The sequence below is a fragment of the Jatropha curcas genome, chromosome 5 (assembly GCF_041381405.1).
Source record: "Jatropha curcas cultivar XTBG-Jc1 chromosome 5, XTBG_Jcur_1.0, whole genome shotgun sequence".
In the NCBI taxonomy this organism is placed as follows: Eukaryota; Viridiplantae; Streptophyta; class Magnoliopsida; order Malpighiales; family Euphorbiaceae; genus Jatropha; species Jatropha curcas.
In genome coordinates, this window is record NC_143155.1 from 3374732 (window position 1) to 3518910 (window position 144179).

Sequence of the window (144179 nt, forward strand, 5' to 3'; positions counted from 1 at the left end):
TTTTATTATTGTCTTTGCATGAGAATTTGTGTGGTGTGTTGCTATTGAGACAATATATTGCTTCATGTTGGAGAATGGTAGTGGTGAGAAAACAGGGGAGGTATTGAGTTTATGTTGAAAACAGGGGAGGACTTCATCTTGATTTTGACCCCATTTAATGAGGGAATTAGGAAGTGTCCCAGAAGAGTTATTTGTTCCTCTATGTGTTAGCTTTGCATGGGTTTTTGAATCACCCAAATTGGATTTGTATATTGAGAGATATGACCAAAAGAGTACAGACTGCGCAGGCTAGAAACGCGTCGCGACCTGGCACTGCGTAGGCTAGAAGCACGTCGCGCGCTCGCGACTTTGCACTGCGCGCGTGCGACTTCCACTTCAAACTCTCTGACTCTCAATTGGCACATTACGTGCTCGCGACCTTGCAAGATGAGCTCGCGAAGTTGGCCCTTGGCCTGGAAGCGCTCGCGACTTGCATTGCGCGCTCGCGTAGTTGGCATAAAAACTCACTGTCTCTCATTTGGCACACTACGCGCTCGCGACTCTCAAGTACGCGATCGCGACTTGTGCCTGATAACACATTGTCTCTTATTTTCTGCATCTCGCGCTCGCGACTTCCACAGGCGCGCTCGCGACTTGGTTTTTTTCCTGCATTTTTGGACTTTCTTTTTCTATGTAATTGGGTTCTTTGCTCAACTTGTATGCATCCAATCATTTCAAAACAAAAGGACAACATTAGAACATGTATCAAAACAACATCCAAGCATGCAAATGATGTGAAATCATATGAACATTATAATTTATGAAGTGATGAACTATTACTATGATGTTGTGTTATACATTTGACATACCAACATTATGCTCCATTGAGGTTAGGTAGAAACCATGTCGATAAGACCATGTCGCGACATAGGATAGCAGATCTGCGCCTCATACAGTTTGTTACTCCGGCTACAGGCCGTTGAGTGGATATGATTATATGGGCCATAGCAGCCAAGTATACAGTATTCATCCAGTTTATACAGTTTTTCTTATCACCTCGGTTTCGCTATAACCTTATGGAGCCATACAGATATCTGGACATAACATTGCATAAATCATACAGATAAATGAAAGATATCATGATATGTGTGCTTATATGTGCCTTGTGTGCCTACATGATTCTTTATATATAAGTATGTGCTTTATTGTTTCTTTCCTTGTTGAGATATCCACTGAGCTTTATTTGCTCAGCGAGTTACCTGTTTAACTCGCAGGTTTTGAGACTGGTCCGTAGAGGGTCCGTTTACAACTGCTGCCGTTCATCTGTAGAAGACTCGGTCTTCAGGGTAGAAACTCATTTTGTTATTCTTTTTATGGCATGTACAGGGCACACAGTTGGGCCCAATCCATTTTGTAACTAGTATCATGTCTTGTAAAGATTATAGACAGTATTAATATAACAGCTTCAGCATGCTAGTATGTTCATATACAGGATGATGTCAGCATGACAGGACATACAGTCAACCAGTTTGTAGCGTCTCGTCTCGGTTTATTCGGGTTTACGGGTGGACCGAGAAGGGATGTTACAAATTTTGGTATCAGAGGTGTAACGCCCTATTTTTCCTGTGTTGAAATAGTAGTTTATCTGTCTGTGAATAATACTGTCGGTCCGGGAGTCGGTATTATTTTGGTCCAGAAAACTTATTATATATGGTTACTATTTTATGTCACATTTTTGGAGCATGCATGCATGCATGATTTTTATGGGTAGAAAGTAAGTAATGAATATTTTTGGAGAATTTTAGAGAATTAGTGAGTAGTAACTTAAGATGTGATATTAATTAAGGAAATTAGAGGCAATAGTTGTATGGACTAAATTTGAAATGGTGTTATATTAATTAAGGAAATTAGAGGAATTATTTTTATGGAGTAAATTTGAGAATTTTGTTGTGTTATATAATATTTTGAAGGAATTTAATTTGGAGAATATTTGGAGCCATTAGATTAGATTTACATTCAATCCTAGCCATCCGATTTTGGTGAAAAGTCCAAACTACCCTTTAGTCAACTCCATTATTTGAGCAATATTTTTCTTCCTCTTCTTCTCCATCTAACGTGAACTTCATCTTCTTCTCCTCCATTTCACCTTTAGCCTCTCTTTCTCTTCTCTTTGTTTTCTCCATTTTCTACTTGAATAATTCACCAAATTCACTCCATTTACCTTGAATAAAGTAAGAAAATCTAGAGATTAAAGCTTGAGAAGTGGTTTTTAGGGATTAATTTCAAGGAATTTGGAGAATTCATTAGGTGAAGTAAACTTCATTATTTTTGGATTTAGAGTTTTCTTTTAGCATATACATACTTAATCATGCTCCAATTTCTTCTTTTCTTTGTTTTCTTTGTTTTGATTTTGAGCTTATTACATGTAGAGGGTGGAGAGCCTTCTAACAAAGATAAAGGCAAGACCAAAGTTTAAGGAGCTTTGATTCAAGTTGTTTTAAAGGTTTGTGTTCATAAACACACTAACCTTACTTCAATTTTTGGATTTGTGAAGTTTGTACTACTTTGTGAAAATTTGGGATTTGGTATGAAATGATTTGATTGCTGGAATTTGGTTGTATAAATGTGTTCTTGAGTGTTTTCTAGGCCTACCTATATGTTGAATTTATGAAGAAATTATTTTTCTCTTCTTCTTCCAAAAGTGGCAGAATTTTACCAAGGGAAAATGTTAATGGGTGTGTTTAAGGACTGTTTTTCTATTCGTTTTATTTTCCCTCTGTATTTGAGTCCTTCATAAAAGTTGTAGGTATATTTCTTAGCTTTCCAACCCATCCTCTTGTGTCCAATTTTGATATATATAGCTCAACTTATGACTAAAACACCTAAACTGACTCTATTGTAACGTACCACATGCAGCAATAGATTGAGTGACTATTTTGACCACCATAATGGCAAGATTAGGTGTTGAGCTCTTCATGAGATTTGTTACCCTGTGTCTTGAGATTGCCCTGGTGTTGGATTGGTTTAATTTGAGTGTCAGGTTACGGAGAAATTCAATAAACATTGGACTTGGTTCTGCTGAATCCGGTCTGGACTATCAGTCTGTGTTCCTAGCTTATTTTGCCTATCTTGCAGATTTATCTGGGTTATGGTTCCTTCATAACAATTGTATAATTGTGTCTTATCTTTCTAATGAATCTAATTTCATTCAATTTGGAGATATATAACTCAAATTATGTATTAAAAACTCAGCAAAGGTCAAGATTGCTTTTATGCTGGAAATTTCCAATGTTAAGTACTTTGGTTTAAGTATGAGACGTTTCATGAATGAATTCAATTTAAATTCAGTTTTCATTGTAATTTTATGAATACTACAGAAAATAAATTTTATGAGCAATGGAAAGTCAGAATAAAAATAAGAATAAAAAAATGGATTTTGGGCTCTAATATACTTGGTGTGAATTTGATGCGTGATTTGATTTTATTCTGTCTGATGAGCATGCTCGGCATTCGATGCCATTTTGATAAGAAGCTATGATCATATGCTAGACACGTGGGTGTCTTCTGTTCTGTTAGGGCGGACGCGCTCTATATGTTCTGAATCTGTTGGCGACCTAAGGCCATTCTAAATCTGTTCTGAAAACCTATCTGCTTCTTTTTCTCCTAAGTGTATGTGAGCCCTTGTAAACATATTTTTCAGGTAGCTTGGAAATAAATGATTATATGTTATTAAATGAATTGTCAAAGCAGGATATTACGTTACATGGTTTTCTAAATAACCAGTATATGTATTGGTGTACTACAATTTCAAATAATGAATTTATGATTTGAACGAATAAAATATTAATAGTTTTATTTGATCATTTTGTTATAAATGTAAATGTATATTAAAGCGTTAATGATTTTATGATTGTAAATCTTTTGATGAAAAATGATATTTTAAGTGTGTTGCCATCGCAACATTGGTTTGTTGTGTTTTATGAGCACCACTGAGTTTTATACTCAGCGTGTTGATTTTATCACGCGTAGGTTGGAGTCTATATTGCTGATTGAAGACCAAAAGAGTAGCATCAGAGCTGAAGAGATATTTTGGTAGTTGATTAGTGTGTTATGTAATTAAGTATTATGGCATGTATAAGTAGTCCATTTTTGGAGACTCTATTATGTAATTTATACTGTAAGTATATTATTGTAAATTAATTGGGTGTATTTATTGGAAGATAGACTTGGAACTTATTTATTGTGCAGAAAATTCAAAGTAATATGTTTAACTAAATGTATCTAATTGATGCATACGCAAATGTTGTAGTTAGACCTTAGAAGAGTGTTATTGTGTTGTTCTTGGAGTTTGATGGAGTTTGGAGTTTTGAAATTGGGAGTGTTTTGTATTCACTTATTTGGCAATGTCTATGTTTAGGGGAAACTCTTGCAGTTTTTCTATAGGTTTCTCCCAAATCATTTTTTTAAAAAAAAATAATACTACTTGTTAAACTTGTTAATATTAAATCACTTCTAATTCATACTAGGATTTTCTGATTTATATGTTAAGTTAAGACGGTGCCTCCGGCACCGAATGTGACATCCGCCGTCGGGTCTCTCGGGACTGGGCGGTGGGTGTTACAAGAGGTGTCTTCAAGCTCAGCATCTTCTCAATCCCATCCTACATCAGGGTATGCCCATTTCCTCTACCTCATTAAGTTTAAATGAGACAGAATCACAAGCTTCTACTTTGCCCAACCCTGTTGTTCCATTGCTGCAATCTCGTGTCACAACACGATCTCAGCATAATATTTTCAAACCCAAGAAAATTTTTGATTATCTTGCAGTTGCAAATACACCTAGCCTTCCTCATACTGTTGCTCGAGCTCGTAAGAATCCTCGTTGGTGTTCGGCAATGGAAGAAGAATACAATGCATTGATTCAAAATCAAACTTGGGACTTAGTACCTTTTTTGGATTCTTATGATGTTGTTGATTGTAAATGGCTTTTTAGGATCAAGTTTAAAGCAGATGGTGAGATTGACAAATATAAAGCTCGGCTTGTGGCAAAAGGATTTACTCAGCAACCGGGAATTGATTATCACTCTACATTTAGTCCCGTTGTCAAGCCAGCCACAATTCGCTTAATTCTTACTCTTGCAGCTCAATTTCAGTGGCCTCTACATCAATTAGATGTAAATAACGCCTTTTTACAAGGTAAATTAGAGGATGAGGTATATATGAGATAGCCAAAGGGGTTTATTCATCTAGATTTTCCAAATTATGTATGTAAACTCAAGAAGGCAATATATGGTTTGCGACAGGCTCCAAGGGCATGGTACATGGCTCTTAAAAATTTTCTGCTATCATATGGGTTTTAAGAATCAAAATCAGATAGCTCATTATTTCTTCTTCATAAATCTATTGCTATGCTCTATGTTTTGGTTTATGTTGACGATATAATCATTACTGGAAATAGTAATTCACCGCTTACTCATGTGATTAATGCTCTGTCGAATCATTTTTCACTAAAAGATCTTGGTCAGCTTCATTACTTTTTAGGCGTTGAGGTGCTACATCAACCAGAGGGAATTTACTTATCTCAGTCCAAGTATATTTTTGATATTCTCCAAAAATACAATATGCAAGACTGCCATGGTATATCAACTCCAATGAGTATCACACCATTACTTACACTAAATGATGGTTCAGGCAAAACCGATGCACAACAATATCGTGAGGCAGTTGGAAAACTTCAATATTTATCCTTTACTCGCCCTGATATAAGTTTTGTGGTTAATAAATTGTCTCAGTTTATGCATACACCCTCGATTACTCATTGGCAGGCAGTAAAAAGGTTGTTTAGATATCTAAAGTATACAATTTACCATGGTTTATTTTTTCGGCGCACTCCAGCTTCTCAGTTATATGTCTATACAGATGCAGATTGGGCTGGAGATCCCACAGATCGTACCTCAACTTCTGGTTATATTACATTTCTTGGTTCCTCTCCTATTAGCTGGTCTTCCAAGAAACAACGCACTGTGGCAAGATCTTCAACTGAAGCTGAATATCGAGCAGTAGCAAGTGCAGTGGCAGAAACAAATTGGTAACAAAATTTGCTTGAAGAATTACAGATTACTTCTTTCAAAGTGCCGATCCTATACTGTGATAATGTAGGAGCCACTTATCTTTGTCAAAATCCTGTGTTTCATAGCAGAATGAAACACATAGCTATTGATTTTCACTTTGTAAGGGAACAAGTTCACAGCAAAAAGCTGATTGTTCACCACATTCATTCCGCCGATCAGTTAGCGGATTCTCTTACAAAAGCACAGACACGTCAGCTGTTCAGTCATCATCTATCCAAGTTAGGTGTTGTGGAACTACCACCTAACTTGCGGGGGCGTATTAGTGAAACTACAGTTGTTACTTAGTATTTTGGAAACTAACATAATCAAGGCCACCAATTCCTCTATATCAGCACAATCACAGAAAATTTAAATTAATTGTAAACATGTAATTTAGTTCCTTTCTTTATTTAGCCTCTGTTTTGTGTATATAAACTTGTACTAAGTATCAGTAAAGATATAACAGATTTTACATCCTTCATTAAACCTTTACTTTGCATGGGCTAAAAATATAAAGCTCATTCCTGAAATTGTTATATGAATAACATCATGACGAGTGTCTTTCACTTTCTCTTAGCATCTGCTAAAATACAAATCTCATTGTTATTGTTCGCATTATTATATGAATAATATGATGAAGCAATCATACAAATAAAAAATTAAATAGAGAGTAAATACATTTGTTAAAAAGGAGGCTCAAAATAAAAATTATCAATAAATGATTAAATCATGACTGCAATTAAGGATATGAGCAAATAAGATAAAAATCCCATCATGCAAAATTTTCAAGAATTGCCTCGCCAAGATTAATAATTTATGATAGAATATCCCATAGCCTCTTTAAAGTAATGTTCTGTGTATATTTTGGATGAAATCATTGACTCTACTAATAATCAGACAGTAAAACACAATTATACTTAAATTTGATAATTGCCTGAGAGCAAAGCCTCATTGTCAAATTAATAAAATAATACCTTTAAAATAAAATATAAAAATTCATACTTTGCTAAGTTGGAGAGCTATTCATTTCCCTGTATGAATCATGTCATTGTAATAGGAAAAAATAATTGTATGAAAACGCAGCAATGGACAACAAAAAAATAGGAACAAAACAATAAAATTCATACAAAATAAATAATATGATGATAAATGTGGAAAAAAAAAAATCAATACCAAATCTTCAAATAAGCAGCAACTTTTTGTCTGTGACAGAAAAAAAATTGTGAACTTGATAACAAAATTAGCACCGGTTTTTATCTTATAAAATGTGATCAACCAAATTAAATGAAAACTTCAAAAATTCATACATTAGGAATCAATAACAAACCTGACTGTTTTGCTTAATTAGATCTAAACAGAAAGAGAAATATGTATTTTTCACTATAAAATAAGAAATGCTACATATTTTTTATACTTTTTATAGAAAATTTGCTTCATGAAGAATCTACCTTATTGGAAGAAAAAATTTCTGCTGCCATTTGCATTTGACAAGAAAGAGGAGTATTTTACTAAGTTTAAAGTTGTTTCCTTAAGCTTAAACTCAACCTTACTTATAATGGATTAGTTTAAAGTTGTTTCCTTAAGCTTAAACTCAACCTTACTTATAATGGATTATCTAGTATGATTAATTACAGTGCAAAATGAATTTAATTAATGGTGCCATATATTGAAAAGTAAAATAAAGTCTAATAAAATTAAACAAATTCTCTTGACCATAGGAACTCCATATGTTAGGAGATTAACGCTATAGGAACTCCATTTGTTTTTACAAATTCTCTATATGAAGTTGATTCTATTACATGATATGAATAGGATATTAGATGGATTAAAATTATGTTTTTGCAAATAATCCATTTCTACTACTCCAAGGCCATGGCTAGAATACACTCACACATGTATACAGATTAATAATAAAATCTATAACAATTTGATAAAAATTAAAAAATTTAAATTTGTATTGAACTACAGTTGAACAGTTTAAAATCTCATTATTTAAATTTCATTAGTCAAAACACCCTAACCGTTTTTCATTTTTTTTTTTTTTTTTTTTTTTTTGCAAAGAAATAAATTAGAATTAGAGAGAAGAACTGAAAATAAAAAAAATTACAAAACTCCATTAATAAATTTAAAACTTACGCTGATTTAATCCCATGATTAATAAATGTAAAACTTCATAATAACTAATATTAAATGATAGAATCAAAATTTCAAGAATGAAAGGATAAATTTTGCCTTAATGAGATTGAGAAATAATATAAAATGATAGAAGCCAATTCACTTATGCTGTTTTCAATGCTTGCTTTACTTTATCTAAAAACTCGATTTTAATTCCTCTACTATCAACAACATTTAATTTCTCTAGAATGAAATCCTAAGATCCAAACTTTCCAAATTACCTACCAAAAATAATGATAATTTACAAAAAATCAAACACAAATTACAACCTAGCTTGATAAAAACAAAATTCAAAAATGAAAATACAGTAAATTGCTTTACTTCATCTTTCTTTGTTAAACTTTAAAAATTAAATTATGTGCTTAGGGATTATTTTATTTCTAACATGTATAATTAACTTTTCAATAGAGAAAAATTGAAATAAAAAAAATCTAAAATATAATAGATTAGAAATAATAAAACTAACGCTTATTTTATTAAATTATCTTCCTTAATTTTCTACTTTCTAGATTTTAGAATATTAAAGTAATAGGGAAGCAAAGTACATATAGAATATCATAATACCAAAAAAAAAAAAAAAATAGTTGAAATTATATATTGCCCTCTTACCAGTTAATTTCAAGTATAAAATGTTTGTATTCGACATTTATGCATGTGCCTTGTCAAGTATAAAGAATCAATTTCTTTAATATTTCATATGACAAGATATATTCAAACAAAATATATTTTAGCAAATCTATCTTTACATCCTCACAGCAAAATACATCTTATTACATCATAGTCACACAAACACGTAGAAAAATCTTCTCTCCTAAAAAATACAGAAGCACAAGATGTAAATATATACATATATTTTAATCAGAACGTTAAACACAAATAAAAAAAAATAAAAAAAAAAAAGCATAAATGAGATAATAACTGAAAATTGATCTTTTTGTATTTTGAGATGAAAATTTTCTTTATTTATATTTTCATTTTAAATAAAAAAATTAATAAATAGAACTCTTTTCGTTATATTTACAGTTTTTTTTAATTAATAATCTAAAAAACTAAAATTGAATTCCTTCATTAAATATCGTATATTTTTTTAATAATTTGATTTTATATATATATATATATATATATATATATATATATATTTGACACCAAAAGAAGACAAAATTAAACCTGGAAAATTTCCTAATGCACAAAAATCTCAAACTTCCCAATCGTCCCTCTCCCACACTAAAGTCAAGTAATTGAAGAGTGTATTTCCATTGAGACCAGAAATCAATCATTGCCATGACAACCTTTAAATTTTGTAATCAAGTCAAGAAAACAGAGAAAAAGTAATCTGGATAATGAAGAACTAAATTTTAAATTTTGTCTATATCTCATATTTAAAGTAGATAATTCATCTAAAAACTGAACTTTACTTTCTCTGCTATCAACAACATGTAATTTCTTTAGAAATGAAATTCTACACTCCAAACTTTTCAAATTACCTATCAAAAATGTTGTGGTGTGCCCACTTAAATGGGACCCACATGTGTGAAAGTAAGAAAAAAAAATAGGAGTAGCCAGTTCAACAGTGATGGTTTTGAATTGCTGCACATGGGCGGTGCAACTTGAAAGAGTTGTACACGGCATTCCTACTCGTTAACCTGCCTATAAATAGAGGCAGAGGAAGAACGCACAACACACACCAGAAAAAAAATGTAGAGAGAGCGAGTGTTACCATTTTAGGATGGGTTTCCTAAAACGAAGGAGAGAAAAATAGTGAGGATTATTTTGGAGTGTTTTTGGGAAACACTTTGCGTGCCACTATTTTTGTATTACTCTCTGTGTGTACCTACTATTGTTTTAATAGTGGAAGAATTATTCGGAGTTCGTCCCGTGGACGTAGCCCTAAACAGTTGAGGGTGAACCACGTAAATTTCTGTGTGTCACATTTTTATTATTCCGCTACATTAATTTTCTCTTACTCGGTTGAAAGGGCCCAACGAGTGGTATCAGAGCTGATGCCCAACAACTGGTATCAGAGTCGATATCCTAACAAGTGGTATCAGAGCCGAAGGTTTCGACAGGTCCAACTGGTCAGATAGCGGTACCGGATCCGTGGATATATTTTGAAAATAAATATACCATGATGAAGAGAAAATTACAACGAGTCCATTGGTGTTGTCCGCTCGGAAAGACGTTGCAGAATTGACTTAGTGATGAATAGTAAAATAGTAACTTGTGGTTGATGGTGAATAGTTACTATTGGCGTTACTGTTGCTGAGTCCGTTTCAAGTAAGCCCAGCACTATTCACGCATAGTACTATTGACGTGTACAGTTACTATTCATGCATACAGTTACTATTCGAGTATACTGTTACTATTCATGGTCACTATTCACGTATACTACTGTTCACGTATATGATTTATGTTGGTGATGATATTCTGCACAAGTCAAAATGGACAAGCAAAATGATCAGTCTGAATAGCGCGTATTACCATATATGGAGAAATGAGAGATCTCCTTAAGGTAATTAAAATGCATTTGCCTGTGTTTAGTTGAACTAAACCGGATGACAAGACTGATGAGGAATGGGCTTTTGAGCATGCGTCCAAATCTCAGTTGGCAGATTTGATGATGAAGGTTTCTGTAGCACCTTCAGATATGGTCAGTTGAAGCTCACAAAAGGTTTATTTATGGTAGCTAAAGACCGAAAGCTGTACGTGATGCATGCGAAACTCTCCCAAGACACTTTGAGTGTAGCGGAGAATGACAGTACAGTTGACTTATGGCATAAACGACTACGCCACATGAGTTAGAAAACTCTGGCAAGAAGGAACGTACTACCTGGATTGGATGAAGTTCACCTAGACAAGTGTTCTGATTGTATGGCGGGAAAGCAAAACAGAGTAGCTTTCAAGATCACCCCTCCTTCTAGAATGAAGAATCTATTAAATCTGATTCATTCAGATTTGTGTGGACCATTGACGTTGTCATATGGTAGAAATCGATATTTTGTGATATTTATCGATGACCATTCTAGGAAGACTTGGGTATACACATTGAAGCCTTCTAAACCTGGTTCAGAGACAGACAGACAAGAAGCTGAAGTGTATCAGGACAAATAATGGTGGAGAATACACTGGGCCATTTGATGTTTTCTACAAAGAGCATAGCATTCGACATCAAACGACACTTCCCAAGACGCAACAACTGAACAGTTTGGCTGAGAGGATGAACAGAACTTTGATGGAGAGAGTCAGATGTTTACTCTCACATGCAAAGTTGTCTAAAAGATTTTGGGGTGAAGCGTTACTCACAGCAGTTCGCCGTTCACTCTGTTTCCCTCTACAGTATGATACTCCAGAGAGAGTATGGTTAGGAAATGATGTTTTCTATGATCATTTGCGGGTGTTTGATGCAAAGCCTTCGTACATGTCCCGAAGGATGAACGGTCTAAGCTTGATGTCAAGACTAGATGGTGTGTATTCATTGGCTATGGCCAAGACCAATGTGGCTATAGGTTTTATGACCCAATCCAGAAGACGATTATATGAAATCGTGATGCTGTATTTGTTGAAGATCAGACTATTGAAGATATTGAAGCAGAGTGCCAATAGATCTGATGAAGACTCAACAGACATACAGAGAGTCCCTCCAATAGAACGCAAACAAATTGGAGATGAAGAAAATGTTCCACAAGAACAAGTGCCAGAGTTAGAAGATCCAGAAGTTCCTAATCAGAATGAACCAGATGAAGATTATGTTGTTCATATTCAACCACCAGCACCGGAAGGTTCTCAAACATTAAGAAGATCTAGTAGAGTCTGACAACCATCTACTAGATATCCAGTCAATGAGTATGTACTGACGACTGACGGGGGAGAACCTAAAAGCTTTGAAGAAGCTATGGAAATGAACACAAGAGGAACTGGATTGAAACCATGCAAGATGAAATGAAGTCCTTGCATGAGGATGTAACATTTGAGCTAGTGAAGTTGCCTAAAGGCAAGAAGGCTTTGAAGAACAAGTGGGTGTTCAGTATCAAGCAGGAAGAACACAGCTCCCAACCACAATTCAAAGCTAGACTGGTTGTGAAAATGACATCCATTCGGACAGTGCTCGGAATGGCCACCAGTTTTGAACTGGAAATCGAGCAAATGGATGGAAAGACTACCTTCCTAAATGGAGATTTGGAAGAAGAAATATACATGGAGCTGCCAGAGGATTTCGTAGAAAAAGAGGATTGTGTTTGCAAACTGAAGAAGAGCTTGTACGGCTTGAAGCAGGCACTGAGACAGTGGTACAAGAAGCTTGAGTCTGTTATGGGGGAGCATGGCTACAGAAAGACTACTTCAGATCACTGTGTTTCTATTCTCTGATGATGAGTATATTGTTTTTGCTCTATGTGGTTGATATGGTGACTGTTGGTCAGAATTCTAGCTTGAAGAAACAGCTAAGTAAGTCTTTTGCTATGAAAGACTTGGGACCAGCAAAGCAGATTCTTGGCATGATGATTACAAGGAATCGAAGAGCCAAGAAATTATGGTTGTCACAGGTGAAGTACATTGAGAAAGTACTTCAACGGTTTAGAATGGAGAATGCTAAAGCGGTTAGTTGTCCTCTTACTAATCACTTTAAACTGAGTTCTAAACAGTGCCCTTCTACGGATGGAGAGAAGGAAGAAATGAAAAAGATCTGCAGGTAGTGCCTTGTGTCGAAAGTCTTCCCGACAAAAGGAGATCGGGCGGCGTGTCCCGCAAAGTTGTAGCGGCGGTACAAGATGGTGGGCAGATCTAATAGATTATAGCTGAAGGGGAGATGATGGCTAACGTCTCCACTTAAGTGTGCAGGGGGAGAATTGTTGTGGTGTGCCCACTTAAATGGGACCCACATGTGTGAAAGTAAGAAAAAAAAATAGGAGTAGCCAGTTCAACAGTGATGGTTTTGAATTGCTGCACATGGGCGGTGCAACTTGAAAGAGTTGTACACGGCATTCCTACTCGTTAACCTGCCTATAAATAGAGGCAGAGGAAGAACGCACAACACACACCAGAAAAAAAATGTAGAGAGAGCGAGTGTTACCATTTTAGGATGGGTTTCCTAAAACGAAGGAGAGAAAAATAGTGAGGATTATTTTGGAGTGTTTTTGGGAAACACTTTGCGTGCCACTATTTTTGTATTACTCTCTGTGTGTACCTACTATTGTTTTAATAGTGGAAGAATTATTCGGAGTTCGTCCCGTGGACGTAGCCCTAAACAGTTGAGGGTGAACCACGTAAATTTCTGTGTGTCACATTTTTATTATTCCGCTACATTAATTTTCTCTTACTCGGTTGAAAGGGCCCAACGAGTGGTATCAGAGCTGATGCCCAACAACTGGTATCAGAGTCGATATCCTAACAAAAAATAATGGTAATTTACAAATAATCAAACGCAAATAACCTTGATAAACGAAATTCAAAGTAGATAATCAAGAAAGTACATAGTAAATTACTTACCAATAAGATACAATTAAAGGCCAAAGATAGAAAGAGAAATCAAAAGGAGAGCATAAAGAAGCAAAAAATTTAGGAGATTAAAAGTAAATTGAAGAAAACTTGTGTAAAAAAGAGAGAAAATGTATAAACCCAAAGAAGAAAAAAGAGAAGAAAAGCGAGAAACAAAGGAAGGAAAAAAAAAAAAATGGAAACTATCTGCTCCCCAACTCCATGCATGACTAACACGTGTCTTAGCTTTTGACAAATATGTGCAAAAAATTAAAACAAAAATTAAAAACACTTGGTTTGAACTTCAGAAGCTTTGGGTTTCAAAAATAACCTCAAATGCCACTACACCAATCCCTCGTTTTAGTGTATATATATAAATATAAATTTAGTTGTGAGAACTAAAACATTTTTCTTTACTAGAGATTTTAATTTTGAATTATGTTTTTATGAAGTTGATTTCGTTATGCTGCAATAGTCTATTATTGTGCTTATTTCTTAAATTAAATTATTTAGTCATTTCGAAGTATGAGATAAATATACAAATTGGTCACAATTGTAACAACAATTAAAACTAACTAAAAAAATTAGTAGAATTAAATTGAATTTTATATTTTATATATTTGGTTTGAAAAGAATTCAGAGTTTAATTTTAGAAATTTAATTCCATCGAATTAATCTTAACTGTTCAACTTCTATTAAAATTGATACAAATTGAGCTGAATTTCATAAAATTAATTTAATCATATATATTGAGGACTAAAATACCCTTAGACAGGGTCTATGTTTCTTTTAAAGTTGTTGATACACCATTTCTTGGCTCATGTTGTTGGTATTTATTGGTTGCAGTACTAGACAGTAAAATTAGATATTTTATATAATTACATTACCTTTTTAATTTCTAATTTATTTTATACTTATAAATTTATTCGATACATTTTTTTTTTTTGATAGAGCTACAAAATTATCATGTTTTGATATTACTACAAAATTTATAATACTCTTAATTTCAAATTAGTTGACAATTATAATCGGCATTCAAATAAAAAATAAAAATAAAAAATAATTATATTACAAAATTAATTATCTCCCAAGATAGTAATATAATTATTATACTTAGTTAAATTATAAATTTATCAAATTTTATTTCATGTTTTTTCTAATTAATATTGGATTTTGCATACATCCCTTAGAGAGAGATAAATTTTTATATGAAAAAGGTAGAAAGATTAAATATACCTAAATCAAAATTTGAAATTAAACTAGTTTTTCTTTAGGATAGTAAATTTAAATCAACATTTATGTATGAAATATTTTTAAGAAAATTTTTCTTTTAACTACAATCGAGGAAATTAAACCCGATTAGAAACCCTCTGATTAATAACCACATGTTCTTATCAATTTAGCTATTTCAGCCTTATAAATAATAATATTTAGTTTTCCTCCAATACCTCAAGTTTTCTCAATTTAAGAATACTTTCAATTTATTTTAATTTGTTGTAAGAGGTTGGACAAAGAAGGATAATATATTTTTTATATATTAAAAATAAGAAAGAGGAGAGAAGACTATTCTATTAATTCCTAATTTTCTTTTGCACTAATACATATAAATACTGCTAAAAAGATTTATAAGTTGGTTGATCATTTTTAACGTGTGATTGGATAGAATAAATTTAGCATGAATTCATTATTAAATTAGTTAGAACATAGAGTTTGTGATTTTTATTACTCAGTCTATAACCTATAAAATTTTTAAAATGAAATAATTATGTATATGATATAAAAGGTTCTGAAAACAAAAGAAATAAATAAATACTTAATTGCAAACAATATAATTCAATAAATACAAATATTCCAACAAGCACATGAATGAATATTATTGTTATTGTTATTACATATATATATATATATATTTATTTATTTCTTAGATAAATAATATATATATTAGATATATATTTTTTAAATTAAGGTGAATATATTATTTTTATTTTAATATATTATATTAATAAAATAATAATTAAAAAATTTTAAATAGTAGAAATTATTTTTAAATAACTATAAATAAAATAATCATAAAAATTATTAGCAATTATTTTTACGAAGTTAATAAAGTCCAAAATAATATAAATATGAATTAGATACAACTGATACAAAAAAAACTTCAAAGCATAGGCGATGGGAATAGCAGCTGATTGAGACTTCTATCAGCTATCAGCTGCTAATCACAACATAACTATTGGATATAAAATAGCTATCAACTATATAAAATAGCTAAATCAAATGCCCCTAAGAGCGATGTAATACTCAAGGAAGGAATGATGTTTACATATTATAAATAATCTAACATGTATTGCTTTTCATTATGTTTTTAGTAAATTGTTTAGCTCTTTAATAAAAATGTTAAGACAAGTTTAGTACTTTATATTGTTTATAGAAAATCTTGGTTGATTTATAATTTTAAAGAAGTCTTGACCTTAGTAAATATAGCTTTATATTTAAGACTCACATCAAATTTCAAGGAATAAAAGGTCAGGAACTTTTTTTCAAAATCGAATTCCCTCCCCTAATACTAAAAAAAAAAAAAAAAAAAAAAAATTCTCGTATCCAGTAAAATAAATAAATGAATATATTATTTTTCATCCATTAAAAGTTTTAAGAATTCTTTCTTTACAGAAAAAAAACATTTGATATTTATACTAATAAAAAATATGTTCACTATTTGGAACGGATATTTAAATCTAGAAAAATAGACTTTGAAAAGATATAATTTAACTCGGTTTGTAATATTCATAAAGCAAAGTTTACAATTTTATTCCGTATAATTCTTTGAATTAGAGTTGAGCATTCAGTTCGATTTTTTCAGCTACTTAAATTAATTTTATTCTAGTTTTCAATGTCATCAATTCAATTCAATCAGTAAAAAATCTATTCAATTTAATCGGTTTTAGTTCAAGCAATCTTAATAAACTTAAAAGTGAAAATGTTATTTTTTGAAAATTAAGGCCCTAGAAAAAATTTATAGTAACATTGCTAACCTATAATAAATAGCTAAAATCTATTTGATAGAAATTTGTTTTACTTCACTCACATAATAAATATTAATTGTTGTATGTGAAAAATTAGAATACAATTTCTAATTTATTTATAGAGAGCTTGAATTTGCTAAGTTATTTTCTAATTTATTGTTTTTGTTTGATTAGTTATATTTTCTATCTATTATAAAAAAAAAAGCAATATATATATGTAATTTGATTTTCTCTCTATTTTGACTCGGTTTGATTATTGAAAAATCTGATTCTTGGTTTTTTCGGTTTTCTAAATTTGTTCAGTTAGTTTTTTTTTTTATTGAGTTTAATAATTGGATTCAAACTAACCAAATTAACTGAATTCTCAACTCTACTTTTAATTGGATACAACAAAAATAAGTTATCGTAATTATTTACTAGCTAAAAATAAATTACATTATTATGTTTTTTTTATTTGTAATTATTTCTGCAATTGAAGTATATGCTCAGAATTGTATAATAATTGTGATAGATTGCATTTTGGAGAGTGGAGCTTCTTTTTAGTAGTTTCAATTTATGAAAAACTGTAATCTTGTACCTGTAATTTATTAAAAGCTACTGCTTTATCCATGTATTTTGAAAAATAGACTGTTTTATCTTTATATTTTTGCTTCCATCCAATGAATCAATCCTTCCATAAATATTCCACTCAAAAAAAAAAAAAAATTCGTCCACAAATATTTCCTTTACTTTTCTAAATATACAAAATACATTTTAAAAAAAATTAGAGAGTAATTATAAAATATCTCTTATCTTTCTCCATTTCCCTCTCTCCCTCCCGCCAGTCTTTCTCTCTCTCTTAACTAAATCTTCTTCTGATCATCAGCTTATAGATAGATTTGGATCAGTACGTTCTTCTTTCCCTCTTAATCTAAACCTTCTTCTCATCTTTAGTTTCTAAATTGATTTGGATCGGTAATTTTTTAAAAAGTATTGTGATTTATATTTGTATTATTTTAATTTAAATAATTTAATTAGTATTTTAATTGAATGATAAAAAAAAATTATTAATTGAAATAATATTGTAGAAATTTAATATTTCAATTATTTCATTCCAAAATCTTATTTATATGTAATAATTGAATTCTAGTGATGTTAGAAATTTGTAATTCATATAATAGTATAAAGTTGAGATAAATACTTTGATCTACTATCTTGTTAATTCAATATAAATTTTGAAGTCAATAGAAATAAATAATAAAAAATTAAAAAAAAAACAAAATTTCCAAAATATGGAAAAAAAAATCTTAAAATTTTTATTACTTTGAAAAGTATTTTAATAATATCATTAAATAATGTTATTGATTTCATTAATTATTAGAAAAAAGAAGCTAAAATATTTTATTATTTAAAATAATATTAATGATGGTATTGATTTAATCAATTATTAAAAGATTAAATATCTGATAGTAAAGAAAGTGAAAAGTTTGATTATTGAAAATAATACTATTAATTTAGTAAATTATTAAAAATAAAATTCATAATCAAAATAATTAATGCTATTGATTTATTTAATATTTAAATAATTAAATTTATTTGAAACGATATTTATGATATTAAATTTCAACTCTATCAATGTCAAAATTAAATTAAATAGAAATAGAAAATAATCAAAAAAATGCCAACTCAACATGAATGATAATCTAATATTACGCTTAATTCAGATTTTTTATTTCAGAAATTATATATCTATATAGATTTAGAAAAACATTAATTATTTTAGTGAAAATTAATTTTCCTCCAATATCTCAATATTTTTTTTTCAATTCATTGGAATTTATCATGAGAGGTTGGACAAATTGGAGAGGACAATGTATTTTTTATATCAATATATTTAAAAGGAGAGACAACTCTATTAATCATTAATATATGGAAATTAAAGCAAAAAAGATTTATAGGTCGGTTTGTCAGTTATAACATGCTCTTAGATAAAATAAATTTAGCATGAATGCAATACAAATTAGTTACAACACTGTTTGTGATTTGTATTACTCACAATCTATAACCTACAAAATTTAATAGAAATGATTATGTAAATTGTTGATAAAAATTAGATAAATAATTTTTTTTTTTTTGAAATTGAATAAATTAAACCACTAGACTGATTTAAATAGGTAATCTAAAACAAATTACGGTTTTCTTACTAAAATATATCAAATTTTATATTATTGATATCTCTATTAGTAAAATCCATAAGTATTACTTTTTTTTTTTCTTTTTACTCCGCATATTATTTCCCTTATTGGTACAGCCAAAATAAATTTTGCATATGAATTACTATTTCATCCTTTAGTTGTTTAGATTAATTATATAATTCTCGATTTTATTTTCATTACACTATTTAATTCTTTTGTTAAATTTTCAAAGGATTAATTGATGTAAGAAAAATAAAATCAGATAACTATATAATTAAATACTAAAAATAAGAAATCTTGTATAATTAGAAAACTAAATAGTAATTCACTTGCATAATTATTTACAAGTTAAGAACATAATTACATAATTACATATTGTTAAAGGTTATAATTACATTATTATTGGTATTAACTTATTCAAAATTATATATCAGTAATTATTTCACATACAAATAGGGGCAAATATATGCAAATATCATTAGGATTTGAGTCTAGCTAGAATAACAAAATCTAACAGTAATTTTCTCTCGCAGGGCTGTTGTTTTCCTGTCATGCAGTTTCTTTTTCCTTGAACACAACACTAATAATAATTTTTCTCTCCATGGACATATAATTTTTGTTCTATCTAGGAAAAATGTAATTTATGTATTTAATCTAATTCCTCGTAACTTGAATTTGAAGATTACTGGTATTGTTGCTTGTATAATTGAAGTTAATTATCCCTTTTAATCATTTGATTTATTTTTGTATTATAATTTTCATTGTAGATATTCGTTAAAATATTCCTTTAAAACTTTTTTTTTTCCAAATTTTTAGGCGAGTATCTTTATTAAGTTTGATTATTATTCACATCTAAAGCTGCGTTAATATCACACCCTGCAAAGTTTGCCATAGGCACACAGCTGTTGTAATAAATCCAAGCTGGGTAAAGCGCCATTACAAGCCTGCTAGACCATATTCAGAGCTTTTGGAGGAGCCTTTACATGCCAAAACTTCTGCCACAGATGAACTGTGGCAAGAGATAGAGACAGCCATGGCATAACAGTAACCAAACGATAAGCACTTCGCACAGTATAACAACCCCTGTTATCAAACTTCCATATCAACTTGTCTTCCCTATGCGATAAACTTAACGGAATGGCATGAATAGTCGCTCGATCATCCTCATTGAAAGTCTGAGCAATCACTAGCTAAACCCATGGTCCATCACAAATGAGATCAGAAACCACTAGCACTTTAGTAGAAGCAGTTCTCGATGTGGAAATCATAGAAGAAGGTGAGCTCGGTAACCAAGGATCATTCCACACCAAAATATTCGAAACTGAACCCACCTTCCAACAAACACTATTCTTCCATAAACCTCTAATAGCCAACAAACACTATTCTTCGATAAACCTCTAACAGCCCAGAAGCTACGCCAAATGAAGCTGGGATTGGAGCCTAATGAGGACTATGGAAAAGAAGTACCAGGAAAGCAGCGGAGCCAATTGCTTCTAAGAGCAGTGGAGCAATATGGGCACAAAGTTTCACATAAATTAGATTGAGAAAACTAGTTAGAAAAAGAAGCTAAACGATTTTATTATTTAAAATAATATTAATGATATTATTAATTTAATTGATTATCAAAAAAATTAAATTTATGATATTAAAGAAATTCAAAATTTTCACTATTTAAAATAATATTAATCTAGTTAATTATTAAAAAATTAATTAATCATAGAAAAAATTGATGCTATTAATTTAATTACCTTTAAAAAACTGAATTGAAAATTGAAAGATTTGATTACTTAAAATAATATTAATGATATTAAATTTGAACTTAATCAACGCGAAATTAATGTAAATAAAAAAAAAATAGTAAAAAGCCAACCGAGTATGGATATGTCAACTCATCATGGATGATACTCTAATATTATGTCAACTTAGTTTTTTTCTTTCTGAAATTATATAATTATGTAGGTGTAGAAAAATATTAATTTTCAAAAAATTAATTTTCCTCCAAGATCTCAATTTTTTTTTCAATTTATGGATATTTTCAACTCATTTGAATTTATTATTAGAGGTTGGACAAATTGGAGAAGCTAATGTGTTTTTTATATCAGTAATAAATAAAAGGGGAGATTACTCTAGTTAATCCCTAATTTTTTTTGCATTAATATATGGAAATTAAAGCAAAAAAGATTTAAGGGTCAGTTTGTCATTTATAACATGCACTTAAGATAAAATAAATTTAGCATGAATGCTATACAAATTAGTTACAACACAGTGTTTGTGATTTGCATTATTCACATTCTATAACCTACAAAATTTTAATAGAAATGATTATGTAAATTGTTGATAAAAATTAGATAAACAAATTAATACTTCCTCATTTCCACTTTAATAACAACATTTGATCTTTTCACAAGGATTAAGAAAATAATTAAAATACATTTATTTTTTAAAAATATATAATAAAATGTCTAAATTATCCTTCTTATAATTAAAAGCTCTCCTTAAATTTGGCTACAAAACACTTAATAAATATGAGTAAAATTAGTGAAAATAATTAACGTATTCTCAAAATCTTCCTAAATGAGTACTTAAAGTGCAACAAGGTAAAATGTCTATTTGTTACTATTAAAGTAAAACGGAGAGAGTACTCTCTTTTTTTAAATTAAATAAATTAATGCTCTAGATTGACTTAAATAATCTAAAACAATTCCAATTAAAATAAATTCAAAATTATACTTATTTAAAAAAAAAAAAAAACTATCCACCCATTAGATGGCAACTACAGGGGCCAATTATAGTATTTCTTATTTAATTGATGTAAGAAAAATAAAATCAAATAATTATATGATTAAATTCTAAAAATAAGAAATTTTAGTGGGCAAGGTAGAAGCACTAATTATAAACCAAGATTTAGAAATAAAAACAGTATTTCTAATTTCTCCCCAAATAAATTATATGGTAATTTTAGGAACACCTTTTATAAACCTAATAACACCTTATTCAGTTAAGGAAGATTGTATTAAATTCAAAATAAAAAATAAAAAGGCTAGTCTTGAATTTACAGAGAAACCTAGGAGAAAAAACTTAGATTTACTAAAAGCTCATTCTATTAGAACAATAGAAATTAATTCATTAATAAAATCCAAGGAAGAAGACTTAAAAGATTTAAAGAATAATATGTGTTTAAAAAGAATTAAAGGACAACTAGAAACCGAATTTATACAAAATAAAATAAAAAACCTAAAAGATTATATGGAGAAAAAACTTTGTGCAGATCACCCTAATGCTTTTTGGAACCGTAAACAGTATATAATCGATTTACCATATGAAAATAAGTTTAATGAAAAATCCATTACAACTAAAGCCAGGCCAATTCAAATGAGTCCAGAATTAATAGAACATTGTAAAAACGAAATCAAAGAATTAGAAAATAAAAAATTAATTTGTAAATCAAGAAGCCCATGGTCATGTGCGGCATTTTATGTTAATAAAAATGTGAAAATAGAACGAGGCGTACTAAGATTGGTAATAAACTATAAACCACTAAATGCAGCATTAAAATGGATAAGATACCCAATTCCAAATAAAAAAGATCTTTTAAAGAAATTATACAATGCTAATATTTTTAGTAAATTTGACTTGAAATCAGGTTATTGGCAGATACAAATTGCTCCAAAGATAGATATAAAACATCATTTACTGTCCCTTTCGATCAATATGAATGGAATGTAATGCCTTTTGGATTAAAAAATGCACCTTCAGAATTTCAGAAAATAATGAATGATATATTTAACCCATATTCAAAATTTTGTATAGTATATATTGATGATGTGTTAGTATTTAGTCAAACTATTGAAAACCATTTTAAACATTTAAAAACCTTCTGTATGATTATAGAAAAAAATGGTTTAGCACTTAGTCAAACTAAAATGGATTTATTTAAAACCAAAATCAGATTTTTAGGACATTATATTGAACAAGGAATCATTCAACCAATAGAAAGAACAATGGTATTTGGAGACAAATTTCCTGATGAAATCACTAATAAAGTACAACTTCAGCGATTCCTTGGTTGTTTAAATTATGTCATTGATTTCTATCCTAATTTAAATTGCATGATAAAACCCTTACATGATAGACTTAGAAAAAATACTGGTCCCTGGACTGACAAACATACACAATTGGTAAAAAATATTAAATCATTAGTAAAAGAAATTCCTTACTTATATATCCTCAATCCAACTGCATTTAAAATTGTAGAAACAGATGCATCCAACATAGGTTATGGAGGCATCTTAAAACAAAAAATCAATGGTAAAGTGCGTATAATCCAATATACGTCAGGACATTGGAATCCGACACAGATAATTATTCCACCATTAAAAAAGAAATTTTAAGCATACTCATATGTATACATAAATTTCAATCAGATTTATTAAATCAAAAGTTTTTGCTCCGCATTGATTGTAAATCTGCAAAAGATGTTTTGCAAAAGGATGTTCAAAATCTTGCCTCTAAACAAATTTTTGCTCGATGGCAAGCACTCTTAAGTATTTTTGAATTTGATATAGAATACATTAAAGGAAATATTAATAATATCCCAGACTTTCTGACACGAGAATTCTTACATAACAATGGGAAAGAAGAAGGATAAGGGAAAAGAATCTATCCAAGAGCCCGATTCACCCACTAAAGCTCTTTCTGAGCATTCTGAAGATCTCCCTAAAACCTTTACCTTAACTAGTAAACAAACCCCTTCTAAAGACCTCAAAAAATGGATTGAAGAACTTAGTCAATCTCCAGAGGTACTAAAGGCCTTGCAAGGTATGGCATCTTCTTCCACAGAAAATACAGGTATGATTTCTAAACCTCAAGCGATCGTACCTGTTCATGGTACGGCTAGTCTGTCTCAAACGGTAGACAGTAAAGACTTATCAAATCCGTTAATGGCTGTGGATTTGCCAAAAATCCAGTATTCTAATAATAGTAGTATTCATAAATGGTTTGTCAAAAATATTTATGATTATGAAATTGAAGTCGAGGACGGATATAATAATATTAATCCTTGGCAAATCATAAAGCATTATTATCCTGAGGATTGGTATTTTGTTCCAACTGATTTTTCAAAACCTCAGGAGTATTATCATAATATTTTACTAGATACTGGTTCTGTAAAAATAAAACATACTTTTGATACAAAAAATAAAACTGTAATTTCTCATTCTTCTATTCAAATAAAACGGGTTATTCATCCTAAAGATTGGCCCGTATCTTCACTTTCTACTCCAGTAAGATTTAAAGTTTTACATAAACACAATACTACATATAATTATTTTGACTACAAAGAAGCTTGGGAAAAAGTTTTTTGTATTCAAAATCCAACTACCACTCATTCGTGGTTAGTTTATTTTGATCAACATATCCGAACCGATTTAAAAATCCCAAACTGGTTTAAAAAGTGGTGGCAGTCTAGAGGTATCTCTGAGGATATCATTCCTCCTGATATTATTTCTTTATATCATTATTTTAAATCCCACTATAAACCTAATCCTGGAGAAGTCCATATTCCATCCTTGATGTATTATTGTATGACTTTCTTCACCCCTTGGGTATATCAATGGTATTTTGATTATCAATATGTTCCGGGAACCCAAATTCCTATGTTAGTAAAAAGACACAAAATAAAATGGTGGGGATCTTTCAAAAATACCACTACTGAAATAAAAATCAGTCAATGGATTTGTACTAAAATAGCTAATTCCTCCATGCCAGCATTAACCTATGCTAGTACACTCGCTATTCCGGAAAACCCTACATTTGGAACACAGTGTCAAGCCCGGTTAGCTGCAGCTAAAACCCCAGAAGAATATAAACTGATCTGTCAAGAAATGTTTCAACAACTTTCAACCAGCTCAGAACTCCCCGTAAACCCATCATCCAGTAAACCTAGAGGCGTATCATCTGGTAAATCCTCATCTAAAACAAGTCATAAAGGCAAAAATAAATTCATTTCATCATCATCTTCAGCAGTCTCTGTATCTTCCTTTGACGATAGTGATGAAGACAATATTTTGCCACCAATAAAAATCAAAAGTAAAGCCGATAAAAAAGCAAAAGCAAGAAAAGAAAAAACAAAGCAAAAAGAAAAAAGAAAAGAAAAAATAAAAAGAAAAGAAAAGAAAAAGAAGGACACATCATCGTCCTCATCTTGTTCTGATTCCCTATAAAATAGGCAGAAGGAACCTTATTCCTTCCACTCATTAATTTTCAACAGTAAAAGTCAGGTTACTATATCAACAGTAAAAGTCAAGATTCGGTGGCAGACCAACCACTGTTCATCCACAGTAAAGGGCAAGATTCGGTGGCAGACCAACCATTATTCATCAACAGTAAAAGACAAACAGTAAAGATTCTTAATTTTCTTATAAATAGGGAGCCTCTCCCCTTGTGAAGGCAGGAGGTAGAAATAAGCCAAAAACATCTCTCTCTTAGAAGTCCCTCTCCCATTTTGATTCTCAGTTCATTGTAAGCAATCAAAGTTGGAGAAAGTCTAATTATAAAACCTTTGTACGTATAAAATATTGTGTTATATTTAGTATTTTGTATTTAAATAAAATTGTTTAAAGTTGTTATGTTAAGTTTGTTCGGTTAAGTCCGTGTTGACGGCACCTTTCTCTTCTCCCTCCACACTCTGACTTAATTCTGGGGATCCCAGATTAAGGTTGCAGGAACCTAAAACTTTCATATATAATGATATATATATATATATATATATATATATATATATATATATATATATATATATATATATACCAACAGGAGGCAACCCGGTCGTCTCCATCAAATAGAGATCATCAGGCGCTCAAAACAGGAGGCCACCCTGCGAGCTGCAATCAGATCTAAATTATCAAGTGCGCCCAAATAAAGAAACCAATCTGTGGTTAACGGTAACGGTAACGGTAGGTGCACACGAGGGCGTCGATCTCCCATTTACCCGGCTAATCATAATCAGGATCCATATAACGGTAACGGTCTCACAAACCCATGGTGACTCACTTCATCCCAATTCCACACAAACAAAGCACAGTAATATCACATCACAGATAATCAAGCACTTTTTAATATCAACAAATAGTGCATCACGATATGGCAATAATGCATGATAACATTTAGCTGTGAATGCATGAATGCAGGCGGATGAGGCAAATTATCTAACACTGCTCACAGTTCTTTATTGTCCTCTAAGGGGACTGCCTTTCTAACCGCATACTTCCAACCTTTGTCCTCGTATTTCGGAATTTTATAAACCTCTAAAATAAACAATAAAATTCTAAGTAAGAATTTTAATTTGAAAGATTCTATTTCATATTTGTTTATTAATTTTGGTTACCAGTCATTTAATTCACTTTTTAATTTAAGCTATATATATATTTATAGATATACATTGGGTTTCCTTATTTATATATATTTATTCTAATTTATTACCTTTAAATAAAACGTTTAATTATTTATTAAGTAATATTTTATAATAATACTAAGAAGAATACAAATATTAATCATACTAATAATAATATTGATAACGATAATAATTCTAGTCGGTATTTAATTTATTAAACTATATATATAAATTCGTTACTCTTATTTATTTATTTATTTGTTTATTTAGTAATTTAATGTTACATAATAATGATAATATTAGCAACATTAGTCAATGGTATAGTCCAATTATTTAATAATTCTCTTTTTCGAAAATTCCAACATTGCTCATTTCTACATATCGGACTGTCCTAATAATCATACATTTCAATATAATTGACTTATACCACCAATGTACTTTAATTGTTATTTTCCTTTTATAATTTAATTAACCATAATTAACAATATCGACGTATTAATTTGATTAATAATTTAAAATTTAAGCATTTTTATTTTCTGTGAAAGTCTTTATTATCATTTAACTACCTAGCAGTCCGATTCTATATTCGATGTTCATATACTTCAATTATCTGTATCTAAATTCATAAATCTCCAATTCTGACTAATTTAATTTATCTTATATTCACTTAATTAATTAATTCAAGTTTTGAAATTTATCTTATGTTCATATACTTCGTGATCCGCGCGAAGAGGAGATTATTCTGCCTCTCGAGTCTTCGCCGGAGCGTCGCCGGAGCGTCGCCGGACCACCGCTGTCGCCGCCGTGCACGGTAGCCGGAAAATTTAACCTTCACCAAAATTGACAAACAATACATCATTTTATTCGTTTCGATGAGAGGATTACTATTATGTATTCAAATCAAGGTGGGTGTGAACTATTTGGCCGGAAATTGACCGGAAAGGTTTGGGATACCCATTTTGGGTTTTCCGATTCCGGCTATTACAGTCGACGAGGAGGCCACCAAATGAAAGAGGAAGAAGAGAGGAGTCATTTGGTACTCACCTTGCGCCCTAGGCTTGCCTGAAACGGCGTGAATCGCCGGAAAAAGGTGTCGCTACGGTGGCCGAAACTTCAAGCTCTTCCCCTTCAAAATAGACGCAGTTTCAATTCAAGTCAAAGCCATATTCTTCTTCCTTGCGTTGAGTAGATGTTTTTAGGGTATCCATTTGCCAAATTTGGTGGCCGGGGGATGGAGATCGAAGGAGAGGAAGAGAGGGTCACGCGAAGAAGAAGAGGAACAGAAGGAAAGGAAAAGAAAGAAAAAGAAAGGAAAGTGGGCTGGGCCACTTCGGTTTGATTCGAACTGATTTGGTCTGATTTAGCGGTTTGGCCTTATTTTCTTTGGTTTTTGAGTTTTTCGCTCGGTTTTTCGATTATTCGTGTGGTTTCGACACATTTAATTGATTTTCGGGTTCGGTTTAATTTATTTAATTATTTTAGTTGGGTCATAAAACATCTCTTCAATTTACTTTCTAATAGTACAAACAATAATAATAACAATGATTTAATTTAGGATAATTAGTCTATATAGTAGAGTTCCATTTTATTTCATCGAAATTTCCGGACATTCTGTTTTTGGGCTTGGGCCCAATTTAAATTTGGGCTAAAGTTAGAATTGCTCGGTCTTAACGACCCATACTATCAAAAATTCGGATTTTTGATTTAATAAAAATTCTAAAGTTATGAAAATAAAAATTCGGGATATTTTAAATCTAATTTCTCATAATCTGGAAAAAAATTTATCAAACAAAATAACAATTTACTTATACATTTTAATTCAATGATAAAAGATGAAATTAATTAATTAAAAGAATATTATATAAATTTAATATTTCAATTATTTCATTCTAAAATCTTACTTGTATGTACTAACTAAATTCTAGTGTTGTTAGAAAATTTATAATTCATTTAATAGTATAGAGTTGAGATAAATAAGTACTTTGATGTACTATCTTGTTATGTTAGTATAAATTTTGAAGTGAATAGAAATAAACACTAAAAACTTTAAAAACACAAGATTTACGAAATATTGAAAAAACAATCTTGAAATTTTTATTAATTTAAAACGTATTTTAATAATATCATTACATAATTTATAAATTTCATTAATTATTAGAAGAAAGAAACTAAAACATTTTATTATTTAAAATAAGTTTAATGATATTATTGATTTAATTCATTATTAAACAATTAAATATATGATATTAAACAAATTGAAAAGTTTGATTACTTAAAATAATATTATTAATAATATTAATTCAATTAAGTATTAAAAAATGAATTCATAATCACAATAATTAATGCTATTAATTTAGTTTATATTTAGATAACTGAATTTATTTAAAAAAATATTAATGATATTAAATTTCAAGTCAATCAATGTCAATATTAAATTAAATAAAAATAGAAAATAATAAAAAAAATACCAATTCAACATGGACGATAATCTAATATTATGTTATTTAAGCCTTTACTTAATTTTAACAGAGAGAGTAATTGAACCGGAAGTTTGACTTAAACAAGTCAAATTTTATATGTTAGACTCATAAATTAAACCCCTATCGAGGGACTTTTCTCACAAAATCATATGAAAAGAGTGTATATATATATATATATATATATATGTTTTTCCATAAAAGAATAACATACAGTTTTATATGTTATTTTCCATAAAAATTTAAAAAAAAATTCATATTTCTACTAGGAAAGGTGTTCCCTACTCATTTTCTTAGTTTTGGAAAAACACAATTTGATTTGTAATTGTTATAAAAAAAAAAAAAAAAACAAACAAACTACAGTTTTCGCACTAAAATATATCAAATTTTATATTTTTGATATCTCTATTTAACAAATGAACACAACACTAGAAGTAATTTTTCTTCACATGGATACATAATTTCTGTTCTATCTAGGAAAAAAAAAAGGTGCAATTTATCTATTTAATCCTCGTACCATGAAAAAAAAAATTGAACAAAATAACAATTTGGCAACTAAAACTGTAATATTGAGAAATCTAGTCCAGTAAACAGGCACTATGAATTGTCAGAGCAGTTCATGATCATCATTATCAATAATAAATTTAGATTGCAAAATAATGACTACAAAGCCAAACCTAATAATGTACAGTATCAAACAAGAAGTAAAATACTTAGAGACAGCGAAAAAACAAAAAGCCCTGGATATGTGCATTTGTTTTTTTTCTGGATACGTGCATTTATCGATTGGTTATGGCATCAACTATTCGTTGAGCCTGCGGCAACTGTGCATACAAGCACAAACTGTGGGGTCAAACTGAAAAATAATACAAGAATACAAAAACTGAAAAAGAAGAAAAAATAAAAAATAAAAAGAAAAGAATTACTCCGGTGCTGAAGTCTGAAGTCTGCAACTCTCGATGATCACAATGCATCAGTCCTGACAAGCACTGAGCTTATTAATCACAATTTGAAAAGAAAAGAGTACATCTTCAAACATATCCATCAAGTTCTTAAGCACTAAGCACACTTGTTGCAATTCAAAGAGCAGCCTTTGTCCTCAAGATCCACGAATGTAGTCAACTGCTCTCAAACATTTTATTTGCTGCAGTAAGACAAGTAGTGTCACGACATGGGTTATTGAAAATGAAGAGGAAAAGACAACAAGGGAACAAGTGAAAAAGAAACGTATAGAGAACATCTCTACCATAAGAGATTAAGGTTAAGAAAAGGAGGAAAGATTTTCCCTGCAATAATTCCTACTAAAACAGCATTGAAATTCATTCAATGAAAAACTTTAGAAGGCGGCCAAATAGTCCTCTCAACAATTCCTACCCAAATTGCATTGAAGTTTAGCTCAAACAGAGTTCCCAAATGCTCAATTGAGAGCACAAAGCATGAGAAAGACTTTGGTCTCTCCCTCGACCCGATAGAAAAATGGGATCACTTATTATGGAATTGTTGAGACTGAAATGGAATGTTACAACTGAAATTGAATTGTACATCCAAATCATCAGAGAAATTATGTTAAAATGACCACCCGCAATTTTCAAAATCAAGGAAAACGCCAGAGAGAAACTTCCATCAAATTCCCACAAATTGCATCCAGAAAAGCTAATCAAAAACTGCCAAATCTGAAGTCAAGCAAACACAAAATCTACTTTTAAAACTCAAGTTCCCAACATATTCAGCCAAAACAAGATTCATCCACACATCTGTGTTCATATATCCCAGCCAAATCAGCACATCATGCTCTCAAAATTCAAGCATATGCAATAACAAATTTCATAAAAAGTCAGAAGAACTAGTTAAACTGAGGGAAAGCCTCAGGAAATCCACCAAGCTCAAAGCCTCAGGAACTCCACCAAACTCACTCACCCAAAGAGGAACAAAATAGCTCAAAAAACAATATCAACTACACCACTACTAAGCAACCAATGAGATCAGCAACAATCCAGCAAGTGATATTTAAAAAATTCACAAATCCACAACAAAGCGAGCAAATGATATCGGCACAAGTGAGCAACATCCACAAGGCAAAACATAAGACGAAATGAGATAAGGATACTTAAAACTGACCTGTTTCTTTAATTGGTTCCTGTTTATGGCATCCATATCTTAGATGTTTCATGTGCTTTCTCTTCAAGTTATTGCGGCACTTAATTCAATAATAATAGCTGCCTTTCATATAGGTTAAAATTAAACTCATCTCAGCAATGAGCTAGCTAAGCACCATGGAACAAGAATGATAATTGCATGTAGGCCTGAAACGAGGGCAGAATAGTTAAATTCTAGGATAATTTCTGCTGAAAGAATTCATAATAAAATGAAGATATGGTAGCAAGAAGTTTAGATACATACCATTATTCAGTCAGAGACATTTCTACAATTTGCATGATGTGCAAATGGTCTCAGTGCTTTACTAAGCAGTTATGCCAAAAAACTATAGACTTTTGTGTGCTTTACTTTCTGCCTTTTCGTTTGAAATCACCTGGACCAGCCAGATTTGGAAGAGATGCATTCATCTCCTCCAAAAGGGCCATCGCCAACTCCATCTTTCCCATTTTCTTTGAACTATTGATTAGCGATCGATATATATAGATTGATGGATGGACCTGCTTCATCTTCATCTCACTGAAGAGTCTCAATGATTCCTCAATCTTCCCTAATCGGCCCAAACCATGAATTAATGCAGTATATGTTAGCAAATCTGGTTCAATTCCACTCTCACCCATTTCCTTTATGTATACCAAACACAATTCCAACCTTCCTGCCTTCTGCAAGTGGTTTAATAATGTATTGTAAGATATAAAATCTGGGATAATTCCTGCTTCCTTCATGGAACCAAATTCATGGAGCATTTCATCTATTCTCTCTGCACGACCTAAAATATCCAAAACAGTGTTATGCGTGACCAAATCTGGTTTACATCTCAACTCCTTCATTCGATCAAATATCAGTAGGGCTTTGTCAAACTGCCTAGATTCAGCAAAGGCGAAGATGATTCTATTTATAACCAGAGTACTTCTCGGATATGCAAGCTCAGATACTTCTTTTACAAGTCTCAATAACAGGACATGATCATTATTATTTACAAAACCCTTGGCAAGATTAAAATAGGAAGTTGAAGGCAAAGATCTATAAGACATTACTAGATCCCTGAAAACCTGGGACAAAATTTCAATGTTATTTCTTTCTCCCGCTGCTGCTAAAACAATATTATAAGCATCAGGGCCAAGGAAGATGTTTTTATTCCACAAAGATTGCAGCACTCTAGCAGCAATAGAAATATCTCCAGCTTTGCATAGATTCTCAATATAAGCAGCACAAATTTTTGCTGTGGACTTCGGTGCATTTTCAATGGCTGAAAAAATCTGATTCAAGTTTCTTTCTAAAACCTCCTCTTCATCTAGAGATGCCTGGCTTGCAATTAGCTTATAATTGACAATAATTTCAGTAATTCCCATAACAAGAGGAGAGATCCAAGTGGAAGCAACTGGGATGGATATCATACAACTCTGTATTAGAGGTATAATCATCAATTTTTTCAATTAAAAAAAACATAAAGAAAGAAAACAACATCAAACAAACTCCCTAGTCTCGAGTCGCAAACAATAACAATTCCTAAAAATTTACAATAATAGAAAAGAGGGTGAGAGAAAAGTAATTATTACCTTCCTAGGAAAAACATGAATTCTCTGAGGAGCCATGAAGAGAATCCTAGAGAAAAAGAAGGGTCTGCCTCTTTCCAGAATGCCAACCAAAGTCCTCATCTGGTTAAGGGTCAATCCAGATAATCATAAATTACACTTAAAATACCCCAGAAAAGAAAATCATGCATATCCATAATCAAACTCAAGCTTCCAACTAGTTAAATAAGCTTCAAACATATTACTTAACAACAGATTTGTGCTTATTATTATTACACGGGCATTTGCAAATTCATTTAGCACATAAAATAAACAAATAATTATTTGGAAATGACAGATTTTTGTACCTCAACTTCGCCTCCGTCGCCGGAATTTGAAATAGCCGGCCAATGTTTATGGCCGTGCTAGTAACTAGGCAAGTTCAAGTGGGCGCCGCAGGAACTAGTAGCGAGAGCGGAGAAAAGAACAATGCTAGGCTAGAGAAAGAGGGAAGAAAACTGAAGGAATTTAATTAATTGAGGGTGGATCGCTCCAATAACTATTTGGGCTTTGGGCCCAAGTTGGACTGGGCTCAATAAAGAACGGAGCTTTCTTCTTCTGCTTCTTCTCCTTCATATTCTACGTTCTCTGAAAGGGAATAGTAAGCCAGAGAAAGAGAAGATGGAAATGGCTGCCATGGATTCAATCCCTGCAATTTGGGAACAAATTGAACGTTCAGAGAGGTAATTCTCTTTCTTTCTTGGATTCTTGTGTCTGAATTCGAGAACCCATTATGTGGATTTTAATTTCATTTTAATTTGATATGATATTTACAGTTACCTTGTTGCCTCTATGTATGAGGAGGCTGCATCAGTAGCTACCTCGGTTTTGAAGAGAATATGTCACAACAACAACAACAACTTGCCCAGTGGAAGTGAGGAGGGCTTTGAGTTGTACGACATGAAGGTATCGGCTGGTATGGTGTTGGTTCAGTCCTTGAACCAACTGGGCAGGTACCTATTTCTTAGTAATCTTGCTAATGCGTCAAGTTTCTTCTCTTTTTTTTTTTTTTTAAAGTTTTTGTTACATGTTTTATGCAAATGGTACAATTATTGGGGCTGCAACTACGGAAAGGTGCAAGTTTGAGTCTTTCTAAAGTCTCCTTATAGAACCTTTCCTACTCTGAAGGGACAATGGATTGGTTATCGTTTCCTTATGCTGTTCACTATGGAAAATACTTATTTTTGGTGGATATTTGAATGTAATTATTGCAAATTTCGGGATTAGGAGCTTACAGTATTGTGTCTATCTGCAACTGCAAGGTATTTGCAATTCAATGTTTGAAGAATGGGAAAAGAAATTAATTATTTCCAACTTTTATTCAATAGTCATGGTAGGCTAGTAACTAAATAAAAATGTAATTCCAACTTAAAAAAGATTTCTTTAGATGCTAATGGAGCAAACATATATTATGCTAATGATGTTGCTGGATATATTTTGGTGAGAGGTGATAAATTAATTGAGAGAAGTAATTTAGCTTTATATTTGGCAATTGGTAGTTTTCAGGTACACACAATTTTGTTCTTTTCAAATTTCAATTATGAATATATAGTTATTTCCCCTAGTTAATCATTATGACCTAGGCACCTAGTTGTTTTTTATTTTTATTTTTCGGAAGCTAGTTCAATTAAGTCGTTTTGATGACCCATCTGTAATTTGTCTAGTTAATTATTCGAGTCCAGAATGGCAATTTCAACTATCTTTGATGCTTATTTCAATTGATAGCAATCATTGCTTTCGTTGATCTGATTCACCCATTTCTTAAAAAATATGTCTATGTGGCCATCATATGGTGTTGCTTTCTCTTCCCATTGCATGATTTCTAGTATCTTCCTTTGCATTTCAGCATTCAGCGAAATGATTATGTTGCTACTGATCAAGTTAGACAGATTACAAAAGGTTGGTCATTAGTGCAAATTTAGCAAATGAAGATGTACAATTAGATTAGAAGCCCTTGTAAGAAAGCCTGAGGAACTGGTTAGATGGCTTAGCTAGGAATGTAGTTGCAGAACTAAAATGATAAATGGTGCAGGATGATATCTTATTCAAGGTACAAAGTCTATCATTCATCATAACTTCACAGAGATGTGGCCCTTTCTGTGTCCTCTTTTATAAGGATTCCCATAACGAATAAAAGAAGCAAAAACTTCTTATAACAGTATTCTAAGTGTCAGATTTGCATGGCACATAGAAATGAACATATGCGAAGCTAAATGGAAATATCAAATTGTAACAAAATGAACTATTTGCTTTTCTGCAGGGCATCTGACATTTTGAATGAGCTCAAAGCACTTTTCATTTCTGCAGATGCTATCCCTGTTCAAGTTCTTCGCACTGGGTACTCTTACTTGTTTGACTCATTACCTTTTTACTATTTCATATTTAGTTGGGAGAATCATTTAAAAATGTGAGAAAGGCATTTTGTTTCACATTCGCAGTGGTTTTCTGATACTTGATTTGTTTATTTACAAATAAAAATTTTCACTGTTTCATTCAAGACAGCTGTGGTTAGATGATCTTAGTGCAATGTTTTGTGCATAAGAATGTATATCTTTTGGTTCCATTAAAAAGTCAGTCATTGTTCCTACTTGTCGATGCTGAAGTTATCCCTAAAAAAGGTGAAAAGGAACATTTAGGAGATAGCAGAAATGTGAACAAAACACCTCTTAAGAATCAATGATGCTTAATTTTTCTTTAAAGACATATTTACTTCTTTATTTCCTTCTATTAAAATTACTATGCTGCTTCCACAATTCTTTTTCTCATATTCCTCCTTCCTCTTTTTCTTCCTTGTTACACTAAACACATAGGTAAGACCTAGAACTCTTAAGGCCTTAATGAAGAGATCAAAGATTTAGAAAGTAAGAGACTCTAAGATCAGAAATCACCTAGGAATGAGTATTATAAAACTTGTTAAAAGTTTTCCTCACTTCCTTTCAATTGCACCAAAAAAGAGAAGGCATAGTCAGGCCACTGAAAAGCACTGAACTTTCTAATTCTTAATAATGAGCTCTCCAACTAAAGGTGTGTTCTACTAAACCCCTGAACTATTTGATTTAGTGACATTAAGTTTTAATTTTACTACAGTAAAATAATATTTCTTAATTACCAAGTTTTTAAGCAGTTAGGTATCAACTCCTATGCACATATGAACAAGAGTATTGGCATAGATAGTGTGTAAATGTCATACGTTGTTACCTGAGACTATGGAGTTTATTGCTTGAAAGTTGAAAGATCTTGATCTTTCCAAGGACTTGTTTTGCTTTGGCCTTCAAAAGGACAGCTCACTGTTGAAAACCTCCCAAAGTTTTTCTTCTTTTTTTTTCTTTTTTTTAAAAAAAAAATAAAAATTAAAAAAATAAAAAAAGAAAACCCTAAGTTCAGGAAACCTCTATTGTGTTTTCCAGTATACTGCTAGGCATGCATTGAACCTTAAGAATATTTGACCAACACTTCTTTTTTCTTTTATGTTTCCATTTCTGTCATGGAATATTATTGTGGATAATTAATTATAAATTATTGAAAGGTATAGTGATGAAAAAGGTAATTCCTATGGATATGGGTGCAAGAATATCCATTTTATATGATTTTCATTTGTCAGGGCATGCTTTAAGATTTCACAAGGTTCATCATCAGGCGTTCGAGAGTTTCTCGAGGAGTTCCTTAGCAAGTGGCATTTTGTGGATGGAGAACATTATGTTCTTGTTGGTTCACAAGTAGCTGCCAGTGAGCAGCAAGAATGTGATGATAGGAATATTTTGGGGGTTGATGAATATGTGGCGATTGTTGAAATCTATGCTGTGACACTTCTTGGAAAATCTTCGAAAGATTTGGACCTTGCAATTTCTTGGGTTGAGAAAGCTGCATTACCTGAGGAAAGACGACAGGTAATTTTACACTTTGCATTTTTGTTGGTGTCAGCCACTTTTATTGCTTGATTGGAGTGATTTCTGTGCACATGTTCACATCTAGTCCTTTATGAGTACATTTATATATTTATGATGACTATTGGTGCATTCATAGATAGACACTTGAACTATGCAGGTGATTGTTTAAGACTTGTTGAAAATAGAAAAATGACATTAAAATATTATTTGACCTGCATAAAAGGGTGTGTTAATAGAATCTTTATCAATCTGTATTACCCTAGTTATTACTATGAATGACGATAACTGTAACTGTTGATATTCATACTTTTTTTTTTCCAAATTTTACCAATTATAAAGTATCTATTTTATCTCTAAATTCTTTGAAATATTGGCCTAAAGTTAATTATGTGCTTATTTGCTAAACAACTGTACTACCTCTGGCACCATCACTGGCCAGTGCAAGTACTGCCATACCAATACTGCAGCTGGGACATGCTTAAAATCAATGAAAATTGTAGTAACTTGTTATTCACAACAAAATTTCAAATGCAGAGCTGTGAACTCAATAGTGAAATTTTGTAAACAAGAATTGTTGTAAAAAATGCAAGTTGACTCCAACAATTTTACGGCCTTGTTAGAATAAACATGTCAATGATTTGAGACACAAACACTAAATCAAGTAAAATCAAGTTAAACTCTTGTTTTGAATAATAGAATCATTATAGTTTTATGAGTGTAGAAGGTAAAATAAATCTAATGGTTTTATGATTTTATCTAGAAGCAGCACTGAGATATATATATATATATATATATATATATATATAAAATATATCCATTATTTTATCTTTTGCATGGAATACTTAAATACTGTATACTTTAGCTGTATGTTGTTCCATTGATTAGAGAGGTCTGTGCTCATGCGCACTTTTAGTAGCACTCTATACTATCTTGTTATTTTGCTATGTCTTCTCCTAGGAACTTTTGAGAAGATTACACTCCATGTACTCTGCCAAAGCCACCAATCCAACACAACGCACGTCAGTTTTGCCAGCTCATCATAACCATGAAGCTCCTGGTCCATCATCAAAAGAATTCATTGTTTCTGATAGATCTTCAGAAGTTTCAAAAACCAGTTACCTGCCTAGTGAGGAGCACTTTACAAAAGATTCAATTTTGAAATATTCCAGGCGTGTAGACCCATGTTTCTGGTGGTTCCGTACTATCAATTTGAAGTTTGGTAATTTTCGATTGGCCATAACCAACAGGAAGATTTTGCTGGGATGCTTGATGTTTGTTATGTATTATGTTCTCAGAAGGAAACAAACTAATTTAAAGGGGTAAGATTTGTTCTTCCTGCTGTCTATCATCCGTTTCTTTATTGTCACAACTTAAAATTTAAACATTTAAGTTCTGTTTGTTTCGTGTCCTAGAAGTTTTGATATATCTTACATTTCAGGATTATTAGGAGACAAGTTTTATCCATAAAGAAGGCTTTGGTGGACTTGTGGCAGCTCACATTTTCATACCAAGTGAACCCCCTTGCTGCTGTTCAACCTCTTCCTGCTGTGACCCGAGGAAGCCGGTGATGATTGTAAACAAAACTTTTAGTCTTTTACATGTTGTTCTGGCCCTTGGTCTTTTGTTTTTTTTTTAAAAAAAATATTCACTTACAAAAATAAAGTTTTAAAAGTAATGAAGATAAAACAAAATTATATTCCAAATAAATTAGTCTCTCAATTTTGGAAATCAATCTCTCGTCAGTTGATGGATATTAAATATCACCTTCTTCAAACATGTACTTTTTTAAATGTGGATGAATAATAGGATTTTGAATTTTTTTTTTTTTTCTTTTTTCATTCAGCCGATGGGTAATAAACCCAATTGTACCTTTTGTATGTGTGTGTATATATATATATATATATCAACAATATATATGTATACTTCAATTAACACATTGCAATACCAATTACTTCTTTTATCAAACGGGTTGGTATTGGCCGTAGAAGGATCGAATTGTATCCGAAGAACAGGGGAATACAAAAAAGTAATAAGAGAGGCACACAGACCAATCAATCGTATCGGTCAAGCTAGCCGGGCAGATTCAATAGCTGCATTCGATGTGTTCGGATAAGGGAAAACTCCAGAGATTGCTTTGCAAGTAAGATCCTTGCGTTGACCCTTTTGAAGAGTCCTATTTTAGAAGGCCAGTCTTATGATTGTATTAACACAAATATATTTGTATGGTGCATATATATATATATATATATATCAATTCAAAATGCAGACAGAGTTTTGTACAATAATCAATAAAAATAACTCATCTGAAATTTAGAAATCTGTAGAAATCCGTAGCCAATATCGATGGAGAAGAAGACGAGAAATGGAATCAAATGGACTGTAAAATAGTTTAGGAAGAATAAAATATAAACAGAATCAAATGCAGAAAGAAGAACAAAGAGAAAAAGAATAGAAAAAAGAACAGATGAAAGAAGATGAAAATGAAAATAAAATCATAGAACATAAATCGATTTTTCGGTGAAGAACACAAGTGAAACGAAAATGAAATCGTAGAAGAGGGTCATAAGCTTGTACCTAATTGACTTTGTTGTTGAATGCTCTATTTTCCTTCTCTGAGGGTTTTAGTATATTTTATTTTTCCTTTTTGGTAGCAAATATAAGTAATTAATCGTTAAAAGGGAAAATAAATATAGTGCCAATAATGCAAAATATATTCAAAAATTTAAACAAATTTTCATTATATCCAAATATAATTTTACAAAAATTTATATTTAGAAAAATGATTGTCCTTAAAACTCAATTTAACAAACTCATGCACCAACTCCTTATATAAATCTCTACCCTCATCTGTAACCTAGCAACAAGAAATAATAAATAGCGGAAATATAACCTAGCGAGAAATAATAACAAAATTTTAATTTTTCTGTATATATAAAGTTAATGCAAGATACATGTGGCATTGCAGTGAAGAACTTTTATGTTGCTTGGCAATAGTAATTATTTGCAAACAAAGAACAAGAATAACTACAAAACTAAAAGAACAAATAGTTTTGATTTTTGATCATTCACTTTTCAATAAATTTATTAAATTTTATGCCATATTAATAAAAAAAATTTAGTAATTTACAAGAACAGGGCTAAAAATGAGATTATAAGCAGCAAAGAATCAGAAATATCATTAAAAAAAAAAAAAACAAAAGAGAGAGAGAGAGAGTAATATACAAAACCCTAAAGTTCCTGCAGCGAAAGGCGGACAGAGACCATGGACGTTGCAGTGACGAATACATGGAAGTCCAAATTTGCTTCGACGTTAACTAACGTCCCGAAACCGAAAAAGGCAGCTTTGAGAATTTTCACCATTCGTTGCTCTTCTCCTGTCTCTTCCGACGGTGCTGCCACTGGTAGAAATGCCATTCTCTCTCCTTACCTTTCATTCCCAGTTCATATTCTTGTACATGAAATCTGCAAAGAATTGTTTTTGGCTTAGCTTGAATTTTCTACTTAAGTAATAACATTTCTATATGATGTTTATGTGGAAGGCCTGGGAGCGATATTAATTACATATAAAAATGTCTAATTTACTCATCTAAACTGATTTCTTTGATCATGTACATTCCTTGAACTGGATTACCAGTGCCCTGAGTTCCTAATTGCTGTCAAGAATTGGAATGTTTTAAGTTTTGTGAAGTTTTCCCTAATTCATATTTTAACTAATAGAGCATTTTTATTACAAGTTTTGCCATTGTGTAATTGGCCTCAAAAATGGAAAATGAGGTGGTGTAACTACCAGATAATATGTGGATTTTATTTCATTGCAAAAGAAACAGTTCAGCGTCAATATAAATAGAGAAAAATAGAACATGTCGAATATTTAGAGATTTATGTACTTGTTCAGAACGGTTTGAATATATTTTAACTTGGGTTTTAGGGTCTGATCAGCACATTGATCCAAGTGGTTCCTGGTTTTTCCTTTTTAATTGTTTGGAAGCTCTAGTTATTCTGTTTTCCAGAACATTGTTCATTAGTAACTTATTTTTTTCAAATATAAATATGTATATTTTCTGATGCTTAGCCTTTTTTTTTTTTTTTTTTTTTTTTGTTATTTGTTGAATTTACTTATTTCTGTTGATTTTCCACCCAAAAAGGACAAAAATTGGACTTAGTTAAGATCGACCTGATGGAACTTTGTTGCTGAGCCTTAGGTTTGGCAGAGAGGCCTTGGAAAACTTCCGATGCTAGACTTGTACTTGAAGATGGGTCAATTTGGAGGGCCAAGTCATTTGGTGCCACGGGAACCCAAGTGGGTGAGGTGGTATTCAATACATCTTTGACAGGGTAAGATGAACTAACATGGTTTAGCATCATATCTTATATCTGCTAGCTAACATGTAGAGAAGGTAGAAGAGGCTTTTCTTTTGGTATTCTTATGTTTTCTTATGTGCTAGCAAGTTGTTGTGATGGCATGCTTACTGCTTAGCTTGCTACAAAGTACATTTAATTTTACTGTCACACCAACTTTTACATCCTCATCTCATGTCACAGTTAGATGTTTACATCCTCAAATTTTCCTTGTCCACCCCTGTGGCCTTGGTACCTGGGAATCAGTTCTTGATATTCTCAATGACCAATGTTGACATAATGACCTTGGTGCATGCATGTAATCCGAGGTCAACATGCTGCCAAAACTTGGGGTCTTTCATGCACCATTATTTCTTACTTGACCTTATTCATCTGTGCAAGAAATGGATGCACATGCACTTGCATTTAGAGGGAGAAAGGGATTTGAAATGAGGGTTAGAGTAAGAAGCTAGTTTCAGAATGGGGAAGAAGGCGGACTGTTACACTTTGGGCCTTGTGACCTCTACTTTTAATTGTTCTTCAACTTCTTGAACGGTGGATGTTCTGAAATTTTTAGTGCAAGGAGCTCCATATGATGGGCATTGGACTTACTCATCCACACAATAAAAGTCCCCCTAGCAGTTGCCTTGATTTGCTTTTTTCTTCACCACTGTCATCCTTTTTGCTCATCGAGGACAGTGTTTATGGACTTCTTTAGTGTAGCATGTCGCTGTCATGTAACACGGAATAAAAAACATAGTGAAGCAGACAAATGAATAAAAATATTAGCAATAACAATGCATATAAATATCTTCTTCAAGTTGCTTCCGATTCTTGCTTCCTTTTTGGCCGAGTTTGTGTGCCTTAAGAGTTTTATTGTTGAACAAGTATAACAGCCATGTGCATTCTGATACTCTAGACCTGTGCAAGAGCCCAATGCAACATTAACCACATTTTGCAATTTATATGTGATGTATTAAACAATAAAGTTATGGTTGTTGAATTGAACTGGTTAAGTTGCATGGGAGTCAATCTTGGAGTCTAATTTAACTACTCTTATTTACTCATGTGGCAGGTATCAAGAAATTCTTACAGATCCTAGTTACGCTGGCCAATTTGTTTTGATGACAAATCCACATATTGGAAACACTGGAGTAAATTTTGGTGGGTCAAATGCCATTTCAAACCATGGCTTAATATGTAAAATATCTAGTATTGGAATCTAATTTTGATGCCTTTGATTGCCAGATGATGAAGAGTCAAGGCAATGTTTCCTTGCTGGTTTGGTGATCAGGAGCTTAAGTATCAGGTATTCTTTCGCCTTCCCCTGCTTTGTTAGTAGAATGCGTCTTCACTTTGCCTATGACTATTGATGTCTGCTTATTGCATCTGTTAAAGTTTCTGATCACTGTATTTCAGTACTTCAAATTGGAGATGTACCAAAACCATTGGTGATTATTTAGCAGAGCGGAACATCATGGGGATATGTAAGCTAAATTCTAGTGCTGATTGTTTATTATGTGTTCTATGTTGTAATTAGGTGTTTTTGTGCCAATGAACTTTAGTTGTCTGAAACTCTAATTCCCGAGTTCAATTCTTTCTATCACAGATGATGTTGATACACGTGCAATCACTCGCAGATTGAGACAAGATGGAAGCCTTATTGGTGTATTGAGCACAGAAGATTCCAAGACAGATGAGGAACTTCTGCAAATGTCTAAATCATGGGACATTGTTGGTAAGAAAGAGATTATGCAGCTTGATATAGTTGCAAATATTGTAGAGGACTAAAAGTTCTAATTTAATTGGTTCATTTTTGCAGGTGTTGATTTGATAAGTGATGTCTCTTGCACATCCCCTTATGAATGGATTGATCAAACAAACCCAGAATGGGATTTTAACTCTAAAGGAAGTGGAGAGGTCTACCATGTTAGTATCACTATTTTAAGTTTATTTTAAGCTGAATAAATCTCTATCTAAAATTTGCTCTTACACTTGTTGACATATCTTTCTGAATTGAAGGTTGTTGCGTACGATTTTGGGATCAAGCATAATATACTGAGGCGCTTAGCCTCTTATGGCTGTAAAATCACTGTGGTTCCTTCAAAGTGGCCTGCCCTAGAAACTCTAAAGTTGAAGCCAGATGGAGTTCTTTTCAGCAATGGCCCTGGAGACCCATCTGCAGTTCCTTATGCTGTTCAAACAGTCAAGGAATTACTAGGGAAGGTTCCTGTTTTTGGAATTTGCATGGGCCATCAATTGCTTGGTCAGGCGTTGGGTGGTAAAACATTTAAAATGAAGTTTGGCCACCATGGAGGAAATCATCCAGTTCGTAATGTTCGGCAAAACCGTGTTGAGATTAGTGCTCAGGTGAGTTCATCTATTAAAAGTTTCAATATGCTTCAAACAAACTTTTGAGCTGTGCTAGGTGAATACTTGAAGTCATCGAAAGGGGTGGAGTTGGAACAAAGGATTAAATTTTACTGATACTATACAGTAAAGTAAAAGATGGACTTGGATTTGAGTTGTTATCAAAAATCTGATTTCATTATATGTTTACCATGCATGTTAAATTACTGCTAATAAAAGCGAAAGCATACTGGGGATAGTCATATTATAATGCAGTCGAACTAGAATTTGGTAATGAAGCTCTCGCTGTTGCACATTTGAATGTTTTTACTTGCACACGTATTTGAATTCCAAACTTATTGCTTTCTGCCAAATTTTCAGTTTTGAAATTCTTGACATTGCAGAATCACAACTACGCAGTTGACCCAGCATCACTTCCTGAGGGTGTGGAAGTGACTTATATCAATCTGAATGATGGAAGCTGTGCTGGTCTTGCTTATCCGGCACTAAACATCATGTCACTTCAATACCACCCTGAGGCATCCCCTGGCCCTCACGATTCAGATACTGGTAAAATGAGATTTTCCCACTTTTCCCTCTTCTGTGTGAAATGCTATTTCTCTTTTCATATTTTAGTTTATAAAGGTATACTGTCAGAGTATGCTAAATGTCTGACAGCTGAAAGAAAGAAGAATTTATTGGTGAATGAGTGTCTCTTTACTATTTCTTTCAGCTTTTTAATGATGTTGTTGGTCCTTTTTCCCAGTTCATATATTTGTGCATATACATGTGTTATGAATTATATCGCATAGAGTGTCTTCCACGATGGTGAAATATGATTTCTTTTTACTGCAGCGTTTGGGGAATTTGTAGATCTAATGAAGCAAGCGAAGCAAAAGGCTTGAGATGAGATAGTTTTGCTTGAAGTGAGCTTTGCCGGTATTTTCATGCTGTCGATATTGCTAAAACATGCAAGATAAAGTTAGTCATGGGCATCTTGGCATCAGTTGCTGGAGGTGTCTGTTAAATAGTTGAGATGGTTTATAAATTCGTGTCGTTCTCTTAAGTTATGCAGTTTTGGTTAACCGCTGATGATATGTGACTATTATGGATTGGTTGGATTCCATTTGTAGTTTATCATAAATTTGCATTCTGTAATGTCTCATGTTTGATACAGTGGTAGTTGGCTAAATCATCAAAAATACCCCAAACTTTGTGGGTAGTTTTAACTCTACCTTAAATCTAACTTTTTTCTTCTAGTATTATGAATTTCAATTTTAATTATAACAGCACTCTAATTTAAAGCTATATCCAATTTAATGAATAAAATATTATTTTTTGATGATATCTTAAAAACAAACCTCAAAATCAAATCAAAGAAACTTAAAAGAACAAAGCAACTGAAATAAAGAAATATTAGAAATTAAAACAAGAAAGAAGATGAATCTGAGAAGAAGAGATGGTGAATAGAAGACTTGAAGGAAAATGAATCTGAAAAGAAGAGATGGTGAATAGATGATCTGAAGGAGAAAAGAGGAAAAGATGATTTGAAGGAGAAGAAGAGGAAAAAGAAAAAGAGAGAGAAAGATAAAATAAAAAATTCAATTATAAAGTAAAGGGCATTTTTATCTTTTAAATACCAATTAATGGTAAAAAGTTCATAAAATGAATGGAAGGACTAAAAAGTATAATGGAACTGATATATAAAGATATTTTAATATATTTAAAAAAAAAAACGGAGAATCCCTAATGAATTACGCATTATGTAGGGATATTATAGTAATTATTCCTTATTTACTATTTGATTCTATATATTTACATAATTTTGAGGTTCCTAATGTCAATTTTGTTAAGTGTAGTTGCAAATTTAATCGATGAATGATTATCTGATATGTTAAAATGTATTCTGATTACAAACAAGTGTTGGGATGAATTGTTCGGCGCTCTTTAAGTGAAATTGTAGATTTCATTATCATGGATAGAGCAAATGTTGCGGAGTATAGTGACAATTATTAAATAGAAATAAATCAAAACTCAATAATGTTGCACCAACAGGAGACCCAAAAGATTTACGTGGTTCGGCGAAGCCTACATCCATGAGCGAAGGAGACAAAATCCATCAATGATAGTGAAAGAACAAATATAAACGGAAAATAACATTCAAATCCCTAAACCTAAATATATACTTGAAATCTCACAATGTTTTCTCGCTTATAAATTGTACCAGTAATTAATATGATCAAAATTATCGTTCCTAAACTAAGAGCAGAAAATGATATATATTTGTCTCTCGCACTATGTTTCACCCAAGCTCTCCACTTCACTGCGTGACTTCTGTCTTCCCAAGCCTTGTATTTATAGCTGAGGGCTTGCTTGAAGGCTACTCAAGATTGTAGTTTCATGGGAGGCAATTTTTACTTTCTGTCCCATCATGAGCTAGCGTACATTGAATGGAACTTGATATGAGCTATCATTCACAGAATGGAGACATAACCTCGGGAAACTAAAAAATGACAGGCCAAGCGCTCATTTTGGTCCCTATTTGGCAGTCAAATTATCGCATGTGCATGTCAATCTCCTCCATAGGCTATCGCTTATGGTTGATTTTTCCTCTTTACCTTGGACATACGCTATTGCCTAATGTCCTTAATTTTGCACTCATAGGCTATCGTGACATAGACAAAAAATTCAAGTCATTATTTGACAAATCTCCACCTTGACTTGAATTTTCCAAATTCACTAGAATTAGAAATTTTTTCACCTTCTCCTTGCCCTCGAAGGGCACAACTCAATTTTCAACAGTATTTATCAAGTCCAAACAATGTTTGAACTCGACAGTTATCACTGCTTTCATCATCATATCAATAGAATTTTTGGTCATTTTGATCTTCTGAAGTAGTATGTCACCTTCTTCCATAATCACTCGCACAAAGTGATATCAAACATCGATATGCTTCGTCCTTACTTGGTTCTTTGCTAAATGAATAGCACTCTGACTATCACAATGCACTTCTATGTGCTCTTGTCCAACTCTCAATTCATCAAGCAACCCTTGAAGTCAAATTGCTTCCTTAACAACATCTATGATTGCCATATACTTTGTCTTTATAGTAGACAAAGCCACTGTTGACTATAAGGTAGACTTTCAACTCACGGTGCTTTAGCAATAGTAAACACATAACCAATAGTCGATCGACATTTATCCAAATCACTAGCATAGTCGCAATCACAATAACTAACTATAAGGAAACTAGTTGTATTCCCATTTTTTGTGTGCAAATGCTATATAATATTTAAAAATAAAAGATGCTATTTTTATTATAATAAATAATTATTTTCAAGAACCCAAATATTTTATATATTATACTCATTAATGTCTAAAAAAAATAAAATAATAAGAGTAATTTTTCTCGAATTCTTGCAAAATGATTAATATATATATATACCCCTTCATGGCACCCGAAGTTTAAAGAAGCAAAAACACCAATAATAGAGTAAAGAAGAATAAGATAAATACTATAAATAAATTGATAAGTTTACCTTGATTCTTAATGCAATTAGAGGAAAGTAATCTCACAATCACTCTAATCAAAGAACACACCAAAAGCATGAACAAATTTGAAGATTTTATTAATTCATTGAATGATTTGTTTGACAACATAACAAACTATTTATACTAAATCTAAAGGCCTGATCCCTAAAAGATTTAGAATAACTAATCCAAACAAATTAAGGATAAGGAATAACTAATCCAAAAAAACTAAGGATAAATGATAACTAATCCAAACAAATTAAGGAGAAGGATTAACTAATCTAAACCAACTAAAGATAAGAATAACTAAACCAAACAAATTAAGGATAAGATAAGAGGGTGACCGAATTTATTTGTGGCCCAACCCATTACAACTCAAAACTAACACAAATGGACTAACTAATTGTGCCAAAGTCAGACCCTAGCACGACCAAAGCATGCTACCCAGGACGGACGTGCTACATGCTGCAAATTCAGTTTTGCACCACTCCTCACAACTTGTCTTTAGGTAGTTCCACATTCGCTTCAAGCAATGTAAGCTCCACACAGCACTGTTGAAAGCAAGGTTATGGAGCTCTTGTATAACTTGTTTTTGAACGTATAAAGATATGGCTGCCCATATCTCTTTGCACGACTTCTCATAATTGGCCCACTGGGAAGTATCAATGGGTTTCCCTTGTTATGCTCCTTGCTCCCTTGAGCTCCATGGATGAGTGATGGTTTATCCATATCATTCTTCCCTTCCTCAAAAAGATTTATCCTCAAATCTGCATCCATGTCATGTTTATAATTAAGTTGAAAATTTTTAAGTTCTAGAAATATTTTAATAAATTTTAAAATAATCTTTATAAATATCAATTATTTGAATTTATTTTGAATAAATAATATAAAATCCGAGCATAAATTTAAAAAAATCATCAAAATTGCTTTGATTTGGAATAGGTTAAGAAGTACTGCCATCTCTCTTCACAAAACAAAACATAAACATCAATTTTGTATAAAATATTTCTCTATCACACATAATGATATTAAAAAATAAATTTTAATCTAATAGTTACAGAATAATTTATAAATCACAGAATTATACCTTAGTTGATTATCAAAAATTAAATACACTCCGTAGTTCCATGCCAACATCATATTGACCAAGCTCATATCAATAAAATGTCATGAAAATAGTTTTATATTGTTTACAACAAATCTATTTCTTTCTGTTGAAAGTATGATTTGATTTTATTTATAGTTTCATTTATATTGAAATAAACATCAACGTATATTCTGTAATAATAGAGAAAAGAAAATGAAGAAAATAAATAATAATGATACTATTAATTATTTAAAAGAAAGAAAGTGAACCGTTTTAAAAATATTAGTGATATTATTGATTAATTATGTAAATATATATTTAAAACCTTAAGATCATGATCCTGTTCGATCAGGATTCTTTACCCATATGAAATTAACATTCAAATCCAGGAACTTTAATTTTATTCTACATTTATTATATTAAAACTTAGCTAACTTAGCACAACTAATTCATACCTCCCAGAATAAATAAAATCTCAATCAAGCATACTGAGATTTCCTTTATGTTAGAACTGTTGTGGTTGTGTGCCCCTCAAGTGGGACCCACAATAAATTTGAAAGGAAAATAAAGGAAGTCAAAAATGGAAGGAAATGGAGTTTTACACGGCAGGAGTTGTACATGGCATTTCTACGCGTTAACCTGCCTATAAATAGAGGCAGAGGCAGAACACACTACACACAGAAGAAAGAAGAGAAAAAAATATAGCGAGAGAGTTTTCTAGTTTTAGGATGAGTTTCCTAAAATTAGGGGTGAGAAAAATAGTGAGGAAATTATTTTGGAGTGTTTTTTGGGAAACACTGTGAGTGCCACTATTTTTATATTACTCTCTGTGTACCTACTATTGTTAATAGTAGAAGAATGATTCGGAGTTTGTCCCGTGGACGTAGCCCTAAACAGTTGAGGGTGAACCACGTAAATTTCTGTGTGTCACAAGTTTATTATTCCGCTGTGTTAATTTTCTCTTAATCGGTTGAAAGGGCCCAACGAGTGGTATCAGAGCTGATGCCCAACAAACTGGTATCAGAGTCGATATCCTAACAAAGTGGTATCAGAGCCGAAAGTTTTGGCAGGTCCAACCGGTCAGATAGCGGTACCGGATCCGTGGATATATTTTGAAAATAAATATACCACGATGAAGAGAAAATTACGACGAGTCCATTGGTGTTGTCCGCTCGGAAAGACGTTGCAAAATCGACTTAGTGATGAATAGTAGAATAGTAACTCGCGGTTGATGGTGAATAGTTACTATTGGCGTTAGAGCTTAAGCCCAGCACTATTCATGCATAGTACTATTCACATGTACAGTTACTATTCATGCATACAGTTACTATTCGAGTATACTGTTACTATTCATGATCACTATTCACGTATCCTACTGTTCACGTATACGGTTTATGTTGGTGAAGATATTCTGCACAAGTCAAAGTGAACAAGAGACATAACACAGTTGCCAGCGACTCAGAGTAGAGTGGGCAAGTGTTTGCAGAGGTGGACGACATCTCAGAAAGTCCACAGTGGCCAGCGACTTAGAGCAGAGTGGGCCAATTTTTGCAAAGGTGGACGACAGACATAACACAATTGCCAGCGACTCAAAGTAGAGTGGGCAGTGTTTGCAAAGGTGGACGACAGACATAACACAGTTGCCAGCGACTCAGAGCAGAGTGGGCAGTGTTTGCAAAGGTGGACGACAGACATAACACAGTTGCCAGCGACTCAGAGTAGAGTGGGCAAGTGTTTGCAGAGGTGGATGACAGACATAACACGGTGGCCAGCTACTCAGAGCAGAGTGGGCTAGTGTTTGCAGAGGTGGACGATATCTCAGAAAGTCTAGTGGCCAGCGACTCAGAGCAGAGTGGGCCAGTGTTTGCAGAGGTGGACGACATCTCAGAAAGTCCACAGTGGCCAGCGACTCAGAGCAGAGTGGGCCAATTTTTGCAAAGGTGGACGACAGACATAACACAATTGCCAGCGACTCAGAGCAGAGTGGGCAGTGTTTGCAAAGGTTCATGACAGACATAACACAGTTGCCAGCGACTCAAAGCAGAGTGGGCAAGTGTTTGCAGAGGTGGATGACAGACATAACATGGTGGCCAGCAACTCAGAGCAGAGTGGGCCAGTGTTTGCAGAGGTGGACGATATCTCAAAAGTCCAGTGGCCAGCGACTCAGAGCAGAGTGGGCCAGTGTTTGCTGAGGTGGACAATATCTCAGAAATATACATGGAGCAGTCAGAGGGTTTCGTAGAAAAAGAGGATTGTGTTTGCAAACTGAAGAAAAGTCTGTACGGCTTGAAGCAGGCACTTAGACAGTGGTACAAGAAGTTTGAGTTTGTTATGGGGGAGCAAGGCTACAGAAAGACTACTTCAGATCACTGTGTTTTTATGAAGAAATTCTCTGTTGATGACTACATTGTTTTTGCTCTATGTGGTTGATTGTTGGTCAGAAATCTAGTAAGTCTTTGCGTGAGAGACTTGGGAACAACAAAGCAAATTCTTGGCATGAAGATTACAAGAAATCGAAGAACCAAGAAATTATGGTTGTCACAAGAGAAGTACATTGAGAAAGTACTTCAAAGGTTTAGAATGGAGAACGCAAAAGCGGTTAGTTGCCTCTTACTAATCACTTTAAATTAAGTTCTAAACAGTGCCCTTCTACGGATGGAGAGAAGGAAGAATGGAAAAGATTTCATATGCTTCAGCAGTTGGAAGCTTGATGTATGCCATGGTTTGTACACGGCCAGATATTGCTCACTCAGTCGGAGTAGTGAGTCGGTTTCTTTCAAATCTTGGAAAGGAACATTGGACTGCAGTGAAATGGATCTTCGAGGTACAACCAAAGTATGTTTATACTTTGGAGATGAGAAGCGAGTATTAGTCGGTTATACCGATGCAGATATGGCTGGGGATGTTGACTCGAGAAAGTCTACATCAGGATATCTAATCACATTTGCAGGGGGAGCCGTATCGTGGCAGTCAAAATTACTGAAGCGTGCAAAGAGTTGCAATGTAACAATAGAACCAAGACAAAAAAAAAAGATCTGCAGGTGGTGTCTTGTGTCGAAAGTCTTCCCGACAAAAGGAGGTCCGGCGGCGTGTCCCGCAAAGTTGTAGCGGCGGTACAAGATGGTGGGCAGATCTAATAGATTATAGCTGCAGGGATGATGATGGTTAACGTCCTCACTTGAGTGTGCAGGGGGAGATTTGTTGTGGTTGTGTGCCCACTCAAGTGGGACCCACAATAAATTTGAAAGGAAAATAAAGGAAGTCAAAAATGGAAGGAAATGGAGTTGTACACGGCAGGAGTTGTACATGGCATTTCTACGCGTTAACCTGCCTATAAATAGAGGCAGAGGCAGAACACACTACACACAGAAGAAAGAAGAGAAAAAATGTAGCGAGAGAGTTTTCTAGTTTTAGGATGAGTTTCCTAAAATTAGGGGTGAGAAAAATAGTGAGGAAATTATTTTGGAGTGTTTTTTGGGAAACACTGTGAGTGCCACTATTTTTATATTACTCTCTGTGTACCTACTATTGTTAATAGTAGAAGAATGATTCGGAGTTTGTCCCGTGGACGTAGCACTAAACAGTTGAGGGTGAACCACGTAAATTTCTGTGTGTCACAATTTTACTTTTCCGCTACGTTAATTTTCTCTTAATTGGTTGAAAGGGCCTAACAAGAGTGGTATCAGAGCTGATACCCAACAACTGGTATCAGAGCTGATGCCTAACAAGAACATTACACATGAATCTCCATCAAAGAAGCCAAAGAGACAGAACTTCCCTTAGTATTGGTAAATGGGTTCTACATTCTTTAGTCAGATGGAGTCAACAAATGCCGTGGTTAGAATTTGGAAAAGATTGACAAGGAGATTGCACTCACAGCAGCCATCTACAGGTGCGACATCAGATGTCGAGAAACCAAGAACCATAAACTCTTGTTCAATTTACTATTTCTCAGATTTTCTGATGATATTGAAGATAAAAGATGATCTAGTGACTGATTGGAGGCATCAAAGAAGGTTGTCCCAACTAATGTTGGCCGTATGGCCGAAAGTTAGGGAGGCAAGTTTGGATTGACAGAATATAAAGCCTTAGTAGAACACAAACAGAGCAATCCTGAACAATACATCAATTCAAAACTAGTGCACATCATCAAGATACAAAAGAGCTACAAAAACACACCAATTCCATCATAATACTAAAATTATTCAGTAACAGAACGAACTTAGATAAATAGCTCATATAGGAAAAACATGTGGGATCTCGGAAAAAAAGCAGACAGAGATTTGAGAAGGTACGAGCACAGACGATAAAGTTTACTAACCATATTCGATTAGGAACCAACAACACAGTCGCAGTGAACGATGACTGTTTAGGGTTAGTACCGTATAATCGCCTTATAATCCTTCATTCTTCCCCTGCCGTAGGAAAATAAAAAATGATACCAAAAATCTTGGCACAGATGAAGGCCGATAAGGTGGCTCCTCATGTCTCTACATACAATATTCTGATGAAAATTGAAGCTAATGAACACAACATTGAAGGGTTGGTGAAGGTATTTGGCGAAATGAAGAAATTCAATGTTCAGCCGAATGAGATATCTTTCTGCATATTAGCTACGCCGCATGCTGTTGCCAGACTGTATAGCTGAAGCATACGTTCAAGCTGTGGAGAAGTGCCGCACGGGAGAGAACTGGTCAACTCTAGATGTTTTGATTATATTGTATGGATATTTGGGGAAGGTGAAAGAATTAGAGAGGACTTGGGGCATTGTGCACGAACTCCCGCATGTTAGGTTTAAAGGTTATATGTTGGCAATTGAAGCATTTGGTAGAATTGGGCAGATCGGTCGAGCTGAAGAGCTTTGGTTAGAGATGAAATCATTAAAAGAGTTGAAATCATCAGAGCAATTCTATTCCATGTTATCTGTGTACTGCAAATATGGGCTTATTCAGAAGGCGACTGCAATTTTCAGGGAAATGGAGATAAATGGGGGCAAACCAAATGCCATTACTTATCCACATCTTGCCTTGGGTTGTTTGAAGGCCGAACTAGTGGAGGAAGCCTTGAAAGCTCTAGAAAAGGGGATGCAATTGAAAACAAGCAATAAGGTAAGGAATTCGACGCCATGGTTGGAGACTACTCTTGCAATTATTGAAATTTTTGCAGAGAAAGGTGATATAGTTAATGTTGAGAAATTGTTTGATGAAATCGTTTGATGAAATCAGCAAAGCAAGGTATACAAGACATGCTTTTGTGTACAATACACTAATAAAAGCTTATGTGAAGGCCAAAACTTATGTTCCCGGTCTCCTGAGAAGGATGATTTTAGTGGGTGCCAGGCCAGATGCTGAGACTTACAGCCTGATTAAATTCATTGAGCAGTATCGAACTTGATTTTGTACTAGAGTTTATATGTTGTATATTTTGATATATTATTCATTTTCCTTAACAGAAAAATGTTTTTCAAGATTATGAAATAACATTTCTTGTTTCTTAAATGGTCATTCCAGGTCAGATTTAGGCCAGAGTGAAACAAGGCATTCGTTCTCTTTACTGTTCAAAACTTTTTGCCAAGCAAAAATCCTAAATGATAAACAAAGTGATAAACATAGTAGCCAAAAAAAGGAAATAGACATCGCTATTCCCACTACTAAACCGGAGCCTGAGAAGTTCTTGAGGAAGAATTAGAGGTTTTGGTTGCATCATCTGTGCGGCATTACAATCACTGCTTGGCTTTGTGGTTCAGCAGTTAATTTGTAATACTTCAGTACAAGTAATAGCAAGTTAATTTGATTAAGTAATAGTAGAAATAGAAATAAATATATATATTCAAAATACTCTGTTATTACAAGTTAATTTGTTGACTACATCAAAAATTGTATTCAAATGTCAACATAGATTCTCGTTAATAAAATCTAAAAATATCAAGAAAAAGGTAATATTCCCTTATTGACCAAATAAAAAAAAAAAAGAAATTTAAACGAAGGAATTGCATCTAATTCTGAATTCCACAACCAACCAAATATGGCTCAGTTCCTTCTTCCCAGTAGAAATTTAACCTTACCCGGAAAGGCCATGCCAGCCACAAAGATGCATGTATATGCAAAACCTGTTACTTTGTTAGAAATCCATCACTTCTATATATAACCACATTGTACTTGAATGCAAGACAAAGCTCAGTGATAGAAACAACAGAATAACTCTTCAACAACAGTACCAAGAAACACGAAAAATAATGGCAAAAAATATAAACTCACCCCTGAATTTTATGACTTTAATCTAGTAGCACCCTTAACTTTGAGGGACATCTATTATGTCTTTAAAATTACAAGTTTTAGTAATATTGGAACAATAATTCACATTTTCCAACCATCTAATAAGTGTTTATCTAATTTTATTAGTTAAAATGTTCAATAAAATGCTTTTGCAAGTTGAAGCGTTTAATAGTTGTATTTTATAAGTTGAAATATTAGATAACGTTACCATATGATTAAATAATAAAGTTCAGCAGTGAATTTAAATATTTGGCCCAATAATGGATATATGTACATACTAATAAAATAGGAATTCAACATACCAAAATTCTCAAGCTCTAGGAACTAAAACATCCCAATTTTATAAGAATTAAAAGGCAAATATACCCATATGTCATTCCTAAGCTATACATGCTAAATATGAGTATAGGGTTCCATTTGAATGGTTTTTCAATTTAAATACTTGCTATTTGAATTGGAAATCATATTTGATTTTTCGTAATCTACACTTGGAAACAAAAATCTAAATCACATTCATTTAAATTGCCTAGGGCTGAGAATCTTGTCTTATTCTTCTATATTCAATCATTCTCAAATAGTAAGATGCTTTCATTGCAAAAATCCAGACTAACTGAATACAGTACCTATCCCATGAAAATCAATTATTGCATATGTTACCATAATTTAAGTTACAAAAATTTCAATATTTCATTTTTTTTTTTTTTAGCTTACTCTGTAATTAAATTTAGAAGGGGTAATAACTACCCACTGCTTAACAAAAGGCAGAAATAGATGTTCATCACAAGCATCATCAACCCATTTTGCAAATGCAATTTCCTGAATAATAAATTAGCAAATTACTTTTCAGTTTCAATAATTCACTTTAACACTCAGTTCTAGTCATAAGGCAGAACAAGTTAATCTCTTTCCCTAAAAATAAACCAAACTTAATAGACATAAATACAAGTGCAGATTTCTCCTTTCTTCTACCAAGTTCAAATTGTAAAAGGAACTACAATTTCCAAAAACAAAAGACCAAAATTCAACTTCCATAACACAAAGGGTTCCAATTCCAAACCACAATAAAGGATTAAGATCTCTAAATTCAATAAGGGGCTCAAAAACACACTTAAAGACTATCACAGGAATCAAACAGTCATAAGACAAATAGATGAAAAAGGCTAAAATAACATGGTATTAGACCAATATCATCCAAATATACACTACAACATATAACTAAAGAACAAGAAACTAAATCCCCAAATACAAAATAACTTTTTTTTCGGAATTAAAAGGTCTACTTATCTTTAGTAGAAACTCCATACTTCTCTTGCATCCTAGCAATCTCCTCCTCTTTCTTCTTCTGATCAAACTTCTTGCTCATCTTCGCCTGTTGATAATACAAAACAATCAAATACCTATTCGCGACATTAAAACCCGACAAGTGGTCCACCGCTGTTTTGGCATCGTAGATATCTTCATACACTACAAAGGCGGTTCCTCTGGTATCCTTGTTCGTTCCGATTCGGATTTGGCGAATCGCACCATATTTACCGAAAATATCGTACATCTCCTCACTTGATATGTTGAACGGAAGGTTTCGCACGTAGAGGACTCGGTTTACCTCCGGCGGAAGACGGGTGTTGCCCTTGCGGAGACTGATTGTGGCCATGGGGAATTTTGGTAGGAACCGACCGTGCTTGGTTGCTGAGAAAGTGAGGGAAAGATAGTTCCAGAGACAACGGTGAGCAGGACTTTATTTATAGTTGAGGTCAAATTGGGATTTTGATTATGACTTAGGGGTAATTGTGTCATTGGGATCTTGTGAGAGGGTAGTAAAAAATTATAAGAAAAAAAAAACAGAGACCTCATCTTTGTATAATGTACTGTAACAAGTATTACTAAACAAATTACTAATTACTAATATATTTATATATGTAAGACGCGTGAAGAATTTACGGTTATGGTAACAGTAAATTGACAATGTTGCCCATTAGTAATATCAACTCTCAATAACAGTAAATTGTCTTTTCCGGCGATGGACCAATTAACGGCCTGAAACTTTCAATGTGCCTGTACATTCTCTCATCATCTGTTGTTAAAATGCGCTAAGCGTGTAAATTGCTCGAAATATTTTAATCCAAATCAAAATTTTAAATTAAATATTAACTTGCAATGAAATTTTAGAATATATAATTTAAAATAGAATGTAATTTTTAAATATTGATATACAGAATATGAAACCGAAATAAAAAAATAAATTTTTTTATTCCAATTCATATATTAAATTTTTATTTTATTATTATTTAGTTTGTAATTATATGTTTTAAAATAAAATATTAAATTAAAGATTTGAATAAAATATCTTTAATTTTTAATTTTTTAAAGAAAATTTCTATTTAATTTTGAAACTACATAATTTAATAGAATATTTTAACTTTAACCTTAATTAGTAATTAATATATACTATGTGCTTGAATACTCATATATATTTTTTTGGGTTGAAAATCATGATTGTAATTATAATATCTTATCTTTTATTAAATTATATGGTTTGAAATATTTTAGTATGTTTAGACTCATAATATATGTTTTTTTATAGATTTAACACTTTTTGATGGATCTGGTGACTACATATATTGATATATCCTAATGTGAATGACATTATCTTTTGTTGATTTTATAATAATAATATTTTTTTTTTGAAAGAATAATATTATTATTAATTATTAAGATGTTATTACATGAATTTAGTTATTAAATGTTAAGGGTGAAATATACCTACTATATATATAAACATGTAAAATTTTTATTTAGTTATATGTGATATTAATTTATTATTTTTTAAAAAATTGATTATGTCTTTTTAGTTTGTATATAAAAATATGGTGATCATTCCTTTTTAGATTTAAAAATTTACATCTTAAAAAATATGTCATTTTAAATAAATTCCTTTTATGTTTTTTTAATTATATTTCTGCCACTTAAAAAAAATGTGAAACAATTATCAATAATATGACTAATAATTACTTGTTTCCCACACAAACTTTTTTTTTATCTTCCTTAATTATATTCATACCACTTAAAAAAAAAAAAAATCTCTATACGTACTACATGCTGTGTAAATTGTACAATATTTTGTACTGACTCAACTCAAGCATCAATATGTATATCTATGCATTTCTAATTTCATTTAATTGAAAAAAATATAATCAGGTAGTAACAAATATTTTAACCAAACTATATAAGAAGTAGCAATAATAAAATGTATAAATACAATATGATTTTTTACATAATTCTGTGAACATATTAGTGTTAATTAATATTATATTTATAATGCTATTTATAAGTTGAAATTATTATAGATAAAGTCAACAAACATGAATTATTATAAAATACTATATTTCATTATAATGGCAAAACTTTAAATTAAATTAAAAAATAATACAATTTATGATAATACTTGAATTTTTATATTTTTCTTAAATTTTTGTTCTCTTATGTTTTGAAAGGTATATATTATGCTTTTTAGTATCTAAATAAAGAATTATTACATAAAGAATATTATATAAATTTTATTTTAAAACAAACAATTAAGATTAAAAATCTTGGTAATATAATTTTACAAATAATTCTAAATAATTGTAGAATTATTTGTAAAGTTACTTCGACAGGATGATCCTCTTTCTCCTTACCTGTTCTTGTTTTGTACAGATGTTTTCTCTAGTCTTATTCGCTGAATGGAGAGAAATCATAATCTTCATGGGATAAGTCTTTGTAGAGGGGCACCCTAGGTTTCTCCCCTCCTTTTTGCAGATGATAGCATAATATTTGGGAGGGCATCAACTATGGAGGGTAATTCAATCAGGATAGTTCTCGCGTGACTATAAACGTGCATCGGAGCAGAAAATAAATTTGGAGAAATCTGAGATTTCCTTTACTCCAAATGTATCGATTGGTCAACAGAATTCAATTATGGGTCTACTTGGGTTCAAAGGCGTTGCAAACCATTCCAAGTATTTAGGGCTACTGTTGGTGATTGGGAGGAAAAAGAAGCTGATGTTTAGCAACCTAGTGGACAAAGTTGCGAAAAAACTGAAAGGCTGGAAAGAAAGATTACTGTCAAAAGCTGGTAAGGAAATCCTGTTGAAAGTAGTGGTGCAGGCTATATCAACATACATGATGAGCCGTTTTCTGTTACCTAAGGAGATTTGCCATCAAATGGAGAGTGTTATGGCTCGATTTTGGAGTGGTCAGAAACAGAAGGAGCGTAAAATTTACTGGGCAAAATGGTCGATGCTTTGTAAATCCAAGTCGATGGGTGGAATTGGTTTTCGTGATCTGCACGCTTTTAATTTGGCTATGTTGGCTAAACAGGCTTGGAGATTATGCTAGGGTTCTCATTTGCTTCTAGCTCGGTGTTTGAAAGCACGGTACTGCCCTAGGTGTCGGTTTATGGAAGCACGAGTTGGCTGTCAACCTAGTTTTGTTTGGCGTACTATATGCAATGCTAGATGGTTAATTGATCAAGGATCGAGTTGGCTTGTGGACAACGGTATACAGATTTATTCGTATCTGGAAAGACAAATGGGTTCCATCTATTCAAGGATTTCATGTGCGTTCTCCTCCCTCTATTTTTGATGTAAATGATAACTTCAGTAATCTTGTTGATCAGGAGTCTTCGTCATGAAGAATGGATTTATCATATGAGATATTTGTGCCAGCTGAAGTGGAGGCTATTAGTCGCATCCCACCAAGCCCCAAACGTAGCATTGATGTGCTTATTTGGTCAGACAACAAGAATGGCAGATTTACTATAAAATCTACTTACTATCTGGCGCTTGAAAACACAGTCCGGGAGGAGGGTGAACCGTGGACAAGTAGGGATGGGGAGCGATTTTGGAAAAGGGTGTGGCATCAGAAAATTCCACCCAAAGTAAAGCATTTCATTTATAGGGCCTATCTTGATCTTCTTCCATCTAAACCAAACCTGTTTTTACACGTGGTGTGGAAACTGAACCATGGTGCCCTCGCTATGGTGAAGGGGGTAGAGACATTAACACATGTCCTCATTGACTGCCAGGTAGCCAAGGAAGTTTGGTTATTGAGTCCATTACGGTTGAGAGATGAAGCAGCCAGCTATGGTTTCAGGATAAGATGCTGAGTTTCAAGGATGCCCAAGCTGAAGTCTTATGATGATTTTATGGTCACTGTGGCAAGCAATAAATGTATCTATTTTCTAACAGGACTTCATCAGTCCCGGCGATCTTGCAGCAGACACTGAGTCTTCTATTTGATTTTACGGGTGCTGTCAGTCCTTCTGCAGCTCGCATGATAGCAGTATGGTCTCCACCTCCTCAAGGTTTATCAAAGTCAACTCTAATGCAGTGATCTATGAGAATGGTTGTGTCGGTTTCGGGATAGTCTGCAGGAATGCTGAGGGAGCTGTAATGGCTTCGGGGATGAGGAGAATTCATAGTCTTTGCTACCGAAGTAAGCAGAAGTTGAAGCTGCTTGTTTGCCGTCCAGAAAGCTGGAGAACTAGGCTTTAATAATGCGATTGTCTTTCCTTGGTGCAGTGCTTGATAAACTCAAGCTTCCATTTCTCTGAACTTGGCAACCGATTGCTCAACTTGAAGATGTTAGCCGACTCCTTCCCTTCTTTCAACTGTGTCTTTAGTGGTAGGGAATGTAATAAGGTAGCACAATATTATCTTGCTAAGGAAGCTCTGACCCTTTCCATGGATGAGCTTATTCTCATTGAAGAGGTTCCTTCCTCTCTAAATATTTTTGTGTCTCTGGACCTTAATTCTTAGTTATAAAGTTTCAGTTTATTCTAAAAAAAGAAAAAAGTAGTTATAAATAATAAATTACATTTAGCTACTATTTCATATTAAAATTTCATAAAAGAAGAATTAGTACCAACAATATATTGTTAGGAAAATTAAAAAGTAAATATATTTACGACATTAAAAAATAGTTTTTATTATTAAAAAACTTATTAATCATATCCTCACAAATATAAACTAGGTCAATATTTTTTTAGTCAATTTATATATTTTCTCATATTCATACATTTATAAATATTATAGATAATCAAATACCTTACTATAACTACTTAATGTTTTGTCGAAACAATAATAAAATAGTATTCTTTTTGACCGAAAAATATAAAAAAAATTGACAAAATGATATACTATTATAACAAACGGACAAAATTATGTATTTCTAAAAATACAAGAGGCAATATTATATATTAAAGCAAAATGCAGGGACCAAATCATAATTTTTCCTAAAAAAAAATAAAAAAAGCAACAATATATACTTCTAAAAATGATTTTTGTTTGGTTTGAAGTCCATTCCCTTGCTAATCTACAGGCACCATATTAGGATAATTATGACCTAAATTAGGCATTATTCTTTTTTTTTTTTTTTCTTTTTTCCTCAAGTTTTTTAATTCACCTGTCTTAGTCTGACTAATTCAAAATTCTAGACATCTATCGTTCATTATGGTTGATTTTGCGTAAAAAAAAAAAAACAAACATTCTATTGGTAGGAAAGCAACTGTCTTCCTCATTGTCCATGAAGCCAATGCTAAATTCCCGGAAAATAGGCAATTTAATTGAGAAATTCTTTTAATTAATCAGATTCAAAATCTTCATATTCATACCTGCCTCTCCTTGCTCTCCTTGTCCCCATGGAAAAGCGGGAGGTAAAGCATTCTTACTTTCAGAAAAAAATTCTAAACGAAACCTTAATTTCAAACAAATTAATATTTGTGGTCGAGTAAAATAATTATTCAAGGCTGTGTCACATTTCTCAGTTCCCTTGTTTTTGGTTAAGATTTCTCACATAATTTCTCTGCTGACAGAAAAATGGCTGGACATCTGTTCCTCAATTCGGTGCATGGGATCAAAAGGATCCGGGAGCTACCAACTATTCCGTGGTATTTTCACAAGCTCGAGCTAATAAGAAGCAGCAAAAAACAGATATCAAACATCCCGGTATTGGATATCAAAGAGTGGTAATTGCTCCTACCACACAGGATGATTCAGTCTTGGTAAGTTTTAGATTTCTATATCTCTACTTGGAATACCATTCCTGCTTTGGAACAGAGGAAGGAATAATAAAGGACAGAAAATACAGAGAATTAACAGCAAAAGTTATCAACAAAAATGTGATATTCTGTTTGTTATTGCTATGCAGAGGAAAAAGAAGATCTTGACCTACATTAATTGCTGTATAAAGCCTTGATTATCTGGGAATTTCAAACCTCCACCGAGTAATCTCCAATGAGTTTTACAGTATTAGAAACAATGTTTTGGCCTGTAAATCTACAGATGAGATATATTTATAAGTAGATGTTTCGTTTGGGAACTTCTGTAACATTTTGTTCTGTTACGTTTTATTTATATATACATATCCAGTTTCTACATAGTACAATAATCTGATTTGCATCTGCCCAATATTGGAAGAGGAAAAACAGGAAATCTTAAAACTGGCTAAACCAGAGTTTTATCGGTTAACATCCATAATTTTTTACAAGGAGGGATCACAACATTGGAAGAATTATTTCTCCAACGAGTCTCAGTGTCATGTATAGTTTACCTATGAATCTGCAGCTTAAGTTGAAGATTTAAAACGATTTACTGGGGCATTCAGGGAAGAAATGTATGAAGCATCTGCCTTGTCAATTCCGCTGAAGAGGTAACTGAAAGGGCGCATTTCTATGTACTTACCGGAACCAGGCGAAACCTTCAGTTCATCATTTTCCCAAACAACTCGTCCTCCAGAAATTGTCACTTCAACCTTTCCCTGAGGAAAAACCAAACATAAGCATTGAAACACAACATGAAACACTCAGCACACTAGGAGGCATGGACGTGAGCATAAACAAGCACAAGAAGGCTTGGAAGGGCCATTTGCTGGTATGAACATCGTTGGTTGAAGTTTATAGTTTCATAAAAGGCATATTAATTACATATATGATGACCTATGCACAGGTTTTCAATCCATCCATGAATTAATATCATCCAGCAACTGAATGGCAAGTCCCATTCTTGAGGAAGCATAAGTACTGTTTTTGTTTTGCTGACGTGGCTCATGATTTTGCATTATATACTCATGCATATATGTGTACGGCCGCGTGTGTGAAACGAAAAGTTTTCCCCTGCTAACATTGCATTTATACAAAAAGTTTTCATTGAACTATGCCTTTAATAATATTACCAATTTCCTTAATTTCATTGAAAAGATTTATACGCATGCACGATATTTAATTACATGTTTCACAGGGTTTCATGAATTCACTTTATTTACTAAAAATTCTGATTAAATTTATTAAAAATCAAATATTAGTCTAAAAAGAAGAGATATCAAAGGTTTTGAATTTTGATTACATGAATTTCCAACCTCATAAAATATGAGGTTTCATGAGAGCGAGTGAGAGAAAGAGAGAATTAAATTGTAATTTTCAATTATAACAAGGTGATGCAATTAAACATCACGTCTTGAGATAAAAGAGAAAGTTCAGATTTTTTTTCTGTGTCTTTCTTTTTCTCTTTTTTTTTCCTTCTCTGTATGATCATTTATATAAATGCTAAATCAGCATGAAACTTAGATAATACTATATAATGCCAAGACAGTGGAAAAACACTTCTCATACTATTTTAGCATTGGCAGATCCTTTTTAAAGAATCACCAGATAAAGTTGATACAAATGCCAAAGAGCAAGAAATAAATTGATAAAAATTCAACATTAGATCAGATCAAGATTTATAATACTATTAACCCTAAAAACTAAATAGCATATCAGAGCCCCAGGGAAGCGATTTTATTTCAATTTTGTCTTATTCTTGACAAGCCCATTTAGATTTTTCAATTACATCTTGTGTTTGACAACCTAATGTAGACAAACTTTAAAAGGAATTGATTCGGTAGACCAGACCAGACATAGTTGCAAAATTAAAAAATATAACGTATGCAAGAGGACCCAGCATACTTGGTCTGGAAGTTTCAGATAAACAAAAAGGAAAAATCATGGGCTTCATAGGATAGTAATGCATTAATATTTTCCAAGACTAATTAGAGTCATACCAGTTCAAGGCGCCACTCAAACAACTGCCAGCAATAATTTTAATTTCATCTCTTATCAATAGAAAGAAAATTACTAGATCATAAAGCTCAACAGAAAAAAAACTACTAGATCATAATGAAAATAATTACCTTCCCTCTCCTACCCTCATAGACATTTGTATCTGTTCGGGAGTGATGGGACCTTGCACTAATTTCAAAGCTTGAGTTTGGGTTGAGTATAATTATATCTGCATCTGATCCAGCAAGAATTGCTCCTTTTCTTGGATATATATTGAAGATCCTAGCACTGGAAAATTCACGGAGGTCAAAACAGTTTACTTACTTCAGGAAACCTTTACAGAAATTGTCATAAAATACTGTCACCCATGCAGTTTTAATTTTTTCTGTAAACAACATTCACATAGAGGTCATAGGCTGGCCCAAGGAATCACTAACATACCATTCAGTGCTCGTTACCCGGACAAAATCAGTGACAGAAATTTGGCCAGATTCCTGAAAGACAAGGAGAATTGGATTGGGTGGAATTCATATCATCTATTGAGAAGGATTAATCATGAGGTCACAATAGCTTACCACCATTGTATCCCAAAGCAGATGCATCCTCTCCTCAATACCTGTATTCCAGATGGCCCCCCAAAAAAAAACCCTTAAATTGAGATGAATGAGGGCATATATTCGGCTTGGGCCACATCAAGACCATTTTTTCTTACCATTTACCCCATTTGGGATTTTCCTGAAATCATCAATCCCAAAGGCTTTCTGTGTAGAATTAAATACGCAATGATCAGTTCCTACAAGCTGCACGATATATAGATTATCAGGAGGAATGTATTTATGTGATCTGCTAAACAAAAATAATAACAAGGATGCCTTAGATATTAAGTTACGTTTTTAAGCCATAATGGAATGTGTAATGTAACCAAATACATTTTTTGTTAAAACATTCAACTTAAAATGGACTCAAGTACATTACATTTTTTAACTAAAATGCATTTGATAACATTAAGTTATACTCAACTAAAAACTTACCAAACCCAATCCTAATATTTTGAAAAGCTATCTCACTTATCTCATAACAGTTTTTTTCATGTAAAATGTTGGATGGCAATGTAACTTGACAATATCTTCTTCTTTTGGGTTCAATGAAAGGTAGAGTGGACAGAAAGCATGGATTTGAACTGCTAACTGTCCATATCACACTTTAAAAGGAACAAACCTGCAGAACTCCAGTTGAAAGAGCAGCTTGTAGGGCCTTGTCATGTCCTGATGGCCTAATGGGGGGACTCATGACGTACCTGAAACATTAGGATATAAATGTTTGTTTTACAGCATAAACTGATTAAACCAAATTCCAAAATAAATAAAACTAATAGTGAATGAAGTGCTCTTGCTTTGATGCTGTTGTGAAGTCTGGATCCCAAAGCTTAGAGTCATCAAGAACTAGACCAGAAACCACAGGCTCTCCAATAACCCTCTGTCCTGCAGTTCAAATAAAGTGACTGTCTTACATGTTCTGAACCATGAGAACATATTATTATAATAACAAGAGGCAGTAGAAGTCAGCATTTCCTTTTAACAATTAATCCACACTGGTGAAAAATTATTTCCAAAAAACGTTTCTATATATTATAAAATATCAAACAATTCAACATGTGAGATTCCACATTCTTTATCCAGCCAAACAACATTTACATCATCTTAGACAGCATTTTGATATATTACGGCATCTTGCAATTTTTAACAATCATGTATTCATAAAAATCAAAGAAATATGTGGAATTTTCATGTCACTTTTAAATACTTCTTTGATTCTTTCTATATGGAATATCGTCATATAACTGCAAAATTATAGCTATCGAAATTTTTGAAAGGGAAACTTTCTCATGCATGGTTCCTCAACTAAATTCTATTATTATCCATGCTCATAACCTTAGACAGTATTTGATATATTATGACACCTTGCAATTTTTAATAATCATGTATTCATAAAAATCAAAGAAATATGTGGAATTGTCATATCACTTTTGGATACTTCTATGGTTCTTTCTATATGGAATATTGTCATATAACAGCAGGATTATAGTTATCGAACTTTTTAAAAGTGAAACTTTCTCATACATGGTTCCTCAGCTTAATTCCATTATTATCCATGCTCATGATTTACTACCCAATATAATTAGACCACCTTGAAAAAAAAAAATTCAATATGCCATTCAAACCTGACTTTCGAGCCCTAGCTATCTCCTCCATTGCATCGATGCTCATCACATGAACTACATAGAGTGGAGTATTTATAAAACTTGCTAAACGAATTGCACGAGCAGTTGCCTCACCTTCCAGCTGCAGCACTACGAGCTATGTTATACATGAAAGCTATATATGCTTGAAAGAATCACTAAGGGGGAAACGTGGATAAAAAAGAAAACATTTTTGTTTCATAGGAATGGCAGAATGGGTTATCAGGAGATATCTTGACCTATGATTTTAAGAAATTGAGATGAATGGAAAGGTTCACGTGGAAATTTCATCAATGTTCCTACAAAAGTGAACTACTCATTTGCTAATTACCACCATGGACTTCAGCAATCTATTTCAAAGGAAGCCTATATGGACAATTACTCTCACGTAGGAATTCAAAGAACTTTCAACAGTTCCAGAATTTTAACAATAAGGCTGATGGCATAGAAATGAACAAAGAAAATCTGGAAGGCGATGTAAATTCAGAAAGCTGGATAAGATTGAAGTTTACCACTGGAGGTCTTGAAAGAGCATGCCCCTCTGGACCAGTAATACCCAATTCTATCATTCGTTTTTGCCCTTCAAATACAGCATCTCCATTTTCTGCATGAACCATAGCTAAGGCACCAAGAGATTTGCACTGCTTAAGTCCTTCTAATAGAAGATCATCATTGATCATAAGGGACCCCTTGTATGCCATGAAAAACTTGAAAGAGTTGATACCTACAAATTCCAAGTGTATGCACAAATTATTGAAAACATATAAATAGTGAGAAATGAATCATAATCCTCCCAAATCCAAAATATTCAAATTAGAAATTAAAAGTAACAACCATTTTCCTTCACCATAATTTCCATTTCCCTTGAAACAACTTCATCCCATTTGGTGACTGCCATGTGGAAACCATAATCCATGCAAGACTTCTTTGCCTTCTTTTTATAAGCTTCAAAACCTGCCACTAAACTGCCATTCAAGGGTATAACGAAGTCAATATGCATGGTTGTTCCACCTGCTAAAGCTGCAGCCTGACCACTAAAGAAGTCATCAATAGTCTCAGTGCTCATGAACTCCATAGCCAGATGTGTGTGAGGGTCAATTCCTCCTGTTAATATTTTCAGAAAAAATGCAGTCATACAAAGGGAACATCTTATTTAATATTACTGGAATTGAAAATGATGTTAGATGAAGTATTTTAAGCATGATGCCATGGATTGGAATTACTTAATCATTTCTACAGTTAAGAAGAGACCCCAAGGATTTTCGTTACATTAAAAAAAATGCAGCACCAATCAACCAACCAATCATAATATGACAACTAACCGGGCATGACAAACTTTCCAGAGGCATCAATCACATAAACATCATCACCAACCTGCCAACCACAATCAAAAAATTCAAATGTAAATGATAAAGAGCAAAAGAACATGGGGAAGAGTAAATACCAGGCCAATAATGAGCAAGAAAGAGCTGGCTGACTGAACACCAAAGAAGGGGCATGGATAGATATTCCATTCTATGCAGAGCAGAAAAGCTATATGCATATCATATGGACATTCTTGGCTACAGACTTCAACCATAAGAAGTTCAAAACTGAACCATCCTGGAAATCTACTTTTATAGCAGGTTGGGAAGGGTTAATTTCATTTGATTCAAAGTTTACCAAAAATTCAGATAAAGTTGTTAAAGAAACATGTCCAGTGGCTCTGCCTAAACAACTTATATCGTTTGCAATAACGGGCCAATTTCCTGTCCACCTATCAACTGTCAAAATTGTAACAGTATCAAATTCAAAAAGAAGAATGATAAGATCAAATCCCCAGAAATTAGACCCAGTAGTGCCAAAGCTTTACTGTCAACTGATGTCGTCCGCTAGTCAAATAAGACGTAAAAAAATTCGTCTAGCAAAAAATAAAATATAGAAGAAGAAGTGGGGATCTGTAGATAATAAAAACAGAAAAATAGACCTTGATATTGGGCTTCACAACAACAATGATCCCATCCTCCACAAAAACATCAGCAACCTCTTGTTGGTGAGCATTTACAACGGTTCCACCCTTAATCAAAATCTTCGATGATAAAGATGATGACGGAATCCCACAACCAGCTTCATCATATCCACTCCTAACTTCACAGAACTGAAATTGAAAAAAAAAAAAATACCATAATCAGATAAACAAAAAAGCTCCCTTTATTCCACAAAAGCTAAGCTACTTCCCTGTCCTATATGTCTCGCCACTAACAAAAACAAAGAAACAAACATTTCTACAACTAATTCTCCGAAATGAACCAACCAAGACCCTTTACTTCATTTTCTCGGCATCCAAACAGAACTCTACTCTTTTAATTCACAATCAAAGAAAATAACTGGGAAATCTAAACCGTTTCTTCTTGTATCAGAATTCGAAATCGAAAGAGCAGGCGATAGTTGTAAATACCTGGTTTGAGAGTGAAATCGAAGGAGAAGAAAAGAGAAGAAGTGATAGAAATAGATAGATAGAGTAAGCTGTGGAAGCGGAAGCCATGGAATCTGTAACTAACTGCAACGGATGGTTATTTTGTCTTCGATTGCGTTCTGCATTAATGAACTGTTATTTAAGAATGTCGCGTTCATCAATCGAACGTTGTCAACTTTGAACATTTTGCATTTTTGATTGAAATTTTTTCCTCAGTTATTGTTTATAAAAAAAAGTCAACCATTAAAATTGGAAATTTGATTTTTTATAGGAAAAATTAGAGTACGGTATGTTAGAGAAATGTAACTATCCCTTATCCTTTTATTTTACTTTCTTCATATTACAAGATTCTTTCATTTAATTTTTTTAAATTTTCTATTAAGTATTTTATAAAATAATGAAAATATGCGTCAATAAGGGATAATATTCCAAGGTTATGTAAGCATATTGGGAGCCTTAATGTTCCTTCTAAAATAAGGGATTTTTTGTGGCGGGCTTGTAAAGATGTACTACCCACAAAATCTAACACTGTGAAACGTGGTTTAGCAGTTGATGATCTTTGTTTTTTCTGTCCTCCTAGAGAAGATGATGACCATGTGTTGTGTCATTGTGTTAGGGCAAATACTTGTTGGCGTTTGCTTGGTTTTAATATTTCTAGTGTCACTGCAACTTTTATTGATTTATTTATGCAGTGTTGGGATGGCATTGGACAACAAAAAGCAGAACTATTGGCTTTTTTGGCATGGAATTTATGGAAGGCAAGAAATGAATTTTGCTGGTCCGCAAAATTGATGCAACCCACCCAGATTGCATGCACAGTTTCTACTCATTATATGGAATGACATTCTTTTGTTAATTTAAGTGTAGCTACAGGACAAAGAATTTTACAGGGAAATGGGCCAAGTGTGGGGCCTGTGTTAACTTGGATAATGTTAGTTGGCATGCATTTTGTGATGCTTCAGTATTTCAAAAAGAAGATATAATAGGTGGTGCAATGGTGTTTGAGGATGGTGAAGGTAGGTTCTTGCAAGCTGTGTCTACTCATTCTACGAGATGCAAACCGCTTGCTACAGCTGAAGCTTTGGCTCTTCATTGTACTCTACTTTTTATTGTGATCATTATCAGTCTAGTGGTTATATTTTTGTTGATTGTCAGGTTTTATTTTGTGTTTTGAATTCTCAAATTTTAGATCTTTCGGAATTTGGGATTATTGTGGAAGATTATAAGCAACTCTTAATTGGTACGCCAGATATTCAGATTCAATGGATTCAGCGTACTATGAATGGTGCTGCTCATTCCCTTACTTAGAGCATCCATTCGCTTTTTACCACTTTGTATTTGGGAGAGTGTCCCTAATGTTCTCCTTTCCCATTACATTTAATAAAATAGTGGTCATTTTCTCTTCAAAAAAAAGTAATTATATTTTTCAAATCATAGAAGAAGTAATTGTATTTTTCAAACCATAGAAACTATACTGTGATTTTTCTGATATAATATTTTAGTATCTCTTTTTTTATTTTTGTGTTTTCCTGTTGACTTAACAGGAAAATGCAAAAATTTGACAGAAGAACTAAATAGTATAACAGAAGTAAAATATAAAGATTTAATATATTTTAAAAATGACGTATACGAAGTAGTTTTATTTTGAAAACTATAGTGATCCCACTATATTTTTCCCTTTTTTATAAGAAAAATTAATATTAGGTCTCCATGTATATAGTCAAATACACTAGCCACTTCTTGTTTTTGTCAACATGCATGATTACATTTTTAAATTTTGATCGGTCCAACTCTTAAATCCTTTTGTCAATTTTTAAAATTTTTGCCGTTAATTAATATTAAAAAAATAAAAATACCCTTCATTTAAACTAAAATCATCAAAATTCACCTTTCTCTTCTTAATCATTTAATTGTGATATAAAAATTAAAAATTTATGTAAATAAAATATAAGCCTCATCATCGTTAATGATATTTCAAAAAAATTTAACCCAGTAACCCAAAATGATAAAAATTTCAAATTTGAGAAGATCAAAACCTCAAAATTTTGAAACTGCAGGTCAAAAGTCTACTAAGAAATTCAATTTTTTACACTTTCTTTCACAAATTGGACATGTTTGCTAATGTGCAGAGTCTACTGAAATCCATCACTCACTGTGAGGAAGAGAAATTATAAAATAAAAGAAAAACAAGTGAAGAAAAAAAGGGGAAGCGAGTCTATGGAGATAGAAAAAGCTGTTTTAAAGAATAGATGAAATGAAAATGCTTTTAATAAAGAGCAGTTATCTTTTTTTATATAATTAATGATCAATACACGCAGTGCTCTTTATATAGAGAGCCATTTACAAATACAATCCACTAAATCCCTATAATAATGCAATTATTCAAAATAGCAACAGAAGCCAGATTATTTGGTTAAAGTATGAACTATTACCAAGTCAAGAACCTGCTGCACAAAGATATCAGATAACCAAATATATTCTTGTTGTGAAAAACAGGAAAATATTAGTCAACCTTATAACCCCTTTGACAACCTTATACCACCATATTTTCCGTTAACAGGTTTTATTTAATTTGCATAATCACACTTAACACCTTATATCAGCTGTGATTGCTAACATCCCCCCTCAAACTTGGCCGGGGTTTGAGGCGAAGTTTGCTTCGAAAATTTGCAAGGGCAGATTTATGAATTGGTTTAGTGAAGATGTCAGCTACCTGTTGAGTTGTAGGAATGTACTTAGTTACAAGAAGTCCTTGTGCAACACGTTCTCGAACAAAGTGATAGTCCAACTCGATGTGTTTGCTTCGTGCATGGAAAACGGGATTGATAGTGAGATAGAGAGCACTAAGATTATCACAAAACAAAATTGGAGGAACTGTAATGGGAATCGAGAATTCTTTGAGCAAATATGTAAGCCAGGTAAGCTCAGCGGTCGTGTGCGCCATGGCTCTATACTCTGCCTCCGTACTCGATCGGGAGACCGTGTGCTGTTTTTTTGCACACCAAGAAATCAAATTGGAGCCGAGGAAAGTGCAGTAGCCTGTGGTGGATCGTCTAGTGATCGGACAGCCGGCCCAATCAGCATCAGCAAATCCTTGAAGCGTTAAGGTGGAATTGGAAGTAAAGTGTAATCCATGATCGAGAGTGCCTTTCACATAGCGGAGAATGCGGTGCACAAACTTCATATGAATGACCGTCGGATCGTGCATAAACTGCGAAACAAAGTTAACACTGAAAGCAATGTCAGGACGTGTTAGAGTGAGATATTGTAAAGCACCGACAATGCTACGATATAAAGTGGCATCAACTGAAGCAGCAGCCTTGGTAACTGGCGGTTGAAGCTCCGAGGGTGTCGACATGGGCTTACTATCGATCATACCAAATCTGTCAAGTAACGTTAATGCATAGTGAAACTGATTCAAGAGTAAACCATCAGACGTATGAGTAACTTCAATGCCTAAAAAATGATGCAACTGTCCTAAATCTTTCATGGCAAATTCCTTACATAATAACTGAACAAACCCATCAAGTAAAACAGCGGAAGAACCTGTTAGCAACATATCATCGACATAAATTAGCAATGCAATCATTCCTTTGGAGGACTGAAATATGAACAGAGACGGATCAGCTAAGCTGCACACAAACCCATACGAAACCAAAAACCTACTCAACCGATCAAACCAAGCTCGCGGAGCTTGTTTCAAACCATACAATGCTCTTTTCAGTTTACAGACATAATTTGGAAACTGAGAATCTATCATACCTGAAGGTTGAGCCATGTACAAATCCTCTGTAATATGTCCATGCAGGAATGCATTTTTCACATCTAATTGCCTAATCTGCCATTTAAGAACCAAAGCAATAGATAAAACAAGACGTATTGTACCTGGTTTTATTACTGGAGAGAACGTTTCTGTAAAATCTTGACCATCAACTTGATGAAAACCTTTCGCTACCAGCCGTGCTTTCAACCGATCTAAGGTACCATCTGATTTGTGCTTAGTCTTGAAGACCCATTTGGACCCGATGACATTCATGTTTGTATGCCTTGGAACCAAAGTCCAGGTTTCATTTTTATGAAGAGCAGCTATCTCCTCCTCCATAGCATGCTTCCAACCAGGATGTGCCAGAGCTTGTCTGACTGTTCGAGGTTCTTTTGGAATGGATGAATCGACAGTTGTAAGAAGAGCATACCTGGGATTCGGTTTAACAATGCTTGATTTTGATCGCGTCATCATCGAATGTTGTGAGACAGAAGGATCATTGTGTAAGTTTTCTGCCACAACTCCAGCTTGCCGAACTTCCTCTTGATGTACGGACTGAATAGAACCACCTGATGTGGGTGACTGTGAATCGTCGAACGGACTAGGAGCTGCAGGTGAATTGGGTGGTGTTGTATCTGAAAACATCAGCATATTGTGAGAAGAAATTGAATCCGCTGGGGTTGCACTAGATTCCGATTGGGATTGAGGAGCGAATATGACGTCAGCCGGTGAATTTAGGGACTGTGGTGGTGAATTCGACGGCGACGTAGGCGATGGTTGAGATGAAATCGGGCTATTTGCTGAATTCATATGTGTTAATTGAGGTGGGATGGGGGCGAGTGATAAAATACCAGGTGTAGGCAGAGGTGTTGTTGAGATGGGTTGCTCTGTGTGTGGCTCAGTAGTTTTTGGGGTAGTTGTCCAGTAGTCTATAATTTTACCAGCTTGATTAATGACATCTGTACCTATACTGGACTTGTAAGGAAAACATTCTTCATCAAAAGCAACATTCCTGGATATTATATATTTTCGATTATGAATGTCAAAGCACCTGTACCCCTTATATTTTTCACTGTAACCTGCAAAAATACAGACAACAGATTTAGGATCAAACTTATTTTTTTTTGAGTCCCAAATATACGGAAAGCATTTACACCCAAAGACACGTAGAATGGAGTAATCAGGATGTTTTTTATGTAAGGCAAAATACGGTGACTTAAAGGAAAGAGACGACGACGGTAACCGATTGATAAGAAAAACAGCTGTTGCAAAAGCATCCATCCATAACGACAAAGGAACACGACTATGAAATAACATAGACATTCCTAATTCACGAATTATGCGATGACGACATTCTACCGCACCAGTTTGTTCAGGCGTATATGGGCAGGAGATTTGATGCATTATTCCAGTTTCAAGAAAGTGTGTAGTTAAGGCATTATTAACAAATTCACCTCCTCCATCTGAGTGAAAAATTTTAATTACAGCATTATATTGACGCTGAATAAATTTTTCGAAAGCAATAAAAGCAGAATAAAAATCTGATTTCATACGCAATGGAATTAGCCAAACATATTTAGTACAGTCATCTACCAAGCAAGCATAGAATTTAAATTTTTTAAGAGATAAAACCGGAGCCGGTCCCCATAAATCACAATGAATTTTTTCAAACGGAGCAGATGTAGAGTGAGAACTATTTGAAAACGGAAATCGACTAAGCTTTCCTAGTTGACAACTATCACACAAATTTTTTATTTTTAAAGGACCATTAACAGAAATGAGGCCCTTATTATGTAAATTATTTAAAGCTGAAACTTGCGGATGTCCAAGCCGTTGGTGCCAGACATCTGCACTGCATGACTTAAAGCGAAAAGAAAAATGTGCTTCTGGATTGCTTGAAATAGTGTATAAATCACCCTTCTTTGGTCCCTGCATTATCATTGCACCTGTTTTCCGTTCCTTCACAATAAAAGATTTGTCAGTAAATTCACAATTGACAGGAAAGTGAGAGGTTAACTGACTTACCGATAACAAATTTTTCTTTAAACTAGGAACATATAACACATTAGACAAAGGCAACACATGATTATTTTTCTTAATTTGAGAAGTACCAATACCAACAATAGGAATTGAAGATCCATCACCTATAATAACCTCATCACTACCTTTGTAATTTTGTAAATTTGACACCATACCTCCATTTCCAGCCATATGATTTGTGGCAGCGGTATCCGAGGTCCAATCATGGTCAGCTACACTGTTATCCAATGTCAATGTCGCCAAGGCTTGTGGAAGATCATTTGACGGGGAAGAAGGTGAATACCACCAGCATATTTTGGCAATATGCCCTTTCTTGTAACAGATTTGACATATCTCATTTTGGTACAGTTCCCGCTCTGTTGCAGTCATCCGTCGTTTGCCAGGAGGGGCGGGACGACGTTGTTGGCCGCCATAATTGTTTTGACTCTGTGCTTGGAAGCCACGTCCTGCAGAAGAGAAAGATGACCGAGAGGATTTGTTCTCGAACACCATTTGAGACCCGCTAGATTGAGGGGTTTTTTTCTGCTGCGTGTAAAAAGCCAAGTGTGGTGAGTGCACTGTAAATGAGGAATTTCCAGAATTGGCAAACCAACTCCGTCTTTGATCATGATTTTGAAGGTGCGAAATCAACTCTGAGTATGTGGGTCTTGGAGGTTTCAGCATTGTGGTTGTGAAGGTCTCATATTGGGGACCTAAACTTGTCAATAAACTGTAAACTTTCTCTTTTTCTAAAACTGGGCGTCCAATGGCAGCCAAGCTGTCACATATATTTTTGAATTTGCTGATATGAGTATTGATATCCACGTTGTCTTCTTTGCGCAGATACGTCAATTGTTGGCAGAGGGTAAATTCACGTTCCTGCGAGTCTTGGGCATAAGACTCTTTTAGCGCTTCCCAAACAGCATATGCTGTGTCTTGGCCAATAACGAGTCCAAGGGACTCTTCAGATAATGTGCCAATAATCCATCCGCGAAGCAAGCGATCTGCTTTCTGCCAGATAGTATAATTTTGTATAGCCTGATCCGTAGCTTTGTCGGAGTTGGCTGGATTGGTTTGTGGTGGATTTGTAAGGTGGTCTAAGAGATCTTGGCTTTCGGCTAGCCCAAGGACTTGCTCACGCCATAGGAGGTAGTTATTTGGAGTTAATTTAAGGGTAACAAAGTTACCTACATTCAGTGATAGGGATGAAGAGGCTGTTAAGGCCATAAAATTCCTGGACGTAATGCTCTGATACCAAGATAGAAAAAGCTGTTTTAAAGAACAGATGAAATGAAAATGCTTTTAATAAAGAGCAGTTATCTTTTTTTATATAATTAATGATCAATACACGCAGTGCTCTTTATATAGAGAGCCCTTTACAAATACAATCCACTAAATCCCTATAATAATGCAATTATTCAAAATAGCAACAGAAGCCAGATTATTTGGTTAAAGTATGAACTATTACCAAGTCAAGAACCTGCTGCACAAAGATATCAGATAACCAAATATATTCTTGTTGTGAAAAACAGGAAAATATTAGTCAACCTTATAACCCTTTTGACAACCTTATACCACCATATTTTCCGTTAACAGGTTTTATTTAATTTGCATAATCACACTTAACACCTTATATCAGCTGTGATTGCTAACATATGGAAGATGCAGGGCAAGCAGGCATTGATCGACGATGCCGATATTTTTAATGTACATTTCCCATTTTAATTTCTGTCATATAAATATAACTTGTTGATTTGTGTTGCTGCGACTGTTGGAATGGATCGAAGTTCTATCTTAGCGTTTGAGCAGTCATGTAAAGTTGAGTGGGTGGGTGGCTGAGCGGCTATGGTGTTCTTTCTTTTTCACTTTATTTTTGGTTTGTTTTTGAGAGAGAAAAGGTTAGGGTCAATTTTATCAGTTAAAAATTTTCTCTCGTATCTCATTACCTTTTAGGATTTGACTAACGGTTGAAAGCACAAAAATGGACTTAAGGATTAAAATGTCTGACAGAATCAAATATAGAGATGTAATAATTTATATTGATAAAAACAGATCTCGACTAGTGTAATTGATCGATATATAAGAATGTAATAGTAATTTTTTTTTATATTATTCATAATTTGAAGTTTTTTTAATATAACATATTAAGATTTTCATTAAAAAACTTTAAATAAATATAAATAATATAAGAAGGACATGACTCGTCTCCTGAATAAAAGATATAGAACAAAAATTATTATAACTAAAATAATTATTATTCGCTGATCTAATAAGAAATTCTAATGAAAATAGGAATGTGGACTTGAAAAAAAAAATAGGTCTTTAAAAATGGCTCGTTAGGTAAACTTCCTGAATCTTCTATATATGACTTCATTATCCATGAATTAGTTACTTATGACGAATACAAATGATTTGAATTACTAAATCCAATTGATGAACAAGTCACACTATTTGGTTTCAAAAGACAAAGATCATCGTGTAGTTGAAATATTCTCTATAAATTGCACACTTGTCCAAATAAAATCAAACAAATGCAAAAAATAAAATAAATATTATACATAAAATGGAGAGATCGTAAGCAAAATAAATACTCCACATTTTATGATTATACATTATAAGTAAAAAACTAAAGATATAAAATATTTAAAAAGTACTAATGGCAATGCATAGTGTTGTCACTAATTACCAAGTTGTGTAGGTATTGATTAGAACAATTCTAATGCATATTACAGGGAATGCTCAACCTTACGTTGGATTTTAACCCATGCTGGAAATTTCGGAAATAGGTTAATGACAGATGTAGATGATTCTTCCCCTGATGGGAGTTTCTTTGGTTCTTGAATACCATATGTGAGTTTGATTATGAGTTGTAACATAATTTAATTAATTTATATATTTGGTGATTTCTGACTACTATTGAAAAATCCTCTTCTTACAGTCGAGTCACTTCGTCTCTATCCGGGATTTAAACTTATGAAATATCTTCTATAGAGAGGTGAGCAATTCTCAATTTTTAACCGAAAACTAAATCAAACCGACTCAATTCGATTAAATCAAATAGTTATTTGAGAAATGCAGTTACCAATCAATTTGAGTATATAAAACTAGTGGATCTTCGATTTTTGGTTCGCTTCCCATATATAACTGAATTCGAACTGATCAGTTATTATATCATTTAATTTCAGATTTAAATACCATAAAAATATATTTGAATAAACCAAAACCGAGCTCATTCAATTTAGTTAGTTGAATGTTGACCCCTATTTACGGTCAATCTTAAACTCACTCTAATTAAAATAATGACAGAGAAAGTGTTAGATCAAGCCCAACAAAAGAGAATAAAACACTTGAAAACAGAGCTGCAAGTTTTCTTTTTTTCAGCTTATTTTGAAGGAAGTCTTTCTTTTTCTTTCTCCATAGACCGGTAATATTCTCACTCCAGAAGGTCTTGACTGTAGGGACATCGCTTCCGAGTTAGAAGTCTTCCAACCCACTCCATGAAAAAGTTATTTCCACCAGAAGTTTCTGAAAATGTAGTTGTTGTAGTGTATTACAACCAAAGGAGAAAGAGGTATTATGGATTCATTCTTGTTGTTAAGGGCGAGTTTTAAGATTTTGATTTTGATTTAGTTATTCTTGGAGTGTATATATATATATATATATATAGTCAATATATTAGCAATTTTTTATTGAAATTTTAGTTATTTTAAATTACTAGTTTTCTCGAATATATGTTATACGTTATTCGTTGATTTTTACTCGTTACAAATAATGTAGTATAATTTATATATTTAATTTTCTATTAATTTTTATTGTAAATTATAATTTCTTTGGAATAGTAAAAATAATATTTTGAATTGTTTATATTATTAAAAATCTAAAAGCATTCACAACATAGAAAAAAACATCTTATAAAATAATTAAATTAAAGAAAATAATAAATTTTCTCAAAATGAGGATTAACTTGATTTGGTTAATTATGTTGCGAAGATATTATATATTATAGATAGATAGCTATTATAATAATGAAAATGTATTAACTATTGTTTTAATTCATCATTTATAATTTTTGTTTTTTCTTTTCTTTTTACTTTGTGCTAAAATCTACGAGCATATAACTAATTAATTTTATTTTTTTTGAAAAAAATTTTCTTCCAATATACTATATGGTTTGCTAATATAATATCATATATCATAATTTTATATCATATACATATTTTTAGTGAATTTTATTTTCTATTTTTTTAATCAAAAAATAAATCTTGTTAAAATTAATAAGATATATCAAAAGTTAATAATAAATTATTTTATTAAAATAATAATAAATTAAATTTTTTTAATAAGTTATATATAGAAAATGATTATAGTCAATTAAATTAAAAATAATATTATATTCTTATTATATTCAATATGCATGTATCTTATATAGTATAATATGACCAATCAAAATTAAATTACTTTTATTTTTTTGATCAATAAAATTAAAATCCTTTGAGATATTATATTTTTACTACATTTAATATATACCTTATTTAGTATATAATATAATTTCTTAGTTTATCTAATAGAACTTATAATTAAATAGAAAATTACATGAATAAGGACCTTAAATTTTATAATTTTATAATTTTACACTATCTAGTCTGTATCTCCAATTATAATATATTTGACAAAAACCTAGGGCATAGATATTAATTACCCCAAAACTATAAAACCTTAGCGTTGGAGTTGATTCTTAAATCTCCTAGTGCAGGTTCTCTCCGGTTTGCTAATTTGCTCTATAACATAAATTTGTTACTTGGGCGTGCCTGGCAAATGCGGTTGGCTGTAGATGCTCCTATGGGTAGACACGTCATGTTTTCTCCACCAATTAGCTTGTTTTTTTGAGAGGTATGAAACTCTGAAGTACCATATTAATAGAAGGAATTTTCTCCGCTATTCTAACCAAGGAGCACAGGTCATTGGATAGGAAGATTCTGAAATTGCGGAGACTTGGATCGATCAAGTGGCGATCTAATCTATAAAAATACCCTCAATGTTTTGACCTGCGGTTAAGTAACTCTAAAATGACTTTTTTCCCTTGAGCATCTAAATTTTCAAATTTATATATATTAGCACCTAAATATAGGATTAGGGTTAGGAAAAATAATAAAAAATTATTTTTGTAGATCCATCTTACCACATTGGCTTAACTTAACCAATGACAAGTTAGGTGTAAACACATCCTTGAAAGGAAACCAAACTCTTCTCTCTTAATTAGGTTTATATTCTCGATCTCTTCCATGAAAGTGTCTATTTTGCAGCTTGCTCTCTCCTAAACTCATTAATTTATACCAGGCTTATGAAATTTGAGTAAAGTAATTTCTAATATCTTAATTTGATATACATATTGAAAACTGAAGAGCATTTCTAGAGGCTCTATTCTGAAGCTTTCACTCTCAAAATCACTAATCATTATGCAAAAATGAGACTTTAAAAGAAACCCGTTTGCAGTTGAGCAACAAAACCCATCAATTCAATTATTTCATGACACTTTCTTCGTTTTATTTTCATTCTCTTTCAACGCATCATCAAAATTATAAAAGAGAAATGTAATAAAATAAACCAATACTGAAAACAATAGAACTATCTCTTATCACGGATTTTGGATAATTTCTTTACTACTTCGTTTGGTGTAGATGAATTTACATGTTCGATAATCATGCATGGAATAAATCACAATTGAAGATTCATTTGTTTTTGTTTCCTAAAATATCTTTGAAATATAATTTCATAAAAATAAATAATAAATAATAGTTATATTTATGTTATGATATATAATTTTTTTATATTTTTATTAAAATAAATACATAAAATAAAAATAATATTAATAAAATTATTACATTTAATTTAGTGATATATGTATATTGAACTTGAATCTCTCTCCACAATAATAAACAAATGAAAAAAAGATTAAAATAAAAGATGAAAATATTAAAATATAAAACACAATAATAAGAAAGTATTTTTCTAAAAAATAAAATTTTTAAATGCCTTTCATCAAAATTTTTTAATTCACCAAATTTGATAGAATAAATAAGTTAAATAAGTAAAAAATTGAAAAAATGACATTGTAGAAGGAGAATCGTAGTTTTGTCTTACAAAGTTGAATGACTTAATTTTATGGAATTCATTTGAAAATTCTATCTATTTTTGTGGATTTAGTGTAATTATGTTCGATCAATAGAATTGAATTCCTAAAATTGAAATTTGTATATTTTTTTCATTTTAAACATAAAAACGTAAATTTCTAAATGAATTTCATAAAATTTTATAAAATTCATTTGTTCAAAAAAGGTACTAGTTATTTTGACATCTGAACAGAAAAATCAACGTTGCATTGATGACTTTTCCATACAAAAAAAATATGCGCTTCACAAAGATTGTCAACATGCACAATAGGAATTGAACCAACACTTGTTCTAATAATCTTAATCTATTGTAATTGACTAAACTGCATTTTAACTCCCTCAACTAGACCATAAACAAGAGTTGCATTTCTACTTTACTATCATCACCTATTACGTTACAGTTCAATCGGAGAACCAACTTAGGTAAACTGAGGTAATCAAAATGGCTCCATATGTTTTCTTTTGTTAAATCACCGGGCGTTCGGCACGACTATTTATTCAGATTTGGATTATGCAGAGGTCCATTATAGAGGCAACTCTCCCAATCTAATTTTTTTTATTTTTGAACTTTGAATATTGTTTAAAGGATCCAATGTCTCATCCCAGTGAACCAACTGATAATTGGTAAAATGACTCCTTTTTGAGCCTTTGATTAAGTTAACAGTTTTTGCCATGAGTCTTATTATTTTATTATTTTATTCACACCTTTAATCCTAATTTAATTTTAAGATGTTAATATATCTAAATTTTAAAATGAAAGTATATGGAGTACAAAAGTAAGTTTAGAATGATTATGCAGCAAGTCGAAAACTTGAGGTATTTATAAGTTAGGCCTTTTGAGAGGTTACATCCTCTCCATTGAATTTAAAAAAAAAAAAAAAAAAAAAAAAAAAAAAAACCCTAATCTAACTCCACCCAAAAACGCTGCGTTTTAATGAAAAAAAACAAAAACCCCCTAAATTGTTTCAACCCTCACGTGAGACGCGACCTTCTCCTGGCTATCCTTCTTCCTCAATCAGTCCACGCCTCAGTCAATGAATCCCTTATGTTCTTTCTGAATCGCAGCGATCATAACTAGCATAGGTGACTAGAGTTTCTCAAATTGTAGCTTTGCTTGAAGAAAACTGTTACTTTAGTTCAATGGAGTCATTGTTAGGATTCAAAGAGGAAGCCATTGTGTTTGATGCTGGTAACGAAGAGAAATCTTCGTTATCATCACCTTCTTCAGTATCTCACAGCTACAAGTTGGTGCCGTGGTTGAATTGGGAAGAGTGGGTATGGGTTAGAGATTTTTTGTTCTCTGATTCTCCTAAAAATATATCCTCTGCCCTTAAAAGGGTAAGACCCCATTATCTCTCGCTCTCTAATTAATCTGTTTGTTTCTCTGGAAAATTAATAATTTCTTAGAAAATGAAGAAATCTATTGGCATTCACAGTACAAATGGCTAAATCAAGTTCTCTGAGCATTTCTGCCATTAAAAATTAGATTTTTCTTTACTGTGTGTCATTCTGATAACTACATTTTCTCTCTTTCTTATGCTTTTTCTTTTATTCATGATTTGGTCGATGAGGCTGAATCATGAGTGAACAGAAAATCAAAAATATTAGTAGCAGTTGCTGTTCCATCCTTTTTTTTAATGGTTGTTAACTTGAAAATTTTAAGTTTATTTTTAAAGGTTACGTTAGTTTCTTTGTCTAAATTAACGAATGAGAAGTGAAAAGTGAAGTTTGAATATTGTGTATTTCCTATTTTTAAGCAGCTTAGCATTTTTTTTTCCTTAAAAAATTTTAGATATCAACATGGCGAAGCAGAGGATGCGTACCGGTGGTGATTGATATCACAGCTTCTATCATCGAAATTCAGCAAAAGGATCCTTTTTACAGGTAATTCTTTATTCCTAATTTGGTAGATTTAGGTGACAAACGTGGGTCTAATTTGTTCTGAACATATAGGTCTTGGCAATATTAAACGGAGTTGATTGTATTCTGCAGATTTTGATTTTATTGATGTTTTGTCGGGCGTTGCACTTCCTTTGTCTAACAGCAATTTGCTTTCATTGCTGGACCCTTTGTCATGTTCTTGCTATAAATAGCATCAGGAAAATAATAATGAAAAAAAGATGTAGAGGCAAAAATTACTAGAATATATGATAACCAAAGTGGTGTTTACAAGGGGTTTCTAGATCCATGGTTTCATTGCGTGTTTTTGAAACTCTTGTTTTATTCATGGATCAATTGCCCAATGAGCTTTGGATGGCTGCTACTGTTTGGATCATTTATGGCATTGTTCATTATGTTAATGGTTAGTTAAAGATTCTCTAATCAACACTTGTGTTGGTTTTATTTATTGCTGCCTTTGCTTTTTTTACTGGAGGGCAGTCATATCCATAGGTTCTTATCATGCAGTGGGGTTTGCTATGATAGATGAGATTGTCTTTCATGTTGGTGTGTGAGAAATAGGATTTCAAGGGTGTAGGATATGTGTGTTGAGCTTGTTTAAGGACTGGTTTGTCCATTTCTTTGTTTTTCTGCAGTCTTTTGTGGTGCAAACCTTGCTGTATTATTTATAAATAATATAATTCCACCCCCCCCCCCCCCCCCCAAAAAAAAAAAAAAAAAGGGTATTGTTTAGATTTCAGTTTTAAGCTTTTCTATCTGTACAAGTTCAAATCAAGCAAAATGGAATAAATAAAATATTCTTAATTGTAGAAAGGACCTGCGAAGTGAGGCTGTACATTCAGAGCAAATGCTGGCTATGCTTTATTGCATGGCTATCTTGAGGTAAGTTTTCTCTTCTTCTTTAGTTCACTCCTAATTCCATTTTCAAAATGATGATATGTGATGCATTTCCAGCTTCAAATGCTTTTTAAGTTTTAACGTTATTTTTTGGCCATCCACATTTGTCATTATACAAAAGAATTTTCCATGTCATTGAGTATGAATTGTTTGATAAATAAAACAAAGCATAAATAAAAAGGAATAGAACTATAAAACTCAATAACTAGCTTCCAATCTATCCTCAGTCACTATTACTATGGAATAAAGGCTTTATGTTTCACCACCTAAACGTCATTAGGAATGAATAAGAGAAAGAAGATGAGTGGACTTCCAACGAAAGGTTCTACTTTTTCTTGTCCTTCTTCAATTTCCTCATGTACATGTTAATTTGAAGTGTCAAGAATTCATTCTCTTCAAAAGCATGAGGTCATTAGCTCATATTGAACATATAGCCATTTTCATGGCTTGCCACTTGGAAATCTAAGCCAAGTGTAAGCAAATAAGCTTGGCACTTAGTAGCTGCCAACATGGCAACATGCATGAGTTTCTTTTCTTCTTAGTTTTAAATTAACCAAACTGGGTGTCATCAGGCCGACTGAGCATGGGTGCCAATCCATTTGGTCGCCGACAAGTTTCATGGTATACAAAGAAATTGCAGATTTTTGTTTATTTATCAACTCCTATGATGTCTATTATTGGCTATCAATTTTATGTGCAGGCTGCATTTATCATTTATCTGATCACATGACCTAGTTTTCTGTGGCTCTGTGTGCAAATATAAACTGTTAGGCTTACATTGAGATTTATATTCTGAAGGCTTGTGAACTGTGTTGTTGAAAAGACACGGAAAAAAACTGAAATTTCAATTGCTGAGGCAGCTGGTGCAATTGGTATTCCACGTACGCTGATTGACGTTCGGCATGGTAAGCCTTTGCATTGCCTATTCTAGACAATAACTAATGTAGCCAGCAAGAAAGAAAATTAGGTACCATGTTCGATTTTGTTTTGGTAGTTTAAGTTCATATTTTGTGACTTATGTGCATTTTTCTAAGTAGTAGTAGAATCATAAGCTTGCAATTCCCTGAATTCTTCAGGGCTATTTTAGGATTTTAATGTAATGATGATTATGTTGCATTTTTGTATTACAACCCACCAAGCATATCGTAAATTCTTTAAAGTTTAAATATTGCTTATATGCTTGGAGTGCCAGATTATCTTTATCACAGATTCTGTAGCTGTACCATTAATTTGTTATGTAAAATATATTCTTGACACTTATTGGTTTGAATAAATTGAGAACTCATTTTTCTGTTTCTTGATTTTGCTCCAATCGTAGAGGGTTCTCACCGTGATCTACCTGCACTAACACTACTTCGGGATTCAGCAGTTAAGGTTTGTAAAATTTTGTACTCAGTTTGATGATTCATCATCATTAGTTACTTCACTTATTGGAGTTTTTTTTTTAATAAAACTGCTGTGTCAGTTATTTATGGTTTTGCTTTTTGGCTACTATTGGACTGAACTCCCTACTGAACCAGTTTTGTTCTTATTTAACCGGTAATTATTGTCTAGGAAATAGGTTAGGCATAATCCTTATGTTAATCTTCACTAATCTTCTGAACACTGACTTTTACTTAAAGATGTCTTCATTTTTGGGCATAAGAAACAAAAGAAGAAAATGATTTGCTTCCTGCTTGATGTAACTATATCTAGTGGTTGTAAACTTTTGACAGTGCTTGAAATGATTGGAACTTGTTTGAGGAAAATATTTCAATTCATCAATGGGATTTGTTATCATGGAGGTTATTATTATGCTTTATGGACTACCAAGTCGGAGAGGAGGAGTTGAACTAACATCTAATTCAATTCTTTGATCTATGGATTTGTGAATTTCATATAATTAATTTGGTTGGTTTCTACTTTCTAGGGATGATTGGCAGGTCATTAGTACAATGATTATGGACAAATTTCAAAAATTGTGGCCAAACATGAAATGATGTGATACTACTAGCTGATGCTCAAACTTTTAATTATTTATTTTTACTTTTACAAATAGATGTTTTATTTATGATTGTTTTCTTCAGTAATCCTTCAGATATTTTTATTCACCTAGAAACAGGGTCGTAAAATCAGCTGATATTTAATAGAATTTAAGGGATGATACACTGTGGAATTCTAACTTGGGTTGTTGTGAATTATTGGTGAGTTGGTTTGATAATTGATAAGCTCGGTGCCGCCCCTTAGCTTTGCTAATCTTGTAGAGTAATGGTTGATTAACTTTGTGGTAGGCAGAATTTCAGGCTCTCTAAATCTCTAGAAGGCATTGCAAAATTTTTTTGAGAATTAATATGTGATGGGTGTACTTTAGGGAAGAGAGAGGGACACTCTTCAGAGAGTAGGCACATTTCTGGTATGACCTTGCTGTGCCACATTGCCACTATTTATTTTTTTCACCGTGAAGGAGAAAGATATGATTTCTTATACATATTAGAGATCCTACTTTACATTGAAGAAATAGGAAAACCCAGACTTGCAAACTATATATCCCATAATGAGAAACTACCCTAGGCCAATGAGATTGTATTGTACTGAGAGACCACCTCCACCAAGGAACTGCCCCTGATTGGAGCTTTAACCATTGCTGTTGCTTATTTTTGAGTCTAAGATATTAGATATGTCAATCATGACCAGAAACTTGTAATTTTTTCTATACAATGTTCATTTATGTGTTAGAAGTATTATTATATTACAATTTGAGTTTAATTCTTGTTAAACTATGAATTTCATTTTTTAACTTTCACAAAAAGTTAAAAAAGATCATGATGGTTGCAGCCATAGAGTGATTGAATTCCCTAATATCTTGATTGGACTATTATGATTTAACTATGCCTGGAAGTTAAAATCAGGACACAAATTTCTTTGCTGTTTCACTTCCTTTTAAGAGGTTTATTTAATCTCTTCTTTCTGTCCTTTGTCAAGTGATTCTAAGTGTATGCATACTTGTCTTTCTAGTGGAAGTCTGGAAGACTCTCATATGTTTAAGTGCTAAACAAATGGGGACTACATGTTGATATTAGGCCCAAAAGGGCTAATAGATTCGATTGAAGGTTCTGCTTGGTCCCACAAAATGCTTTGAAGTTAATATGTATTTGTAAAAGTTAAACAGGACACATATTTCTCAGATGTTTGACTTCCATTTATGAGGTGTATTAAATCCTTTCTGCCGTTTGTCAAGGGAATCTAACCTTATACATACTTGTATTTCTATTGGAAGTCTGGAAGACTCTGATAGGTTTAAGTGCTGAACAAATTTGGACTACATAATAGGTCCAGAAAGGCCAATAGATCCAATTAAAGGCTCTGCTTGTTCACACAAAATGTTTTGTCTGTAAATAGCACATTTTGCATAAGAACTCTCAGGAAATGAATTATATGCTGATAAAAGGTTCTGTGGAAAAATATTTATTTTCTGGCATCTGATATATGTAAATGGTAACTTTGTCATATCTGTTGTTGAAAATATCAGGCAATTCATTGGTTGAAATCATATTATTGGGAGCCTCAGACTGAACAGATTCCATTCCAGAGAGATGGAACTGCTAAAATCAGGAAGGAAATCAAATCAAAATTCCGAGAACTAGCATCGTGCTTGAAAGTCAGGCAGAGTCCCCAACCTGATGCTCCACTAATCAAAGGAAAACGTATGTATAGAACTCTTTCTTTTGACATTTCTTTGATTTAGGATGCCTTATATAAATGCTTTTCTATAACTTCTCTATTATACTGGATGACCTTGTGAAAGAGCTTGCCTAGGGCTTAAAGGCTCAGGCTATTGTTTGTGGAGTTTCCTGCTACTAAACGTTATGGCTTTTGTCCATTGTAAACATTCGTAAAGATGTAGATTTATTTAGTATTATCAGTACTTATACCATTTTCATCTAAAACTTATCTCTTTTTTTTTAAGAAACATGTGCTTGCATGAGCGAAGGTAGTATTATAGTGTTTGAAGTGAAAAGAGAATGTTGTAATTAGAAGTTGTGCAGTTGTTGAATTGGTTTTGAAGCTTTCAGTTTAATGTTGATTCTCTTTGGGTCTACAAATTAAATAAAAATGCTGTTTCGGTTATCATACCTGGTAGATAATGTGAACCTTCATTTGTTATTACATGCTTAAGTTAATTTACCATGTTGTATCGTATAATTTTCAAACCATAATTGTTACCACTAGGATTTTTTCGTTCTTATTGAGCATCGCCTTTGTAGGTGGCCAACATCGGGAACAGCTTTGTGGCCGCAATAAGTTTTTCTCACTTATGGCCAGCAAGCTGTCTTTGTCCAAATCTGGGGGTAAGACAATATGCTCTGATTTTTTTTTTTCTCAGAGAATTTTGACAGATGTCAAATGCAGTGGTAATATGAATTTTTCCACGTCTGCGAACATTAGATGCAGTCCAATTTTTTCTCATGGTGATCAGTTTCTGTTGAGAAAAGAGTAACAAACTATATTAGTGATTTCAGTTTGCATTGTGAAATTATATATCTATTTAAAGAGGACTGAGAAAGAAAGGGAAAAAAAATTGTTCTTAAATGATGAAGATGAAGTTTATCACTCACTAGTATGTAAATGTTGCACCTATTAATAGAAGGAAATAGGGATATTTGGTTTGTTAACATGGAAAATAAAAATCTAGAACTTAAATAGACGGTTTGTTAAAATTAGTTACTAATATGATATCTATGCTTAGCAAACATCTGTGCGACACTGACTATGCCATATATGAAAATAATATTGAGCTGGACATCATTTCTCCTGAAAGAATATAGTGCTGTGTGAATGACAAGCATATGCCTTATGTCTTGGTTGATGCTCGTTCTAACTTGTGAGATGATCTCATTTGATTTTATTCAGAGAGTGACAGGAGAGTTTTTATTCTTCAAATGAGTTGCTAATCCTGTAGACTGACTGTAACCAAGTTCACCTATGAGGATAGCTTGTGTGCATCTAGAAACAATAGATATTGAGATAATTTTAATTGTAACTCTATATGATAATCTAAGATTTATATATTGTTGGATATCTGGCAAAAGTTGATTATATATTTTTATCTATCAAAAATCATTTACATTGTAATGCATGACGATGGCTGCATAGTTTTATATTTAAATCCCTCTAAGGTTGCAATAAAGGATGTGGATTTGATATTCTAGTTCAAGTTATATGCATCAATGAAAATTAAATCATGACATTCCTGCTGGAAGTGTGTAATTTCAAATAAATGCTCTAGGAATTGGTTGAAACGTATTCTTTTTCTCCTTCTTAATAAGTTCAAATCCTTATTGTCTGAAAATGATTGTTTCTCTGCAAAACCTTATCTTTGTTTCTATGTCAACATATGAGCGTATTAAAATGTTTTGAGCTATCCAAACACAATATACACTTATTTCATGTTAGTTTACAAAAAGCGCTTACATGTATACTCAGTAGAATTTGGCATTCATACCCTTGTTTACTGTTCAAGTTCGGTGTTCTTGGTTAAAATGTTTACTATGTGTACACAAATATTCATGCATAATTCTATTCTTTATTAGAGCTTTTGCATTTATCTTAAATATTCAAATATTCTAAATGCATATGTTCTGAAACAATGAGGCATGCATAGATGAACTGTTATTATGTGAGAAGACTATCTTTAAATATGCTGACGATGCCTGCACATTTTCAGGTTCCAAGAAGCATAGTATGAAGACCTTGAAAACTCTCGTTCATTTGTATTCTTCCTTCTCATCAGAAGTACTATCTGTATTGCTGGAGTTGTTGCTCAAGGCTCTGGATTCTTCAAACTTGGTGCAGCTTCCTAAAGATGATGAAATTGGCCAAGACATACACACACTGTTGGATCATTGGAAGCTTGTGATAACAAAATTATCAAACAAGGAACCAGAAATAATTCCAATGCTTCTCAAGGCTGTTCTAGATATGATCGAGACTCGAGAAGCATTGAAATATGAAATAGGTAACTGCAAACAGAACCTTCTTGTGCAGTCTTCCCCCCCCCCCCCCCCCCACCACCTTCTCTTTTTCTGTTTACTTTCAAGTATGTTAGGATTGCTTGATGTAGATGGCAAGGGGCTACTGCAATATCCTTGATGTTTTCAAAAATTTTGCATACTTGTTGACTTTTGTGGAAATTTTATCTAGGAACATACTCTACATCAATGGAGTCTACAGCAGGAACTTTCAAGGTTGAACAACTTTCTTCTTTGTTTGAATGGCTTGTTGAACTACTTAAATCACTGAATCCATTTTGCCAAAAAGATGCCAAAGTGAAAAATGAAGTCTCTGCTACAGAAATGAATATGTCAAATCCAATTCTGATGGAAGTGATACGAAAATGTCTTGTGATATCATCATATGGCAACAAGCAGTTGATGGATTCGGCACTACATCTTGCTGAGCTTATAGGCAATAACCTTTTGATAAAGAAACTTTCCAAAGTGAGTTTTCTTGGACTATCAGATTCAGCCGACACTGAAGAAAATTATTCTTTTAAGAGTTTCAGTAACATGCTTGTCCAGCAAGATGAGTCTATCCATAAAGCTGCTGATAAGCTAGAGCTGATTAAACATTGTATAGCTAAGCGAAGAATTGTGAAGACTTTGGCCGGTGATTCAGTAATTGCAAGCAGATGGACTGTGGCGAAATCATGGAACCCATGTCCAATAGGTATGTTGCCTCAGGATCTTGGGTCTTCTGGCCGTCTTCCTGTCCTTGACCAAGATAATGTCGATACCAAATTTGTGGATTCATTGGAAAGGACACAAACCTCAGAACTGCGACAATGTAGTGATGCAGAAGAACCTAGCTCTGATATTCATTGTAATAAAACAGATGTTGAGAAGGCAAGTGGTAAGCGAGAAGCTTGTTTTGATATTTGTTTATTGGACAGGTCGAATGTTAAGAAGATAAGAGTGACTAGAGAAAGTGGTGAATCAGACGAAGATGTTTTGTTCCCAACAGACGTCGAAGGCTGTCTAATTGTAAATGGAGTCTGGAAGAAAATCAAGGAAGAGGAGCTACTCGCAATTAAGTCTAGTGTAAGGATTCTGGTTTAGTTGCTTCTTTATTTATGAGCCTAGTTTATTGATGGCATTCATTTATGATGATAAACCTAGCATTAGGAAAACTGACCTATGGACACACGCATACAAGCATAAACACAAAGTATGTAGCATTGAAGTAGGACTGTAAAAGAAACCTGTTGCAGACACATACATACATAACTATCAGTAGGTATCTCCGTGCACTGATACATGCGTACATGCTTCGTTTAAGATCTCTTTCGGTGCTGTTGGCAACGGAGTGATACATTTTGGTTTGAGGAGTTTCATTTATGGAACTGATTTTACTGTTACATTTGTGAAGCCCTAGTAAACTGGTTTTATCCTGACAAGCTGGTAAGGCTTTATGCTTTAATTGGTATTCCTCTTTTATGTCTTTTTACAGCCTTGTTAATAGAGTTAAAACTGTTTGCTCAGCTTAGGGAATGAGCTACAAATCCAGGCTAATTTGGGTTTTGCGAGTCTGAAATTGAAGGGATGTGGCTCATCAAGTTGTGCCATGTCTGAACTTAAATTTGAGGGAAAAAAAAAAAAAAAGAAGAGAGGTTAAAATTGACCTCTTTGGCCTTTTTGATCCATTTTTTAGTTAACATAATAAAATTTATTTCTCCCTTTTTTTAAAATAATAAATAATAAATAAAATTCAAAATTTTCTTTTAAAAATTAAACTAACCTAATCTTTCTCTCTCTTCTCCATTAAATCCTACCTTAATTTAATTTTAATAGAATATACCAATTATAGAGAGTTCACCCAAATTAAAAAACTATATAGTTACAAATTTGTTTCGAAATCCATCAAATTACTTAATTTGTCAGTCAAGCAACAATTGTTCGGTAGGAATGGTAATTTGGCGCCAAACCGACTCGATCCGCCCAGACCCTGATATTGTGCAGGTGGCATTCTATATTTCCATGTCTAAGTGTTTTTTTTAATAAAAAATGTAAGCATATTATTAAACTTATATTTGTAACTTATAATTTATTTTTTAATAAAGAAATTTATATTTATAATGATATATTGAAATAAATAAATAAATAAATAAATAAAAAAAAACCTCCCCTGAGAAATCCGCCCTCTCCTAATCCTCGGCAAGTAAATGCCCTGTACCGTCTTATAGATTTAGGGCTTGGGTATATAATAGCACTTTGAGAGTTTTTTTTTTAAATTTTTAATTTTTAAATATTTTTTATTAGTTAAAGAATATTATTTTATTTTATTTTTTCCATAAAAATTGGAATAAATTGAACAAGAATACAAATTTATGTACTAAATTGATTAAAAAGGTCATTTTTAATTTTTTTTCCCTCAAGTTTTAGTTCAGGACTCAAATTGGACTTTATAAAAAAAAAGTTTGAAAATTTTTTAAAGAACAATGTATTTAATTGCAAGATTCAAAATTTTTTTTCTTGCTTGACATGTAAAATTCCTTTTCAATTTCGATATAATAAGTTCACATTAATAATTTGAAATGTTTAATTTTAAAATGGAAATAAATACATAAAAGAATTTAAAATGGAAATAAATAAACACATAAAAAAATAAAAGCAAAGGGTATGTTTGACTACTCACCATCAAACTTGGGCCCACTATTGAAATGTACTGCACCGTTTCATCATGCGATAAGATCAAGTGGTGGAGGAAAGCCCGGCAGGGGCGACCTGAGAACACATAGGAACACAGAATTATAAACCACTGGAAGATAAGGGTTATATGTGAGGGTGTCCACATGTGATCTCAGGTCGCTCCTGTAGGAATCCTCCACGTGTAATGGTTACCGACATTATGTTTGGAAACGGGTGATTTTGTGGGAGGAAATAAAATATAGGAGAAAAATGCCTGGAATTCTCGCTTTTGCTTATTTAGAACAAGTGAAAAAATTTGGGAGGAAAGAAAATTCCATTATTTGTAAGGAAATAGAAGAATGATATTTTTTTTTTCTTTCCAACCAAACATAAAGTGAAAAATAAGAAGAAAAAATAAATAGTAACAATCTTCTTTTATTTTCCTTCGTATTTTCCTTCATCTCTTATTTTTCTTTCCTCCCTTTTTCAAACATAGCATGAGAATAATTTTAGAATGGATTTTTGCTAAGAAATAAGTAATTGATTCCGAGTTATTTGCTAACATATATACATAATAAGCACATATATGATTTAGTACTAGTTCTAAATGTAGTACACACATCATGGTAGTACTCGCTAGCTGTTAGCAATTGGTTTACACTTCATAGTTGTACAACAATTGTACTCCTTTGGTTTAACTTCATATGTACTTTTAACTAGACTGCATCCACTCACGACTATGACTCGGTTCATAATGCAGGTTGGATGTGTAAAAAAAATTCTCGAGTTCGATTCTAACTAAATTCATCTGAAAGGAATGAAAAGTCTTAACTCTGACTGAGCCTTGAGCCGAATTAGGTAGACACTCCAAACACGGAGGGTGAGTAGATATTTTGCTTCTAACCAAACAATCAAATCGAACCAAATCAGTGCTATTCTGTTCGATTTGATTTGGCTTTATTAAACAAAATCAGTTTGTTTCATTTAGTTAAAATATGAAGTTTCTTTTCAATTTTAATTTTTTTTTTAGAAAACTGAGTAGATTGAAACAATCTAATTAGTGTTTCTATCAGTTTAAATAAAAAAATTAAACCGAATTGATGTGATTTTGATAATTTTAATTCGGTTTTTCAGCTAAATCAATCTTTTTAGAAAGGTAAAAATTGTGATTTTTATTGTTTTGATTCAACTAAGTTTTTTATCAAGAAAACCAAAATATTTGAATTTGATTTGGTTATCCATACTTAATCGGTTCAGTTTGGTTATATATTTTTAAAATTCAGTTTTTCAATTATGGTGGTTTAGTTCAATTGAACAGATGCTCACTCATATTGGATACAATAGGGTTAAACCGAATTGAATTCACTAATTTGATCCATTTTGGTTTTTAAACATTGAAATTATAGAAAAAAATTTTCAATACGGTTCTATTCTTCAAAATATTAAAAAAGCAAGTAAAAGTTGAAAAATGAGCCGAACTGAATTAAACCAATCAATTTGAGTTGATTTTTCAGTTTATTCATTTTGAGCTGATTGAATTCGGTTTGAACTGATTGAATTTGGTTTGAACCAAACTCATAGAAATTCAGATGATTGTATCTGTAGTAGTTGTAGTACATTCCAATTGTTTAGGACGTACGACTGATGACCAAAGATTGTTTTGAAAGGAAAGTCCAAAGTGGCATCGTACCCATCAAATGTTTGTTTTGAAAGCTAAGTATAATTAATCTTTAATATCTTTTTATTATTATTATTTTTTGATTAATATCTTTTTATTAATCTCTAACAAAATAATATTTTATTTTTATTATATTCTGTTCCGATTCAATCTTTCTATATGGTATTACTATTTCATTGTATAACTTTTTTCCTTAATCTCGAGATCTCATTTTTAACTTTGAGTTTATCTAATCTGAACTCTAAAATTTTTTTTTTTTTTTGGAAAACTCTAAAATAAGTTAAGTTGTCCTATTTCACTAGACTAAAATGGCTTCGTACCCATCAAATGTTTGTTTTGAAAGCTAAGTATAATTAATCTCTAATATCTGATTATTATTATTTTTTGATTAATATCTTTTTATTAATCTCTAACAATATAATATTTTATTTTTATTAGATTCTGTTCCAATTCAATTTTTTTATATGGTATCACTGTTTCGTTGTATAACTTTTCCTTAGTCTGGTGATCTCATTTTTAACTTTGAATTTATCTAGTTTGAAATCTAAATTTTTTTTTTAAAAGGAAAACTCTAAAATAAGTTAAGTTGTCCTATTTCACTAGACGAAAGGAATGTTCGGCAAAATTAGCTATTTTAATAGCTGTTAACTGTTTTAGTAGCGTTTAATTATTAGTTATTTAAATATGTTTTTATAAAAACACTGTAAGGTAAACGTTACATTAATTAAGTTTTTATAAAATATTAACATAATTTCTAAAAGTTAGTTCAAACGCGACATTACTAAACAACCTTTTAAGAAGTATTTAGTATTTTGACAAGTCAAACGCTAAAAGCTATTTAAAAAACTGTTGTCGAATACTGTCTAAATTGATCCATAGTATAGTCTTATCATTTATAAGAATAAATTATTTTTAGTAATGGATAATTTATTTTCTACTTTATAAGAATAATAAATTGATCCATAATAAATTATTTATAAGAACACGGCCTAAATTGATTCAGAGAATTATTTAATTTCTTACTTTTCAGGTGCCAAATAAAGTTATGTTAATGGATAGCACTCACGGGTGGAACTATAACTTAGGACGGTCCCAAGTTTTTCAAAATTAAATTTCTATAAATTTTCAGAAATATGCATCAATATTTTAAAATTAACATTTTGCCCTTATTTTTCAAAAAATATAAACATTGGTCCCTCAAATCTTGTAAACTTTTACTTATTTATTTTCCTTTGGACAATAGATACATGATCTTAAGTTCTCTTGAATTTTTTATTTGTCATTTATGTATGATCTCATATAGTTTTATAGAATTAATTTACAGCACAGCAAAATTTGCAACAATTATTTAAATATATTCTAGCGTAGAAAACAAAATTTGACATTTTCTAAACAAATTATCTATTTTTTAAGAATATAATTTATTTCAAAATTTTATTTAATTATATTATAATTTATTTTTTTATTTTCTGATATGAGATTTGCGAAACGAGACTCTCGGATTCGAATCCTTCTCATTAATTTGATAATTATTATATTGATATAAGTGAAGAAAATAAATGAAGGTAACATGACTACAACTTTGCCTGTAACTTTTGAGGTATTGAACCAAAAAGCTGAGTCTATATAGCAGAGTTAGGCAGTAATACCATATAGGGCTTATTCTTTTCAGTTTTCACCACTGAAGTCCATATTAGAAATTTTCCCATTAAAAAATAAAATAAAATAACACTATAAGACAAATAAGATGTGCTTGATTTTCAGGACTGGAAAAAGAAAATAAAAAATCTTTTACCAACTTTAGATGGAATAAAAATAGATAATATTGATCCTACAAATACTTGTAAGGAGGGATGGAAGTGTTACATGTATTTTAGAATTTCCGTCTAAGGATACGAGTAGTTATAAATGTATTTGAGATGGGTATGGGTAATAAAGTTACTATCTGTAATAAATATAGATAGGAGACAGATATAGATCTTTGGACCTATTAACCTATATTAAGCAAGTTTGGTAGCAAATATTCGTAGTATTCTATCTATTATCGGTAAAAAATGTATTTTAAATAAGTTTCGATTTAGATATTTTAATATTCACATATACTCTATTCATTTAAGGAGTATTTTAAACAAGTCTTGAACGGATATAATTAGGAAAAATTTTAAACTCGGATATGGGTATTTAACTGATATTTAAACGTATTTTGAACGAATACGAATAATGATATAAATAGTTTAAAATTTGTGGGTACACGTTACGTTATTCATCCCAACGTATAACCAATGATTTTAGGTTTGACAATTAATTAGTTCCTTTTCTTAAAGAGAAACACAAAGATAAGAGGGAGATGAAATAGGTCTCTCTTTCCATCAACTTTTGAGTGCAAGAAAGAATCAATGAATTTTCTAATGCTTTTTCATAGCTTGACCCATATATTATTGTCTTTCCTATGGTGAAAAGAGGATGGATGATGTTTCTCTCTAAAGCAAAATTTGTCTTTCAGGCCAACCCATCACTAATTAAAGAGTATCTTTTCTTTTCTTTTCTCTTTCACTTTTAATAAAATTGAAGAGCTTAATTCATAAAAATGATATGATTGCTTTCTGATCACTCTTAATTGGTTTTTTCAAGCATCTCCACTCTCACTTTCACCATAAGATATGCTATTGAATATACCACCATAAGTTTGGATTTTATCCACTCATTGTCTTTTATCATTAGATTTTCTATCATATTATTCTATTATGATCCTTCTGATTTAGTAACTCTAAAGATAGACAACTGCATGAGATGTAATAATGCAAAAAATCCATTTCTTTAAGGAATATAAATCCATTATTATGAATTCAAAGTTGGCTTCGATCCTTTGCATGTGCATTTTCATCATTTTAAGTGAGGTCCAATAAGTTTTATTTATTTATTTATTTATTTTAAAATATTTATTTCCTTATTTTTTTATTTCTTCTTTCTTGTACCAAAACCCCCCTAACAGTGGTTCGACGTCGGTTCCATCTTTTTTATAATTGGAACCAACGGTTTTAAAACTGAAATCGATGTTATTTTAAAAGAAATCAAATTAGAAATTTTATTAAAAGAAAACTGTATACATATATGAGAATATATATCTATCAATATGTTTCTATATTTTATGCAAAAAGTCTAATAATAAACCAATTATATAAATAATAAAAAATGTAATCTTGATTTGAAGCATTTGATTGAGCATAATATTTATGCCATAAGCGATCGCTTGCTCACTTGAATGGCCACCGTTCAAATTTTTTCTTTCTATTAGAGAAAAGATCCACACTTGTTTCTGCATAACTATCTAAATAATAAAAGACCCTAGACAAAATCATTAAAATGATCATAACAATAACTAAAAACTAGATCTGAGAATAAAATCTCAAGATATGAGTAATAATAAATCCTAATATTTGGGAGACAATAACTCGAATTTATTTACATTAAATCATGATCATACCTATAGTGAATACTTCAACTAATAAAGTTAAATCTATTAAATACTTTAAATTATAAAATTATTTTATTAAACAATTTTACTTGCAAAAATCAGAGCAATTAAACACCTATTAAATAGTTTACAAACTTAAAAATTATAATTATAGAAGTTATCTACACAATAAATCAATACTTTTACATATAAAAACCAAAAAATAATATAAAAAAATATACAATATTATTAAAATTTATAAATTCAATTGCAAAATTATAAAATTAAATTCCTAAAGTTGAGGGTTATAGATATAATTGGATATTCATTCAAAGATTGTTCTTGTTCACATGTTGTGCATTTAGATTTGTGCTAGTATGAGACAAAAGCCTAACCCTAGCTCTTTGTAAACAGTGAGTGTGAAAAAGGAAAAGTAGAAAGAGAGAGAGAGAGAGAGAGAGAGAGAGAGAGAGAGGGTCACATGGAGGAAGAAGAGAGAACATGTGATGCAATGCATAACTTGTCCACTGCCAATTTCTGAGTGGGTCATATTTGGAATAGAATCTTCCTCATTATTTATTCAAAATTATTTTTATTTTCCCTTCCAAAGGTCTCATATTTAGAGGACCAACCAATCATTGTTTAACACACTAGCATTTATGTTTTAAAATTTGATTATTTCTGAAAATAGAACTACTGTATTTCTTTTTCCAGCCATTTTCAATCCCTAGAAAATAGAGTCATTCAAGAAAAAAACCCTACTTTTAATGAGGGAGGCAAAAAATAAAAAGCAAAAGTACAATGAAATTACTTATTCTCTTTTTTTTATTTCTAAAAAAAAAATTATATACTTTTCTTATTTTTGATTTTGAAAATTATTTCTAAAAAAATAGTATTCAAATTACTTATTTTTAATTCTTAGTTTAATGATGAATTTTATTGCAAACCTATTTTCTTTGTATAATAAATTCTGTATTAATTTTTAAAATAAAATAAAAATTCATTTGTATTTATAAATTATTTTTAGGAAATATAAATTATTTCCAAAAAAATCATTCCCACTTTAGATATTAATGTGGATTGACCGTTCTAATATTTTCTTATCGAATTGGAAAAAATATAAAAAATTAATATTTAATTAGAAATATTAAATATAATTTTTTGAATAGTTAGCATTGACTTGTTTTCGTGCTAATTTTTAGATTGATTATGTAATAAAAAAAGCAATTATTTTTCATTTTAAATGAAACAAAAATTCAGAAAGATAAAACTTTTTTTTTTATTTATAGATACAATAAATAAAAATTTTCATCAACAATATTAGAGTTGTTTTTAAAAAATTGAAAAGCATTCGAATTAATTTCATTTCATGATATCGGAAACAAAATTATTTAAATTTAAATACCAGAAATTATTCAAATACTATAGTTGAAAGTGATAATCTTCTAGCTTTTCAGGTCGTGCAAGGAATCACAGATTCTCTAGTTATGTTGAGATGATTGGTTCTTCAAATTCAGCAACCTTGTGTAATCTCTCATATCTTTGGAGGCAAATGTTTAAGTTGATTGACTTCTAAATATACATGTTTCTCGTAGATTTTGATGTTTATATTTTAAGTTGCAGTCACATAGATGCAGAACGCGAGATACATCATCATATAGATAAGAGATACGATCATTTTTTAAAAATAAAATACCGATACATTTAGAATGCACTAAACTAAATAGATATATTTATAAAATTCAAATAAGTAAATAGTCATTAATATAAAATAAAAAAATATTTAATTGCCTATTTTACATCTATAGTTATATTCTTAACGTTAATGATAGTTCATATCTGATTTATTTAGAAATAAATTAACAATTTCAAGAATTTGGATATTTTAAAAAAGTCAAGTCATTTACCTTAATATCGTTATTCAACATAATAATGTCAACTTTTTTATGATGAAAGTCTTGTGAATTATTAATTTCAAATTAATGTTTTATAAATTGTAAATCATAAGATAGCAATTTTCCTTCCTTTGTTTATCTTTTAATTTTATATTTTAAGTATAAGTAGTTATCTAATATATATTTATGACAATAATTTAAATTTTTTATCAATGAAAATTTTTAAAGGTGTCCTAATTAATTAAAGTGTTCAGGAAACTTTCACCAAACCTGTTAGAGCTGTACTTAAAATATCCAAAACTAATAATAATTTAAAAAAAAAAAAAGGATATGTTTTTAAAAGTGTTTGACACGTGTCTAGAAATGTCTGAGTGATATCAGTATCTGGTACCATGTAATATTTGGGTAAATTGAAACTTTTAATTAAGGTGTATGTGAAAAATAATTTTTTCTTCTAAATCTCACATGTATTGAAAAAAAAAATTGATATTGGAAGAGTTGTGAAAATTGAGAAGTTATAAATTGAAAGACAAAGATAAATTTTAGAAAAAGAAAGAAAAAGGAATCATCTAGCTGTATGTTAATGAGCCCAATGCAGAGTGAGAGTGCTCCTTTTTACTGGCAACAAGAGAAGAGAGCAGAGACCAAATTATACCAACTTGTGCAGATTTTTTAAATTCAACTCATCAGAGTATAAATTAATTAATTAATTAAGATTTCTGTTCTGTTCTCCTTGATGGTAGCAAGGAACTAATTTATTTTAGTGGTCACAACCTTCCAAGTTTCACTTCTACAGAAGAATATAATGTCTCTCCTTGGGAGTGTAAAAGAGTTTGGAATTATATATGTTTTTGTTTTTTTAATTAATTAATTAATGAAAACACTAATTTATTAATGCAAATTTATGGATTCATTCACACGTCACCAAAGACAATAGCGCATTGTAAATTTACTAAACACCCGTTTGATTTAATTGTTTATAACAGCTGATAACAATTACTGATAATTAATAATAATTAGCTAATTAACTTATTCGAGACTCGATTCAATAAAAATACCGCTTTTAAAATCCATTTTCTAAATAATCAAATTTGAACCTGATTCTTGAGCAAGATTAACTTGAACTTGAAATCATCTCAAATCATTAAAGGTCGTAAACTAGTTTATTTATTAGGCTTGTTAATTGACTCGTTTACAAGATTCTCTTATACTCCAAAAGTATTTTAGGTTATTATATTAATAATTAATATTTTTTGATATAATCAGGAGGTGTAATCTCCTTGAACCGTAAAGTGTAAATGATTAGTATAATTGATTAGTAGAATATTAATTTTATTAATTATTATAGTACATAAAAAAAGGATTGTAAATTTTAATTTTCAATATAAATTCTTCTAAAAAAACATATTTTAATTTTACCTCATAATTAAGTAAAATTATTTTTTAGCCCTTCTAACTATTTGGATTGATTTAATTTGAGATTCATAAAATATAATATAAAATCCACAAGAAACTTTTCAACTATGTCTTGGATTCATATGGACATAATTCAGAAATAAGCATATGATTTTGGATCTTTATGTCTGGGAGAAAAATGTAATTTCCACTAGCTTCCTTTGCTAAGCCCAAGTATTTGTAACCTTTTTTAATTCGAAAAAAAAAAATACATATTATATAACAAAACTGAGTCTAAGGTTGAAGCAACTTAAATAGGCCTTTTTTTATTATTTTTTTCAAACTCAATTGATACTCATATTTAAAAAAAAAAAGAAAAAAAATTAAATATTAAAATTATATAAATTTTAATTAATAAAATAGACCGGGTGGGTCTAACTCATTTTTCAAAAGTTAACTCAAGAGGAGAAATATTGTCTAAGTCTTATTATATTTTTGAATAAAGACTATATTGCTTAAAAATGTGGAATAAAAAAAAATAACAGGTTACAGGAGAAAATATAAAAGATAAATGATAAATAAATAAAAAAAAAGAGAAAAGACGAATAGGAGACAAGAAAAAAAAATATAAAAGAAAATATATTATGAGCAATTGATACACAAAATACTTAATTCAACTTAATTTTATAACCTTGGAACACTTTAGATTAATACGTTTGAATTTAAATTTTAATTCAATTTTTAAAATAATTATTACTAAGACATAATTGTGAAATATATTTAAAAATTAATAACACTTAAATGTTTGATTAAACTCATAAATTACTAAAATTTTAAAAAGATATTTAAAAGAGTATATACACACACACACGAGAGGCCATTGGATATTCCACAAAGTAGAATATGAGAGTTAAAGATGCATATTCCACCATACATACATACTGCATCCAAGGGAACAATCAATATCTAATAAATAGCTCATTGGATCTTATTATTTTATACATAGAATAATATAAAATTCTAGAAAAAAAATATTATACATATAAATATTAATTAATCTACTGACATAGTCATATGCTTCTTAAAGTTAGAAACTACAGTGAGAGAAAGAAAGAGGTAATAAAAAAAGATTAGCGATAGCTTTTATTTTAGTGACACGGTCATATGTTTCTGCTTCATAAAGCTAGAAAATTATAATGAGAGAGAGAGAGAGAGAGAGAGAAGAGTTAATATTTTGCTTTAAAAACAGAGAGGAGATGAAGTGAATGTTCCATTTCAAGTAGTAGTAGTGTTCTTGATACCTCTAGCAGCAGTAGAACCAGTGGGTAGTAATGGCATTTATATTGGAGAGATCAAGTAACAGTAGCATCGAAGAGATGGTTTTCTGTGTAGAATCACAAAAAGCAGTTCCTGCTCCTTTTTTAACAAAGACATATCAATTAGTTGATGATCCTCTTACTGATCATATTGTTTCTTGGGGTGATGATCAAACTTCCTTTGTTGTTTGGAGACCTCCTGAGTTTTCTAGAGATCTTCTTCCTAATTACTTCAAGCACAACAATTTCTCAAGCTTTGTTAGGCAACTTAATACCTATGTATGTCATCTCCCTCCCCTCTCCCTCTCTCTTTCTTTCGCTCTGTATATATATAGCTCTCATTTAGATCTCTTTAATTACTTCCATTACTATACATTTTCTCTCAAAATTTCTTTACACATATACTTTTGTATTTCTTCATCAGTATGTTTGTATGTCCTCATTTTGTTTAGACATATTTGATTATATTTTTGCTGAGCTGAACTAAATTAGTTCTTGAATGGTAAATTATATTTGGTTGAATATTTACTTAATAGTAAGTGTATAGTTCTTGTTAAAGTACGTTTATTTATGTATCCTATGTAAAAAGTTGTTTAAGGAGTACTTCTTGCATACATATATATTATGAAATATACGTTCACTTGGGTTTTTTTGTCTTCCAAGAAATTCTTTTTAAATTTCTTTTTTTTTTTGGTATTATACAATAAATTCTTGATATTTGGAAAAGATTATCAAGGTTTGGATTCTGAACTTTTTAGGCTAGGAGGTAAGGAAGTTCATACTTTTTAATTGTTTGTTTTACTAATTTCTTCCATAAAAACATTTTCTAGTTCTTGGGAACCCTAATTATTAATTTTTAACAAGTTTCTCTCTAATCTTGAAAATGTAATTTAATATATTGCAGGGATTCAAGAAAGTAGTTGCAGATAGATGGGAGTTTGCAAATGAGTACTTTAGAAAAGGGGCAAAACACTTACTGTCAGAAATCCACAGGAGAAAAACATCACAAACCCATCACCAACAACAACATTTCCATGATAACCAATCATCATCATTACCTCAAATTCTCCAACAAGATCAAGAAAATTTTGGTTGGAACAATCTTGATTCTTCCTTTCTATGTCCTCCAAAACCTACAAATGACATCTTAACTGCTCTATCAGAAGATAACCAGAGACTTAGAAGAAAAAACTACATGCTTTTATCAGAACTTTCTCATATGAAAACCCTTTATAATGACATTATCTATTTCATTCAAAACCATGTAAAGCCTACAACGCCTAATTATGAGCAAAAGATTACTAATTACAATGCAACTTCTCCAAAGATTGTTGAATTATTGGGTTCTGTTAAAAATAATAATAATAACAATAAATCTTCAATTAGTAGTAATTTAAATGAGGAATCAAATATAAAGCTTTTTGGAGTTTCTCTAAGTGGAAAGAAGAGGGTGCATCAAGAAGTGATTGGTCATCAACAAGAATTGATTTAGTGCATAGTATTTTATGGTGGGGTCTCTTCTTCTAGCTACCTTGATCATTAAAGCTTCTTCCATCTATTTTATTGTAGGCTGCCAGTTGTTTTTGGTTAAGATTGTATCAGAAGAAAAGCTTTTTGTAGATAAGTGGCTCAAGTTTAATATTGGAGGCAATTATAAGCTACTTCATGATATGTCTCTCTTTTGTTATATTTTCTAGAAATAGTTATATAGCCAGCTAATGGAGATTTTATGTTCATCTCTATTCTCTTTTTTTTTTTTTATCTCCTTTAAATATTTTCTTTTTTTAATTAATTGATTACATAAATAAGTAATTAATTAGAATAAGCATGCAAAAATATTGTGAATTCGATATTAAGTTAGCAAATTTAGAAATGGAAGGTTTGTTTATAAGATAAGACTTGCCTATATTTGATGTATTAGTCTACCCATACACTATAAATCAAAGAGATTTCTTAAAAATTATCTATATTTTATTCTTTCTTTTTCAATAAATAGTCATAAAATACCCTTGTTTCAAAAATTTAAAAATATTATATATAATAATATGATAATCACTTTTATACAATCCCATTTTATATGATAATTACTTTATTTTTCATTTCTTTCTAAAAAAGAAAAAACTTTTAGTTTCCTTAAAATAAAATAAAATAAAATTATCAACAAAAATCAACGGCAAACATTTAACCCAGTGGAGACTTCGTGTAGCGAATGAGAGGTCAATTAATCTCATTAAACGTAATTTATTACTTTTTCTAATATTGACCTAGAAAAAAATTTTAGATCCAATACTTAAATCATTCAGGTTCAAGTAAATGTTAAAAGGCGAATGAACATGACGTATCATATATTTACATTTATATAATTTTATTCATTCATTTAAAAATAGCTCAATATATAAATTTGACCATAAACATTGACCGATTCCCCTTATAGCTCCTTGAATTTTGCAGAGATCTAATCATAACTCTGCATTGAATCATAATCAAATTATGTATTAGAGCATTTGAAAATAGTTTTACATATAGGGTGTGAGAGAGAGAGTTTTGGCTATAGGCTAAAAATCTTTTGTATCAAAAAGCATTATTAGCTAGGTTGCATATTAATACAAGTAACTTGTAAAAAGTAAAACAATTGCTTTTCAAGTAGAAGCATTAATATTCTTTTACATGTAAAGTGAAAAAGAAAGGTAATTTCTTATGAACAACTATGCTCTTATCTCTTGGCTTCTATATATGTTTTTGACATTCCATCCTCTTTTCTGATAAAAAGGAAAACAGAAAAAGAAAAAGAAAATATTCTATAATCTAGCTAGTAAAAAATTTGATTATTAATTTCTAAAATTAATAACACTACTGAAATTAGTGTAATGGGAGTATTCTTTTCTATGAACTCACAAGAAAGGAACAAAGGGAAATGGTGATTCAGAGAATGTAAGTGGAAGAGGAGGGTATTGAGCAATCATGTCATGCTTTAAGTTTTGACATTAGAATCTAAAGATTTTACTTTGAGTTTTTTCCCTGAAAAGAAGAAAAGAGAGGACATGGAAAAGAGTGAAACAGTGGCATATTTAGCCATTAGCGCAGGCAATGATAAAAAGATTAAAGAAGACAAGGGGAAAAAATAAATAAAAGGAAGATTTTTTTTGCTTTGGGATTGTTCTGTAATGCTCTTCTTTGTCATGCCTCGATTTTGCTTCCCATCTTTTCCGGTAAGCCTTTTATGCTACAATTCCAACTGGTATTGCCAATTGGGCTGGGCTCGACTAGTAACAAACCAAGGCCTTTGTCATGGTCCATGAAAGAATGAGAGAGATAAAGAAGAGGTGAGAGAGACAGAGACAAATTTGAGGTCGAGAGGAGTAGAACCGACCAATTCACAATTTCTAACTGAAAACTGATTCAAACCAATTTAATTACGTAGGTTTTAATAGTTATTTCAGAAATTCGGTAATTGATCGATTTCATATATAAATTATTAGGTTTTTATTTATTGGTTCGGTTACTATATATAATTAATTAAATTTATTTTAAATCTAAAATAACTAAATTGGTTTGGAATCACCAAGTCTAAATCAAACCAATTGAAACCAGTTTATTTCGGTTTGAATATGTTAGTATACCATTTGATTCGGATTTGGATACCATAAAAACATATTCAAATAAATTAAAACTGAGCTAATTCAGTTTGGTTAACTAAATGCTCACTCCTATAGAAGAGAGAGATTTTCTGTAAAAAAAAAAAAAAAAAAAAAAAAAACTCTATCCATCCCATTACATTTGTTGTTCTTTCTTTTTGGGATGTTCCAAACTATTTGCAAAGTTTCTAAATTTGTATATTTAAATGGTTTTTTCCCATAATAATCTTTATAATTGTTCATTAAATAAAGCTTTTATTATTATCTTAATGAGTTAAAAATAAAAAAATGACAAAATAATTTTTGTGAACTAAATTTTTAGTATGCGTGTTTTGTCAAACCATACAAACAAAATAGAAAGAGAGAATATAAAAATCAAGTGGCAATACAGTTGGAGTACATTACCGCTAAGCAAATGAAGTTGGAGTATTTTTATGGCTATACAAACGAAGTTGGAGTGCTTTTAAGTTATTTTTGTTCACCCTTTAAATTGAGATGCCATCACAGCTGACGTGATGATTTTTCCCTCCTCTCCTATCTTTTATGATGGCTCGTGATTGAGAACAATTTCAAATTCAAGCCCTAGGGGAGTTCAATTTAAAGTTTGAAGTTTTTTTTTTTTTTTTTAATCTTTGCATAAATTTTGAAGTTTTTAGCTTTGTTGTATTTAATTTTTGAGTAGATACAACAACAATTTATCCATCCACTAACAACATTATACAATTAAGCCCACCCTAGCTTGCACTTGCATTTGCATTTTGCCATGTTTTACAAAGATAGCGGCTAGATATTTATAAAAAAAAAAAAAAAAATTTCTTGCATTGATGTTTTCTTTAATTTTTTCAATAAGGTCTGAATGCTTAGTCTTTGAATAAAATTTTAATTATTAAATGATTATATAGCTCTTGAGTTCGGTTTATTAAAATGATTATGCTGATATAATAGCAATTTTTATTTATTTATTTTTTAGGAATAAAGAATGACTTTCATTAAGAAATACTAAGAATGTTAACATTAACAAAAGGTAAAACAATAGGAGAAACGCACATCAAGAAATAGTCTAGTGATAAATGCATATACAACTTGATAACAGATTCAAATTTGAATCGCGCTCCCATCAATACTAAAAAAAAAAAAAACAATAGGAGAAACCTCCTCTATCCAAATAGCTTCATTTAAGATATTATGACAATAGCTCTCAATGAACATGAATACAATTGAAAGAGAAAGGATATCAACCAGTCTTATAACATATCAGTTTCTAAGATGATCAAATCGAAGGCCAATGATATGATGAGAGCTTCCCGTTTTGACCTAGATGTTATTACCATACCCCGAGCTATTTCTGATCATGAAATCAAAACTACAGCCCCAACCTTCTCTAATAGATGCATCAATATTTATTAGGGTCTCGGCAATAAAATTACGAGAATAATAACACAGCGGAAAAATAGAAATATGACACACAGATATTTACATGGTTCACCCTTAACTGTTTAGGGCTACGTCCACGGGACAAATGCCGAATATTTCTTCCGCTATTAAAAATAGTAGGCTTACAAATAGAGTAATACAGAAATAGTAGCACTCAAAAATGTTTCCCAAAAACACCACATTATCTCACTATTTTCTCTACCCTAGTTTTAGAACCCTTTCTAAAACTAAAACTCTCTAAATCTCTTTTCTTTTCTTTTACTCTGCTTGTGTATTTTGATGAAGTGAATTAACTCCTATTTATAGGAGAAGTGGACGCGTGCGAAAAACAAATTGAGATTCACCGAAAAAATTTTCTTTTCTTCATTTATTTTCAAGTTGTGTGGATCCCACATGTCGGAGGGACCTACCACGTTTTCTTTTCTTCTCTTTTTTTTTTTAATTTTTAAATTTGGGTTCCACTTGAATGGGCACCGCCACAACAATATTTAATTATAAAATGAAATGGCGGGGGTCTTAAGAACTAGCCTTGAGCTGCAATATTTCCCCATCACTGCCACCGTTCACTGCTTGATAATCATGCAACAAATAAGAGCTTCACAATCTGAGTCTTGTCAAGTCGAATTTGCTGGAACTTGGCTTGATTGCGAGCATACTAGATGGACCATGACACCATTGAGAAAACCTTAAGTTGTTCATTAGTAAAAGAAGAGGATAAGATATTAAATCATTCATCATATATAATAGCTTATCAAGACAACAACTGTGTCAATACACAAAGGACTGAGAAGCCAGGCTTTTCGAGCAAATTTGCAACCTTTGAGAACATGTAAAATAGTTTCAACTACTCCACAAGTCTCACAAATGGGGACAACTACCATACCTCTTCTAATGAATTCATTCAAAACAGAACTACCATACCTCTTCTAATGAATTCATTCAAAACAGGAAGTTGTCTAGTACAAACTCTATAAGTGAAGACTGAAGTGTTTCACTTTGAGGGAATGTTTTGATGCCATGACTTTCTCCAAAAGGATGGGCCTTTTGGAGAAGAAGAAGATGGATAAATAAGAGATTAGTTTGATCATGAAAGAGGTGGTAATCGTTTTTAACTGAGTAATGACCATCCTTTAAAAAATTCCATATCAACTTATCATTCCTTTTTCCTAAACTAAGATGTATAGAACTTATCATTCTTACTTCCCTGTGAGAAAAAACAAAACATATAAGGTCTAATTAAATTCCATCTTGTTAGGATTATAACTGATCTCGAGTGGGGCCCGCGAAAAAATACCGGTGGTAAAAGTAAAATAAAATTACTATTACCACATATACCTCTAATAATTAAATATTGAATATTGACGATCGAATCCACCAGAAATAATAATCACAGTAAAAATTAAATGATTACCGTAAATGCCAGATGAAAAAATAAGAATACCGAGATTTACGTGGTTCACCCTTCAACTGTTATGGGCTACGTCCACGGGACAAAAACTCCGAATAATTCTTCTACTAAAAATAGTAGGTACAAAAGAGATTACAAAAATAGTGGTACTCTAAGTGTTTAACAAAAACACCCCAAAATTTCAATCCTCACTATTTTCTCTCTTTCCCAATTTTAGGAACCCTTTCCTAAAACTTTCTACACTCAATAGTATATTCATATTCTATATATTTTGTTTTTGTACACATTAATGAAGGAAAACCTTCTCCTTTTTATAGGAGAAAGGAGAAAGGGACGCAGCGTCCACTTTTCCTTTTTTTCTTTCTTTCTTTGATATCGTCCTTTGAATAATAAAATGAACGTGCTTTTTTTTTTTTTTATTCTTTGTTCGGCGGTCTCTCTTTGACTGCCACCAAAACAAAAAACGTGTTTTATATTTTTTTCTTTTCAAATGTGTGTGGGTCCCACATGTCAGAGGGACCCCACAACACATCTTAGAAGGATAATTAAGAATAAGCTCACTAAACTTAGCATCAAAATTGAGAATGGACGATATAGAGAGAACTCTTACACTGTTCAAATCCACCAACCATTTGTCACCCCAAATATTAATGATCTCACCATTGCCAACCCTCCATCTACTACCCTTCTCGAGCACACTCTGAGCTACTATTAAACTTGTCCAAGTGTAGCTAGGTTGAAAACCTTTTCTTGCTTCGAAAAAAGAGCACCTTGGGAAGTATTTCGCTTTTAAGCATCGAGCTAAGATAGAGTCGGGTTCATCAATAAGTCTTTAGTATTGCTTAGCCAATAAAACTAAGTTAAGATTCGCTACATCTCAAGAGCCCACACCTCTTTTAAAATTGGATATGCTTAGCTGATCCCATGACTTCCAATGAATCTCTCTCATTATTGATTTGTCCCCGCCAAAATTTAGCCATTTATGATTCAATTTGCAAATTTCAGAAGGAAAAAGGAAGCAACCATGGTATAGTTTGGAATAGCTTGTACAACTGTTTTCAAAAGAATTTTTTTTCCAACTTTTGACAAGGTCTTTTATTTTCAACCCAGCTTCTTTGCTGTTACAAAATGCTTGGAACACCGGTTTCTTACTGCTTCCTATAACAGCCGGTAATCCCAAATATTTTGAGTGCTACTGGATAGGTCTAAACCCCAATTTGTTCTTGAAAAATTGTTGAACCACCGGAGAGGAACTTTGACTAAAAGCAATTTCTGATGTTTTAAAGTTCATTTTTTGCCTGGATGCACGTTCACAATCAGAAATTATTTTAACAATCACCTCTGCTTCCCTCGTCAAATCTTTACCAAATATAATACTGTCATCTACAAAAAAAAAGAGGGTGAGAAATAGATGATATTGGTTAACTAATGAATATTAAAATTTTTAATAACATTTGTTGTTAAAATATAATATAACTATTAAGGTAAATTTGTTTTTATATATTATACTTTATAATATATATTTTTCAACTATCCATTCTTGCTTTTTTAGGTGTTTGTATCTAATTTTGGTACTTTTTCCGTTAAATGCTTTCTGAAAAGATAAAAATTACCCTCTCATTATCTCTTCTCACATTATAACTGTGTATTTAACCATCCAAAGCAACTATCCTTATTTAACAATTAAATGAAAAACAAAATCCAAGATTTAGATAAGCATATATGGTATTAATCATGACAAAAAGAACAATTATAACATTAATCTTAACAAAAATAACAATAAATATATATATAAGACTTTTGGAGAGAGAAAAATGAACTACCTTTGTTAAATGAAAATGGGAGGAAAGGGAAAAAGAGATTGAAACAAGAATATGACAAAGAATCATGGGAAAACTTTTCCGTAAGGAATCCTCAGAAACCAAGTCGACTGACACCTCATCAAATGGCACTTGAAAGGTCATGAAAAATCGAAAAAGAAGAAGGACTCTGCCTGGACAAAGTATTTTGACCATGCTGGAGGATGAGTTAATTGAATTCATTTCAAACTTTTTGAAACTCATATCCATGTTGGTGGCAATTCTTTCTTACACAACAACTTTTATTTTGAAGGACATGCTTGAGAAACACGAAATGAGCTTGAAATGGTGAACTGGGTCACGCTTAAAGTCACATCTATATGTATATTCCATTAGGATTTCTGAAAAAAGCTTCTAGTTTTAAGGAATTATGAGTTGATTTAAATTCTAATTGCAGTGTTACTATTGTTGGGATATGAAGAAGAAATGGAAAGCGAAGATGAGCAGTACAAGTTTAGAGTTTGAGATTGGGAAATGAGAGATGAAAATTGAGATGGAAATAGGGATAAAGCTGAGGGTATTTTTGGATGAAAATTTCATTTTCTAACTTTTTGACTATGCTTTTATTCTTTGACAAATGATTTTTTTACCACAAATTTGAATGCAAGGAGTAAATATTACGATGGAATAAATATATTGAGATTTCAAAAAGTATTTTTAGAAAAGCAACTATGAACTAGTTGTATTTCAATATATTGATGTAATAATCATTTTCCCTTTTTTTTTTTTAATGACTAAAGACTCCTTTTGTTGGATAGAGAGACCTTTCAATATAATGGACACTAAACTTGGGATAGTATAATTGGTTGTCCAAAATAAAGGATGAGTTATTAAATTTGATAATATCTCAGGGACTAAATAGTAATTTAGCCTTCAAATTATTGCCTCAATTTTGGATTAATGAAGAAAAAGGCTCAATTTGAAAAGAAAAGAAAAAAAAAAAAGAAGCAGCTTTCCTTATGCTCCGCTTCCATTCCTCCCAATTTTGATTTTACACTCGAACAAAACCAAAAGTAGCAAACCAAGCAAACAGACGAAATCGACAAGAAGGGGAAAAGATGATTGCGAATGAGTTAAGCAGAACAGTTAACGGAGAAGAAAAGAAACAGGAAGAAGAGGAAATTGTTTGCTTAGACGAATCATTTTTTATCAATAACGAGTAGACACTCTTTCTCCAAATTAATCTTCTTCTCTTTCTCTCTGTTTATTTTTCCCTTTCCAATCTGACGATAATCATGTTTTATGTTTGTTTGCTCATTTCTTGTTGTACAGTTACCAGTTGAGCACTTTTACATTTGGGTCTCATGTACTTGAGCTCTTTTGCCTCCAATCTGCTTCTAGTGAGTTCTTTTTCACTGAAATATCATTCAATACAGTGAACTAAACAAAAACCACTCATCAGATTCAGAACCATTTGTTGTTGGTTTTTGGTATTAGCCTATATATAACGGTAGAACTGTAGAAGTGTAGTAGAAATAGATAAAAATAGAAAATTTGTGAGAGTTATTTGATATTATCTTATTGCATGACAATGTGAGAGTAAGTGATGATTCTATTTTGTGATTGTATGTTATTGATGGCAATTTGGTCATATATGAAAGTTGAGCTGCTTTATGGAACAAAGGTTGGGACTTTTTTAGTGATTTGAAGATGGACGTGATAACAAGAAATTTTATCAGTTTTGGAGAGGTCATGCATTTTTCATGATTGCAGATTATTGAAGAACACACATCTATGATTCGAGATTGCATGCTACAGAGTTATCTGGTCTTGTTATTTATTATTGAATAGAGTCACCGATTTCTCTGAACAATGTCATGCATCTCACTTGGTATTCCTTCATTTTTTTTTAACCTTGACATTTGTGTACTTTTTGGGTCTCTAAAACATAAGACTTGGCATTCTTTATGGCTTGAAAGTCTCTCTGTCTTTGTTGGTGCTACTTATAATTATATATATTCTTAGACATTAATGGATCAAATTTTTTTTTTCTTTAATGCGATTAAGTTAATATTTTGAATTGTATGCTAACTTTTTATGGGACAGCTGATTTTGACTTAACAGGGCAACTGGTATGGCCTGGTGCCATGCTTTTGAATGATTATCTCTCAAAACATGCTGAGATGCTTCAAGGGTGTTCTGTTATTGAGTTAGGATCTGGTGTAGGTGAGAAATAGTCTTTGCCTATTTCATTTCTTGATTTTACTATCTTCCTCTCTTGTAAATTATGTATATCAATTTTTGGTAATATTTTATTTGGAAAACCAAACATATGGCTTACAAAACAGGGGCTTCATTTTGTCCTTGCCTGAGTATCAGTGCTTTAAGACAAACCAACTGAGAAAAGCCTTGCAATTGATGGGTAGAATTTTGAAATTCAATCCATTTGCGTTAGACATTATTTATTCTGTGCATGCGTTGACACATGCACAGATTCACATTCGGGGTTGGTTTGGGTTTGACTGATAGAATGATACTTGAGTTAGCTTGAGACTGGGTAGTGATTGTCATTCAGCCATTACAAAGATTCCATCTGATCCCTTATGAAACCAATGGGTGACGTGATGATTTCTTATCTTCAATTGGTTCTTCATCTTTTCTGTGGTATTTTTGGTTTGGAAGGTTGTGTGAACAATAAATGAAGTAATCTTACTTCTCTACATTTTTTTCTGCTGGGAAATCAGTGACTCCATCTATGAGAAATGTTACTTGTATCTGTGTTTGTTACATCCCGTAATAACTCTCTCATGTATTTTCATACTGTTTGCAAATCAATATGATAAGCCTCAATCCAATCCCGGATCTAACTATCACTGACATCTCCTCAAATGCAGGAGTTACTGGGATACTCTGTGGCAGGTTTTGCCGCCATGTTGTGTTAACTGATCACAATGACGAAGTGCTGAAGGCAAGGTTGCAACATTATTTTAAAATTTAAAAGTTAAAATGATAGAAGTTGCTTTCTTGAGCGTTTTCATGTTCTGATGATTTTCATCTTTAATTTCTTTTCAGATCCTCGAGAAAAATATAGAGCTTCATGCAACTTCTGTGGACCTTAGTTGTTCTGCTGGTGAGGGATATAAACTCTTTAGTGGTAGTCATGTTCAGACTAGCTGATGTCTTCGTTTTGGCATCTTACATGCAGAATTAGCAGCAGAGAAGTTAGAGTGGGGAAATTCTGATCAAGTAAACCAAATTTTACAGAGATATTCAGAAGGATTTGATCTGATTCTTGGAGCTGATATATATATCCTGATTATCAGCTGCTAGAGATAATACCACCTATATCAATTGCTTGTATGTTTCATAGTTTGCAATCAAATTTGAAAAATGAATTTTTATACTTTTATATGCTTTCTATACCGAGCAACTGTTGCTTAGTCTTTATCTAGAGTCATTTTGAGTTGTTGCAGGTGCATCTTGGCAGAAGCACCCATCTTGTTTGTTAAAACCGAAAGTGGCCAAAGTTTATATTTAGGGTACTTTTAGGACCAAGATTGACGTAAATATCTCAAAAATATCACCCAAAATACCTAAAGGATTGTTTATGGAAAATATTCAATTTGCCAAAAGACCTACTCCTAGTTATTGCCTCACCCATTTGATCAATCAGAAGATGCCAAATATTCAATGTGGCAAGAAGAAATTTAGTTCAAATGAATGTTGGAAATAAAAGCTGTCACATTGATAATGTACTAAATCTCAATGGCTTGGTGTATTGAGATACAATTAGTAAGAAGCGCCTTGAGTCGGACTTCTTATTTGAATGCTAAACTGTTGCTTTCCGAGTTCATTCATTTAGCACAGCACATTATAGTTGACACTTAGCACAGATACCTGGTTGGATACTGTGCTTGAATACTTGTTACTTGTGCAATGGTCCTTAAATAATCTCATTAAATTGTTGATTTAATTGATAATGTATTAGCTCCTTAAGTGTCCCCACAAGGTAACTAAGATCGATGATATTTTCCAAAATGGGTTTTAGTTGCATTTTATTTCTCTTGTATCTATGCAGTCATTTTACCTATTGATTAAAAAATGAAATGCCCTTGACAACATGTAAGCTTTCAGCAGTCAAGTGTTCCGTTACTATTTGATACTGTGGAACAGCTTCTTCGCTTTCAGGGAGGACGATGCAAATTCATACTAGCCTATGTATTGCGAGCAAAGATGTGAGTAGCCTAATTCTCTGTTCTTAGTTTGTGACCGAGTTTCTTGAATTGCCTTATTATATACAATCGTTACATATGACGATTTCTTTTTTTTCTTTTTATGTACTGTTTTTGGTATCTACAGTTATATCGACTTTGAATATCCTTCTAATACATGTATAATTTTATTCATCACTTGCAAGTCTTCTATCGTAGTGTAATTTCTTACAAAAGCTCCCTTGAGTTCAAGCTACAGTTTTGTCTAATATAATGTATAACATTCTTTAATTTCTTCTCTTAGGTTTCTCTTTAAAAACTCATTGCAAAACATCGTTTCAAACCGAACCATTTCAATTTCATCTTTCTTTCTGTGCAGCATGGATTCGTTGGTTATCAAAGAAGCAACGCGGCATGGAATGCAGATTACTGAGGTTACTGGGACCCGGGCTCTTGTTGGTAATCTTGAAGGATTCATATTTGAGGTTTTACTTGATTAGGAACATCAAATGTGTTTCATACTGAAGGATGTGGGGCTAGAAGCACCTTGGAGAATGGAGAACTTTGTCACATTGTTAAGGTCAGGAACTCTAGATGAGCTGCTCGGAAATGTTTTTACAGATGGCACTTGGCAATGGTAAAAATTTGAGCTTATGGATGACTTTCTTGGATATTAGCGTTGAAAGTAATTTCAGAAATGAATAAGGAAAGGAACAGGCAGTCTATGGACCATATACACTTTATGCAGAAAATAATCGAGGCCTTTGATGAAGCATTACTTTGGTAACCCAGAAATGGGGTGGACCATTGTAGCTATCATTTCTTGTAATTTGCTAGTTAACTATATTTGATTCTTACATTTCTACTGTTAGACAATTGGTAATTTGGTATGCTCAAATTTTCTCTTAAATTGCCAGTTTCATAATAGAATTTGTTGAACGCCGTAGCTAAAACGCAATGATCCACTGGAGCAAGAATGTCGATTTTCATTAGAATTTCCATAATCATTCTACAATTTTGCGAATACAACAATCGAGTGGATAGCCATAATGGGAACCAAAATCCCAGTACAATTCATTAAATAGTTGTGACCTAGTCTACAAGAATCATCTCATTTTTTTCTTCTTCCGAGGCTCCATCTCCATGAATTTGATAGACATAAAAGGTCTCACGAGCAAAAAATCCCTTCAGCTCTCGTACTTCTTCATTACGCAAGTCATTCTATTTCTCCCAAATGTTTAGCACGTGGCATGGGGACAAGATGCATCCAGAGGACATGAGTTGCCAAGCAATCTGCCAAATCTTAAGGCAGTTCCTCTAAAGTGCATGAGGTTTCTGAGTTCAACTTTAGGCCTTTGCCATATGCAGCAATGAGTAAAGCTTCAGCTCTTCCTGCAGTAATCAAATGCCAATCAAAATGGATCCAGTCTAAATTTACAGAGAGCATTCAGAACTAGTGCTAGTGATAAATATATTCCACAATACATTTTTCTAATTAAAATAATACATAAATACATACAAATCCAGAAAACATGTACCTTTATGAGTTGGATCTTGTAAACAAGTTTTTTTTTTCCCTTTTGAATATGATTAAATGTTGACTGGACTTAAGTAATTGTTGAATATCTCAATGGTTTATAATAATTTAGTTTTTTATTTCATAAATATAACCCTATATCTTTAATGGTTTACGCGTTTCCTCCACAGTTTCGTTTCCTACATTTTTAAGAATACCATTTCCCCATGTCTGTTTCCATGTTTCCGCACTTTCCATTTCAGCTCCCATGCAATATAAAAATATAATAAGTAGTATATCGTAATGAAAGCAGAGAGGCAAGTGTAGAAAATGAGTAGAGATGATACAGATGAGACCAGAACTAGAGCTAAACAAAAGTTGTAAATACAGAGTATTGTGAAGTTTTTCAAACTCAGTAGAACTGAAAAGAACCATACATGCACTAGGGACAAAGGAAGGTTAAAGTACAATTGGATGGTGTTGGGTTGCTGCGTTGCATTTCTAATGTCATATAGGTCTTCCAGGAAGGAAAGAGAGAGAGAAACAGAGAGAGAAAGTTGATAGAATCAGAGAGAATCTTGATGACAAGTTGAGGGAAGGTTGCAAGGATGGTTCGACCACATCCAAGTACCAAACATAAAACTGTTGAAATTTTGGTCTGGAAAAGCAGGAAGATTGATATGGCAAGAGAAAAAAAAGAGAAATGCTAGACATAAAATGATCTGAGTGCAAGCTCTAAAGAATGATTTAATATTTTAATTAATACTAGAATAGATGGTCCTAGACAGAACTAGATGGAGAAGGATTCATGCAATGCTTGGTTTAAGGCATACTCAATTAAGTTGAAAGTTTAGACACTGCTAGCAAGCATGAAGATTTTATAATTTCAACTTCAAATATGGAGGTTAGAAGGTTATTAGCTGACCAAGATTCTCTTACTTTGCAGCTTTTACATCCACATGACAATTATATTTTGAAACTCAGGGATGCGACAGACAAATCATACAAGGAGTAAGTTTAATTATGAAAATTGGAACTTCCATTGAAAAGGCCGCATCCAGCCCATCCAAGTGCTACCAAATCATGCAGCATGAGAGTCTGGGGACTTTTTTTCTGAGGTCTAATGAAATATAAAAGGAATGGTGCAAGTGTGTTGAAGGACTAGGAATGACAATCTCTGTAATCTATTAAACATGATGATACATTGGAGTTATGGAGCAACAATTTACCGTGATCCTTTTTTCTCTTCAGTGAAGAACTCAATGATGGAAATAATGTTGATGCAACCCTTCGACTATCATCCTGTCAAAATCCAGCATCAATCATAAAAAAGCTGAATTCTTGAAAATTTACTAAAACAATATGCAAGAAACAATACATTTTCCATGCAGTTCTTGAGAGTAGAATCTATAGAAAAGGTTTCTTGGGTCCAGTAACCATTTGTGACTAGTGAGAAAAACAAATAAGATAAATCAACAAATACACAAACCTTGGTATATCCGCTTCCAGAGAGTTCAAATTTTTTCTTCCATGTCACAGATGGTACTGGAACTACAGAGAAACCAGATGCCACTAATGTACCAATCCATAATCCATAACCAAATCCTCCACTCCACCATCCCTTCATAGAAGAATAAGAAAACGATCTCAAAATCAAGGCCTTTTCCCACTTCCAATCTCATTTCAGCATCAACTGAAATCACATTAAACAAGCTAACAAGCTATTGCTATCTCAGAGAAGCACAGACATTAATAAAACAGGATTTGCTATAGGGAAGATAGGGAAGAATGTTTTTTCAAGACAATTTAGAGAGTTGAAGTACTATTTATAAGAAAAGGCAAAGATGTAGATAACAATTCTTCAGATGCATGTACAACAGGTATGTGATCTCTTAACACGTACCATGTAATCACAGTCGTATCCCCATAATTTTGGGCATTGTTATAATTGTACTTTAATTATTGATTTTTGAAACACTAAAAAACAGAAAAGAAAAGTAGAAAAAAGCATATCACTGGCAAGTCTGGCATTAGTATGTCACACTAACCTGTTTCCCATCTTGTGGAAATGGGCTTGATTGCTCAATGTATGCAGTGGTTCCTGAAACGAGAAAAGAATGATTATTGTGTAATTTTCAAGAATGAATAGGTATCATAACCATATGTAATTAAATGTTATCAATGAACACAAAAAAATCAAGTAATGGAATAAGGACAAGTACAAATAAGTTAACTGGAAAACCATATGACATGAAGCAGATAGTTTAATTCACACACTAACCAGAAAATACATGAAAGTTTATTATAAGTAACAAAATAAGCTGAAATACTACAATGATTTTATCTTAAATAATACTATTCACTATGAGTCTATAACTGCATGCACTTCAGTTCAGACAAGAGTCATGGTGGTGTCATTCTCCATCCCACTTTATCCTTTTCTAATGTATGATATCATCTCCACCTCTCACATCTTGATTGATCTCTAAGAGATATTGATAATCTTAGTAACAATCAATAGATAGTGAATTAGAATTACCTCACAATGTGGCCAGATAGAAACAAATAGATAAAAGAGGTAACAAGGTACTTTGAAACATTGAAAAACCCATGTAAATGCTTGTTGTTGCACGATTGAAGATGAACAACACTGAAATTTAATCATGAACCGATAATCCAGAATTCAGAATAAGATAAACCCAAACAATCAAACCGACTAGTTGCGGAAATACCAAGGACGAATAGTTTTTGAAATAACAGAAGTTTTCCAAAAGAGTCAGCCATACCAACTGGAGCATCAAAATTACGAAGCAACTCAACAATAGATTTAGCATCTAACCGCTTTCGAATTCTTTTGCCCACCAAAACTTTCAAGCAAGGGGTATCAAATACCTGCAAGGGTAAAATCAGAAACCATGTAACTTGACGGGCCAAACTATAGTCATTTTCTTGGAGGGGGGAAAACATTACTTAACAAAAGGCAAACTATTCAAAGAAAAATGAAGGCTTAACAATATCTATTTTAGGCTAAATGATAATCACGAGAAAGAAAATATGCAGCCATAAATATTTCTTTGTTTGACAATCCATAATAGTGAAGAGTCAACATTTAGAAAAACAGTAGTTAACCTTCAGATTCAATGTGCTCCTAATATCTCTTCTAATCAACTATACCAATTTCAGCACAGGAACAACACTTTCGGAAAAAAAAAAATGTTCCAATCAAAGAAATCCCACAATTTTCTAGCTTGTTAAATGCCAACAATAATAAAAAAAAACATATACACATAAAAAGTACTAGGTTAATTTCCAATTACACGAAATGGTGAAATGTTAAAAAAACAACCATTAAACTTGAAAAAGCCTGTATTCGAATGTACCCATTTACCTGAGCAGAGAAACCGGAATCATCAATTTTCAAGAGAGCAACAGCACCAGAGAGATCCGGGTCGATACCAATGACCCAATTGGAACTCGTATTTCCAAAAGTAGAAAGTCTGGTTTGACTAACGGGAAGAGGGCAAGAAAGGGATTCCAACCAGTCCACCTTCAATTGTCTTGCTGCTTCAGCTACATTAGCCTTGAGAATTACACTGTCTGCTGAAGCAATAACAGTACTTTTACTCTTGCTAGTGCTACTTCTGAGAGAAAGAGATGGAGTTAGATAATTCATTGTACAAAAGGGTTTTAGGTTATATAAAGAAGGGGTCAAGGAGAGCTTGTGTTTGAGCCTTGAAAAGAGTGAGTTCAAGTTCATGTTCATGAATTGGGTTTTTGGAGATATAAAGCTTTGAAGGGTTTCCATGCAATGTTTGTGCAGGTAAAGAGAGAAAACAGAGGAGATTTTCCGTTCAAAATTGAAAAATTGCAGTTGTTTTGTGTACTGTATGCGAGGCGTTATGTGATGGGCTGGGCTTTCTGGTTCGGCCTCTTGACATTGGGCTTTTGGGATTTGGTTATGGATTGAATTAGGATACTGTTTTTAGAAGAAATTAAATTAGAAATTTTATTAAGAGAAATGTGATACAGGTGAATATGTTTCTACATTTTTATATATGAAGTCTAATAATAAATTACTTATATAAAGAATTAAAAAAATACAATTTTAATTTGAAGTATCTGATCGAGTTGACAGAGTATAATATTTGTGTCATCAACGATCGCTTGCTCTACTTGGTAGTTGTTCATGGCTATTGTTCAACTTCATGGTCTTTCTACAAGTCTGATCTAATTACCTTCAAATTTCTTCTTGAGATCTGCATTTCTTTCTATATAACTATCCAAATAATAAAAGATGCTAAATAAAATCATCATATTGGTGACAACAATAACTCAGAATTAAATCTGAGAATAAAATCATAAGATATGAGCGACAATAACTCAAATGTGTATACAGATTTGAAAATTATTTGTAAAAAATAAATAAATAAAGCGGTAACCATTAACGAAAACTCACCTGTGGCAGTCCGTAAAAAAAGAAAAAAGAGCTTTTAGATTTTAAGTTTTTAGAGAGAAAAAAAGAGTCGCTAGATTTTTTTTTTTAGTTAGGATACCCTTTTGTTCAAACTTCAAAGGTAGCTATTAATTGTAGTGGTGCCTGTGAGTAAAAGTAAAACCAAGTGAGGAGTACAAGGCCAAATGCTAATTAGATGTTGAGCCATATTTTTAAAAACAAGAAAAATAATAAAAATGATAAATTATGGAAAATTATCAATTGTCACCGGTAATCAATGGTAGTGGTAGAAATAAATAGGATGATCATTCCATAAATTCGATCGATCCATTTGTGTAAGATTTTTAATCAAAGTAATTTTATTTGACTTAAGCGAGTTAATTTTTAACTGAACTTAACTGAATTATTTTGGCTGAGTTAATTTTGATCATTAATTGCACTGAAATTAAAGAAAATGAAAACTTAATTAATCAACGGAATTTAACTAAAATTTATTATTAACCCACTTAAACCGAAATAAAAATAATTAAAATTATTAATCACTACTTAATCAAAATAAAAGATGAAATATTTTTAATTTTTAATTTTATTATCTACTTAATCAAAACAATATAGTTTTAAGAGTCAGTTAATTTGATTAATTTAGTTAAATTAACTTTTAATCGAATTTTTAATTGATCACCAAAAATCTAATTTTCTTTAATCGAACATTTAATTATCGAATCCAGTTGGTCGGATTTCGGTAAATTAATCGACTCTCAAAATTATGCCATCTTGATTAAAATCAGTTAATCACAAATTACCATTAAATTCGATTAGTTAATTAGGTTTTTATTTTCTTTGACATAAGTGCAATTAATGATCAAAATTAATTCGGCTAAAAAATTAATTCGGATAAATTTAGTAAAGTAAAAAAAAATGATTAATTTATTTCAATTAAAAAAATTACTCAAATTGACTGAATTGGTGGAATGTTCGCCCCTCAGTGACTTTTTTTTTTTTTGTCCGTATCCGTAGATGTCATAATGAATTCAATTCCTGCAAATGACAATAACACTCCAAGAATTTATCAAAGCCATCTGAACCGACACCTGCAATTGATTTATGAAAACCAAAATTTTTCGTATATATGCTAATGACATTAACAAAATCAATCTTAATTAGTCAATGCTAATGTCCAGATTTTTCATCATAGCCATCCCATGAATTGTCCAGCTCTAGTGTAATTGTAGAACCTGCCATTGACAAACAAAAATTCAGATTTATAATGACTTTTCAATTGAAAGAAAAAAAAAAAAAAACACCTTTTGTAATTGAGTTTATACAGCCATAAAGGGGAGAATAGAAAGAGACCTTTCTCTGTTTTTATTCTAAAGGGAAAAAACAACCTTTATTTCCTTCTGAAAATAAAAGTTTCCAATTTTAATTTGAGTTTTACGTTGCAAGAAGAAGAAGGAAACAAAAAGCCGAGAGATCAAAAAATTCATTAAATAATTAGCTTTTATTTACTTAAATTCTTTATTTTTACTCCATTGAGAAGAGAGATATTTAAAACAAAGAGGTAATGGAATTAGAATAATTAATTATTTAGGCGCAATTTTAGCGGTTTTAGTAGCCGTTAACTGTTCTAATAACTGTTAGCTGTTTTACTAGCTGTTAACGGTTTGATATTAACTATCAATAGTTAGTTGTTTAATATAAAATGACAAAAAAAGGTAAGGTCATGGAGAATAAAGCAAAGACAGTGATACATAGAGGGATCATACAAAATTTATAAAACATTAAATGTTAATCAGGATAACGTTTTATGAAACACTGTCTTAAACTCTAAATGTTAGAATAGATATGCCTTAAACCCTAAATGTTAGAATAAATGTGATACGACCGAACACGATAATTAATTAAAATAGTGTTTTAACCTAATCAAAATACTAAACACTGCTAAAATAAGTATTTTAATCTAGTCAAAATACTAAACACAGCTAAAAAAAAGGCTCGGAAGAGAGCTTTAAACAATAAAAACGGATAGAGAATAATTGTAACTATAAAATTAGTTATTAAATGAATATATTTTATTTAGTATTCATATTATACTTCCACTGAAAAATTTTCTGAATCCGCCACGTGTTTCGTCCTGGCCTTAAAAGGGTTTCTTGGTATGTTATCATATCACGGACGCATTATAACCCGGGATACGGGAAGTGAGTGTGACTAATCTTTTTGTCACGATTTGATTTCTTTTGATCATTTAAGTTCCGTGATTTGATTACTTTGGCTTCAAAATCATGGGCAAATCCTGATTCTTACATGTGATTCTCTCTCTATTACAAAAATTGGTATCTTTTTTATATGCCATTTCTTGGATGTGTGATTAAAAAAAAAAAAAAAAACTGTTTATTTAAAACAAAAATAAACCGAACTTTAAAATATTTTTCATAAAGTTGAATACTAAATTATTTTTTATTTAGGGGTCAAACTGACCTAAATTTTGTAATTCCAATTTAATTTAATATATTTCGCTGATATGGACAATTGACACTGTTTAATATCTTTTTCTTTACACTACATATGTCTCTAGTCTATTAGACTAATAATCTTACTCGAGTCGAGTTAAGCCCATAAAACAGAAATACTCTCAGTATAAATTTTCTCAATTTATAAATATCAAACACTCGACATCTTAATTAAGAGATATGAGTTTTTTCCATTCAGATCAACTCTCATTATTTATTAATTATTAATATTATTTTATTATTTTATACTTTCAGATAATTTTAAAAAGTCAGAAATTTTTTTCATCTAAAAATATAATTTTACACATGATCTATTTCAAAATATGAAAATTTGGTCCGAAGTAATGTGATATGACTGGTCAATATCATAGACAAAATACAAAATAAAAATAAAAATTTCTAAATTTATAATTTTAGCAGTAGAAATTAAGAAAACATCAAGATGTGGTATACAATTAGGGGAAGAAAATTACAAAATGATGTACCTTCAATATAGACAAAGACTGTTCATTTCATAGGATCTGAATGATGAATTGTTGACTTGGCAATCTTTTGTCTATAGATAGCTACAGACAGTTACCGAGAATCCCTCTTTTATATGTTCAAAAACTTTGAAACATAGTTTGGAAGCAAAAGGAGACCCTAACTCTTTCATATATATGAGTTGGGTTTCCTCATTTTCAGGAGGAAAACCCTCTTCACTTCATTCCCATTAAGAACTCTTAATTTCTTCAAAAAAACCCATTTTTCTATAATAATTTAACCATGTCACCTCAAATCTCCATTGCCACTTCTTCTTCCTTCTCCAGTGCACCCACAAGTCCAAGAAGATCATTTTCAAAACCAGACACTAAAAATGTGTGCTTCTATAGTGTTCCTACTAGTCCCAAGGCCAAGTTGGATGATACTCGCGATCTTGGATGTAAAACGACATCACCGGCTTCTACCACCATGACGGACGACTGTGAGATTTCTAACGTGAATGATGATTACTTCGATGTGAATGATTTTGAATTCGAAACGAGTCGTCATTTCAGTGTTATGGATGAAGATGTTTATAATGATAGTGAGAGCGATTCGGATAGCAGCGTTGATGTGGAATTTCACTACCAAGAGCCGAGAAAGAGGCAGCGAAAACGCCACGGGTCACTTCCTGCCATGGCGTTTGCTGACGAGTTATTTTGTGATGGGAAGGTGATGCCATTAAATCCTCCACCTTGTCAACAATATTCTAACTGTAATGAAAATAAAAATAGTAAGGATTGTCCAAGCCAAAGTCCAAATTCTGCCTCATTTTCCCCTATGAATCCAAGTTCAATTTTTAAGCTTCCATTTCCCAGGAGAAATTTGTGGAATGATGATTTTGATCCATTCATGGTAGCTTTAAAGAATGTTAAGGAAGGAAAGAAACATAGACGGGCCTTGTCCATGTTGCCTTTACGGGCCTGTACCCAATGGGATCCGGAAGAGTTTATTCATGAAAACTGTTTACACTCTAGCCCAATCATTCAAAGCCCAATTAGGCAAATGGAGCCCAATGGGTCACCGGTTCTTCTTTCGCAACAAACTATGAATTACGGCTCGAAAAGCCCAGTAAGATTGGCCGAGCCCAAGGGAGTCCTGTTCGCGAGACGGGCTAGAATGGTTAAAATGGACTACAAAGGGCCGAGGCCCATTGTAGTTCCTGTTGCAGATCCCATGGTAGAGGAGAATGGAGGACTAAATGAAAGGCCTAGCACTACTCCCGGAGGAGGAAGTAAAAGGTGGCACAAGATAATGAGCTTTGCACATAAAAATGCATCAATGACCAAAACAACTGGTAATGAACAAAAGGAAAGAGGGGCAAATGCGGAATTTTCAAGGCCTAAGATTTTGAGAAAACTAAGCTTGAGATCTAAGAAGTTAGTGCATGGCAATGAGGAGAAACAGGCATCTCAAATGACCAAAATGACCCTAGTAAGATATAGGCCAAAGCTACTTTTGTGCATGGGTTATGGAAATTTTCAAAAGTGAAATATGACCCTTATTGTCCATTTGTAAAAACTGTAGAAAGCTATCCCTACATCTGCATGTTTCTGGGATGTTGTTAATGCTTGGATTTTTCTTTTTCTTTTTCTTTTATTTACATAATATATTTATGTTATAGGACTTGTGTTTGCAACCTTGGTTCCTGAACTTGCTTAGGGTGAAATTGTCTTTTATTATTACATATTGAAGTCTTATTGGAAAGAATTCAAATTCCTACTATATTTTCACGACTTAATGTTTTATTCATTTACATACCCTCTGAAACTTAATTGAGAATAGGTTGTGCTTAATAATTTCTCAATAGGGAAACTTGTTGTGTCTCCACTTTCTTTCATTCTTCACATTTCATTTTTCGCCTTCCTTTAAAAAGTTTAGCTCCATACATAAACTGGTCGAAAATCGTGCTTCACGCGTGGATATTTAAATATTGTTTTATTAATTATTATAGTTGATTAGATTATTATTTTTGATAAAATTATTAGGAATAACAATCAAAACTCTCCTTGATGTAATCTAATAATGGTAAGTACAAAAAATAATTTGTAGTAAAGAAAATTATGACATTGTTTGCAATAATATAACATTATAAACAACAAAATAGTATTATTCCCATTATTACTAATTAAGCTTTAAAATTTAGATTGGCTTGATTGTTTCAAGATTACTATATTTTATTATCTTTTTTTTTCCTAGTCCAACTCCTTTACTCTTTCCTAAATTATTAGTTACAGTACTATATATTTAGAGAGATAAACAGAAAGAGATGATAATGCAATGTTTTGTATTTAATAAGAATCAATCTCATCTTATAATTTGCATCTCATTCTTATAGAATAAAGATTAGTTTATAAAAAAGTAAAAAAATGAAAGGTTGAAGTAAAAACATTCAAATTCTTTTTTTTTTTTTTTTCCCATACTTTTGACTATTCATAGAAAATAATCGTAAAAATTTCTAAAATGGATTAAAGAAAAGAAAGGAGTCTGTTGCAACGTCTTCTTTGATTCCCTCTGCAGATTTACTCTTGTTTACCTCAAAATCTTTTTGCCTATAAATTTCTCCCGCTTCGTCCCATATTTTCTAGAATTCCACATCAACAAACATAAAAGAAAATAAAAAGTCATCCAAAAAGAAATTCAAATTATATATGCTAGATTGAAAAGAAGGAATCTGAAAATAAAAAACCGGCAATCAAATAGTAACAATCCTAAAATATAGAAAAGTAAGAAATTAAAAAGTTCTAAAAGAGAGAAAAAAGAGGATTAGAGTGAAAGTTGTTTTACCATTCTAATTGTAATGCCAATGCAATGAGAAGATCACAAAGCAATTACGGCCATGAACAATATACGGAATGAACCTTTCTATATATATATATATATATATATATTTTTTTTTATTTATTTGAAAGGTAGATAAACACTGCATGTTGAAGCTTGAAATTTAAAAAACATTTAGATAAGAAAACTTATCGTGTTCTTATTTTTAAATATTAAATATTAAAAACTTTTAATTGAAAAAACATAAAAAATTATTTTAAATCTATATATTTTTAAATCACACTAAAAAAAATATAAAACTAAATAAAGTAGGTCTATCTATCTATACTATATATAAATGTGGAAATAGGGGAAAATACTGAAATTTTCGATATCGCCTTCAATTAAATTTAGAATATCCTAAAATAATTTTAGTTGTAGACAATTCAAAAATTACATTTTATATTAACGAGTATTTGGATGAGTGATTCAATGCTCTTCTCCATTAGGTGAGGTTGAAGGTTTAATCCTTATGGATGGAGTAAATACTCAACGAGAACACTTTATTCCCTTTTGGGCCGACCCAGGGCGAGCAAGATTTAGTTCTAGCCCAGTAGTGGACTCTGATACCTGTGGTTATGAAACACCTTAATTTTATTTTAGACTGTGGGCTGCAAGTACTGTATAATCTCAATTCACGTTCAAATTCGCGAGTTGGGCGTTAAATATTAAATTGATTAAAATAAAACAAACCAGACTCGTAAACCAGGCTGAATTTTTCGAAATCAAGAGAAAAACCTGTAAACCAAGCAAAAACCGAGTCAAATCACTGAATTGGACCAAATCAGTTTGAATCAAACCGAAATAGTCTAGAAACCTGGTTTCTCTTCTTCTTCTTCCCTCTCTAGGGAGAGCAGGCACGACCCCCTCCCTCCTTCCTGTTTTCGGCCACCACTCGACGAGAGCGAGGTGGCGATCGACTTCCCTGGAGCCGCTGGTCCCTTTTCCGGCTTCCTTCCATGCCAGTAGAGCCTCTAGTGGGGTAAATCGAGATGGTCTCCATCGACAGTTCTTGTTCTTCGATCTCCGGCGATATCAGGTGACTCCGACAATGTGAAGCTTCAAAGTGGGTCTCGATTGACTCAGCTCCTCCACGTGATCATTTTTCCTCAAATGATTCCGGAGATGGGGCATAGAGGACGAAACCACGGGAGTGGCAGCGAGAGGGTGACTGTCGAGTCTATTTTAGTTAGTCAAGGGACTGAGCTCGCGCAACTAATGCCAAAAACAGACTCCTGAGTAAAAACTGAGCCAGATGGTGTGAAGAGCGCTCGATTTCGAGCAGCCATGGTTTTTCGGCCACCGTAGACGGCGGCGACGGTGGTCCAGTGACCGGCCGGAGAGGCCCCAAGAGATAGAATGATCTTCTCTTCGCGCGGATCGTGGAATCGTAGTCCGATTCTCAATCGGTACGCTCTAAGACTTAGTTTGTCATTTTTGTTAAAAATTCCAAACTTAAATTTATTGGTTAATTTAGTTAACTTCGAATAAATAAGTAATAGAAGGACTTTGAAATATTAGGTTTTGAAGTTTGTGAGAATAATTGGAGTTTTTAGTAGAATTTGAACTTGAGATTCAGTAGTTAGAAATTGTGATTATATTAGATAATTGATAACGTAAGTTAACTAGAATTGATTATTGTTCTGAATTAAAATTTAGGAAGTTTAGTTTTGTATGACTATGATATTGGGCCTTATTACCTCTAAGTGTAAATCATGAAGCACTAACAAGTACTTGGTTATCTTTATTAACTTGTGATTTAGTTGTTAGTTAAAGAATGTATTAACCTATGCTACAATTGTGGATGAGTTGATCTTGGATGCTTTTGGTGCAATGATGGGACGATGTTAGTAAACTGTTCATAATTAAAAGGGAATGAACTATTAGTCAATCGATTATTATGTTATTGTAATTATATAGTGTTTTGGATAGGCTAATAACATGATGTTTAAAATTTTAGAATGATTAAGTGCACATATATGTGTGTGTGTGGGGTGGTTAGTAAATATTGTTTAAGGCAGATGGGTTAATTTGACTGATTTGCCCGATGGATGGGCTGTGAGAATGGAGTTAATATTTAGATGAATGAGTAACGGTTATGGTGGACGGGTAGTTATTGTGAATTGCTCGATGGATGGGCTTGAGAATTTATTATTGAATTATAGTTTTAAGCGGGTGATTTAGCACAATTTCTAGAGAAGGTTTCGCCGAAGTTTCGATAGAATCTAGGCTAATCATATATAATAATTAAATCAATAGGTTTATTTAGATTAATCTTATACCTTAACATATTTAAAATAAAGTTCTTTAGTTATTTTTATCATTATTTATTTATTTACTTATTTATTTATTTTTAAGAACCGATTGTTATAGTATGTTATTATTTAATACTCTTGTATTTATTTGAATTGGTATATGGATGTTTATTTGTACTCATGTATGAAAATGTTTAATTGATGAATGTGCTTGTAGTTAAAACCGATGTTTGATTATTTGTATTGTGATATTGCTATACCTTGTTTGTGTAGAATTGGGATGAAATAGGTCATCATGGGTTTGTGAGGACGATCATGGAAATGATGAAAATGTGGAATTCGATTGTCGGCCAGGAATGGGGAGATCGGTGCCCTCGTGTGCACCTGATGATATGATATGGATGATATGAAAAACCACAGGGTGGCTTCCTGTTGGTATGGAAAAGAAAAGAAAGTATAAAAAAAATGAAAAATGAATGAATGAATGGATGAAATGAAATGAGAGGGCTGGTCAAGTGAGGATTAGACCGGTCGGCCAGGTATGGAGATCGACTCCCTGGTGCACATGCCTGAGAGGAAGGGCCATGTGTGAGGACAGCTCATCGGGGGGTATCGGTGACGCCACAGAACAATTTCCACGTGATGTGGTTATGTGAAGTTGTTAACAATTGTGAGTGCTGTTGTTATGCCATTTGTGTGATTGTCAGCGTGATCATATAACTAGTCGGATGACTAGATTGATATATTTACACATTCGTGTGAATGCATGTATTGTGCAATAATTATTATTCCTTAGAAAACTCACATGTCTTGTTTAACTTTTTAGGAAGTAAGTTGTTCTTTATTCCATTTTAAGTTCTGTTTTTTCACTGCGGAGCTAGAAAGAAATTTTCCTCGTTTCAGTGATTATTTTGCTATATGACTATATGTACAAGGACCTATTTATATCTTTCTGTTAGTGAACTCCGCAATTATATGATTTATGTACCTCTAGTTGTGTATTAATATAAGTGTAAAAATTTTATGAGCCCATATTATAAATGTAATGCATTACAAATTGGGCTCGATCTATGAAATGTGTAAAATGTTAAATTTGGGACCGAAATATAATATAATTATGAAGTTTATTACGCATAGTAATATGGGCTGAATGTTAGAAATTCATATTGAGACAGTTGAATTTTAGTGATTCAAGCTTACTATGGACCTTGGGAGCCTTAAGCTTACTTGAGCCCTAGTGCCGGTGTGGCTCATGGAAATGGGTCGTGACAAGTTAAGACAAAAAAAAAAAAGAAAAATTACATTTTATTATTTGGTTGGATATAATTTTTAAAAATTATTTTTAAATAACTAAATATATATATATATATATATATATATAAAATAAAAAAGAAAAAAGTATAGTTTTTTTTTTTTTTTGTATGGTTGTAGGAAAAATTGTGGATTTATTTGGAGATGATATAATATTTCTTTTATGTAATCTTTTTTTATTACTTAATTAACTTATTTATTTATTTTAAATTTGCAACTTAGAATAATAGAGAATAAAATACTTGAATAAACTCATTAACTGACCAATAATGGATCCTAGCATGATTTGCTTTATAAATTTCATTTATTGACTTAGCTTCATTTTTTTTTGGCCATCAAAATCAAATTTAATTAAATTATAGCATTTCTAGGGTTATTTTGAAATTCAAATTGGTAATTTTTTTAATATAATTTATTTCTTGTTAATGTTGAGTTCTTAAAATAGTTTTATTCTCAATAAAAATTTATTATTTATTATTTTCTTTTTCGTTATTGAATTAATTTGTAATTACTGTCACTTCAATTTAGTAAGAGATTTATATCTCTCTTGCAATAAATATATGACCTTCTGATTAAACATTTTTAATTTTCTTGATATTTTTTTCTTTTATATCCCAAATATGTTTGACTTGAAAGAAAATAATGTTTATGAAATTGAAAAAAATAGAACTATATATTTCTGTTTTTGGTCTTTTTTTGGATTTTAAGAGTTTGTATGTTCATATATTCCTCTCTCTGATGCACTGGATAAGTAATACTATCACTATAACTAAAATGATTACATTTATCAATTCAGATCATCTTCTCATTTTTTTTTCCTAGCAATAAAAAAATTTATTATTATTTTTCATTATAGCTGTATATAAATATTGCATTGGGATTGAGTAATAACTTGATTTTCTTTTTTAGCACCTATAAGGGTTTTACGAATCTGCATTTATAAATTAAGGACTAAATGATTAGATATAGGGATCAGATTGAATTTTATTTGGAGACCACTTCATTATATAAAAATAGAATCAGGTATATAAGAAATAACATTGCAAGTAATTTATACAGTAAAGTCTAATATAAATTAACCAATTGTATTTTTTTTAATCTAAATAAAAACTTATGCTTTAATGTTATATAGATAAAAAATTAAAAGAACAGAAAAATGAAAATATAACGAGCATTGTCAACGTGCAATGCACGTCATAAAAAAGACTAGTTACTATAAATGCGACAACAATCATAAACTATAATTTGTAATTTTAAATTCAACTAATTAGACTATATTTTAGGTAGAGTATATAATTTAAATAACTCAAACCCTGTTTTATGGTAGATAATTAGATATAGATAAAGTTCAGTAATTTAAATAATTCGATATAGATAATTTATAATAAAACATTAATCAAAATACTTAAATTGTCCAATCACGACACAGAAAAATAAAGAAGAATTTTAAAAATTTCTAAAAAAAGAAAAATACAATGTTGAACAAAGAAAGAGAGTTAAACTCTCTCTTTATTTCAGCTTTTATATAGATAGATTTGCATTTGAACATCAAAAAAAAGAAAAAAAAAAAAAATTAGCGATCTCTTAATTATTAGGTCCATTCATTAAATTTTTCAATTGTTAAGATTATATTGATTAAACACTATAATAACAAAGTCGTATATATAGAGTTTAATTTTTAATTAATAATTAAATATTTGATATAAATTGTTTAGATAATATATATATTTTTAATTATTTGATGAGTTTTGAAAGCATACACTTTTATAAATCAAAGTCCATCGATCCTATTTCACCGCAAAGCCTGCTGAGATAGCGTGGTTTGGTCTATCAAGTCCCTCAGGCATGACCATTGTAGTTGTGAATGGAGGTGTCAATGCTTGTGGTTTAAAAATGGAGTCTCAGTCTCCTCCCACTAAGTATTTCATCCCAAAAATGGAAATCAATTAGAGTTTTATGTAGTCTTACTAAATTGTTTTTCATTAAAAAAATGAAATTACTATACTCATCAATTATAATCAAGGAGAATTTGTCAATAGAAATTTGATTTAAAAAAATGAATAAATCAAATAATTAATTCAATCATTAATGATTTACTACTAAAGTCTTAATAAAAAATAAGCTATTACTTTCTAGTTAATAAGAGCATTAAATATAATAAAACATAATAATTGAATAACTCTATAAAATTTAACTTTTACACGTATTTTATGAATTTATCCATCATTGTTTTTGTTAATATTGCTTTTAAGCTGGTTTAAATTTTATTACTTATTTAATATAATTTTGAATATTATCTAAAAAATAAACAATAATAGCATTAAGCATAATCTAACGATCAAATTAATTACAATTAATATTTTTCTTGTATTGATTAATTTTTTCCATTTTTTTGTTTAAAAGAAAATATTTATTCAAAACGATTTGCTTAATACATATAGTAGAAATAATAGAGAAAAAATCTATAGAAAAAAAAATCTATGTTGAAAAATATGCTTACTTAAAGAATAACTAATTTTTGAGACAGAACGGGATAAAACGGAATTTGGGTCAATATGAGTCGATTTTAATTAAAGAAACGAGTCTTCGTTCCAAACTTAGTTTCGAGACGGTCTAGGATGAGACTATTAAATTAATATCGGATTTTTTTCAGAATGAGATATTGTTGGAGTATGTGAGTAATCTCATATCGGATAAATACAACTAACTAAAAAGAGCATATAATGTGAAGGGTGAACCAACCAAAATGGCTTAGGCTATTTTGGCTTAAAGGTAAGCTTAACATGAATAAGACCAATATTAAATATATAATTGAATTTGATTTGATTAATTGCTCCTAGGGCTTAGATGATCAGATTCTCAACAGATATTCAAGGATGGTTTTCGAGAATGGGTGGGGATTTCCATAGTCCCGTGAACATCCTATTCACTCCACCAATTTGATAGCTTCAGAAATTATTAGTGAAAAAAACAATTTGTGTTTAAACTTTGTTACTAATTAAGGATCAAATAAAGAGATTAAATGATGATTGTATGATTATTGTTTTGTGGAGAATTCTGATTGTTCAATAGTGAAATTGGCTAAGAGGTGCAAATGAGCCTTTCTTCATGTAATTTGTAGACCAAACTTAGACAACCGTTGGTTATTTGATGTGTGTTATTGGAGAGATTTAGACGGTGTTTGACAATAATTTTTTTAGGTATTTTTAACATTTTAACTAGTCAAAATGCTAAATACTATTTTTTATAGTATTCGGTGACACGACGTTTGAACTACCTTTTAAAGATTAAGATAGCATTTTATAAAAAGTTAATCCATACAATGTTTAACTTTTAGCGTTTCGGAAAAACTACTCAAATAACTAACACTTAAACCCTACTAAAACCGTTAATAGCTATCAAGACAACTAATTTTACTGAACAGACCCTAAGCCGATAAGTCATTTATCCCTGGAAGTTGTAGATACACATTAGGAGAATATCTTCTCAGTCCTGAGCCCAAGCATAGGTTCATCAAAATTATATAACTATATGTATGTATATATAAATAATGATGTCATGGATATCATACATCAAATTTTGCATCAAATGGAGACATTTTACATCGATGAGGAATCCATGAAATGGCCATGAACTCCTGCCTTCAAAAAATACAGGGAAAGAAAAAAAGAAATGAAGATGACCTCCCACATTGATGTAACTGAATCAGAAGCCTATTTTCAACTTTCACAAGTTGCTATCTCATACAAATGTTACGTTCTTGAAAAAAATTAAATTACTTCGAAGAGATAGAGCTTTTGTGATTAAAATTTTAAAATCTTGATGTAATAATCTTCATTCAACCTTTTTCTTTAGCTTCCAAAGCCTTACTTGTATATTATTCCAAGACTTCAGTTGGCCAAAGTTGCTTCCACCTGGAAATTTCTTCATTGGCATTTAACTTTCTGATTCCTCCATAGAATCCATCTGCTTCATTCCCTTCCTCTCGATGTTCTTTTCTATTGATCATTGTACATCTCCACCTTGACCCTCTAGTGTACTGATGGAACTCCAACACTATAGTATCTGTCAACAAATATTTTTGTTCAATTTAGTTCAATGGTGTAATAAAATTATATATTTCGGAACATATTTATAAAAGTCTATTCAATTTCTCTATCCTACATCGTCTGTGCAAAGACTTCATGATCGACGCAGGACCGCTAAATTTTCTCTATCCATAGTTTTGCAAGTAGATGGAAGATATTTAGATGTTGCATAGTTCTTTTATTTGTTGTCTTATTTTCTCCTTTCTATTCTTTCTTCTAATTATATGTACTTGTCCATATGTCTCCAATTTTTTCCTTGAGTGCTTGGTGACATGAGATCACACAAGAATTAGATGTTACCAACCAAAATTATGGAAAACCAAAGGGTATAGAAAAGGAAGGAAACATTGAATGACATCATTTCTCAAATCTGAAAAGTCACCCCACTAAGAATAGACACTTCGAGGTAGCTAACCAAAATGAAATATGCCATTTTCATGCCCCAGACAAAGCCTAAGATAAATTTCTGTCTAGACAATCAGAGAAATGGGAAAGAAAAGCTGAAAGCCAATCATCAGATAAGAGGGCTTTTTGAATTTCTTTTTTTTTTTAGTACTCATTTGGCCTGAAGCTTTCATGGGAAAGTTCTTAGAGCTAATCTGTAATGTCTAGTTGGATTTGGAAAGAATATTGAATATAATTTGTCAGATAGGATTTCATTTTCTTATTTGGTTCACAAGAAACCCAATTCTCAAAATAGATTTTATAATAACTTGAATTTATATTAAAAGGACATTATGTTTAGTATAAATTTGAAGATTATCATTAAATTCATTAAATTAAATTTAATTAATTAAAAAATAAACTTGAAATAAGATTCTTGGTATCTAGACATCTATTTCCATTATCATCTATTTTTTAAACCAATTAGATGTGATTGAGATTAATGATGTTACTAATATACTTTTATCAAGTTGAAAGAAGCAAAAGGAGAAAGGGTCCAGAGCTTTTATATATAAATATTCCTCTTTATCAAGTTGAAAGAAGCAAAGGAAAAAAGGTCTACTCTGGTGATGGAACTTGACTGGTAGGTCATGTGGTGGATGCAGTTTGCTTAAAGACAAACGAGGTCCGTTAGATATCAAAGAAGATAGAAAACTGAATGAAATATTTTCAAGCTAACAATAAGGATTGCAGCCTCCACATAGGAAAAAGATTCCAACTTAGCAAACAAATGGTGGCCTATGAGAGACACTATGTTCTTTCAATGTGGTTGGCTATAAATATTCTACAGAGACAAAGGTTATCACTATGTTGGTGGAAGGTATAACATACTGACAGGGATTTGTCTTGGGGACCAATCAGATGGCATAAATTTGTGGTCCACTTACTGAAAAATAGGAGTCAAGAAAAAGACTTGCCTGAAAATGGGTCTAATGTGTGAAAATAAACTTTACATCCATCTCATCCACATTTTAAGAGGAAAATATTTTAATGGCATCTTTTCTTCAACTTGAGAAAATAATATTCAACTATGCTTCATTATTTAATCTCTCTTTCCTTCTTTCTTCTCTTTCTTTTCTCTGCTTCCAAAATGTTTGGCTTGTGTCTCTTAATGTCACTAGACCTCATAGCAGAAGAACTTTATGTTCTTGGGTTTAAACAATGCATTGGTTAGGTTCCCAAGTTACAGTTTTCTTATTCTCTAATCTTATTGGGAATCACATGGAGCATAAACTATAACTTTACAAGAAAAAGAAAAAGAAGAAAATGAACTCACCACTATTATGACACCTGCAATAATTTTCATTCCCATCACATGGCTCCAAGTGACCTACAACCCCATACCACCAACCTGCAAATGCATATATGGCATATTTTTAATCAAATATGTTAAACCACTCCAAATGTTATTAATGAATTCCACTTCTACATACTGCAAACTATAAAAAATGCTTTTATACTTATCTAGGGATGTGTATCAAAAAATTTAGAAGAATAAATTAAATAAGAAAATTGGTCCTCTGCTGTCTCTGGCTCTTGCTGCCAGGAAAAGTATTTTCTCTGGAAAATTTGCACAGAATTTAGAGTTCATCAATATAAAAACCATTTATCAGTTTCTTTTCTTTTCCAGTCAATGATGTGATGATTAATATTGAATTTGAAGTTGAACAACAACTTTGCATTGGTTACAGAAAATCTTAGAAAATAAGGAATGGGAAACCATTTTTCACATTCCAGACATGTGTTCATATTTCAATGCTTATCTATATGATTTACCAACTAATAATGAAAAAACACCTTTGAGTTAATATTCTGATAGATTAAAGCTATAGAGAAATACTGAAATCATGTCGAATAGATTTAGTGATTGAGCACAAACCATAAGGGAATTCTTTGTTTCTTCTCCATTGAATCTCAATATGGTCACCAGGGCGTAAATCATTCAGGCAATCAGAGATATGTAGATGATGTGGTGAAGTATCAATCGGTGGTGCTCTAAGCCTTTCCCATGGCACACCAGTTTCTATAGCAATTGCTCTCCTACCATGTGGTGGGTACCTAAAATGGACAAACCATATGAAATTCACTCCACTCAATCAACTTAACCATATTTGGATTCCTTTCCTTATTCAACACTGGAAGGAACATCAACAATGTTTACACTTATACTACTTATCCAACAAGGACAATCTGTCTTCCATTACCTGGCTTGGAATGTATTGGTCCGAGGATCATAGCTAAGTTCAGCATCATAGCAAGATAACATGAATCCAACATGCCCATTCTGCAGAAGATTACACGCAGAATTTGTTATTAGTAATTTTTTTTTTTTTTTTTTTAAATGAATCACAAAGGTCATTAGTAATTCTCAAACTAATTATTCAAATTTAAGCTCAAAGCAAGCCAATTCATAACTGAAAGCTTACAAAGTCTAATTCTTCACACATAAATCTTCGAAAAATGGTCAAATTTATGCTTAAGCAATTCAAAATGGAAGCATGATTAATTAATTCTTCACACTTACATCCTCCAAAAATGATCAAACTTAAGCTCAAGCAAAGCTAATTCAAGAATTGAAGCTAATAAAGTCATAATTATGAATACCTCACGATTATAGACCTGAGCAGGGAACCAGAACCTGCCGGTTTCAAGGGCAAGATACCAAGACATGATAGAATCAACAGGCAAGGAACTCTTTTGCTTGACATTATTATCATCTTCCATTGAATTCATCCAAGAAAAAGGCAAAACTATAGAAAGAAGCCTCATCAATTTTTTTTGCTTGCCTTGTTTGCAGTTATCGAAATCTTTGCTTGCAGCTATATTAAATTGCCACTTTCTATAAGCAGCGGGACCGATAATCTTACCCCATTTTTGCTTCATATGCCTTTCCCATAAATGATTACTGATACACCTTTCCCTCAAAGAAGTGCATACACCTGCCATACTACAAAGCCCCGCAGGTGGTAGCCTCTCAAGAATGCAATCCAAAGTTAAATCTGGTAAGTCTAAAAATGTAATCTCTCCAGTCTCATCATCCACAAGATTTTCTAGTTCTACAGTGGAAGTACTTAAGGTGGTCATTTTCTTCGTAGACATTTTTGAAGGAAGTCTAGTGAAATAAAAAGCTTTGGAAAGGGTATTCTTTACAGAACACAAATAAGGAAAAAGAAACAACTCTTTCCAAAACCAAATTGACAGCAATCTAACTTCAGTTGCCCATGAAGGAAGTGGCTTCAAATGGAGAGACTTTAAAAAGATAAAGGAGAAACAAGTGATCAAGAAGTAGAGTAACATCAGAGGATAAAAAGGGGAAGGGAGAATTCTATTTGGAGGTCAAATTTATGATAGGCATGGTTTATACATAAAATGGAAGAATGATCTAATGCCGCAACAAGTTGTGAAAAAAATAAAAAGCAATGGTAAAAAAAGAAAAAGAGAAGACCCAATTGTCTTCTTCTTCTCCTTCTCCTGCCTCTCTCCTTCCCTCAACAACACCCCCACCCCACACCTTAAAAAACAGACTAAAGTGGGATCTTCAAGAAAATTTTTAAAAAAAAAAAAGAAAGAAAATACCTTTCAAGAAATGGGTTCTTATTGGTTATGAGAAAGCCCACCAAACCCAACCAGTGGGCCTCCTCCTCAAAAGTCTAATTAAGAATCAATGAAAGTGAGAGTACTAATATGTGCTAAACACTGCAAAGAACAAATTCACTTTGGTAAGATGTCACCTTAAAACCCAATTAAGAATCCAAGTGAAACAGTAACAACACTTGTTTCCTCTCTTTATCTGGGTTTGAGAATAAAGATGATGGTGCCTAAAAAGGTGTCATCCAAAGAGAGGAAGAGAGAAGATGAACCCAGTGGAAGAGAGACCAATGAGGTGATGGTGGTGGGGTATCCAGATCTGGTACGGGTTTCTGACACCTGGAAATCCCAAGAAAAGAGAAAATAAAAATGAAAGATAAGTCTAGATACAGAGATCCATATCTTGAAAAAAATCCCAACTTTGGTAAAGCAAAATAAAACACAGAAATCTTTGAGTACAAATAATTATTGGTAGGGAGACAATACAGATCTGAGTTAGTTGGGATTGAAGCACAATTAGGTGCACCCAACAAAACTCAAGATCTGCGTTGAATTATACAAAACCCAATAAAGAACACACAACAAATAAAGACAAATGAGGTTAGGATAAGAGAAAAGAGAGAAAAAAAGGTTTTTTTTCGACGAAGAAGATGATCCAGATGAAGAGTGGGGTCCTCTTTTCACCTCACTTCATCATTTCTTCATCAAAAATACCCAAATAAACCCATCTCTCTATTTCTTTACCTCCTCCTCAAAATGCCAAACCCAAAAGAAAGTATGGAGATGATAAACATAGAAAAAGAGAGAGATGGGTATATTTAAGATATTGGATGAACGGTTATGGTTACAATGAAATTTGCGAATTTTTGCGTGGATAACAAGCATAAAAAATATAATAAAAAGAATAATTAAAAAAAAACAACTACCAATTATCTCTCTCTCTCTCTCTCAAATTATTTATCTTTCTGACAAAATTTGTAGTACCCAGAAAAGGAAACGGTTAGCTAACGTCCAACAAGATAACGATATGAAATTGGTGGTGGCTATAAGCCTATAATAAGATGTTACTTATTTGATTTCTCTTGCAGGTAGAAGTAGAACTGGCCATGGATTTTCTTAGTAAAGTTCTTCTCCATGAATAAGTGACACGTGCCCATTGTCACTGTACGGACAACATCGTCGAATTTGGTGTGTATTTAGATTTGCCATTGCCAATTTGCTATATGAATATCCATCCATCTACGCAGCTGGATTTTGTTCCTATGTAAAAGGTGTCTGCTTTTAGTTTTATGTAATAATTCCAAATTTGATATTAAAATAATAATAATAAAAAAAAGAATTGGTATACCTATAATCCTATATAATCAATCTATGGAATAAATAAAGAGGAGTTCTAACTAATTTCAATAAAGATGATATTAATATAGGAGTGATCAGACGGATTTGAATAAATAAATAACATTAAATTTATCTTGATAGATAAGAATGAAAAAATAGGTAAATTTAACTGATACGATATTAATTACTCGCTTTGATCTATTTAGATAAAGAAATTTAACTTTTCACACGAATTAAGAAGTTAGTTTAACTGTAATTTTTACTTATATTTTTTCTTGTTTGCCCCCAAATCAAAATTAACTCCTCAATTTTCTATGCAAGGCCATACATGTAGGAGAGAGAATTTTGGTGCATTTAATGAGGGATTAAAGATTTCATTTAGTTTTAGGTTGTAATTAAGTGAAGAAAAACATAAAATAGAAAGTTAGAAGTGATTGAAAGAAGATTTGGTATTCTAAAAAAAAAAAAAAAGAAAATAGATATGGCAATAAAAATAAAAAATTTTGAAAATTAAATTTGGTTTCAAAACTAATTTGAAGTTGTGAATGAAAATTTATGCGCAATTTCTTTTTGCATTTGGAGCAAATTTTTATTCTTTGAAGAATAAAGAGTCTCTTCAAATTCCACAAACATGCCTTATATAAATAGACAATATCTCACAACTGAAACCAATCCATTTAGAGATTCAATATGAACTGACCAAATTGTTTGATCTTAAACAGGTCCTAGCAAACTCGCATTCAACTAAAGAAGATGTGCCCATATCAAAACTCATTCATAGATCTTAAATTTATTCCCACTGAAGAAGAACATGATTTTGCAAGTAATCTGATCGTACAACCATTAAATAGTGTTCCACAAATGACAAGAAGAGGAAACAAAGGAAAAAATATTTCTCAAAAAGTAAAAAATTTTATTCGTAAAATATTGCTTATTGACATGGAAAAGGGTGTGAAATATGCACACAGTATTGAACAAGTTGCAAACGTATTTTCAATTTCTATGAAGTCAGTCTATAAAATTTAGTGAATGCTAAAGATGAGTCGGAAGCTACTGTTGGAATGAAATGTCCTTAGAATAGGGCAAGAAATGAGTTGAAGTCCCTTATGAAACGATAAAACAAATCCCTTTGAGAAGAAGAACCACCATTCGTTTTCTTTCTCATGAACTAGGCCATTTACTATCATGTGTGCACAGACTCATAAAAATGGGCAATATCAAAGCACACTCTAATGCAATCAAGCCATTTCTAAAGGATGAGAACAAAAGCAACAGAGTTTAATTTTGCCTTTCGATGCTTGATGCAGGTACAATTAACAATAAATTTTCATTCTTCAACACGAAAAATGTTATTCACATTGATAAAAAATGGTTTTATATGTTTTTGCAACGAAATGCAAAAGTTTTATCTTAATGATGAGGATAAGCCTTTGTGCAAGTGCAAAAGCAAGTGCTTCATTCCTAAAATTATGTTTCTAGCAACAGTTGCTAGACCTAGGTTTGACACAAATGGGCAACTCATTTTCGATGTAAAATTGAGATTTGGCCTTTTGTTAACAAAGAGCAAGCTAGAAGGAATAGCAAAAATCGGGCGGCAGGAACAATGGAAACGAAGACAATCAATTGAATCACCAAAGATGTAATCAGAGACATCTTAATTGGTAAGATGTTGCCTGCAATCAAAGAAAAATGGCCACAAATGGGTTCAAATACCATTTTAATCCAACAAGACAATGCCAAGCCACATATAGATGTGCAGATGCTGAATTTGCACATGCAACATTTCAATTAGATTTAAACTTAAATTTGCTTTTGCAACCACCAAATAGTGTTGATTTAAATATTTTGGATCTTGGTTTTTTCCAAGCTATTGACTCAATAAAACACAAAGAGGCTCCTACAACCATTGACCAATTACTAGATGCAGTCACAAAAGCTTATGATATTTTCCCTCCACTTGAAATGAATAAGGTTTTTCTAATTTTCAGGCTTGTATCGTTGAGATCCTAAGGTGTCAAGGTGGCAACAACTACAACATCAAACACATGTCCAAGAACAACTTAATTAGGAACAATAGGTTGCCTATTGTGATTGAGGTAGACACTGACATTGTAAAGGAAACAGCAGCAGCAACACAACATCCTCTTGCAAATATGTTTACAAATTGATTATTATTGTCCTAGTTCTAGGTTATATGTTCAAAATTTCATTATTAGTGCCCTAATTCCTGAGTTTATGCATGTGGTTGCAATTAATATATGTTCACAATTAGTTTCACGTTTGTGATTCAGTATTAATATACGTTCATAGTTCTTCCTCCAAATTTGTGCTTAATTACTTTTATTTGCTCACCGTTTTATAAGTAGTGCACCAATTAATGGATGAGAAATTCTTAACACGCGGATATCTTTGTACATAAATGGACTCTAAAATAGTGTTGTCATATGAAAACCCTATCCCACTTAGTCAATCTGCATCTAAAGAAGTTGTGCACGTTTTAATTCCAACATGTTGTCTTTAGTACTTTAAATGCATTAAATGAGTATAGAATTTCTTGTCTACCACTACCTAGAAATTCTCCCATAGTCAGACCTGAAATGAAAAACAACACAAGGGTAATTTGGACTATTCACTTTGGTTAGCTTCCCAAGTTATCAAATAAGGTAAATTTCTCTATCTAAATAGAACACCTAAAAAGGAAAGTTTCTCTATCTAAATAGAATGGAGGTAGTACTAAGTAACTTAAATAAATATTATTGTTAAGCTCTCAGAAATTGAGGAGTAAGTAATTATGAATTAACTTGTCCTTGGGGTAAATTTAGAGTATATGTATTAGATGTTAATTTGAATTTATTTAGGAGTCTAATATTATTATTTTAATATATATTATTATTATATGTTAACAGTTATTATTATTAGACGTATATAAATGAGGAAAGTTAGTTGTAGTCATTCTTTGAAGCTGTCAGTTAATTCTCTCATTATTTTTTAGAAGAAATCAAACTAGAAATTTCAGTAAGAGGAAACAGTATACAGATTGTGATACAGATTAATATGTTTTTATATTTTTGTATAGGAAGTCTAATAATAAATCACTTATATAAAGAATAAACAAACAGATAATCATGATTTGAAGTATCTGATCGAGATAATATTTACGCCATAGCAATGGTCTTTCTACAAGTCCAATATGATTACCTTCAGATTTCTTTCTTCTATTGTAGAGGAGATATGCACTTCTTTCTGCATAATTATTCAAATAACAAATGACGCTAGGCAAAATCATCATAATGGTGATAACAATAACTCAAAATTAGATCTGAGAATAAAATCTCAAGATATGGGCAACATTGAATCCTAATATTTGAGTGACAATAACTCAGATCTGTATAAATCTAAAGATTTGAAAATTATTTTTAAAAAATAAATAAATAAAGAAAAAAGAGTGATCACGATGAGAGCTCATTGGTGGTTGAGAAAGGAGAGCTTTTAGAATTTTATATTTTGGGAGAAAGAGCGAGAAAGGGCAAGACCACTACCCGATGTATAACTAATTCAATCATGAACAATTTTAATTCTCTCTTTATTGATTGTTGAGACATAATGATTATTTTTTAAGGTGATATATTTCCTATTAAAATAGGTAACCCATTAATGTAAAAAGAGTTCAAAAGACAAGTTTCCTTCAACAGAGAAAAGAATGATAAGAAATTAAAATTTCAATGGATATGAGACTAACGTCTTAATATTTGTAATAATTAATTATATTAGATTTATATAGATAAAAATGAAAAAGAAATTAGAGTTGGAGGTTGTTTGTTTGAGTTGAATTTTGAAAATTCTGCTAAATCAATTGGTTATTAATTTGAATGACTAAGAAAATAGCAAACGTAGTTAATTGCTGAATGATTTAGATTGTTTGATAAATGAAATATTTAAATAATTTTATTAGGTGTTTTATTTTACATATTTGAAATTATACATATTAAAGAATAAAAATTATATCACAAATAATAAGACCAAACATAAAAATTAATTTATTATAAAATTATCAATGGTAATTAAATAATATATTTTGAACATAATATAATTTTCAATAAATTTGTACTTTAATGTTGTATTTGGTATAAATGAATTCAAAATATGGAATTAATTTATAGATGGATTCTAGTAGAATTTATTTGTGAATGAATTTTCAATTTTGGTATGATTAATCTAAAACATGTAATTCAATTGAATTCCACATGATTATAATTGAAAACTCATCTACTTTTATTTTCTAAAATATCTTTGAATAGTAATTTAACAAAAATAAATAATAATACCAGTTATTATGCTATATAAATTTTTATATTTTTATTAAAATATATATATATAAAACAAAAACGATATTAATAAAATTATTGCATTTAATTTAATGGTAAATGTACATTTAACTTGAATCTTTCTCCTCAATAGTAAAAAAAAATGCTGAAAAATATTAAAATAAAAGATGGAAATATTAAAATAAAAAACACAATAATAAGAATATTTTTCAAAAACAAATCTTTAAAATGGTTTTGCTCAAGTTTGATAAAATAAATAAGTTAAATAAGCAAAAAATTGAAAAATTAACTTTGTAGAAGGAGAATGGTAGTTTTGTCGTAAAAAGTCGGATTGCTTAGTTTTGTGGAATTTATTTGGAAATTTCACCTATTTTTGTAGAATTGAGTGTAATTAAACATCATAGAATTATAATCTACATTTTTTTTTTTAATTCCAAACACAAAAAAAAAAAAAAAAAAAAAAAAACTATAAATGCATTCGAAAAAGTTTTGTGGAATTTATTTATTCCAAACAGGGGGTAAGACGAAAATTTTATTTATTTTTATGTTAGGGGATCATGACATTAGTATCATTTTTTTAATTATAAGAAGGTAATTTTGTCTTTCCATCTAAAAAATTGCATAACTTATTGGACCAAATCTAAAAAAAAAAAAAAAAAAATCATTTAGACAAATTTGATGTTAGTTTTTAACAACATGAAATAAATTACAAGTAATTAATAATTAGAAAATCAAATTTATTAAACTGGAGTTAGGTTGGCGATCAAAATAAAGACATGCATTATAAAAAAAACTCCTTAATGGTAGCTAATTACTTTTAGTGACTGAAAATAAATTGATCGCTATTTGCCATACATATTTACTCACTAAATATATAAATATGGTCCTCTCGGAATTTGAAGGCAGATGGTGTTGTATGTAGAAGCCATTAGGTTATTTGTCGCTAATCGATTATAATACTTAAACTATTGGTCATTCATTCGAACTTAAATGGTTACCAATTAATTTTTGGAATTACAAAAATATTTAAAATTTCATAGAGCTCAAAATTTTTTATCTCTTAAAAAAATAATTTTATGATGATTTCTTCTATCATGAATAATTAATTTGATTATCAAAATAACAGAATATATTGAATATAAAGTTAAATTTCCTGTTAGCTTTTATCCTTTGAATTTTCTAATTAAATCCAATGAAACCCTAGAATTATGAAGTCTATATAATAATTCTAGCAATTTCCTTGGTTGATTTCTTTAAGTTGATTTGATTATTTTAATTTTAAAATAATTTTCTTAATTATCATTTAAAATAATATATTATTATAATTAATGTGGAATATTTAAACAATCAAACAATTGCATATAAGTCAAGAATATTTTAACATTTTAATTTAATGAAACTGTGTATACACTTACATAAATACGATGCGCACTTTTCAATTAAGCATGGCCTTTGGTGTGTGTGCAAATGAAGGCAAACTAAAATCTATTAATTAAATTGAAAATAGAAAAATAAAACAGAAATAATAATCAAATTTTGAACACAAGTACACAAAATGCGCCTGCCTCTCAAATAAATAAATAAAAAAGATTAAGAATAGAAAGTCAATTA

General features: G+C 31.7%; 14 protein-coding genes, 2 long non-coding RNA genes and 1 pseudogene across 19 annotated transcripts; 10 read left to right on the forward strand and 7 right to left on the reverse strand.

The window, feature by feature from the left end:
- The first annotated feature begins 2042 nt into the window (after nucleotides 1–2042).
- Nucleotides 2043–4291, forward strand: LOC149496082 (uncharacterized). Its single transcript, XR_016321001.1, has 3 exons — nucleotides 2043–2286; nucleotides 2409–2482; nucleotides 4009–4291. It is a non-coding gene; the product is annotated as an uncharacterized LOC149496082 (long non-coding RNA).
- A 19266-nt stretch (nucleotides 4292–23557) lies between these two features.
- Nucleotides 23558–25150, forward strand: LOC149496083 (uncharacterized). Its single transcript, XM_089720947.1, has one exon. The coding sequence runs from the start codon at nucleotides 23558–23560 to the stop codon at nucleotides 25148–25150; it is 1593 nt and encodes a 530-aa protein (XP_089577073.1).
- Nucleotides 25151–29416: 4266 nt separating this feature from the next.
- On the reverse strand, nucleotides 29417–32983 carry LOC149496084 (Tetratricopeptide repeat (TPR)-like superfamily protein). Of its 2 annotated transcripts, none has more exons than XM_089721727.1 (5): nucleotides 32833–32983; nucleotides 32510–32608; nucleotides 31197–32353; nucleotides 30915–31099; nucleotides 29417–29940 (listed from the first exon to the last, which is right to left on the reverse strand). In XM_089721727.1, the coding sequence occupies exons 2-3, from the start codon at nucleotides 32606–32608 to the stop codon at nucleotides 31298–31300; spliced, it is 1155 nt and encodes a 384-aa protein (XP_089577853.1). In that variant the 5' UTR covers nucleotides 32833–32983; the 3' UTR covers nucleotides 29417–29940; nucleotides 30915–31099; nucleotides 31197–31297. The 2 variants fall into 2 exon arrangements, with proteins under 2 accessions (XP_089577853.1, XP_089577854.1); XM_089721728.1 differs by having other exon boundaries at nucleotides 31197–32331; nucleotides 32833–32958.
- Nucleotides 32984–33053: 70 nt separating this feature from the next.
- Nucleotides 33054–38143, forward strand: APEM9 (3-phosphoinositide-dependent protein kinase-1). Its single transcript, XM_089721729.1, has 6 exons — nucleotides 33054–33207; nucleotides 33301–33477; nucleotides 34785–34862; nucleotides 36126–36411; nucleotides 37369–37730; nucleotides 37850–38143. Exons 1-6 carry the CDS (start codon nucleotides 33146–33148, stop codon nucleotides 37977–37979), a joined length of 1095 nt encoding a protein of 364 aa, XP_089577855.1. The 5' UTR covers nucleotides 33054–33145; the 3' UTR covers nucleotides 37980–38143.
- A 1437-nt stretch (nucleotides 38144–39580) lies between these two features.
- Nucleotides 39581–44332, forward strand: LOC105628947 (carbamoyl phosphate synthase small chain, chloroplastic). Its single transcript, XM_089721965.1, has 10 exons — nucleotides 39581–39812; nucleotides 40614–40746; nucleotides 41825–41913; nucleotides 41998–42058; nucleotides 42169–42236; nucleotides 42359–42487; nucleotides 42572–42678; nucleotides 42772–43119; nucleotides 43503–43668; nucleotides 43954–44332. Exons 1-10 carry the CDS (start codon nucleotides 39674–39676, stop codon nucleotides 44001–44003), a joined length of 1290 nt encoding a protein of 429 aa, XP_089578091.1. The 5' UTR covers nucleotides 39581–39673; the 3' UTR covers nucleotides 44004–44332.
- Nucleotides 44333–51509: 7177 nt separating this feature from the next.
- LOC105629003 (pentatricopeptide repeat-containing protein At1g07590, mitochondrial pseudogene) lies at nucleotides 51510–53261 on the forward strand (annotated as a pseudogene).
- Nucleotides 53262–55143: 1882 nt separating this feature from the next.
- On the reverse strand, nucleotides 55144–55715 carry LOC105628948 (RNA-binding (RRM/RBD/RNP motifs) family protein). Its single transcript, XM_012210442.4, has one exon. The coding sequence runs from the start codon at nucleotides 55641–55643 to the stop codon at nucleotides 55269–55271; it is 375 nt and encodes a 124-aa protein (XP_012065832.1). The 5' UTR covers nucleotides 55644–55715; the 3' UTR covers nucleotides 55144–55268.
- Nucleotides 55716–60523: 4808 nt separating this feature from the next.
- LOC105628950 (RPM1-interacting protein 4 (RIN4) family protein) lies at nucleotides 60524–61406 on the forward strand. Its single transcript, XM_012210444.4, has 3 exons — nucleotides 60524–60683; nucleotides 60843–61031; nucleotides 61178–61406. Exons 1-3 carry the CDS (start codon nucleotides 60669–60671, stop codon nucleotides 61223–61225), a joined length of 252 nt encoding a protein of 83 aa, XP_012065834.1. The 5' UTR covers nucleotides 60524–60668; the 3' UTR covers nucleotides 61226–61406.
- Nucleotides 61336–67996, reverse strand: PYD2 (pyrimidine 2). Of its 2 annotated transcripts, none has more exons than XM_037636170.2 (13): nucleotides 67742–67996; nucleotides 67271–67441; nucleotides 66627–66678; nucleotides 66139–66408; nucleotides 65817–66028; nucleotides 65287–65407; nucleotides 64459–64546; nucleotides 64284–64362; nucleotides 63778–63826; nucleotides 63641–63681; nucleotides 63507–63559; nucleotides 63197–63353; nucleotides 61336–61786 (listed from the first exon to the last, which is right to left on the reverse strand). In XM_037636170.2, exons 1-13 carry the CDS (start codon nucleotides 67826–67828, stop codon nucleotides 61595–61597), a joined length of 1572 nt encoding a protein of 523 aa, XP_037492098.1. In that variant the 5' UTR covers nucleotides 67829–67996; the 3' UTR covers nucleotides 61336–61594. The 2 variants fall into 2 exon arrangements, with proteins under 2 accessions (XP_037492098.1, XP_012065833.1); XM_012210443.4 differs by having other exon boundaries at nucleotides 63778–63865.
- Nucleotides 67997–73434: 5438 nt separating this feature from the next.
- On the reverse strand, nucleotides 73435–74225 carry LOC149496085 (uncharacterized). The gene is made up of 2 exons (XM_089721175.1): nucleotides 73718–74225; nucleotides 73435–73481 (listed from the first exon to the last, which is right to left on the reverse strand). The coding sequence occupies exons 1-2, from the start codon at nucleotides 74223–74225 to the stop codon at nucleotides 73435–73437; spliced, it is 555 nt and encodes a 184-aa protein (XP_089577301.1).
- A 6458-nt stretch (nucleotides 74226–80683) lies between these two features.
- Nucleotides 80684–89962, forward strand: LOC105628951 (las1-like family protein). 2 transcript variants are annotated; one of them, XM_012210445.4, is made up of 9 exons: nucleotides 80685–81049; nucleotides 81504–81595; nucleotides 82421–82492; nucleotides 83306–83412; nucleotides 83826–83881; nucleotides 86016–86190; nucleotides 86752–86835; nucleotides 88212–88502; nucleotides 88688–89962. In XM_012210445.4, exons 1-9 carry the CDS (start codon nucleotides 80852–80854, stop codon nucleotides 89599–89601), a joined length of 1989 nt encoding a protein of 662 aa, XP_012065835.1. In that variant the 5' UTR covers nucleotides 80685–80851; the 3' UTR covers nucleotides 89602–89962. The 2 variants fall into 2 exon arrangements, with proteins under 2 accessions (XP_012065836.1, XP_012065835.1); XM_012210446.4 differs by lacking the exon at nucleotides 86752–86835 and having other exon boundaries at nucleotides 80684–81049.
- A 10754-nt stretch (nucleotides 89963–100716) lies between these two features.
- LOC105628952 (heat stress transcription factor B-4) lies at nucleotides 100717–102650 on the forward strand. The gene is made up of 2 exons (XM_012210447.4): nucleotides 100717–101187; nucleotides 101813–102650. Exons 1-2 carry the CDS (start codon nucleotides 100924–100926, stop codon nucleotides 102398–102400), a joined length of 852 nt encoding a protein of 283 aa, XP_012065837.1. The 5' UTR covers nucleotides 100717–100923; the 3' UTR covers nucleotides 102401–102650.
- A 7509-nt stretch (nucleotides 102651–110159) lies between these two features.
- On the forward strand, nucleotides 110160–114305 carry LOC105628953 (Putative methyltransferase family protein). Its single transcript, XM_012210449.4, has 8 exons — nucleotides 110160–110403; nucleotides 110517–110584; nucleotides 111291–111410; nucleotides 112079–112152; nucleotides 112257–112314; nucleotides 112390–112491; nucleotides 113311–113419; nucleotides 113775–114305. Exons 1-8 carry the CDS (start codon nucleotides 110303–110305, stop codon nucleotides 113893–113895), a joined length of 753 nt encoding a protein of 250 aa, XP_012065839.1. The 5' UTR covers nucleotides 110160–110302; the 3' UTR covers nucleotides 113896–114305.
- A 56-nt stretch (nucleotides 114306–114361) lies between these two features.
- Nucleotides 114362–118760, reverse strand: LOC105628954 (MutS2). Its single transcript, XM_037636102.2, has 6 exons — nucleotides 118300–118760; nucleotides 117698–117803; nucleotides 116960–117012; nucleotides 116401–116532; nucleotides 116141–116213; nucleotides 114362–114787 (listed from the first exon to the last, which is right to left on the reverse strand). Exons 1-6 carry the CDS (start codon nucleotides 118714–118716, stop codon nucleotides 114699–114701), a joined length of 870 nt encoding a protein of 289 aa, XP_037492030.1. The 5' UTR covers nucleotides 118717–118760; the 3' UTR covers nucleotides 114362–114698.
- A 3752-nt stretch (nucleotides 118761–122512) lies between these two features.
- Nucleotides 122513–124132, forward strand: LOC149496086 (uncharacterized). The gene has a single exon (XM_089721080.1). The coding sequence runs from the start codon at nucleotides 122643–122645 to the stop codon at nucleotides 123888–123890; it is 1248 nt and encodes a 415-aa protein (XP_089577206.1). The 5' UTR covers nucleotides 122513–122642; the 3' UTR covers nucleotides 123891–124132.
- Nucleotides 124133–124682: 550 nt separating this feature from the next.
- Nucleotides 124683–125244, reverse strand: LOC119369680 (uncharacterized). Its single transcript, XR_005177252.2, has 2 exons — nucleotides 125187–125244; nucleotides 124683–124983 (listed from the first exon to the last, which is right to left on the reverse strand). It is a non-coding gene; the product is annotated as an uncharacterized LOC119369680 (long non-coding RNA).
- Nucleotides 125245–132294: 7050 nt separating this feature from the next.
- Nucleotides 132295–137920, reverse strand: LOC105628955 (F-box family protein). Its single transcript, XM_012210453.4, has 5 exons — nucleotides 135922–137920; nucleotides 135522–135601; nucleotides 135197–135375; nucleotides 134594–134668; nucleotides 132295–132850 (listed from the first exon to the last, which is right to left on the reverse strand). The coding sequence occupies exons 1-5, from the start codon at nucleotides 136612–136614 to the stop codon at nucleotides 132663–132665; spliced, it is 1215 nt and encodes a 404-aa protein (XP_012065843.1). The 5' UTR covers nucleotides 136615–137920; the 3' UTR covers nucleotides 132295–132662.
- Between the last annotated feature and the right edge of the window lie 6259 nt (nucleotides 137921–144179).

Coding starts and splice junctions, on each gene's coding strand:
- LOC105628955 (XM_012210453.4), bottom strand. CDS start 136,614: ATGTTACTCTACTTCTTGATCACTTGTTTCTCCTTTATCTTTTTAAAG. Junction 135,376..135,521: donor ACCAATACATTCCAAGCCAG/GTAATGGAAGAC, acceptor TGTCCATTTTAG/GTACCCACCACATGGTAGGA. Junction 134,669..135,196: donor AAACAAAGAATTCCCTTATG/GTTTGTGCTCAA, acceptor ATGCATTTGCAG/GTTGGTGGTATGGGGTTGTA.
- LOC105628954 (XM_037636102.2), bottom strand. CDS start 118,716: ATGGAAACCCTTCAAAGCTTTATATCTCCAAAAACCCAATTCATGAAC. Junction 117,804..118,299: donor ATTCCGGTTTCTCTGCTCAG/GTAAATGGGTAC, acceptor TTACCCTTGCAG/GTATTTGATACCCCTTGCTT. Junction 117,013..117,697: donor TAATTTTGATGCTCCAGTTG/GTATGGCTGACT, acceptor TTCTCGTTTCAG/GAACCACTGCATACATTGAG.
- LOC105628953 (XM_012210449.4), top strand. CDS start 110,303: ATGATTGCGAATGAGTTAAGCAGAACAGTTAACGGAGAAGAAAAGAAA. Junction 110,585..111,290: donor TTGCCTCCAATCTGCTTCTA/GTGAGTTCTTTT, acceptor TTTATGGGACAG/CTGATTTTGACTTAACAGGG. Junction 111,411..112,078: donor TGAGTTAGGATCTGGTGTAG/GTGAGAAATAGT, acceptor CCTCAAATGCAG/GAGTTACTGGGATACTCTGT.
- APEM9 (XM_089721729.1), top strand. CDS start 33,146: ATGGAAATGGCTGCCATGGATTCAATCCCTGCAATTTGGGAACAAATT. Junction 33,478..34,784: donor TCCTTGAACCAACTGGGCAG/GTACCTATTTCT, acceptor GCTTTTCTGCAG/GGCATCTGACATTTTGAATG. Junction 36,412..37,368: donor TACCTGAGGAAAGACGACAG/GTAATTTTACAC, acceptor GTCTTCTCCTAG/GAACTTTTGAGAAGATTACA.
- LOC149496085 (XM_089721175.1), bottom strand. CDS start 74,225: ATGCTGAAACCTCCAAGACCCACATACTCAGAGTTGATTTCGCACCTT. Junction 73,482..73,717: donor TCATATGGCTGGAAATGGAG/GTATGGTGTCAA, acceptor TTTATTGTGAAG/GAACGGAAAACAGGTGCAAT.
- LOC105628951 (XM_012210445.4), top strand. CDS start 80,852: ATGGAGTCATTGTTAGGATTCAAAGAGGAAGCCATTGTGTTTGATGCT. Junction 81,596..82,420: donor CAAAAGGATCCTTTTTACAG/GTAATTCTTTAT, acceptor TCTTAATTGTAG/AAAGGACCTGCGAAGTGAGG. Junction 82,493..83,305: donor TATTGCATGGCTATCTTGAG/GTAAGTTTTCTC, acceptor TATATTCTGAAG/GCTTGTGAACTGTGTTGTTG.
- LOC105628950 (XM_012210444.4), top strand. Junction 61,032..61,177: donor CACAGGATGATTCAGTCTTG/GTAAGTTTTAGA, acceptor ATTGCTATGCAG/AGGAAAAAGAAGATCTTGAC.
- LOC105628948 (XM_012210442.4), bottom strand. CDS start 55,643: ATGGCCACAATCAGTCTCCGCAAGGGCAACACCCGTCTTCCGCCGGAG.
- LOC105628952 (XM_012210447.4), top strand. CDS start 100,924: ATGGCATTTATATTGGAGAGATCAAGTAACAGTAGCATCGAAGAGATG. Junction 101,188..101,812: donor TTAGGCAACTTAATACCTAT/GTATGTCATCTC, acceptor AATATATTGCAG/GGATTCAAGAAAGTAGTTGC.
- LOC149496086 (XM_089721080.1), top strand. CDS start 122,643: ATGTCACCTCAAATCTCCATTGCCACTTCTTCTTCCTTCTCCAGTGCA.
- LOC105628947 (XM_089721965.1), top strand. CDS start 39,674: ATGGACGTTGCAGTGACGAATACATGGAAGTCCAAATTTGCTTCGACG. Junction 41,914..41,997: donor AAACACTGGAGTAAATTTTG/GTGGGTCAAATG, acceptor TTTGATTGCCAG/ATGATGAAGAGTCAAGGCAA. Junction 42,679..42,771: donor GAAGTGGAGAGGTCTACCAT/GTTAGTATCACT, acceptor TCTGAATTGAAG/GTTGTTGCGTACGATTTTGG.
- LOC149496084 (XM_089721727.1), bottom strand. CDS start 32,608: ATGAGGACTTTGGTTGGCATTCTGGAAAGAGGCAGACCCTTCTTTTTC. Junction 32,354..32,509: donor TTCATGTTTTTCCTAGGAAG/GTAATAATTACT, acceptor CCTCTAATACAG/AGTTGTATGATATCCATCCC.
- PYD2 (XM_012210443.4), bottom strand. CDS start 67,828: ATGGCTTCCGCTTCCACAGCTTACTCTATCTATCTATTTCTATCACTT. Junction 67,442..67,741: donor CGATTTCACTCTCAAACCAG/GTATTTACAACT, acceptor TTTCAATTTCAG/TTCTGTGAAGTTAGGAGTGG. Junction 63,866..64,283: donor TTTCAACTGGAGTTCTGCAG/GTTTGTTCCTTT, acceptor TATATCGTGCAG/CTTGTAGGAACTGATCATTG.
- LOC149496083 (XM_089720947.1), top strand. CDS start 23,558: ATGGGAAAGAAGAAGGATAAGGGAAAAGAATCTATCCAAGAGCCCGAT.